The 129,313-nt window shown below is 35.8% G+C and overlaps 5 protein-coding genes across 7 annotated transcripts; 3 read left to right on the top strand and 2 right to left on the bottom strand.

Annotated features, from left to right (window-relative positions):
• Positions 1-21,914: 21,914 nt before the first annotated feature.
• LOC117325919 (calreticulin-like) lies at positions 21,915-27,854 on the bottom strand. The gene is made up of 9 exons (XM_033882431.1): positions 27,682-27,854; positions 26,603-26,707; positions 26,070-26,273; positions 25,519-25,613; positions 25,087-25,221; positions 24,641-24,829; positions 23,392-23,535; positions 22,858-23,038; positions 21,915-22,545 (listed from the first exon to the last, which is right to left on the bottom strand). Exons 1-9 carry the CDS (start codon positions 27,764-27,766, stop codon positions 22,448-22,450), a joined length of 1,236 nt encoding a protein of 411 aa, XP_033738322.1. The 5' UTR covers positions 27,767-27,854; the 3' UTR covers positions 21,915-22,447.
• Positions 27,855-30,903: 3,049 nt separating this feature from the next.
• Positions 30,904-52,747, top strand: LOC117325921 (transmembrane protein 59-like). Its single transcript, XM_033882435.1, has 6 exons — positions 30,904-31,075; positions 33,325-33,433; positions 34,173-34,267; positions 35,372-35,567; positions 36,352-36,641; positions 47,861-52,747. Exons 1-6 carry the CDS (start codon positions 30,926-30,928, stop codon positions 47,984-47,986), a joined length of 966 nt encoding a protein of 321 aa, XP_033738326.1. The 5' UTR covers positions 30,904-30,925; the 3' UTR covers positions 47,987-52,747.
• An 810-nt stretch (positions 52,748-53,557) lies between these two features.
• On the bottom strand, positions 53,558-81,093 carry LOC117325920 (DIS3-like exonuclease 1). Of its 3 annotated transcripts, XM_033882434.1 has the most exons (25): positions 81,032-81,093; positions 80,731-80,933; positions 78,345-78,508; positions 75,276-75,383; positions 73,944-73,969; positions 72,785-72,936; positions 71,895-71,976; positions 71,410-71,554; positions 71,077-71,206; positions 70,168-70,319; positions 69,274-69,395; positions 68,767-69,024; positions 68,201-68,349; positions 67,849-68,040; positions 66,950-67,052; positions 63,905-63,999; positions 63,535-63,691; positions 62,941-63,036; positions 62,428-62,580; positions 62,052-62,201; positions 61,390-61,497; positions 60,772-60,914; positions 60,268-60,439; positions 56,124-56,252; positions 53,558-55,771 (listed from the first exon to the last, which is right to left on the bottom strand). In XM_033882434.1, exons 3-25 carry the CDS (start codon positions 78,502-78,504, stop codon positions 55,613-55,615), a joined length of 3,141 nt encoding a protein of 1,046 aa, XP_033738325.1. In that variant the 5' UTR covers positions 78,505-78,508; positions 80,731-80,933; positions 81,032-81,093; the 3' UTR covers positions 53,558-55,612. The 3 variants fall into 3 exon arrangements, with proteins under 3 accessions (XP_033738325.1, XP_033738324.1, XP_033738323.1); XM_033882433.1 differs by lacking the exon at positions 73,944-73,969 and having other exon boundaries at positions 72,789-72,936; positions 75,249-75,383; XM_033882432.1 differs by lacking the exon at positions 73,944-73,969 and having other exon boundaries at positions 75,249-75,383.
• A 2,920-nt stretch (positions 81,094-84,013) lies between these two features.
• Positions 84,014-90,245, top strand: LOC117325923 (apolipoprotein B-100-like). Its single transcript, XM_033882437.1, has 7 exons — positions 84,014-84,232; positions 84,731-84,784; positions 86,389-86,540; positions 86,923-87,020; positions 88,561-88,726; positions 89,289-89,462; positions 90,054-90,245. The coding sequence occupies exons 1-7, from the start codon at positions 84,109-84,111 to the stop codon at positions 90,204-90,206; spliced, it is 921 nt and encodes a 306-aa protein (XP_033738328.1). The 5' UTR covers positions 84,014-84,108; the 3' UTR covers positions 90,207-90,245.
• Positions 90,246-94,570: 4,325 nt separating this feature from the next.
• LOC117325922 lies at positions 94,571-120,230 on the top strand. Its single transcript, XM_033882436.1, has 31 exons — positions 94,571-94,661; positions 95,443-95,598; positions 95,840-96,081; positions 96,456-96,557; positions 97,162-97,313; positions 97,708-97,902; positions 98,175-98,310; positions 98,809-98,982; positions 100,979-101,182; positions 101,545-101,769; positions 102,001-102,077; positions 102,741-102,949; positions 103,054-103,223; positions 104,128-104,288; positions 104,412-104,506; positions 105,531-105,704; positions 106,970-107,247; positions 107,448-107,719; positions 108,200-108,342; positions 109,210-109,374; positions 110,004-110,228; positions 110,698-110,869; positions 111,131-111,324; positions 112,764-112,917; positions 113,909-114,071; positions 114,302-114,758; positions 114,991-115,105; positions 115,328-115,556; positions 116,241-116,412; positions 116,850-117,025; positions 118,347-120,230. Exons 1-30 carry the CDS (start codon positions 94,653-94,655, stop codon positions 116,958-116,960), a joined length of 5,331 nt encoding a protein of 1,776 aa, XP_033738327.1. The 5' UTR covers positions 94,571-94,652; the 3' UTR covers positions 116,961-117,025; positions 118,347-120,230.
• The last annotated feature ends 9,083 nt before the right edge of the window (positions 120,231-129,313 follow it).

A 129,313-nucleotide genomic window follows, 5' to 3' on the forward strand; every position in this document is an offset into this window, starting at 1 on the left:
CATATTTTATATAAACGAGGCTAGTGAGACCCCTGGGGCCTTAGGGGCAGGGCCCCAAAAGGGGAACTTTGGTGAATATTTTCTGTTAAATCCTAATCCTCCCTAACCTTTTGGTGGATTACAACCTAATTTGATGTGAAATATAAGGTGACGGCAATCATATTTTTTAATGAGACAGGTTTGACCCCTGGGGAAAAAAAGATGGGGCAAAAGGAGCGCTTAGGTTAAACATTTCTTTAAAATGCAATTCCTCCTTAATGCCTTAATTGATTACAACTATATTTAGCATGAAACATCATTGGGGAAAGGCAATCCTAATTGATATAAATGAGTCTTGTCTGACCCATTGGGACACAGAGGGGCATGCCCCAAAAATGGGAACTTGGCTAAAATTTTGCTTTATGATATGCTGCTCTTCCTGGACAAGCTAAATGGATAAAAACCAAATTTGATCTAAAACATAACTGGCTGCGATAAATGATTTATGGTAATAATGCTGGATTGAGGGGTGTGTCCCTGCTGTAAGTGTAAGTGTTTGTCAGATGACCGTTAAGGCCCATGGGCCTCTTGTTAATACATATTATTATGTAATGTTAGCTAACCTGCCAGTACATGTATATATATATATGAATTTTGATGTAGTATTTCTAGAAAAAAAAATAGTAATTAAAAATATTAATGACAATAAAATAATATAATGTCCATGTTAGTAACATGCTATGTAAAGAATAAGATTTTCTTTTTCCAGTATGTTAGTCCAGTGACTGCACACTCTGGTTGGATTCAAGTTACGACCAATTCTGGGATTGGTTACAGTAACTTTTGATGTCAATGTCCTTTCAGGTACTAAGACCAACAAAGAATGGGTCATGGGATGGTAACCCAAGGATATGGATACGACTCCTGACCTACAAGGTTAAGAATGCAACCCAGGTGAGGTACTGGATGCAATTCCCCAGGAAGCCAACGACTGGGAATTAAATCAAAACGTTGGTGTGACACCTGTGGAACAAGCCATTGGAACCTCTACAAGTAGAAAGAAGCGAAAACATGGTGATGCCATGTGATTCAGTAATCTGATCAATGGTAAATGGAGCTAATGTGAATGATATTGTGTTGTATACTTCATTGTCTACACTGGTCTTTGAGCCCGGAGTATGCTCTGATGTATAATCAAACATAATAATGTCACTTGAAACTTCAAAAAGGATATATTGGTAGGAAGAATCAATCTTTAAGCTTGAAAGCTTTCGTATTTTAATAGATAACATTTAGGTGCTTTCAAAATCCATAATTATTATCATCTATGTTTCATAAAAATTACAGCAACCAAAGTACCAAAATTGACAATGAAATGAGGACTGCCAGGATGACTTTGACAAGGTAGAACTTGACAGGTATTTCAATGCCATATTACCAAAATTAGACTGATACAGTAGTCCTAATTTTTGAAAGCTATTAATTGGAATAAAATGCACTGAATGAAAGCCCCAAAACGAGTAAGCTAGACCTTCGATTTCTACAGATGACTATAAAATCATATTGACAAGACCAGCCCTCACTGCTATGAGCAACAAAACCTGTAGTCAGTTTTCATATAATATGTAATGCCACCTCTTGTTGCTTCTGCATTTAACTACATATGTGACAGTAATTTGCAGAATTATATAAAATGCATTTGAATTTATATTCAAAGTAAAACTCAGAAACACTGAATTTATGTTCAAAGTTAACTTGGAAACACCTTGAGCAATGTAAGGCATGCAGGTGCTGTCATTTTCTCTCTTTCTCTCTTGTGAAGCATCTACGCATGCTTTACATAGCTCATTGGGTTTCCAAGTTTTACAATTATACATCTATTACTATGCAAAGCAATGCATATTAGTTTAGTATATGCCATCATGTTGCTGGAAATGTTCGGTTTTAAAGTTTTCAATAAAAAAAATACAAGAATTATATATGTATATATGAAAGCTATAAAAATATATACATTTTGGAATGAAGCGTTTGATGGTAAGATTATGGAAAAATTACATCAAAAGCATGCAGTACATTCATGTTAAAAAATCTTTATCTATGTCATTGGAGCCATAAGATTAGCTAATGAATGCAAGGAAGAAGGTAGACACAATGGGAAAACCAAAAATATCCTAAAACAGAGAAGCTAATAGTTTACCTGGTATAAAAGAAATGCTTCCATTTCCCTAGTGTACATTTTAACCAACACAATCAGTATCTAAGTGAAGTCCAATATTTATGAATATCAAATTTCAAAATAGTGACAAAGAATAACATGCAATTTAATTGAAATATTACAATCTTGGATTGATCCTTGATATGGGAATTATTAAATGATAATGCTAAATAAAAATGTAACAAACAACATTAAATTTATGTAATGTACTTTCTGACTCGGATTTGTAAATCAGCCAAGTGCCCAATCAGTCATATCTTACAAAATACATTTATATTGTACCCAACAGAACACTAATACAGGGCATACATTTTGATATCACAAAATGGCACTAAACATCCAAATACAAATTATTTGTTTTTTAAGGTAGTAAAAAGGCCAAAGTAAGGTCAGATCGAGTGGAAATAATCCACAACACAAGCAAGAAGAAGCAAGTAAAGTCTGCCATGAAGAGGATGAAACCAAAGTCACAGTGGCAAAGTCATCAATAAAAATTTTGCCAAAATCCAAACAAAAACTTGGGAAGACTCGGTTTGGACAAGCATTTCCAGTGGGGATGTGATCAGTTGGTAAGAGGTTAGGTAAGTATGATCTATCTTCCAGTGTGGTCCCACAACCAGTGTGGTATCTTGTCCAGTGGGATCTGTCTTGTATGGTCCCTCGAGCAGTGTGGTACCTTGATCAGTGTCATCCCTTTTCTAGTGTGTTCTCCCAACCAGTGTAGTGTGGTACCTTGGTCAGTGTAAACCCTCTTCTAGTGTGTTCTCCCAACCAGTGTAGTGTGGTACCTTGGTCAGTGTAACCCCTTCTGGTGTGTTCTCTCAACCAGTCTAGTGTGGTACCTTGGTCAGTGTCATCCCTCTTCTGGTGTGTTCTCTCAACCAGTCTAGTGTGGTACCTTGGTCAGTGTAACCCCTTCTGGTGTGTTCTCTCAACCAGTCTAGTGTGGTACCTTGGTCAGTGTAACCCCTTCTGGTGTGTTCTCTCAACCAGTGTAGTGTGGTACCTTGGTCAGTGTTCTCCCAACCAGTGTAGTGTGGTACCTTGGTCAGTGTAAACCCTCTTCTAGTGTATTCTCCCAACCAGTGTAGTGTGGTACCTTGGTCAGTGTAACCCCTTCTGGTGTGTTCTCTCAACCAGTCTAGTGTGGTACCTTGGTCAGTGTCATCCCTCTTCTGGTGTGTTCTCTCAACCAGTCTAGTGTGGTACCTTGGTCTAGTGTGGTACCTTGGTCAGTGTCATCCCTCTTCTGGTGTGTTCTCTCAACCAGTCTAGTGTGGTACCTTGGTCAGTGTAACCCCTTCTGGTGTGTTCTCTCAACCAGTCTAGTGTGGTACCTTGGTCAGTGTAACCCCTTCTGGTGTGTTCTCTCAACCAGTGTAGTGTGGTACCTTGGTCAGTGTTATCCCAACCAGTGTAGTGTGGTACCTTGGTCAGTGTAAACCCTTCTCTAGTGTATTCTCTCAACCATTGTAGTGTGGTACCTTGGTCAGTGTAACCCCTCTTCTAGTTTGTTCTCTCAACCCGTGTAGTGTGGTACATTGGTCAGTGTAAACCCTCTTCTAGTGTGGTACCTTGGTCAGTGTAAACCTTCTTCTAGTGTGGTACCTTGGTCAGTGTAAACCCTCTTCTAGTGTGTTCTCTCAACCAGTGTAGTGTGGTACCTTGGTCAGTGTAACCCCTTCTGGTGTGTTCTCTCAACCAGTCTAGTGTGGTACCTTGGTCAGTGTCATCCCTCTTCTAGTGTATTCTCTCAACCATTGTAGTGTGGTACCTTGGTCAGTGTAAACCCTCTTCTAGTGCGTTCTCCCAACCAGTGTAGTGTGGTACCTTGGTCAGTGTAACCCCTTCTGGTGTGTTCTCTCAATCAGTCTAGTGTGGTACCTTGGTCAGTGTTCTCCCAACCATTGTAATGTGGTACCTTGGTCAGTGTAACCCCTCTTCTAGTTTGTTCTCTCAACCCGTGTAGTGTGGTACATTGGTCAGTGTAAACCCTCTTCTAGTGTGGTACATTGGTCAGTGTAAACCCTCTTCTAGTGTGGTACCTTGGTCAGTGTAAACCCTCTTCTAGTGTGTTCTCTCAACCAGTCTAGTGTGGTACCTTGGTCAGTGTCATCCCTCTTCTAGTGTGTTCTCTCAACCATTGTAGTGTGGTACCTTGGTCAGTGTAACCCCTCTTCTAGTTTGTTCTCTCAACCAGTGTAGTGTGGTATATTGGTCAGTGTAAACCCTCTTCTAGTGTGGTACCTTGGTCAGTGTAAACCTTCTAGTGTGGTACCTTGGTCAGTGTAAACCCTCTTCTAGTGTGTTCTCTCAACCAGTGTAGTGTGGTACCTTGGTCAGTGTAACCCCTTCTGGTGTGTTCTCTCAACCAGTCTAGTGTGGTACCTTGGTCAGTGTCATCCCTCTTCTAGTGTATTCTCTCAACCATTGTAGTGTGGTACCTTGGTCAGTGTAAACCCTCTTCTAGTGCGTTCTCCCAACCAGTGTAGTGTGGTACCTTGGTCAGTGTAAACCCTCTTCTAGTGTGTTCTCCCAACCAGTGTAGTGTGGTACCTTGGTCAGTGTAACCCCTTCTGGTGTGTTCTCTCAATCAGTCTAGTGTGGTACCTTGGTCAGTGTTCTCCCAACCATTGTAGTGTGGTACCTTGGTCAGTGTAACCCCTCTTCTAGTTTGTTCTCTCAACCCGTGTAGTGTGGTACATTGGTCAGTGTAAACCCTCTTCTAGTGTGGTACATTGGTCAGTGTAAACCCTCTTCTAGTGTGGTACCTTGGTCAGTGTAAACCCTCTTCTAGTGTGTTCTCTCAACCAGTCTAGTGTGGTACCTTGGTCAGTGTCATCCCTCTTCTAGTGTGTTCTCTCAACCATTGTAGTGTGGTACCTTGGTCAGTGTAACCCCTCTTCTAGTGTGTTCTCTCAACCAGTGTAGTGTGGTACATTGGTCAGTGTAAACCCTCTTCTAGTGTGGTACCTTGGTCAGTGTAAACCCTCTTCTAGTGTGCTCCCCCAACCAGTCTAGTGTGGTACGTTGGTCAGTGTCATCCCTCTTCTAGTGTGTTCTCTCAACCAGTCTAGTGTGGTACATTGGTCAGTGTAAATCCTCTTCTAGTTTGTTCTCTCAACCAGTGTAGTGTGGTTCATTGGTCAGTGTAAACCCTCTTCTAGTGTGGTACCTTGGTCAGTGTAAACCCTCTTCTAGTGTGTTCTCCCCGCCAATCTAGTGTGGTACCTTGGTCAGTGTAACCCCTCTTCTAGTTTGTTCTCTCAACCAGTGTAGTGTGGTACATTGGTCAGTGTAAACCCTCTTCTAGTGTGGTACCTTGGTCAGTGTAAACCTTCTTCTAGTGTGGTACCTTGGTCAGTGTAAACCCTCTTCTAGTGTGTTCTCTCAACCAGTGTAGTGTGGTACCTTGGTCAGTGTAACCCCTTCTGGTGTGTTCTCTCAACCAGTCTAGTGTGGTACCTTGGTCAGTGTCATCCCTCTTCTAGTGTATTCTCTCAACCATTGTAGTGTGGTACCTTGGTCAGTGTAAACCCTCTTCTAGTGCGTTCTCCCAACCAGTGTAGTGTGGTACCTTGGTCAGTGTAAACCCTCTTCTAGTGTGTTCTCCCAACCAGTGTAGTGTGGTACCTTGGTCAGTGTAACCCCTTCTGGTGTGTTCTCTCAATCAGTCTAGTGTGGTACCTTGGTCAGTGTTCTCCCAACCATTGTAGTGTGGTACCTTGGTCAGTGTAACCCCTCTTCTAGTGTGGTACCTTGGTCAGTGTAAATTCTCTTCTAGTGTGTTCTCTCAACCAGTCTAGTGTGGTACCTTGGTCAGTGTCATCCCTCAACCAGTCTAGTGTGGTACATTGGTCAGTGTAAATCCTCTTCTAGTGTGTTTTCTCAACCAGTGTAGTGTGGTACCTTGGTCAGTGTAACCCCTCTTCTAGTGTGGTACCTTGGTCAGTGTAAATTCTCTTCTAGTGTGTTCTCTCAACCAGTGTAGTGTGGTACCTTGGTCAGTGTAAACCCTCTTCTGGTGTGTTCTCTCATCCAGTGTAGTGTGGTACCTTGGTCAGTGTAAACCCTCTTCTAGTGTGTTCTCTCAACCGATGTAGTGTGGTACCTTGGTCAGTGTAAACCCTCTTCTAGTGTGGTCTCTCGACCTGTGTGGTAACTTGACCAGTACCAGTGTAATCCCCTTGCCAATGTGATCCCTGTTCTAGTTGTCCCTTGACCAGTGTGGCACCTTTGCCAGTGTTGTCTCTCGGCCAATATGGTCTCTCTGCCATTGTTGTCCCTATGTTCATATGTAGGTTTCCCTTGCTCCCTAGTTGTGCATACTGCATTTTGGGAACAGTTAGAAAACAAAATGGTTGACAGATGGCCATCTTAGATTTTGACAATTGAAGTTTGCTACCATTATATCTCAGAAAGTACTAGAATAAGGGATCTTTCTCAAATTTTATGTATTGGGTCCCCTTGGTTCCTAGTTGTGCATATTGCATTTAGTACAGTACTACCGATCAGGAAACAGCATGTCTGACAGGTGTTCATCTTGGATTTTGACAATTTTAAGTTTGTTACTGCTAGTTCTCATAAAGTATGGAAGAGATCTTTCTCAAATTTCATATGTAGGTTGCCCTTGGTTCCAGATGTGCATATTGCATTTTCGGACCAATAAAAAATCAACGTGGCTGACAGGTGGCCATCTTTGAATTTGACGATTGAAGTTTATTAACGCTAGTTCTCAAATTATATATGTAGGTTCCCCTTGATTGCATGTTATGCCTATTTCTGTACAGGACCAATAGGGCATCCATTTGACCCTTGACTTTTAGCAATGTCAGAAATCAAATAGCTATATCTCAGAAATTTAAAGGGTCAAAACTTATGTCAGATTGACAAGTCCATTCCAACCCAATTAAGGGTCAGTGTTAAAAACATACTCTCAAGGGTCTACTGGATGCCATGGAGCAACCTGACAACAACATGGCCAACAGGCAGCCATCTTTTATTTTGACAATGGAAACTTCTTTAACAAGTGGTAAATGGCCATTATGGGTCAATCTTTCTCAAATTTGAATGTATAGGCTCCCTTGGTCTCCAGTTAAGCATGCAAGTCTGATTGAAAGAACTAAATGGAAAACAAAGGGTATGGCCATCTTGGATTATGTCAAATGCAGGTTGCTTCTGCTATATATATAGTGTTAAATAAAAGTTATGAATTGTCTTGAAGGAAGAGTGAAAGAAGAGAAAAGATCAATCTTTCATTTGACTGATATGGATGATTCAATAGCGGGGACCAAGATTCCTATGGGATCTCTTTGAATATTCTGTATATTTCTCAAACTTCACATGTGGGTTCTCCTAGATCCCTAGTTGTGTCCATTCCATTTTAAGTCTGATCCTGAAAATTTGCCCACAGGCAAACAATTGGACAAGGCAAGGATTTTGACTGTTGAAGTTTGTTGTTGCTATTTCTTGAAAAGTACTCTGGAAGGATAGTTCTCTATTTCTTGTATAAAATCTGGCATATGCATTGTTTTTTTTTGTAAACTGGTATACTAGATATGCTCTGGATCCACAATAGTTAGTTGATTGGGTAAGAAATCAAAACTTGTTAACTTAGTTCGGGCCTATATAACATATTTCTATGCATGAACTTATTTAGGTCTGTATTGTATAGGTGCATGGATTTAGTTTAGGTCAATAATAAATGTGGATTTAGTAACTTGTGTCAATGATATAACTGAGTTTAGTTTGGGTGCATACAATATATACCGTAGGTGGATTTGTTTGGATGCACAATATATAGGTGGATTTAGTTTGGGTACAGTCTGTATATAGGTGGATTAAGTTTGTGTGCACAATATACATGCGTACAATAAAGATGGTGTTTGGGTACACTATAGATGGATTAAGTTTGAGTGCTTATATAGGTGGATTTAGTTTGGGTACACAGTATATAGATCTATTTTTTTTGTACACACTGCACAGTATATACCAGATATGTGGATTTAGTTTGAGTACACAATTTATTGGTTGATTTAGTTTGGGTACACAGTATATGTATGTGGATTTAGTTTGGGTACACAATATAAAGGTGTATTTAGTTTGGGTACACAGTATATGTATGTGGATTTAGTTTGGGGACACAATATAAAGGTGTATTTAGTTTGGGTACAGTCTACATATAGGTGTATTTTGTTTGGGAACAGTCAATCTATAGATGTATTTAGTTTGGGTACAGTCCTTATATAGGTGTATTTAGTTTGGGTACAGTCTATATATAGGTGTATTTAGTTTGGGTACACAATATATAGGTAGATTTAGTTTGGGTACAGTCTATATATAGGTGTATTTAGTTTGGGTACAGTCTATATATAGGTGTATTTAGTTTGGGTACAGTCTATATATAGGTGTATTTAGTTTGGGTACAGTCCTTATATAGGTGTATTTAGTTTGGGTACAGTCTATATATAGGTGTATTTAGTTTGGGTACACAATATATAGGTAGATTTAGTTTGGGTACAGTCTATATATAGGTGTATTTAGTTTGGGTACAGTCTATATATAGGTGTATTTAGTTTGGGTACAGTCTATATATAGGTGTATTTAGTTTGGGTACAGTCCTTATATAGGTGTATTTAGTTTGGGTACAGTCTATATATAGGTGTATTTAGTTTGGGTACACAATATATAGGTAGATTTAGTTTGGGTACAGTCTATATATAGGTATATTTAGTTTGGGTACAGTCTATATATAGGTGTATTTAGTTTGGGTACACAATATATAGGTAGATTTAGTTTGGGTACAGTCCTTATATAGGTGTATTTAGTTTGGGAACAGTCTATATATAGGTGTATTTAGTTTGGGTACACAATATATAGGTAGATTTAGTTTGGGTACATCGTATATATAGGTGTATTTAGTTTGGGTACAGTCTATAGATAGGTGTATTTAGTTTGGGTACACATTATATAGGTGTATTTAGTTTGGGTACATTGTATATATAGGTGTATTTAGTTTGGGTACATTGTATATATAGGTGTATTTATTTTGGTACATTGTATATATAGGTGTATTTAGTTTGGGTACATTGTATATATAGGTGTATTTAGTTTGGGAACAGTCAATATATACAGGTGGATTTAGTTTGGTTACAGTCAATATATAGGTGTATTTAGTTTGGGAACAGTCTATATATAGGTGTATTTAGTTTGGGTACACAATATATAGGTGTATTTAGTTTGGGTACATTGTATATATAGGTGTATTTAGTTTGGGAACAGTCTATATATAGGTGTATTTAGTTTGGGTACACAATATATAGGTGGATTTAGGTGGATTTAGTTTGGGAACAGTCAATATATAGGTGGATTTAGTTTGGTTTCAGTCAATATATAGACGGATTTCGTTTGGGTACAGTCTATATATAGGTGTATTTAGTTTGGGTACAGTCTATATATAGGTGTATTTAGTTTGGGTACACAATATAAAGGTGTATTTAGTTTGGGTACACATTATATAGGTGTATTTAGTTTGGGTACACATTATAGAGGTGGATTTAGTTTGGGTATACAATATATAGGGGTATTTTGTTTGGGTACACAATTTAAAAGTGGATTTAGTTTGAGTACACAATATAAAGGTGGATTTAGTTTGAATGCACACTATCAAGGTGGATTTAGTTTGAGTGTACAATACATAAAGGTGGATTTAGTTTGAGTGTACAATACATAAAGGTGGATTTAGTTTGAGTGTACAATACATAAAGGTGGATTTAGTTTGAGTGTACAATACGTAAAGGTGGATTTAGTTTGAGTACACAATATAAAGGTGGATTTAGTTTGAGTGTACAATACATAAAGGTGGATTTAGTTTGGGTACAGTCTATATAAAGGTGGATTTAGTTTGAGTACACAATATAAAGGTGGATTTAGTTTGAGAACACAATATAAAGGTGGATTTAGTTTGCAGTGTTCGAAAGTAAAGATGTCTTATGGCCAGAGGTATAGAAAACCTGGTCAGTCTATGTAAAATTTCTAAGTGTTGGCCCGATTGACTATGAAAAGTTTGAGTTCTGACATACATTACAATTCATGTAAACAACATTCCTATATTTTCTGACAGACGATCATATGAAATCAGAACTAACAATCGAGGTCTTTTTACGTCTAATAGCGCGCTATTGGTTTCAAACATTTGAGTGAGTTTGAACTGGATGATATATATATCCAAGCGTTTGTATGATGCATTTATGAGACTTTTAACAACATGTGTTTACAAAATTGGTCTATGGAAAAATGACTTGGGCTATGAGATTTCAATTTTCTGTAGACCAATTGTCTAAGGAATTTTCATATAAACTTTCATACACTATCAAGGTGGATTTAGTTTGAGTGCAAACTATTGTACACAATATATAGGTGTATTTAGTTTGGGAACAGTCTATATATAGGTGTATTTAGTTTGGGTACAGTCTATATATAAGTGTATTTAGTTTGGGAACAGTCTATATATAGGTGTATTTAGTTTGGGTACAGTCTATATATAGGTGTATTTAGTTTGGGTACAGTCTATATATAGGTGTATTTAGTTTGGGAACAGTCTATATATAGGTGTATTTAGTTTGGGTACAGTCTATATATAGGTGTATTTAGTTTGGGTACAGTCAATATATAGGTGTATTTAGTTTGGGTACACAATATATAGGTGTATTTAGTTTGGGTACAGTCTATATATAGGTGTATTTAGTTTGGGAACAGTCTACATATAGGTGTATTTAGTTTGGGTACACAATATATAGGTGTATTTAGTTTGGGAACAGTCAATTTATAGGTGTATTTAGTTTGGGTACACAATATATAGGTGTATTTAGTTTGGGAACAGTCTATATACAGGTGTATTTAGTTTGGGTACACAATATATAGGTGTATTTAGTTTGGGAACAGTCTATATATAGGTGTATTTAGTTTGAGAACAGTCAATATATAGGTGTATTTAGTTTTGGAACAGTCTACATATAGGTGTATTTAGTTTGGGTACACAATATAAAGGTGTATTTAGTTTGGGTACAGTCTATATATAGGTGTATTTAGTTTGGGAACAGTCTATATATAGGTGTATTTAGTTTGGGAACAGTCTATATATAGGTGTATTTAGTTTGGGAACAGTCTATATATAGGTGTATTTAGTTTGGGAACAGTTTACATATAGGTGTATTTAGTTTGGGTACACAATATATAGTTGTATTTAGTTTGGGAACAGTCTATATACAGGTGTATTTAGTTTGGGTACACAATATATAGGTGTATTTAGTTTGGGAACAGTCTATATATAGGTGTATTTAGTTTGGGAACAGTCAATATATAGGTGTATTTAGTTTGGGAACAGTCTACATATAGGTGTATTTAGTTTGGGTACACAATATATAGGTGTATTTAGTTTGGGTACAGTCTATATATAGGTGTATTTAGTTTGGGAACAGTCTACATATAGGTGTATTTAGTTTGGGTACACAATATAAAGGTGTATTTAGTTTGGGTACAGTCAATATATAGGTGTATTTAGTTTGGGAACAGTCTACATATAGGTGTATTTAGTTTGGGTACACAATATATAGGTGTATTTAGTTTGGGTACAGTCTATATATAGGTGTATTTAGTTTGGGAACAGTCTACATATAGGTGTATTTAGTTTGGGTACACAATATATAGGTGTATTTAGTTTGGGTACAGTCTATATATAGGTGTATTTAGTTTTGGTACAGTCAATATATAGGTGTATTTAGTTTGGGAACAGTCTACATATAGGTGTATTTAGTTTGGGTACACAATATATAGGTGTATTTAGTTTGGGTACAGTCTATATATAGGTGTATTTAGTTTGGGAACAGTCAATTTATAGGTGTATTTAGTTTGGGTACACAATATATAGGTGTATTTAGTTTGGGTACAGTCTATATATAGGTGTATTTAGTTTGGGAACAGTCAATATATAGGTATATTTAGTTTGGGAACAGTCTACATATATGTGTATTTAGTTTGGGTACACAATATAAAGGTGTATTTAGTTTGGGTACACAATATATAGGTGTATTTAGTTTGGGAACAGTCTATATATAGGTGTATTTAGTTTGGGAACAGACTATATATAGGTGTATTTAGTTTGGGTACAGTCTATATATAGGTGTATTTAGTTTGGGAACAGTCTATATATAGGTGTATTTAGTTTGGGTACAGTCTATATATAGGTGTATTTAGTTTGGGTACAGTCAATATATAGGTGTATTTAGTTTGGGTACACAATATATAGGTGTATTTAGTTTGGGAACAGTCTATATATAGGTGTATTTAGTTTGGGAACAGTCAATATATAGGTGTATTTAGTTTGGGAACAGTCTACATATAGGTGTATTTAGTTTGGGTACACAATATATAGGTGTATTTAGTTTGGGTACAGTCTATATATAGGTGTATTTAGTTTGGGAACAGTCTACATATAGGTGTATTTAGTTTGGGTACACAATATAAAGGTGTATTTAGTTTGGGTACAGTCAATATATAGGTGTATTTAGTTTGGGAACAGTCTACATATAGGTGTATTTAGTTTGGGTACACAATATATAGGTGTATTTAGTTTGGGTACAGTCTATATATAGGTGTATTTAGTTTGGGAACAGTCTACATATAGGTGTATTTAGTTTGGGTACACAATATATAGGTGTATTTAGTTTGGGTACAGTCTATATATAGGTGTATTTAGTTTTGGTACAGTCAATATATAGGTGTATTTAGTTTGGGAACAGTCTACATATAGGTGTATTTAGTTTGGGTACACAATATATAGGTGTATTTAGTTTGGGTACAGTCTATATATAGGTGTATTTAGTTTGGGAACAGTCAATTTATAGGTGTATTTAGTTTGGGTACACAATATATAGGTGTATTTAGTTTGGGTACAGTCTATATATAGGTGTATTTAGTTTGGGAACAGTCAATATATAGGTATATTTAGTTTGGGAACAGTCTACATATATGTGTATTTAGTTTGGGTACACAATATAAAGGTGTATTTAGTTTGGGTACACAATATATAGGTGGATTTAGTTTGGGTACACAATATATAGGTGTATTTTGTTTGGGAACAGTCTATATATAGGTGTATTTAGTTTGGGAACAGTCTATATATAGGTGTATTTAGTTTGGGTACAGTCTATATATAGGTGTATTTAGTTTGGGTACAGTCAATATATAGGTGTATTTAGTTTGGGTACAGTCAATATATAGGTGTATTTAGTTTGGATACAGTCTATATATAGGTGGATTTAGTTTGGGTACACAATATAAAGGTGGATTTAGTTTGGGTATACAGTTTATAGGTGTATTTAGTTTGGGAACAGTCTATATATAGGTGTATTTAGTTTGGGAACAGTCTATATATAGATGTATTTAGTTTGGGAACAGTCAATATATAGGTGTATTTAGTTTGGGTACAGTCTATATATAGGTGTATTTAGTTTGGGAACAGTCAATATATAGGTGTATTTAGTTTGGGAACAGTCTATAGATAGGTGTATTTTGTTTGGGTACACAATATATAGGTGTATTTAGTTTGGGTACAGTCAATATATAGGTGTATTTAGTTTGGGAACAGTCTACATATAGGTGTATTTAGTTTGGGTACACAATATTTAGGTGTATTTAGTTTGGGAACAGTCTATATATAGGTGTATTTAGTTTGGGTACACAATATATAGGTGTATTTAGTTTGGGTACACAATATATAGGTGTATTTAGTTTGGGAACAGTCTATATATAGGTGTATTTAGTTTGGGTACACAATATAAAGGTGTATTTAGTTTGGGTACACCCTATATAGGTGTATTTAGTTTGGGTACAGTCTATATATAGGTATATTTAGTTTGGGTACACAATATATAGGTGAATTTAGTTTGGGTACACAATATATAGGTGGATTTAGTTTGGGTACACAATATAAAGGTGTATTTAGTTTGGGTACACAGTTTATAGGTGTATTTAGTTTGGGAACAGTCTATATATAGGTGTATTTAGTTTGGGAACAGTCTATATATAGATGTATTTAGTTTGGGAACAGTCAATATATAGGTGTATTTAGTTTGGGTACAGTCTATATATAGGTGTATTTAGTTTGGGAACAGTCTACATATAGGTGTATTTAGTTTGGGAACAGTCTATATATAGGTGTATTTAGTTTGGGAACAGTCTATAGATAGGTGTATTTTGTTTGGGTACACAATATATAGGTGTATTTAGTTTGGGTACAGTATATATATAGGTGTATTTAGTTTGGGAACAGTCAATATATAGGTGTATTTAGTTTGGGTACACAATATATAGGTGTATTTAGTTTGGGAACAGTCTACATATAGGTGTATTTAGTTTGGGTACAGTCAATATTTAGGTGTATTTAGTTTGGGTACACAATATATAGGTGTATTTAGTTTGGGTACAGTCAATATATAGGTGTATTTAGTTTGGGTACAGTCAATATATAGGTGTATTTAGTTTGGGTACAGTCAATATATAGGTGTATTTAGTTTGGGTACACAATATATAGGTGTATTTAGTTTGGATACAGTCTATATATAGGTGGATTTAGTTTGGGTACACAATATAAAGGTGGATTTAGTTTGGGTATACAGTTTATAGGTGTATTTAGTTTGGGAACAGTCTATATATAGGTGTATTTAGTTTGGGAACAGTCTATATATAGATGTATTTAGTTTGGGAACAGTCAATATATAGGTGTATTTAGTTTGGGTACAGTCTATATATAGGTGTATTTAGTTTGGGAACAGTCAATATATAGACGTATTTAGTTTGGGAACAGTCTATAGATAGGTGTATTTTGTTTGGGTACACAATATATAGGTGTATTTAGTTTGGGTACAGTCAATATATAGGTGTATTTAGTTTGGGAACAGTCTACATATAGGTGTATTTAGTTTGGGTACACAATATTTAGGTGTATTTAGTTTGGGAACAGTCTATATATAGGTGTATTTAGTTTGGGTACACAATATATAGGTGTATTTAGTTTGGGTACACAATATATAGGTGTATTTAGTTTGGGAACAGTCTATATATAGGTGTATTTAGTTTGGGTACACAATATAAAGGTGTATTTAGTTTGGGTACACAATATATAGGTGTATTTAGTTTGGGTACAGTCTATATATAGGTATATTTAGTTTGGGTACACAATATATAGGTGAATTTAGTTTGGGTACACAATATATAGGTGGATTTAGTTTGGGTACACAATATAAAGGTGTATTTAGTTTGGGTACACAGTTTATAGGTGTATTTAGTTTGGGAACAGTCTATATATAGGTGTATTTAGTTTGGGAACAGTCTATATATAGGTGTATTTAGTTTGGGTACAGTCTATATATAGGTGTATTTAGTTTGGGTACAGTCTATATATAGGTGTATTTAGTTTGGGAACAGTCTACATATAGGTGTATTTAGTTTGGGTACACAATATATAGGTGTATTTAGTTTGGGAACAGTCTATATATAGATGTATTTAGTTTGGGAACAGTCAATATATAGGTGTATTTAGTTTGGGTACAGTCTATATATAGGTGTATTTAGTTTGGGAACAGTCTACATATAGGTGTATTTAGTTTGGGAACAGTCTATATATAGGTGTATTTAGTTTGGGAACAGTCTATAGATAGGTGTATTTTGTTTGGGTACACAATATATAGGTGTATTTAGTTTGGGTACAGTCTATATATAGGTGTATTTAGTTTGGGAACAGTCAATATATAGGTGTATTTAGTTTGGGTACACAATATATAGGTGTATTTAGTTTGGGAACAGTCTACATATAGGTGTATTTAGTTTGGGAACAGTCTATATATAGGTGTATTTAGTTTGGGTACACAATATATAGGTGTATTTAGTTTGGGAACAGTCTATATATAGGTGGATTAAGTTTGGGTACACAATATAAAGGTAGATTAAGTTTGGGTACACAATATATAGTGGTATTTAGTTTGGGTACAATCAATATATAGGTAGATGGATTAAGTTTGAATACACATAAAGGAGGATTTAGGGTGGGTACACAATAAATAGGTGTATTTAGTTTGGGTAACAGTCTCTACATAGGTATTTAGTTTGGGTACACAATATATAAGTGGATTTAGTTTGGGTACACAATATAAAGGTGTATTTAGTTTGGGTACACAATATATAAGTGGATTTAGTTTGGGTACACACTATATAAGTTGATTTAGTTTGGGAACAGTCTACATATAGGTGTACATTTATGTATTTAGTTTGGGTACAGTCAATATATAGGTGTATTTAGTTTGGGTACACAATATGTAGGTGGATTTAGTTTGGGTACAAACTATATATGTAGATTTAGTTTGGGTACACAATATATAGGTGGATTTAGTTTGGTTACAGTAAATATATAGGTGTATTTAGTTTGGGTACAGTCAATATATAGGTGTATTTAGTTTGGGTACAGTCAATATATAGGTGTATTTTGTTTGTGTACACACTATAAAGGTGAATTAAGTTTGGGTACACACTATGTGTAGTATTGGTACACAATATATATTTCTATAGATTAAGTTTGGGTACACTGTATATAGATAGATTTAGTTTGAGTACACAGTATGTAGTTGTAGTAGATTGGTTATACAGTATATACATGTAGGTGGATTTAGTTTGGGTACAAACTATATAGGTGTATTTTGTTTGGGTGCAGATTATATAAGTAGATTTAGTTTGGGTACACTGTATGTAGTTGGATTAAGTTTGGTTATTCAGTCTATAAATGTAGGTTGATTAAGTTTGGGTTTACAGTATATAGGTAGGGTACAATTAATATAAAGGTTGATTTAGCTTGGATGTACAATATATAGGTGGATTTAGTTTGGGGACACAATATATAGGTGTATTTAGTTTGGGTGCAAACTATATATAGGTGTATTTAGTTTGGGTACAGTAAATATATATGTGTATTTATTTTGGGTACAGTCTATATATAGGTGTATTTTGTTTGGGTACAGTCTATAGATAGGTGTATTTTGTTTGTGTGCACAGTATATACGTGTATTTTGTTTGTGTACACACTATAAAGGTGGATTTAGTTTGAGTACACACTATATATGTGTAGTATGGGTACACAATATATATTCCTATAGATTAAGTTTGAGTACACAGTATGAAGTTGTAGTAGTTTGCTTATACAGTATATAAATGTTGGTGGATTTAGTTTGGCTACACAATATATAGGTGTAGTTTGTTTGGGTACAGATTATATAGGTGTTTTTAGTTTGGGTACAGTCTACATATAGGAGGATTTAGTTAGGGTACAATTAATATATAGGTTGATTTAGCTTGGATGTACAATATATAGGTAGATTTAGTTTGAGTATGCAATATAAAGGCAGATTTAGTTTTGGTCACAGTATATGGATGGATTTAGTGCAGGAGGTACAGTAAGTATATACTGTTTAATGGATTTTGTTAGGGTACACAATATAAAGGTGAATAAAGTTTGGGTTTGGTTTGGTTTGGTTTATTTTGTTTGACGTCCTATTAACAGCTAAGGTCATTTAAGGACGGCCTCCCATGCGTGCGACATGTATGCATGTGGTGAGAGCGTATGTGTGTTTTGGGAGGCTGCGGTATGTTTGTGTTAAGTCTCCTTGTGGTAGGCCGGGACTTTTGCCGATTTATAGTGCTACCTCACTAGAGCATACTGCCAAAGACACCCAGCAGCACACCCCACCTGATCACATTATACTGACAACGGGTGAACCAGTCGTCCCACTTCTAATATGCTGAGCGCTAAGCAGGAGTAGCAACTACCATTTTTAAAGACTCTGGTATGTCTCGGCTAGGGGACACAACCCAAAGCCTTCCTCACAGGGGCGATTGCTCAACTAAAGGCCAAAAGTGAGGCATTGTCAAGGGAGACATTAGGAAGAAGAAAGTTTGTAGGAAAGAAGAGAAAATATAAGATCCCAAATTCAGTCGCCTCTTACGATCATGCAATAGGGACAGCAGGTACAATTCTTACGCCCTACCTGCAGGGCAGTTAATTAAAGTTTGGGTACATAATATATAGGTACATTGATTTTATTTGAGTGTGCTCTATATATAGGTTAGTTAAGGTTGGGCCACAGGGGCACGTTACAATAATAATACATGAAATGTATGTAGGTCAGTATTTTTAATCATTTCATGTATTATTATTGTAACCATGCCCCTTTGGTTGGGCACATAATGTAGAGATGGATCATAATTGTTTGGGTGCAAAATATATATCAACTTAGATCGTATTGTATACGTTTAATTTGGGATAATAATATATAGATGGATTCAGTTTGGATCCTTAATTAACATCATATATATATAATTAAGAATTTAAACTAGGAAGATTTAGTAAGAGCTCATAATTTGTAAGTTGTTGCATTTAAACTTCCTCTCCAGTTCCACTGGTGCCATTGAGCTGGAAATTGGTGAGGATGTTAAGAGAGGGAAGCAAACAAAGTGTTGTTATTTTTCAGCCTCATAAAAACTTTGACATGGCAGCCATTTTGAAACATGATTGGGCAATCATGTTTTCCTGAACAACACCCATTTTAAACTTCTTAAGTTCCACCAGTGAGATTCAGCTCTAACTTACCTGAAATGATCCTGAGATGGTCCTGACCAAGTGTTGTTATTTTTTGGCTCAGTCCGAAATCCAAGATGACTGCCATGGTCAACAGTGCCACCATTCTTGCTACCGAGTATAGTGAGTATGTATACTACAATAATACAAGTGATTTTAGAGTAAGATGACCGTTAAGGTCCATGGGCAGAGCTCTTGTTTGTACTATGTACCTGTTCCATGAATATCACATATTGGGGGTGGGGGGGCTTAGTTGCTGAATGGCCTTTATTTATTTATAGTGAATATTGCCTTACATTTTCATGTTTACAATACCACAATCTGAGGTATAGCAGTTTTATAATGAATCAATAACCATAAATACATATGGATTAATTTATATTATGGGTTTGGAAGTTGTGCCAAGTCCCTGTGATTAAAATGTGTACAAAACCAGTAAGGCAAGTATAAAATGGAACTGGTTCAGATTGAACCCAAATCTACCTCTATGGAACCACCATTACTAAATTGACACAAATAAATTTGTCTCTGAAAGTCGCAGGCATGTTAAAACCTGGGTTGTAAAATAGACCCACCCCACACTAAGATTCCATATGCCTTAATTTGATAACCTTCACAGCCAGTGTAATGTAAATTAAAAACTTAAGTGAGATCACTTCATGATATATTCTGTTTTAGTGATGTTTCACCGCATTTGGGAAAATCTCTGTTACTGACTTTCTATGACCTTCAAATCTCTGTTTAAAACAGTAGTTTGTGATAATTGGATAGTTAAAGATAGCACTTGCCAATTGGAACTTAATACATGTTTTGCCCCTTCTTCCAAAGGATACATGTAATAGAAAGTAGTTTTAGATTATTCTAATGAAGACTATTTGTATACCCAGGTAACTTAATGAAAAGTGACCATTCCTTTTAATGGAAAATCCAGGTTCAAGCCCTGGTCTGGGTTTCATTTGCTTTTTTCTGTTGTGCTTTAATTTGTTATATGTTTTAATTAAGGTAATTAGAAATTAAAGGGTACATGTTGATTGTTTTGAGCCTTTTTTCTCTCTCTTTCTCTATACACTAGTGTATATTATACTCTACCCTTCAAACATCACCAAAGCAAGACTATGTTGATCGACTTGTTTCTTTTCCGACGATGTCAACATTTCTATACTTTTAAAAAATTTTGTTTAGATTTGCTGCCAAAAATGTTAAATTCCAACTTTAACCCAACTTGATTGACCATATAATTTGTAGAACATCCAGATTGTACACTTCAGTGAGCAATAATTAGGGAAACTCAACTTTTTAAAGTTTTATGTTCAACCTCGGTTCTCAGTCTGTCAATAAATCTTTTAGCGTGCAACTCCTAAATTTTTCTCATTGCCCTTGGTTACTTCAGTGCAATTTGATATTTGTCCAGAGATCCTCAAATTTTTCATCAATCCCTTCCAGACTTAGTACATATAGTTATCATGGTAAACATATATATACATGTAAATAGTTTTTTCACTGGATGGCATTTCATTTGACTACAGGTGTGAGCATTTTTGCATCTCTTTGAAACTTGGTATTAGTTTATGGCCTCCCAGGTGTGGAACAGCTTGCCGAATCAGCCAAGACTCTTTTTGATGGCTTCTCCGCACCCGAGAGGTCTGTTCATGTGCCATCTGCACTCACCATGCAGTGCGAGTTGTTTCCCCTTTGGAGTCCTTCACCAGCTTTCTTAATTTAATAACAGTGCCGTGTTTTAGATTTTTTTAAAAAGTACAACATACTTCGTTTTTTGTATATAATAAACTTATTACTTTCAGCTTTAATTTTTCTGACCCACTGGTCTAGTCTCTCTTAACACACACTTTATTAGTGTACACAAATGTACTATGTCAATTTTTACCATGTGCTATGTCAGCATGTATATATGTACATTACACTTTGAAATTGTTCTAATATATTCTTTAGTGACAATTGCGAGAATTACAAAAGTCCAGTTTTAAACTATTATTTTATTATTATTATGAAACTGTGATAAATCTAGATATTCAAATTTGTTACAATTTATGTATGCACTGTGAAGTTATCTTTACTTATGCTTGTTGCCAGAATAGCACTATAGTGCTAATGTTGTCCTGTTTTATAATATTCGATTTTTATAAAAAAAAAAAAATTTGTACTTTTGGACTCTTTACAATCATGCGATTGTTTCCCTGAATGGCAATTAGATTTAGTAATTTTCGCAAAAAGTTCACATTACTATTTCAGGTTTTTTTTTTTTATCAGATGGCATCCGTGATTCCTTGTCTGTCAGTCCCTCCATAAACAATACTTGTTATCGCTATTTCTCAGAAAGTACTAAAGGGTTCTTTCTCATATTTCATATGCAAGTTTCCCTTGGTCTGTAGTTGTGCACACTGCATTTTGGGGCCGATCGGAAAACAAAAAATGGCCGACAGGAAGCCATCTTCAATTTTGATAACTGAAGCTTATTATCACTATTTCTCAGAAAGTTCCACAGGGGATCTTTCTCAATTTTCATGTCTTAGTTCCCCTTGGTCCCTAGTTGTGAATATTACATTTTGGGATTGATCGGAAAACAACATGGTCAACAGACAGCCATCCAATATCTAGCAGTTAATTTTATCAAAGGTAAACCTGCCTTGTTTCATGAAAACCAATAATGAATGAGCTTGCATTTTCTTTGACAAAAAAAATAAATAGACAAGCTGTCCAAGATGTGTCCAGTGAAATGTTAAAATTTCCTGAAGAATGCTAGAAAATGTCTATGACAGGAAAGCACCTTTTAAGCTTGCTCCTGTGCAACATTGCGGCCCATGCAGAAGAAGTCCACAGTATCCTTAGACCATTTAACCATGACCATCAGAATGTTATCATTAAAATAAATTGAAAACAACATCCTGAGGTTGATAGTAACCTTGGCATATCACCGATACCTGGCAATTCCATATTCATTTTTTTTCAAGAGTAGGTCAAAGGTCAACACACTTAAGTTTTATCATCTAGTAAATAGGTTATAAACAACACCAAATCCAATTTTATAAAACAGAGTGTTTATTACCAATAAATGTCACGGATCAAAACACTTGACAGAACCTGGACTTAAACTACAGTCTTAAATCATAGGTAAAGAAACGACGATCAAAAACTACAAAAGGAAACTTAAAAAACAGAACTTATTACTCATAAAGTTTGAAACGGGTTGAATTTCCAACCCTTTAAACGATTATGTCAGGGACTCTTTGACATTAGCTACTCAGAAAGACTGTAAAAGCAAGCCCAGGTACCAAACACCTATCAATTCTCTTTGTCACTAACATCAACAAATACTCCTTCATTCGTATCTCAACTCCTAACACGACATTTACACAGCATTCAAACACAGTTGCACAATGGTATAAGTTAAATTCTAGTCCCCTTGTTATATTAAAAAGTACTCCCAGTGATGGTAGAAATTAACAAAAACATAAGTTCCCCAAATGATTGATGAATGAGTCTTTTAAAAATGAGCGTTCATCCCAATACTGCACTAACAAGTACAAATCACAAATTGAAATAGTTGCTGTCATCTACAATTCATCGTGAACTTCTTGGTCATCATCTTCTTCCTCTTCACCATCATCTTCATCTTCTTCCTCCTCATCATCACCTTCTGGCTTATTTTTTTCTGTAATTTAGAAAAATTATTTTGGTGTGAATTTTGTACTGGAAGTCTTAGAAGAGTTCTCTTTAATATAGCATTACTTAACTTTTTTGTGTGCAATCGTCGACACCATTGCTTGAGGTTTACACTTTTCTTAAAAAGAACATTTAATTGTGATCAAATAAAAATACATCTTTTAAAATACAAATCGCTTTACAGAAGAGTGCGATATGTTGGTAAATATCCAATAAAAAATGACCAAGTGTGTAATCTTTGATTATTTCCATTCTTGTTAATACTGTATATTTTTTTAAAACAGAAATCAACAAAACTCACCTTCCTCTTCTTTGCGAAGTTTTTCTTCTTCTTCTCTCTTCTTTCTGTCTTCTTCATCAGCAGCATCTTTCATTTTCTTTTCAGGATCTTTCGTTTTTCCCCATGTATCATTTCCTACTTCTTCAGCAAAAGCAACATCATCCGTGATAAGGATGTTGTCAAAAATTGTTCCTGATTTTACCTGGAAAATAATAAATATACATACAAAACAGACTAAAAAACCCAAGAAAATAGCATATTACCCAGATACTAGTACTACAATTTGAACTTAAGATATGAAAGTATTAAACTGTTTTATATTTTATGGACAAATCGATGAAATATTGCATTATTGAACCTTCAAAAACATTTTTCTTCTTAAAGTAACTAATAATTTTGATGTGTATCACCAATGTTATTTCCATAAAAAAACAACACTAATCTAAAAATAAACCATTTGCAGAAGTATTAGATATGAAATTGACTGTTGCGCGATACCTGCCATTTATTAAAACTGTTAAGTTAGTCCTCATTTTTTTGGCTTGACGTTATTACCTGCCATAAATCAAATCCAATAAACCCAATGTCCTTAAAATGGTAAAGTTTATCATCAGGACTGTATTCTGGGTTGTCAATTTCAGGATGAACCCACTTTCCTTTGTAATCTGGGTTATCAATCTGCTTTGGTTTCCATTCTCCCTGTAACAAAAGATATTGGTATCACATCAGTTCATTTCTAGAGATAATTTACTACAGAAACCCAAAGCACATTTCACACAGCAAATGCATGGACTGAGAGTAACGAAACCCACTTGTATCAATATTTAAGGTAATGTTATCAGATTTTGGAAGTCAAGATATCAGATGTCCTAATCCAGGGGTCGACATTAACTTTTTTCTGCACTTGTCCCTTCGGACAAGTGATAAGATAAATTCACTTGTCCGAATGAAATAATCACTTGTCCTACATGTGTTTCTACTTTCCATCTGTTATGTGTAAACAGCGAGATGATTTATTATAGTGTAGAGGTAAGCACTGCAAGCCATAATTTTGACTCATAATAATTACTAACAACAATAAAACAGCTAGAAAGCATTATTACAAGTTATAAAGTTTTACTAAACCATCCTTTTTTTACCTAAAAGCAGATGAATGAAGTACTTTAAAATAATTAACTTTCATGAAGAACTGTTCGACTAAACTTATTAAACAAACTTACTACTGTAAAAACATTAAAACATGTCACCGTTTTCTAGGGCACGGTAGTCTGCTTCATCTGTAGCCTCCTTAATTATATCAAAACCGATTCATTTTTATTACGATTCCAGCAGACGGTATCTGTCATAGTATCAATGATCTCAAATGTACAGCATTCGCATGCGTTTCAAACATACTAGTGATACCGATTACATGTTTTCGAGAGCCCTCGGAAGTCTGCCATCATTTCTATGTAGTTCCGAATGAAGCTTTAATAAGCATGCAACTCACTTCCGTTCGATGGTTAACACAATTTAAAGGAGTTTTTACTCATTTTACAGTGAGTATTGAATCAGTTTTGACTTCAGAATATAACATAAATAAAACACAATGACAGATTTGTTACTTGTCCCGTCGGACAAGTACTTTAATGATTTCACTTGTCCGACATCAATTTCGTCTGGTACCGGACAATCGGACAAGCGTTAATGTCGACCCCTGTAATCACCAAGATATTTGGATAGTTTTCATTATCTCTTGTGATTTGGATTTATTCCCAATTTTTTATGTCCAAGCAGCTGTACATCATCAGAGACAGAAGCCTACCTTGTATTCTGGGTTGTCAATCATTGGGGGCTCCCATTCTCCGTCCATCTCATCGTCCCAATCATCAGGTTTCTTGGCATCAGGATCTGGGATATGCTCAGCCTTGTCCCAATCATCAGCCTTAGTGTCTTCAGGATCATCAATCTTCTCGCGCTCGTCCCAGTCATCAGGTTTCTTTGCTTCAGGATCCTAATGAAATGTTTCAATGTATGAATTAAAAGTAAATCAAAATATTCAAAACCGAGATAATGCACGATACCTGGAATACAAAAACTATTTAAAACTCTTCTATCAAATAGAATAGCTATTATTGCCTTCAAAACAGTTACACATTCTAGATTTGTATAAAGACTTTCATGAATGACTATATATATGTTCATATGACAGTACAAGTGTCCAGTGTTGAAATCTTTTAATGTCAGCAAAATCATCGCCTTTGGACCTACCTTGATTTTCTTGGCTGGAAGGAAGTCCCAGTCCTCCTCAAGTGAGCCACTCTCTACCTTCTCATTGTCAATTTTCACCTCATAGGTGTTATCTGGTTTGATGATCAAAGTATACAGATGGGTGAAAACGTCGTCCTAGCAAAAAAAGCAAGATAAATTAATATTACCATTCATTCAAACAAGTAAATTGACCCACAACATCTTGTGCATGTGTTCACAATACATGTATTTATCAGATCTTCATAGAATATTTTCTGGAATCGTTTAGCTACGCTATAATATATGAATGCAAGTCCTTGAAATTTCCAATACAGTCTGCAAGTGCTTTTCAGTACTACAAGACTGATCACATATAATGTTATAAAACAATTTCATCAACTGTCAAGTTTATGACTGTGTAGATGATTACTGTGGAATGATTGTTCTTATTACCTTGCATCGGATGTCTTTCTTTGTTAGAAGATTATTTCCCTTGTAGTTAAAGATAACATGCACTTTCTTGGTTCCAGGGCCACAAATGTCAGGTCCTGAAAATCAAGAATTTTTCGAACATATTAAAGGGATCAAGGCAGGTAATTTCATAATAATTACAAAGTAAATTTATGCAATATGTATATCAGTTTCTTTTATACACCTTTGACCTTCTAGTCAAGGTCAGAATGGTTCAATGACAGCAATGCACTTTGTGGGTAATAACGGTATAGCACAACTTTTATAAATATATCTTAAAATGATTCAAAAGTTATTGTCCAGACAATAAAATTAGTGGGAGAATTTGCATTTATTTAAACTTGAATTTGTGGTCAATATCACAGTGACCTAACAGCAGTGCACTACACATCAACTTCAGGTGATCCAAGTATACCACAAGTTTCATCAAGATATCTTCAAATGTTTAAAAGTTATGGTTTTGACAAGAAATGATTACTAAATGTAGTTAATTCAGGGATATTCCGTCTCAGTAAAATACAAACTGTACACACCGAACATTATTGCATATGGGGAGTCTCCATGCATATCTTCCTGTTCAAGGTTTGAAGGGAAAATCTTGGCATATCCTCCTCCACAATCAATGTTCTGTTCATGTTTGACTGTGAACTGCACAACCAGTGTCTTTCCTTCATTGTCGAAAGAGTCAAATTTTGCAGAAGCTCCGTAAAAGCGTGCATCTTGAGATGTCTTGATGCCTAAAAAAAGAATTGTTATAGACCATAAGATACACTTAAAATTGAAAATAAAGTAATAAGTTTAAAGTTAGTACATGGGGTGCAAATCTGATTACATATTATCAGAATCTTTTCCTTAATTACTAATTTCACTTTGTTGAAAAATTTCATAAATTGATGCAATGCTTAATTTCCTGTCTATATCTTTGGGCAAGAAAATATACTCATTTGCAATTACAAATTTCAGTTATTTCATAAAAATTTATTAAATCCAGCAATCCATGTTCCCCATTTTTCATGTAATTTTACACTTCCACCAGAAAAAACACTGGTGTATTCACTATACACACCTTTGTCCTTTTCGGCATCTCCATAAAAGCTACCAGCACTCAGGACAAACTTTCCCTGGTCGCTCTTGTGTTTGGAGTTTACCCATCGGCTTGTCCAGCCTTCACCTGCAATAACAATTATTCCCTTAACAATCCTTGTGACAACATGATTATATCAACTTATATAAAGTAGGGTAAACTGGATATATACCTATTGACAAACATTTGCCTTTAGGCATCGCACATTAATCAGTTGTCTTGAGGATTGCAGGTACAGTAATAGTTTTGATACATCCCAAGGCTATTGCACCAACTACTATTGTAAGTGGTAAACAGAATGGGAACTCCCTTGAAATTCAAGATCTTTACAATACAACTTTATCAAAGTTATCTCAAGGATAAGAATTTTTTGGGAAAATTTCCACTTATATTTGATTACAAATGCATTTAACGGGTACGCACTGTATAAAAATATCAACTTTTCGGATTGACAAATTTGACATATTTCATTGATAACCGAACTTCTTTATATAAAGGGTCACATCAAACCCCTACTCTTCAGTAGTCTTTAAAATGAGCCTAATGAACTTTGAATTACAACGAGCTTTTTTACGGCTGTTGGTCCAATTGCTGAATTTCCCCAAAATATGGCATTAGACACGGTCGCTTTCGAGAGTGCAAACTTACAAGGAATGTGTTTGACAGAAAGTCTAACAACGCTGAAACGATGTTGTAATTCACTACTAAGTTTTCATTGTAATAACCGATTCTCATGACATTGACAAGATAGAAGTGGGAGGGGCACTTATGGTACATTTTAATTTGACGTCCCACCAATATTAATACGCTGTGCGGTAATGGCGCTATTGAAAAGGTATAAACTACAGAAAATCCTATTAATTTTCAAGAGTTATAATAACGCATGTTACTTATAGAATATTAATTGACATTTCTGCAAAGAAGTAATAATTAAACATCAGCAGAATAGGAGCTAAATGTTATATATTGACATTTGACAAGATCTGGCGCACATGGCCAATTTGCTCCGAAAAAAAATATTTACGGACAAATTATACATTACATTACATATTACTGCTTACCATCTCCAAACTCTTCTCTGAACACAACAGTTGGTTCGGAGAAAACAACTCCGACCAACGCAAGCAGACACAAACACGTTTTCATCTCTTCAAGATCTTCTCCAAACTGTCCAGCTTGTTGTAATGAAAATGCCGGCTATACACGTGATAAGCCAGATGGAAGACTACGATTGGCTAACTTTCAGCCAATCAAATCACACCACGCTCTTGGACGGGGCACTGACAGGTGCCCGAATGTCATTCGGCCGACAACACTCGGGTGCGTTCGTCATTTCCATGTGTATATAAATATAATTTCATTCCTCGACAGAAAATGAATAAAATTGCCTTTTGATCAAATGTATTATCGATAGGAATCATACCAAAAGTTTTTAATTGCCATTCTTTCAGCAAATAATGTAGTTTCTAACTTTTTTGTTCTAAACTTTGAAAATATGATGAGTTATACTTATGTAACGGTTTAGTGGTTCCAGAAAGCACAAGTACATGTTTTATTCTTCCAACAGCATCAATGCTGTCCTACACATAATCAATAAACTGGGCATATACATGTAAGATAGGTTGATTTGCTGGTACATTTATGCTGACACACATATTATATAAATATGTGTGTCCCTCATATGCTAGCAAAGGAAATAATTCATATCATAAAAGATAGTGGATTATATATATAATTACCTCGAAAATTCGACAATTTACTTGTCTGTCGTACTGTCGTTATTACTATTTGACCAATTATCTATTTTTAGTAATGTGATCCAGATAATGATAATGTGATCGATATTGGGCCACATCGTCGTCATTATACTTACTAGACCCTATATCTTTTTTATTCTACATGTATATGTATAACTTGGCACTATTAAATTATTATATACCATATAAAAGCCGAAATCTTTCAAAATTCATGTGGGTCCTCAAACACAACAGCCTCCCCAAAATTTACTCAAAACTTTGTTGTTTGTATTTTGAGTACATTTCAATTTCAATGCATATGAGTCGGTATAATTGAAATAAAAATGCCGCGTAGGTATCGAATGTGAAATTGGCCACAATATACATTTTTAATCACCAAACGGTTTCTCTCCTCTATCACTGCATATTTACAATCCGCGATGAGGAAAGAAATTGTGACCATTGTCTGTGAAGACCTCTTTAAAGGAAAATGAAAACATATTAAAAGCTACTATAATTCAGATTTTAGTTTCATCTAGTTGTATCATTACTTAGATACAATGTACTTAGAAAATTCTTCAACTTAAGTAAATTCCTCAAATTAAATTTTCCACAGGAAAGTATTATAGAATTTAACGAAAGTTCCTAAACTACTTTGTTCCTTATTTCTTATAATGCTTTCCTATGGGAATTTTAATTTAACGAAAGTTCCTAAACTACTTTGTTCCTTATTTCTTATAATGCTTTCCTATGGGAATTTTAATTTAAGGAAATTCCTTAGTAATGGAAAATTGATGAAACCGGGCCTCCCGGTTGTATTTATCTATGATTCGACAGTTAGCTGTCTACGTGTAGACTTCAGTGTACGTGGCAGTCATAGCCCGGTGGATATTTACATACGTAGCGAACACCTGAACTATGATAACGGAGGTAGCGATTACCTTAACTACATTTGCCATTAAGTACTATCACTGCTATTGATTAAGATACAGGTGTTAATGTAGAGAAATTGTGAGGTACACGTGTACAATAGCATACTTAACGTGTATGTTTGTATGCTATTAGCGGAGAAATTACACGGACTTATAGATGTGTACTATAGTATTCTCAGTCCGTGTTAAAAACAAAGTGGCACAACAAAAAATAAATAAATAAAAAGGCGATAACATATTGTTCCAGGGGCGGAGTAGTTTTGAGTTAATTGAGTTATTTCAGTAATTAACCTGAAATCTAATATATATTATATATAGATCTCTAGTTTGAAACTTGAATATGAAATAAGTACTATATATGACATGATAATTAATGGATGCAGGCAATATATGCCTCTATATCCATATCTGAATTATTGGTTTAAAATGTTCAAGTGTTTCTTCCGGATATTGTGTTATAACCCGCCAAATGGTTGTCTTTTAGTTCAAGGTTCTTCCATTGGTTATCAAGTCTGATTTCAAAGTCTTTTATTGTTGGTGAAACAACAACACGTTCGGGAAGACTGTTCCAGATGTAAACGATTCTAAAACTGAATGAATGTTTTCTGACATTGCACATGCAGTATTTTCTCTTAATCTTCAATGTATGTCCCCTTGTTCGGTTAGATTTTTCAATTTCAAAAAATCCATTTGTGACCCTGTGGTCGTGTTCCTTGTATGTAGTCATAAAAAAATATTTAGGATATCCCCTCTTAATAGCCGATAGGCCAACGTTGGGAGTCCAAGTTTTTTAGTACCTCGCTGTGTGATAACTCCTTTAATCCTGGAATGAACTTAGTCGCTCTTCTTCGCACATTTTCCAATGTTTCTATATCTTTTATTTTATGCGGGCATCATACAATAGCGCCGTCTTCCATAAGGTTTCCGTCTACCAGCACACCGATATAATTTTCCATGTCGATCTTCTCCTCACCAGATCTTTGCCATTAATTGAAAGTACATTGCATTTTGTGGATGGAACTTTAACAGCCAGATATCAGACCAATATTTCAATGTTTTTAAATCTTTTTGAAGTTATCCCTTGTCCCCCTGGGTCCTTTACCAGGGACGTACATAGATGTACGTCCCTGTTTTCACATTTGGTATTCCTGTAGATCTATATCTTAGTATCGTCCGCAAATAAGGAATGTTGCAGATGTTTTGTGTTTTGATCAGTCAGACAACTAAGATTTTAAAAGTAATAATGAACAACTGATGTTTTTTCTCTCAAATTTCGGAAAGAATGATAACTCTCTTGAATTCAATTACCATATCTAAGCTTCTAGGTTGATTTTGAGAATTTTCTCATGAAAATCACTTCCAAGACCTGGCTTTGAGTTGTATTAATACTGAAAAAATATGTATTAGTACTGAATTATATAAGGTTGAAATAGTTCTCACACCTTTAATGTCTAAATTGTTTCTTGTAACAAACATATATTTTACAGAAAAAAATAAGCATCGTTGCTTTTAAAACATTTTTATGAGATAATTTGACAACATCATAATGAGAGGAACACTAGCAGAAGGGAGATAACTCCAATACAGTACTATCTCCCTTGATTTGTCACGTGATCAAAACATAAAGCAGCAGCAAGATGGCGAAGTTGAAAGAACTTTCGTTCCTCTTTTTATGTTTCTTGTGCATAAGCATTTCATCATGTGGCATGATTGACGGAGTTTTAGACGACATCACTTCTTGCGTGGACGTTTGTTCGAATACGTATTCCCCTCATACATATGAAAAGGTACTATAAGGGTAATCAATATGGGAAGTGAGTCGTGCATAAACAAACATGAGCGAATGATAGTTCATTACTCCATGCAAGCCTTATGCCCGAAGGTCACGGCACCAGTATCACTTTATGATGACTTCTTATTAACACTTATTGTTGAACTGTTTCATTTGGCATTCAGGCATGATGAATCTTACATCAGTACACGGTTCATATTGTCCACGTCAGTGTAGATTCCACACAGGCCTAAGGGCCTAACCTTTTAATATGTATGAACACAAAATGAGGTGATGAGCACACTCTTTGATAACAAGTTCGATTATTATTATTATATATAGACACAGGGGTTTGACACGTCCCTATGTGCCAGAATGAAATATTTAACCACATGGTCCGACCCCCAGATAAATTAATTTACGATGTACAATTCTGTATCCTTGTGGACATAAAATGCATTGGGGGGAAAGGTACACGACACTTAATATTGCTGGAGCACAGCAATGACTTAGGCATTGAAGGTCTCAGTAGTGGTGTTATTGAAAGTCTTTTCATCAAGCAGGCGATGATGGTACGCAAGATGAAAGAGCTCTTATATTCTTCCATTTTCGCATATGGATCAGGAACCTGAAATCTCCTATTGTGGTTGCATAAATGAAAGAGATTGTGAAATTCTGTGAGGGAAAAGATGGTAATGTGCCCAGAACCAATTTGAAGAATATGGTATAAAATGAAGCATTTGCCTGCGCTCTGATAGTGGAGCCACCAGGCCCACATCCCTTAGCATATTTGTTTCGCTGCCCACTTCTTTGGTCTTGTAATCACCAGTTGTGAAGTGTGCAGCCTTATGCTGGACCCTCTCCAGGCAAGCTATGTTGTATGGTAGTGTAGATCCCATACAACACACCCATACTCCAAGATTGACCTACACGGCAGTCTCCCGCAGAGTTATCTAGCTATAGGCTGATCTTTGGCAATTTTGTGGGCAGTGTTTGAGGTTGCGGATAATGAAACCAATGTATAAGTGGGCCGCCTTAACAGTTTTTCAAAATGTGCAAGGTCCAACTTAGTTGTTAGCTCACCGGGCCCAAAGGGCTGGTAAGCTTATGCCATGACGCAGCATCCATCGTCCAGTCGTCATCCGGTGTCTGTTAACATTTCCTTTAAATCCCTATTAGTCCTGAATGCCTGAATGGATACTGATGAAATTTTGTCTGGAGCATTATCGTGCACAGGAAATCTAACAAAGGGTGTATCTCCCCTGAAGGGTAACAGGAACATGTCATGCCCATGTGGTAGTATCCAAGGTTAATGAAATCCTTTCTCTGTATGCGTTTGAGATAGTGGAGTGGGGCCAAAATTGGAAAATTGAGGTAAATCCTTTAAATCCCTAATAATCCTAAACACCTGAATGAATTTTTATGAAATGGTCATAAATATAATTGGGAAAACAAGATCTAATGGTGTATAAATGAAGGATGTGGCTCACCTGGGATCAAATGGATACAGCCCAATGGGGGAAATTGAGGTAAATCCTTTCTTTTCCTGAAATCATGAGTCGATATTTGATGAAATTAGGTCTGGAACATTATTGGGCAAATTAAATCTAAAGTTGTATATTCAGGGTGTGGCTCCCCTTGGGCTGTAGGTGTGGAGCCCAGTACTTATTGAAAATTGAGGTAAAACCTTTTAATCTCTACTTGTCCTGAAAGCCTTAATTGATTTTGCTGAAATTTGATCTGGAACATTATTGGGTAAAGATGATTCTAATGTTGTATAAATGAAGAACGTTGACCCTTTGGGTGGGACAAAAGGGGCCAATAGGGGACATATAGCAAAAAATAACTTAAAGAATCCTTTTTCTTTTTCAAGAATGACAGGATTTGGTTCACCTGTAGTTTGAACCATTGTTGGGAGACTCGAAAGCAGTTCAAAAATCAAAAGTAGGAAAATATTTAAAACAAACTGTAATTAGAGTATTTTGCCATAATCAATGAAATACCCAGGTGAACTATGCAGGCCCTGTGTGCCTCTTGTTTTGTGTTTCTTAGGAAGTTGGTATTGCAAAAGTTCCTGTACTGTTGTGCTTGTTCTTAGGCAAGACACTTGCCCCAGATGCTGTGGTGGCACATGACACGTCTCTCTTATATTGTTGTGTGAGATAGTCACCAACTACTCAAAATGAGAGGGTAAATGAAAATAAACATGTTTGTCATATTTCTTTTCATAAAGGATTAAAAAAATAATAACACATTCTGTTTCAGAGTTACCTTGTGGAAAGCTGCAGAAGAGGATGTAGATTTTTCTCCATAATGGAACTTATATATGACCATGAATGTAGCTTTAATCTTACTCAGAAAGGCTGTATATCAAGTAAGTTCATGGAGATTTTAGAACAAAAATGGTATTGAAATTTGGTATAAATTTTTATTTAGTTATATTTTTTGTTTATTTAGAAGATAAACTACAAATGTAATTCTAGTCTTAAGTGTTGTACTGGATTATTCTTCTACTGAAAATTATGTGCCCATTTGGGGCAGTTGCCTGGTACTGACCGTAGATATAGGCTGATGGTTTTCTCCAGGTACTCCGGCTTTCCTCCACCTCCAAAACCTGGCACGTCCTTAAATGACCTTGGCTGTTAATGGGACGTTTAACAAAATAAACCAAATTGTTATAATGGTTCCATAATATTAGAATCAATAATGGCTTGGATAGACAACTGCAGAGGAAAAACCCTAATAGCTATTTCTCATCGTCACACAAATATCTAGGTAACACTAAAACGACAGCAATTTCAGAAGTCAAATCACTATCTCTCAGAAATTTGAAGGGTCAAAACAGTCACAGATAGACATGTCCCTTCAATCCAAATACTCAAATCTGATTTTTGAAGAGTCAAGGATCTGCTTGAAGTCGGATGCTCTTCATAAACACAAACATGAAACAAAGAATACAAAATTGATGCTGTTTTTTGGCACACACAAATAAGTAACCTAGAATATGATGTTTTATTGATGTCTTTGCCAAGAACTGCTATGAGTAAATAATAATTGCTACTGATTATAAGGAAAATGCTTTGTGGTTAAACAGATTTATTTTCTGTGTTTAGCATGTGAAGAAGCCTACAACAAAACAGAGGAATGTGATGCTTGCTCACTGGGCTGCAAGAGCCAGATACCACAGGCCAGAAAACAGCAGGAAATGGTAAGGCTTCAAAGTGCCTTTTTGTTACCTTTTCAACCCTAACTTGTTTGTACCTACCCAAAATCCGTGTCAAGTTTGTGTTTCTCAGGAAGCTGAGAAACGGGGCCAGTCTGTGTTGTAATGGATGTGTCCTTGGGCAAGACACTTTACCCTATTTGCTCTGGATTGTATGCTGTATGTATAATGCAAAAATTGATTAAACAATTTTTTTTTTTAAATTTATATCTGCTCAACTTTTCTGAAACAGGACTTGAACTATTGCCATGTTTGCCATCCATTAACCTGCAGCCATTAAACAACTTCTTTTCAAGAACTGCTGAAGCATTTTTTTTTTACTAGATCTGGTCCAGTAACCTGTTGCCATTTAATAACTTCTTTTCATAGCTTGAAAAGTTTGAGTCCAGTACTTATATATATCTTAGTCCTGAAATCAGTGCCATTATATACAGAGTAGGAGAGTTCATTATACTGGTGGTAAACCTGAGAGAATTACAGTCAAGTCTGTGTCGTCAGATAAAATACGATTCTTCCTAATGCTTGTTTCAGACTCAGATTAAATATGATTCTTTCTAATGCTTGTTTCAGACTCAGATTAAATACAATTCTTCCTAATGCTTGTTTCAGACTCAGATTAAATACAATTCTTTCTAATGCTTGTTTCAGACTCAGATTAAATACAATTCTTCCTAATGCTTGTTTCAGACTCAGATTAAATACAATTCTTTCTAATGCTTGTTTCAGACTCAGATTAAATACAATTCTTCCTAATGCTTGTTTCAGACTCAGATTAAATACAATGCTTTCTAATGCTTGTTTCAGACTCAGATTAAATACGATTCTTCCTAATGCTTGTTTCAGACTCAGATTAAATATGATTCTTTCTAATGCTTGTTTCAGACTCAGATTAAATACAATTCTTTCTAATGCTTGTTTCAGACTCAGATTAAATACAATTCCTTCTAATGCTTGTTTCAGACTCAGATTAAATACAATTCCTTCTTATGCTTGTTTCAGACTCAGATTAAATACAATTCCTTCTAATGCTTGTTTCAGACTCAATTACAGACTCGGATTAAATACTTTTCTTTCTAATGCTTGTTTCAGACCCAGACAGATGACATCCATGTGTTGTACCCACTGATGTATGTCCACAGTCTCTATAGTAACATGATAGACAAGGTTTACAATGGTATGTCTATCAGCTGGTCATTCTACATGCAGTCGGACAATGGCAAGGTGATAGTGGTGCGCTCTGAACCCCAGCTTTATGCTGACCTGGAGGGCGATGAACTGGACGATGGTCAGTGTAATTCATATGAACTTTATACAATTGCAAACTTTGGATCCAGGCAATCTTGAATTGACCATCTTTTTAAATCTTTTTAAAACAGCAGCCATATTTTGGATAGAAATCATTTGGATAGATAATATTTGGGCCGACACTACCCTTGATAATTAAGTTATCATATTCAAAATAGTGTAAATGCACACAACACTTCTTTTAAGCCCATTTGATCAGGATGCTTCTAGCAATAGGTAAGCTTATGCCATGGCAAGAGAATGGTTTCATTTAAATGCTTCTGGTCTAAAATGACAGTGATGGAGATTAAGTGTTGCATAAATGGATGGTGTGGATTCCCTGGGGCTAATGGGTGTGGCCTAATAATGTAAATAGAGGTACAAAATGAACACATGTAATATGAAGCCAGCATTTGTAAAAGGAAGTCAACTGTATATCCCATTGGGCTCAGTTGTAGAACCATTAGAGAAACAATATTTCATTTGTGAAAGGGATTTGATGGTACATAAAAATAGTAAGCCCTCCAAAACACTACCACATCTTAAAAAATCAATAACTTTTGAATATTTCTGGTCATCTTCTTATTGTATGTCTTCAAATTCTTGCATGATAATTTTTCGTAGACAAACTATGAAACTGTGGGAGACAACATTTTTGCTTCCCTGTTGACAGTTTTAGATACATGTACATGTAGACAATCATTGAAAAAAATATACGTTTGGGAGACAATCTGTTATGATAGTTTTGTGATTGCCAACATGCATATGGTTGTCCATTTCCTTAGAGTACAACACGGCCAACTACCTAGAGACCAACATGCAGCCCCTAGATAGATCAGCCACTCCAATGTTGAGGAGCTCTCAGATGCATCCTCTGCGTAGTGAGCCTGAGCTGGACCTGCGCGATCCTGAAGCCCAACGGTCAGGTGACTGGTTGACCTGTGTGTCACGTAAAACCGGCCTTCCTCGCCTCTTCCTCAGTCTGCTGCTTCTGTCCTGTGCAGTGATGATGATCTGGCTGTGTTTAGCGGCAACAGTCACTGCACCTGATCACAAGGTCAAGGCGGAAAATCAAGTGAGTGAAGCATCATAAAAAAATCTCTAGAAAGTCTGCCGATTCTTTTTTAAACGAACATTAATGTTCGGTTATTGCCATCAAGAACTGGACTGAGAAATATGACCATATTTGGTAGCCACATTCACCAATACGCCATCTACTGTCTGTTTCAATGAAATATGGCTGCCCCCATTGCCTTACGCTTCAAATAATTTACTTACAAAAACACCTTCGTTTTATGTAGTAGTTTTACCGAAAATGTTGAAATGTATTCAGTAGATGTTTTCAAGATGCATACGATTTGAGAAATGCATAACGCTAGCGAAATGTGAAGACTAAATGAACCTGAACTTTACGAATAACTCCAGGTCAAGATATTTATGTAAACAAATATTGCGCAGGCGCATTCGTCTCCGGATGTTTAGAAAGTTTTGCTCTTCCGTGTTCATTCCAAAACGGCTGACATTATAGCATCGGTCTGCAAATATGTCCGCGATTTACTTAAATGTGTATTATATATATTCTAGAATGTTACATCATTATCAACTAGATGAATATTTCTATAATTTAGAGAAAGAAATATATCAATAACGGCATACGAGACGATACATTGTATCATATTATAGGTTACTGCGTACAGTACATGTTTGCGAGAAAGGTAGATACTAGGTGGCATTTGTGGTCAGGGTGACTGGTCAAAGCGTTAACATTGTCATCGATTTCCATATTCCATTTTCCTTTGACGAAAACGACCAATAAATTAAATGCAAATGATAATATCTTGTTTGCCATGTGCACGGGGTTGGTTGTTGTAGGCGATACTTGGAACGTATTTACTGTTGTAAGGGAGGTAACTGCAAGATTACGGAAATCAAACGTTAAACCAATTTGATTGGTCGATTCTTCCATGACTTTGGCAGGGGGTTTACAATCGAAGTGACAGATAACTACGGCAATATATTCAGATGATATCAACAATAACACTTTTAGATACGTATGGTCGGCAGTTGTCATGTTTAAAATGAACAATTATATAGCTTGTTTTTATTTCGGCAAAGTCGAGAATATTTACTGAAACGGACCACAGGTGAAGCAGACTTGGAAATACCGAAACGAAGAAAAATGGGCTCAATTATAATATAAATGGGCATTATTTTCAGAGAATTGACCCACATATATGTTTTTCAATGCCTAATTGTATCATATGTAAAATATTAGAGGTTTACGAATTTTAAATTAATTTTTCATTTGCGAATCGCGGCCCGATTGTCGTTAGAGTTGAATTACCGAAATGGCCGATAGTGGACCCAAATCGATATTTTTACGAGAGAATGGACCCAATATAGGATCAATTAATCTTTGGTGTGTGTATAGAGACCATATGCATTTTTTTCCTTTACCTGGAAGTATTATGAAAGAATTTGCAAAATACCGAATTCACGATCAAATTTTCGATTGTGACGAACTACTGAGACGGTGTTAAGTTCATCATCATGTTAAGTCAATCTGATTGAAATCAGCTGTTACATATGTACACATGGCTACGTTTACTATGCAATGCGCCTACGTATTTTTTTTTCAAAGACGGAAAACGGAAATCCGGATTATCTAAAAACAAATGCAAAAAGACTTGTGATATTCACTTAATTTAACATTCAGCCATTAATTGTTATTTGTAGTTTTATAACTTCTGAAATAGTGTGATCGATTCTCTGTATAATATTGCTGTGGAACTTGTGTTATTTTTCAAACAAATTCATTTTGATAATTTTTTAATTTAGAACGTTCATCAAGTCATGTTCAAGACTTGAAATTCTCGCTACACCATACTTCAAACACAGTAATCAATGAATTGATAAATTGAAAATTGAAGTCAAGCAAATGAGTTAATATTTACCTAAATAATTTTTCAATATACAACACATGTTCAGATGACTATTTTTGCCATGCTGTTACAAGATTTCAGTTATAATTCTAAAATTGAATTAGTATGTAAATATATGTTATACTGTCAATATCCACAAAGCGAGTGTAGTCTACTGTACTCGGTCATGCCGTAGATAGCGGTACATATACGTACTGCTTACATCTCGTGCTTACTTGTGTGAACTATAAATCAATAACAAAAATGGTTCATATATTTCTATATATGACTTCACAAATTATGCAGTGTCTGAAGATCTGAATGAAGTGAATAAACGATGTTTTAAATTATTTTTATGAAATATTCAAGTCATAGATCATTCTTTTTTTAAAAGTACTGATTTCAGGTCCATTTTGGTAATTCAACTATAACGGCAATTAAAATACTTCTCGTTTTTTTGTTAAAGCTGGAAAACGGAAATCCGGATTATCTAAAAACAAATGCAAAAAGACTTGTGATATTCACTTAATTTGATATTCAGCCGTTAATTATTATTTGTAGTTTTATAACTTTTGATATATTGTGATTGATTCTCTATATAATATTGCTGTGGAACTTGTGTTATTTTTCAAACAAATTCATTTTAATAATTTGTTAATTTAAAATTTTCATCAAGTCATGATCAGGACTTGAAATTCTCACTACACCATACTTCAAACATGGAGTAATCAATGAATTGATAAACTGAAAATTTACCTTAAATAATTTTTCAATATACAACACATGTTCAGATGACTATTTGTGCCATGCTGTTACAAGATTTCAGTTACAATTCTAAAATTGAATTAGTATGTAAATATATGTTATCCTGTCAATATCCACAAAGCGAGTGTAGTTTACTGTACTCAAAGTCATGCCAGTAGATAGCGGTACATATACTTACTGCTTACATCTAGTGCTTACTTGTGTGAATAAATCAATAACAAAATGGTTCATATATTTCTATATATGACTTCACAAATTATGTGGTGTCTGAAGATCTGAATGAAGTGAATAAACGATGTATTACATTATTTTTATGAAATATTCAAGTCATAGATCATTCTCTTAAAAATATTGATTTCAAGTCCATTTTGGTAATTTTACTATGACGGCAATCAGGCCTAGAATGGCGAATAAGCCCCTAATATTTTACATATGATTAATTTTGACATTGGAGAACATAAAATTGTGTCCATTCTCTAAGCACTGGTAGAATGTACAGAATAGAGCTTCATAAATATATTCTCAAAATTATTAATTACCCCGGTAAATATAACATTTTACATAAACATCCCATGACTGATGGTGAACTTAAACTTGCAAATCTCCTGTGTCATTCCAATTTTGATATGTGTAAATATATACACGTACTGTATATATATATATATATATAGTTATAGATATGGAATGCTTCACAATTTGCATACAGTTATGGAATCTTATAACACCCCCAAAAATGTTCTCACCACATAAAGGTGTGATTTGTGCAATTACTTCGCTGAATTGTGTGGTTCAGTATGATTGGATGATCAACATTGGAAAAGGACAATAAATAGGGAATGTGTCGTCCCATCGAATGGACTGTAATCTTTTGTGATCAGGTTTGAAGTTGAAAATGAATCTTGAAGTTTTCTTTTCCTGTTTGCATATTATTCGATGAAGATAGTCTTTATCTGGTTATGAAAAAGAATCTTGAAGTTTTCTTTTCCTGTTTGCTGAATTATTCGATGAAGATAGTCTTTATCTGGTTGATCAACATTGGAAAAGGACAATAAATAGGGAATGTGTCGTCCCATCGAATGGACTGTAATCTTTGTGATCAGGTTTGAAGTTGAAAATGAATCTTGAAGTTTTCTTTTCCTGTTTGCTGAATTATTCGATGAAGATAGTCTTTATCTGGTTGTTATTCTTTATCACATTGTTTACCATCCTGTAATTATACCAGAAGTTTATCTTCTCATATACAGATTTATTAACATCAAATGATTCCTGAACAAAAGGAGTCAAGTTTTTTGTTTTGAAGTACCATAAATGCTTGAGTACAGTTTCAATAGGATACATTCCTAATTCGGGCCTTGATTAGCAGCTCTGGTTTTGGTTTTCAGTAATTCTTTATGTGTGTTTCATCATATTAAGTTGAAATACAACTATGTATGCCAAACTAACGATGGAACTAGCCTAAATTTAGTTCATATTAGAAGTTGGCATCAATAAGGTCACAGAGTCCTGGCTGTATTTTAACTGATGATGCCTTCCCGAAAGAAAGAAGACATATTTTATTTTCATCGATCCAAGATAGATCAACAAACTTCCAATTTCAATTAGGACCTTACAGAAACATGCATGTGTACAATCAAATCAGAACAGCTGCAAACATTTCAAATTATTTGCAATTAATTCCTAAACCGATATCAGTAAATTTATCAACTTAAAACTAAGAAGATTACTGATTTTGCATTAAACAATAATGTTCGTTTACAGTACTTCCAGTACTTTGATTATTGTTTTTTTTTAGCCCACCATCATCAGATGGTGGGCTATTCAAATCGCCCTGCGTCCGTGGTCCGTCGTCCGTCCGTCCGTCCCTCCGTCCGTCCCTCCGTCCGTAAACAATTCTTGTTATCGCTATTTCTGAGAAAGTACTGATGGGATCTTTCTCAAATTTCATATGTAGGTTCCCCTTGGTGCCTAGTTGTGCATATTGCATTTTGGGACCGATCGGAAAACAACATGGCCGACAGGCAGCCATCTTGGATTTTGACAATTGAAGTTTGTTATCTCTATTTCTGAGAAAGTATTGAAGAGATCTTTCTCAAATTTCATATGTAGGTTCCCCTTGGTGCCTAGTTATGCATATTGCATTTTGGGACCAATCAGAAAACAACATGGCCGACAGGCAGCCATCTTGGATTTTGACAATTGGAGTTTGTTATCGCTATTTCTGAGGAAGTACTGAAGGGATCTTTCTCAAATTTCATATGTAGGTTCCCTTTGGTGTCTAGTTATGCATATTGCATTTTGGGACCAATCGGAAAACAACATGGCCGACAGGCAGCCATCTTGGATTTTGACAATTTGAGTTTGTTATCGCTATTTCTGAGGAAGTACAGAAGGGATCTTTCTCAAATTTCATATATAGGTTCCCTTTGGTGCCTAGTTATGCATATTGCATTTTGGGACCAATCGGAAAACAAAATGGCCGACAGGCAGCCATCTTGGATTTTGACAATTGAAGTTTGTTATCGCTATTTCTGTGAAAGTACTGAAGGGATCTTTCTCAAATTCCATATGCAGGTTCCTCTTTGTTCCTGGTTATGCATATTGCATTTTGAGACTAATTAGAAAACAACATGGCCGACAGGCAGCCATCTTGGATTCTGACAATTAAAGTTTGTTATCGCTATTTCTGTGAAAGTAATGAAGGGATCTTTCTGAAATTTCATATGCAGGTTCCCCTCAGTGCCTAGTTATGCATATTGCATTTTGAGACCAATCGGAAAACAACATGGCCGACAGGCAGCCATCTTGGATTTTGACAATTGAAATTTGTTATCGCTTTTTCTGTGAAAGAACTGAAGGGATCTTTCTCAAATTTCATATGGAGGTTCCCCTTGGTGCCTACTTATGCATATTGCATTTTGAGACCAATCAGAAAACAAAATTACTGACAGGCAGCCATCTTGGATTTTGACAATTAAAATTTGTTATCGCTATTTCTCAGAAAGTAATGAAGGGATCTTTCTGAAATTACATATGCAGGTTCCCCTCAGTGCCTAGTTATGCATATTGCATTTTGAGACTAATCAGAAAAAAACATGGCTGACAGGCAGCCATCTTGGATTTTGACAATTGAAGTTTGTTATCGCTATTTCTGTGAAAGTACTGAAGGGATCTTTTTCAAATTTCATATGTAGGTTCCCCTCAGTGCCTAGTTTTGCATACTGGGACCAATACGAAAACAACATGGCCGACAGACAGCCATTATAGCTAAATCTTAAATTCTATATATAAGTTCCCCTTGTTTGAATAGTACTAGAGGGCTGTTTCTGAATTTACACAGATAAGTAAGACTTAGAGGAAGGGAAAAGTAGGGAAAAGATCAATCTGACATGGAACCTATAAAGTTCATTCAATGGTGGGCGCCAAGATCCCTCTGGGATCTCTTGTTTCATTTTTCCATTAGATTACTGATATGGACAATATGACATTCTCTCATCTCACTTCTCATATATCAAATATTTTTTATATTTTTCATAAGTCAGACTTTTCTCCTGTGTCCATTCCTTGTTATTGCTATTTCTTAAAAAGAACTGGAGGGATATTCCTCAAACATCATGTGTAGATTCCCCATGGTCCCTAATTGTGCCAGATAAATTTTGATTTTTGATCACAAAAACAAAATCGCCGATAGGCGGCCATCTTAGATTTTGAGAATTTAAATTTTTTATTTATCACTATTTTTAGCCCACCATCTGATGATGGTGGGCTATTCAAATCGCCCTGCGTCCGTGGTCCGTCCCTCCATCCCTCCGTCCGTCCCTCCGTCCGTAAACAATTCTTGTTATCGCTATTTCTCAGAAAGTACTGAAGGGATCTTTCTCAAATTTCATATTTAGGTTCCCCTTGTTGCCTAGTTATGCATATTGCATTTTGAGACCAATCTGAAAACAACATGGCCGACAGGCAGCCATCTTGGATTTTGACAATTGAAGTTTGTTATCGCTATTTCTCAGAAACTAATTTGGGGATCTTTCTGAAATTTCATATGTAGGTCCCCCTCGGTGCCTAGTTATGCATATTGAATTTTGAGACTAATCGGAACACAACATGGCCAACAGGCAGCCATCTTGGATTTTGACAATTGAAGTTTGTTATCGCTATTTCTCAGAAAGTACTGAAGGGATCTTTCTCAAATTTCATATTTAGGTTCCCCTTGTTGCCTAGTTATGCATATTGCATTTTGAGACCAATCTGAAAACAACATGGCCGACAGGCAGCCATCTTGGATTTTGACAATTGAAGTTTGTTATCGCTATTTCTCAGAAACTTATGAAGGGATCTTTCTGAAATTTCATATGTAGGTTTCCCTCGGTGCCTATTTATGCATATTGCATTTTGAGACTAATCTGAAAACAACATGGCCGACAGGCAGCCATCTTGGATTTTGACAATTGAAGTTTGTTATCGCTATTTCTCAGAAAGTACTGAAGGGATCTTTCTCAAATTTCATATGTAGGTTCCCCTCTGTGCTTAGTTATGCATATTGCATTTTGAGACCAATCGAAAAACAACATGGCCGACAGGCAGCCATCTTGTATTTTGACAATTGAAGATTGTTATCGCTATTTATCAGAAATTGCTGAAAGGATCTTTCTGAATTTCATTTGTAGGTTGCCCTCTGTGTCTAGTTATGCATATTGGATTTTGAGACCAGTCAGACAGCAACCTGGCTGACAGGCAGCCATCTTGTATTTTGAAAATTGAAGTTTGTTATTGCTATTGTACAGAAGGTACTGAAGGGATTTTTCTCAAATTTCATATGTAGGTTCCCTTTGGTCCCTGGTATTGCATTTTGGGACCAATCGGAAAACAACATGGCCGACAGACAGCCATTATCGCTAAATCTTAAATTTTATATATAGGTTCCCCTTGTTTGAAAAGAACTAGAGGGCTGTTTCTGAATTTACACAGATTAGTAAGACTTAGAGGAAGGGAAAAGTAGAGAAAAGATCAATCTGACATGGAACCTATAAAGATCATTCAATGGTGGGCGCCAAGATCCCTCTGAGATCTCTTGTTTAAAATGTAATAGCAAACTTTAAACAAATAAAATTAAAAGAAAGAAGGACAAGTGACAAAATTGATGTGTGCTATCTTGTAAAGCTAGAATTTACATTGTCTGCCAAAAAATTGGTAAGTATGCCACTAATAAAGACATCTATATGCTTGTAATGTTTAGCTCATCTCTTCGAAGAAGGGGAGAACTAAAGTTGTCACCAGGGCATATTTTGGACTTCAACATTTCATGTGGACAAAAACTTTTAAAGTTTTCTTGTGCAAGTGTTGAAAGGCATTAACACATTACTTTATAATTTTGCTAGGGTACTGATATTTTTAGCCCACCATCATCAGATGGTGGGCTGTTCAAATCGCCCTGCGTCTGTCGTCCGTCCGTCCGTCTGTCCGTCCCTCCGTCCGTAAACAATTCTTGTTATCGCTATTTCTCAGAAAGTACTGAAGGGATCTTTCTCAAATTTCATATGTAGGTTCCCCTTGGTGCCTAGTTATGCATATTGCGTTTTGAGACCAATCGGAAAACAAAATGGCCGACAGGCTGCCATCTTGGATTTTGACAATTGAAGTTTGTTATCGTTATTTCTGAGAAAGTACTGAAGGGATCTTTCTCAAATTTCATATGAAGGTTCCCCTTGGTACTTAGTTATGCATATTGCATTTTGAGACCAATCGGATAACAACATGGCCGACAGGCAGCCATCTTGGATTTTGACAATTGAAGTTTGTTATCGCTATTTCTGAGAAAGTACTGAAGGGATCTTTCTCAAATTTAATATGAAGGTTCCCCTTGGTGCCTAGTTATGCATATTGCGTTTTGAGACCAATCGGATAACAACATGGCCGACAGGCAGCCATCTTGGATTTTGACAATTGAAGTTTGTTATCGCTATTTCTGAGAAAGTACTGAAGGGATCTTTCTCAAATTTCATATGTAGGTTCCCCTTGGTGCGTAGTTGTGCATATTGCGATTTGAGACCAATCGGAAAACAAAATGGCCGACAGGCAGCCATCTTGGATTTTGACAATTGAAGTTTGTTATCGCTATTTCTGAGAAAGTACTGAAGGGATCTTTCTCAAATTTCATATGAAGGTTCCCCTTGGTGCTTAGTTATGCATATTGCGTTTTGAGACCAATCGGATAACAACATGGCCGACAGGCAGCCATCTTGGATTTTGACAATTGAAGTTTGTTACCGCTATTTCTGAGAAAGTACTGAAGGGATCTTTCTCAAATTTCATATGAAGGTTCCCCTCGGTGCCTAGTTATGCATATTGCGTTTTGAGACCAATCGGATAACAACATGGCCGACAGGCAGCCATCTTGGATTTTGACAATTGAAGTTTGTTATCGCTATTTCTGAGAAAGTACTGAAGGGATCTTTCTCAAATTTCATATGTAGGTTCCCCTTGGTGCCTAGTTATGCATATTGCGATTTGAGACCAATCGGAAAACAACATGGCCGACAGGCAGCCATCTTGGATTTTGACAATTGAAGTTTGTTACCACTATTTCTGAGAAAGTACTGAATGGATCTTTCTGAAATTTCATATGTAGGTTTCCCTTGGTGCCTAGTTATGCATATTGCGTTTTGAGACCAATCCGAAAACAACATGGCCGACAGGCAGCCATCTTGGATTTTGACAATTGAAGTTTGTTATCGCTATTTCTGAGAAAGTACTGAAGGGATCTTTCTCAAATTTAATATGAAGGTTCCCCTTGGTGCCTAGTTATGCATATTGCGTTTTGAGACCAATCGGATAACAACATGGCCGACAGGCAGCCATCTTGGATTTTGACAATTGAAGTTTGTTATCGCTATTTCTGAGAAAGTACTGAAGGGATCTTTCTCAAATTTCATATGTAGGTTCCCCTTGGTGCCTAGTTATGCATATTGCGATTTGAGACCAATCGGAAAACAAAATGGCCGACAGGCAGCCATCTTGGATTTTGACAATTGAAGTTTGTTATCGCTATTTCTGAGAAAGTACTGAAGGGATCTTTCTCAAATTTCATATGAAGGTTCCCCTTGGTGCCTAGTTATGCATATTGCGTTTTGAGACCAATCGGATAACAACATGGCCGACAGGCAGCCATCTTGGATTTTGACAATTGAAGTTTGTTACCGCTATTTCTGAGAAAGTACTGAAGGGATCTTTCTCAAATTTCATATGAAGGTTCCCCTCGGTGCCTAGTTATGCATATTGCGTTTTGAGACCAATCGGATAACAACATGGCCGACAGGCAGCCATCTTGGATTTTGACAATTGAAGTTTGTTATCGCTATTTCTGAGAAAGTACTGAAGGGATCTTTCTCAAATTTCATATGTAGGTTCCCCTTGGTGCCTAGTTATGCATATTGCGATTTGAGACCAATCGGAAAACAACATGGCCGACAGGCAGCCATCTTGGATTTTGACAATTGAAGTTTGTTACCACTATTTCTGAGAAAGTACTGAATGGATCTTTCTGAAATTTCATATGTAGGTTTCCCTTGGTGCCTAGTTATGCATATTGCGTTTTGAGACCAATCCGAAAACAACATGGCCGACAGGCAGCCATCTTGGATTTTGACAATTGAAGTTTGTTATCGCTATTTCTGAGAATGTACTGAATGGATCTTTCTCAAATTGCATATGTAAGTTTCCCTTGGTGCCTAGTTATGCATATTGCGTTTTGAGACCAATCGGATAACAACATGGCCGACAGGCAGCCATCATGGATTTTGACAATTTAAGTTTGTTATCACTATTTCTGAGAAAGTACTGAATGAATCTTTCTGAAATTTCATATGTAGGTTCCCTTGGTGCCTAGTTATGCATATTGCGTTTTGAGACCAATCAGAAAACAACATGGCCGACAGACCACCATCTTGGATTTTAACAATTGAAGTTTGTTATCTCTATTTCTCAAAGTACTGAATGGATCTTTCTCAAATTTCATAAGTAGGTTCCCCTTGGTCCCTTGTATTGCATTTTTGGACCAGTCTGTCCTGAAAACAACCTGGCAAACAAACAGCCATTATCGTTAAATCTCAAATTTCTTATATAGCTAGGATTCCCTTGTTTGAAAAGTACTGGAGGGATGTCTCAATTTGCACAGATTAGTAAAATGAAGGGAAAAGTAGAGAAAAGATCAATCTGACATGGAACCTATGAAGATCATTCAATGGTGGGCGCCAAGATCCCTCTGGGATCTCTTGTTTGACATTAGGGTCCCTGTGGGTTAATGCTATCACATGCCAGAGTTGAACAGAAAGATTTTTGAAAAAAAACAACACTTTTTGACATGTTTTTGACTTTTAGAATTTGTGAGACAACCTATTCTGCTCTACAATGACTCTTGGTTTCCCAGTTCACACAATTTCATGTACAATTTTCCCAGTTTGACAAATTGGATTTTCACATATTTTCCAGTTTGACAAATTGGATTTTCCCTTATTTTCCAGTTTGATAAATTGTGTTTTCCCCAATTAACCAGGAATAACATTGATCCACTACAAATTACTTTTAATCAATTCATTATTTGTTACTACAGAAATTGAGTATCAACGGTGATCTGGAGTACTTGAAAGAGCTGGAGGCTATGGGCATCAAGCTGAGTTTTCCACAGGACCAGGAGGCAGGGCCTCTCCCCATTAAACTACAGGTCGATCGTGTCTAGTAAACCGTCAGAGATATCCGCTTCATATTGTCTTTCAAAAGACTAACAAGCACTGCTAGCATCAGTGTCTGTAAATATATAGGATGTTTAGAACATTCGGTCATTGACTAAATTGTCTTTCATATTTGTAGGATCATAATTCTTGTCAGGTGGATGGTGGATATGGCACTTTATTTTTTATTTTGTCAATATTCCGTGGGAAAAACTTTGCTTAATATTTTATTAGAAACATTTTCAAGATGCTTTCCAAGAGATTATACTGCTCAATTATTTAAGGTACAGCAACTATTTGATAAGTATGAAGAAAAACAAAGTCATTGTCATGGATCTTATTTTGTTCGTAACTGACATGACAACTGACATAAAGCCTAAAAGGGCCATAATTTTTGTCTTAATGAATTACCTGAATTTCATTTAGTCATAGAGATCAAAGAGAAATAATAATTCTAAAATATTTAAAGATTGTAGATATCTTTTTTAACAACTTATTATGTCTGGTGATGATATATTTGATTGGCAGTGTACTATGGCGAAGGGCTAGCAAGTTTTGATAGATATTTCTCTAGTGACTTTGAATTTGGTAAAGGTAATTTATTTCATCAAAGTCAAAGCAAAACATCTCGAGAAGGCAATAATTTGGAAAAACTGAAATTTCCTTGCCCCAGGTTCACCAATATCGCTTAATTTCAGGAAATTCCACATTAAGTAAAAAATTTCCATAAGAAAGCATTACAGAATTTAAGGAAATTTTCTTGATCAAGAGTTTCTACTTAAATCCAAAAATAATGCTTTCATATGGGAAAAAATTAAGTTAAGGAATCTCCCAAGATTCAAAAAAGTTGATGAAATAATTTCATCAATTAAGGTACTATTTTTTTTATGAAACTAAATTGAAATAAATTATATGTAGTCCTTATGTACCTCAGGCTCGGGTATATATATTGCATCACCATTAGTTTACCAAGCTTCAGTGAGGTGAAAATTCCTGAAAAATGTCTTATAAGGCATGTGTAGAAAATTATTCCATACATTATCTATTTATCAGGTACATATTCATTTGATAGATATATATGTCACTTGTAATACAGAGGCTGAATCTGTAAATTTTTTTTTTTTTCAATCTCAGAAAATTATATATCTTCGTGTATATTTGTATTGAATGTATCATTGTAGAAGTGTATTATTTACTGTATTTAAAGTTGTTGATTGTTTGAACCGAGTGTTGATGAAAGAATAAGTGTGTATTGTAAATACATTTCATATCCAGGTGATATAAATGAAATTTTCATTTTCACAAAAATGTGGAATATTTAATATGTTCAATGTAGACTGAAGGACGTTTTCATGTATATTTTGTTGCTTTTGTCCCTTATGTCCAGCCTATTTTTATGTGAAACCGCAATTCAATGAAGACACTTTACATACCAGTTATATAATGGTGGTCTATATTGTGTCATAATTTATAATTATAAATAAATAAATTGTGTGGGTTAAAAAAAAACTATAAAATATTATACACCAGGTACTAATTAAATATATCACAAGTTTTAGTAGAGATCCAACAGAAAGATAAGTTTGAATTCTCATTTGCTAAATTGTGCCTTTCACTTCCCTACCAAATGATGTGGCAAGTTAGACAGAAGGGCTTTTAATCTCTAAAAGTTTGATGTGTAGTAGGGCTTGCCTCTATAAATGCTGCACTCACAAATAGGAGGAGCTGTCATTCAGCTCAATGAAATATCTTTTCCTGTGTGAGGTATGTCTGTACAGGTGAAATATCTTTACCTGTGTGTGGTATGTCCATAAAGTGGTACTATTTGAAGGCATGACATTGGGATTGGGACCGCATACCGTTATTTTCATGAGCATTATTTGAGCAAGTTTTAGCAGTAAGCTGACAGAGTAAACTCCAGAATGCATGGGTAGTAAACATTTTACGTGTAACACAGAGTAAACTCCAGAATACCTGGGTAGTAAACATTTTACGTGTGACACTACAGACTTTACAATGATTGAGTGATTGGTACTCATAGCGCTGTTGACAATCCTCATGATACAAATAATCAAGATTTTACAAACTAGAAGTACTACAAGATTGTAGCTTCCTATATTAACGTTATTCACTTTCAAAATTTTGCCTGGCAATTTGATTTCAACAACAGACCACAAATGATTCCCAGGCTTCTATCTTTGCTTGCAAGTTGTTTTTATTTGTGTCTGAGGGGTCTTGATGCTGAAGACAAATCTGGTTTAATCAATGAAGAGCATGTGGGCTATTATTTTTCCTCTTACTTTTTTGAGGGCACATGTTGCTGTGGCTTTTTGTTTTATCCTGCTTCAGGTCTTCACAATATTTCCCTAAGGTTTTGAAATCACCAAAATCATACTGTTACTCATAGTCTGTCATCATTGTTATGACATAAGGCCACCAGGGTCCTGTACTGACAAATGAGCAAGTCACAATATTGGTTGATTTTAAGCTTCACTAATACAACAGAATGTATTTGGGAAACGTAGACCAGCTTCTGCAGTAAAGTGGATGTGTATATTTCTCCAGCATGGTCAAAATCCATAGTGCGTCACGCTGTATGCATATCTAGCCAGCATACATCATATGATTTCAGTGTCATTTTGTTATGCCTGTATAGTTATATATATCAGCGTGATTGCACCTCATCTTATGTCTGTATATATGTACATCTAGCCAGCATGAGTACACCCGATCATTTGTTGCGCCCGTATGTGTTAACATACAATGCACTATTTTGTGTTTTGGGAGAAAACACTCACAAGTTCAACCATGTGTGGTAAAAAACGGGATAAATTAATTGTGTTATATATGTGTAGATGGTCAGGTGTTATATACAAATGTACAAAACTTTTTTTTTTTTTTGCTTTCGGCTGGATATTTGTGCATTTTGTGGCTTTGGAAGTTGTAAGTATTCTTGTACATTTGTGGGGGTAGTTTGTGAATCACACATTTAATAATGAGACAGGTGGAACTGTTTAGGATTGTTATACATGTACCGCTACACATCAGCACCAGATGTATGCAGACTGTAATCTCTCCAGCCTGGGCAATATCTTACCCTGGACATTGACTATTGTATCACATCAAGTCAACATTGGCTGTTATTGATTTTACCCTGGACGTTGCCCGTTTTATCACATCAAGCCAATATTTGCTGTTATTGGTGCAATATCAACATTGTATTAATAAGAGAACCAATAGGGTAACATTTTCAGCCCCTATAGGCTGTCGAGCTATCGATGTACCACATACTGACAAATTGAAACAAAGGGAAGCAACTCTGATAGATCAGAATGCCAGGGTAAGAGAAAAACAATGCATTCACAGCCTTGTGGTGGAGACAACAGAATCTCAACACTTGATGTAAGATTCTTAAGCTTCTAAACACCTGGCAAGCCTCAAGCTGGTGTTTGTCAACTTAATAATCTTCCTTTTTGAGTTGAGATCCCAAAGGGATGAATAATTTAATATTGGTCCACATTCAGGACACAACTGAATGTGCATTTGAACCTCCTGTGAACATAAAATTCTGAATGTACGCAATTTTTCCATGCAACATAACATTGATTTCACAAAATTGTTTTTGTTGATCAGATCTAACATCTATGCTAAATTTCGATATTTGTTTGCTCATAAATCCTGGTGTCAAATCAAAGAGGTTTTGTCATCATGAAGTGCTTATTGAATAACACCCAATATCTTACTGTAAAGTGATCAGTTTTACCATTTGTTTGGACTTTCATGATGCTCTATTGCATTTGAAGTTGTGTTTCAAAGGTATGAAGCAGTGATTATGATCATACATATCCTGTACCTTTAGCATTACTTACCGAAGCACTATTTAACTATTGTCTCAATAGAAATCCTAATACATATATAATGAAGTGATAAATGTATTGAAGAGAAATCCTTCAATGTCATCTACAAAGCACTACTGCCTATTCTATTTCAGTGTCTCCTGGATTTTTTTGCAGTTATCAATGAATATTCACTATGTATGCCTGTCGGGGAAAACCTAATCAAATTCCTTTCAAAAATTCTCCCTTAAACAGTAGTAGTTAATCTACTTATTTGATGTTGACAACTATTTTCCAAGTTTGGTGTTGTGGTTAAGATGTAGTGAAATGTTTTCAAATCCCATTGAAATAAGAGTGTTCTTAAATTTCGCTCAGTTGACTTTGAGTCTGGCAAAACAGTGAAAGGAAACCCAGTGAATATTCCTCAAGTAAAATTCTGTTGAAAGGTCCAGTATGCAGGGATAAGTTTACGTTGGTCACACATCATTTAACAGCTGCAATTACCATGTACTAGTGCTCGTCTCTATGCTGTTATATATACTGTCGTAAATATTGTTTTTATGGGAGATGTGTACTTACAGTGTATTTCAATACAAAGTACAGATCGTATCACAAACATCACAATCTTTTAGTAGCAAATTGGTATAATTCTGCATTTATTGAAAATTTAAATATTTAAAAGAAGAAGCCAGAGTCACAGAAACTACATGTCATGAACCTTTTTTAAACTAAATGCAGGGCCTATGCTGCTGTAGAGGAACATTCCTAAGGAGGGTTTGGCATCCATAAATATAGTCCTACAGGGTTAGTATAACTAGAGTTCTGGTAACCAGATTTATCATATGTTTTGGTATATCTTTTTGGTGTATATTGCCTTTTCAATAAAATCATTAATGGATTATAACTATTTGAATAAAGAGGGTTAATAATATATATTGGTTGTTATGTATTTTATTCTTGTTTTCATTTGAATTAAATATACATACTCCAAACATTCACTAAACAGGTCAAAGTAGTGGCTACTTCCTATCTTATTTTAATTTTAACACATTTCACTGTTTGCAGGCATGTTTTGAATTAAAGCAAGTCGCTATTCTGATAAATCAATTGTAATGTACACAATAACAGTTTAATTGTTCTTATTTAAAGGAAATTGTTGTGCACCTCCCTATAGAGGACATCCCAATATCTGCTTTGGAATGCCAATTATTTACGTTGATTCATGCACATGGCTCGTTTAAGCCATGCAACTGGAATTTAAATTGCTCAATATTCCTTGAAAGGCGCTGGAATACTTAAGGAGGTAAGTTCAGTACCCCCCACAATGGTCCACATCCTCAATAAACCACTTTTGCTATACCCCCCTGGAATATGCTATGGCAAAACTAGGTGCAGAGCACAAATTAAAGTGAACGCAACCCCTAGAGTATTAAGGATATACATACTTTTAGCGCACCATCAAATACATTGATGAATTAACAGGTTTGGAGCACCGATGAAGTGGCCCTCCCATTTACAGTTTACCTAAAAGACTTGTAACATGACACAATACAGTGAAACTTCTATTAGTTCAATGAATTAAGTACAAAATCGCTGAAATATTTTATGTATACAGCATATCTATTAAAACGATGGATGTGAACTCGACAACTTCCATTCACATGAGAATTTACACATAAAACACTTTGAAGAGATGACATTTCACATTTCTGAGAGTGAAAGGGAATTACACATAAAACAGTAGTTTATCAAGCATTTATTGTAGAATTTCTTTTTGTAGCACATGTAAGAAGAAAGTAAAAAATTTTAATTTATTATTCAATAATATTTTCCAATATGTTTGGTATTTATCAACAATACAATGTATACAAATGTACATGTTACAACAGTGTTTTGGCCCAGTTTCATCTTCAATCCTTTATTTAAGAAAATTCTTGAAACTTGAAATTTCACACAGGAAAGCATTTAGAACTGAAGGGGAAAATCTTTGCTTATTAAATTTCTTTAAATTCTGTTATGCTCCTAAGGAAAATTTAAAGTTCAGGAATTTCCTTAGTATACAGAATATTGATGAAACTAAGGCCACGTAATTGATCTATATATAGTCCTGTACAAATACATTGAAAGATGTCTGATCTCTGTAATATCATTTCGACTAACTTACAATTATAATTGATCTGTAAGGAATTCATTTCTATATATGTACATGAAAAGCTTATATATATTAAAAATAAATTACAAAATACTAACATTCAGTTATAAAAATATACTTATGTCACAAAAGTGATCAGTACATTGACTGCAGCATTAATTCAAAATAATGACACAAACATTGCTGCAAAACGGTAAATTCTTGCGTTTCATCCTTGTTGAGACTTCAACATTGTTTATTGCTAATAGTAAGCAGTAGTGATAGTACAACGTTTATGTGGAAAACACATCATTTTATACTGGATTTGTTTATAGAAGACCAAAGGAAGTACTAGTTCATATTACAGTTCAGAACATGTCTTCCAATTCATCCTTCACTACTTTTTCAACAAATGGGGAATAAGATTATCATGTTTGACCTAAAATCTTATTTTATAGATACACATACCAAATTGTATCTTGCCTTGATGACAATACATGTTCTGTGCCACTACCTTTACTCTTTTCAATGAGAGCTTAGAAACACTTGACAGCACTATGAAGGACAAAACATGGTGTGACATGGTTTGGTTTGTTTTTGTTTAACGTTCTATTAACAGCCAAGGTCATTTAAGGACGTGCCAGGTTTAGGAGGTGGAGGAAAGCCGGAGTACCCGGAGAAAAACCACCGGCCTACGTTCAGTACCTGGCAACTGCCCCACGTAGGTTTCGAACTCGCAACCCAGAGGTTGAGGGCTAGTGATAAAGTGTCGGGACACTTTAACCACTCGGCCTCTGCGGCCCCCTGGTGTGACACAAAATCTATGGTGTGACACAAAATCTAGTCACCAATAACCTTGCTGCCACAGTTATTTAATCAACAGGTATTTTAGATTTGAAACAGCAAAGAAAATGAGTAGAAGATCTTGGAAAGTCAAATACAAACAGAACCTTTTTTCGAACCAGTTGACTTATGGAAACAAACAGGGTGGATAACAAACAGGCTAGTTCAAACAGATTCAGCAAGGTATTTTTCAAGTATTTACAAGCTATTATTGAATGGCAATCAAATGGAAATGAAAGTGGCAGGTTGTGATGTCAAGTCCGATATTTGATCACAATATGGCAGGTGTAAAAACCTCCATTAAAAAAACCCCAAAAAAACCCACAACAAAAAACATGAATGCTCTGTCAATGATAAATAATAACAGAGTAATCCAAGAGTCAATAAATAGCCCATGTAATCTAGTTTCTAAAAGATCACCTTCAATGAACAAACAGTACTTCGTACATTCAAAATAAAATAACTCTTTCACGTCTTATTCGGTACTGCAAGTCAACACTGAAATCCAGCACTCTCCGACTGAAGGACGTTTTTGAAATCTGTATGAACAATGCATGGTTAGTAAGTATAGGGTTGACATGAAGAGGATTTTTAATTTTTGATAAGTCATGAAAATTCCTAATTCGGAAATTCTTCTCTATCGTTCAAGCTAAAAGGTACAGAGTCATGCTAGACTGACAATGATGTCATAATCAGGTTAAAATACAAAGTATAACTCCTACTTTGCTAGGCAGGTGGTTAGAATATCATGGACGGTTCAAATGTATACAGGACACATGTATGTGTCACATAAGGACTAGGCATTGTCCCATACGTTATACTACTCAACACTTGAGAGACATTTCCTTAAAGGACTGAAACAAGTCATACATGTTATTGGTAGTAGAAGACTGTCCATACTCCTTCTTCAGTTCCTCAAAGTTTTCTCCAAGGTCAACACTTGACCTATGACCTTTTTTCTCTTCTGCTGCTTCAGAAACTTCCTAAACAAACAAAACAGACAGATCATAAATAAAACATGTGGTATTACGATGTTTCCCATTACATGATTTATATCCAACTATTATTTAAGATGCAATGTCACCGACAGCATATTCCCTTCTCTTTTTGTCACAAAAATACATAGAGTGACACCCACAGTATAGAGATATATCTAATTAATATAAAAAAAAATAATAAAAAAAGATCATTGAATGCTGTACAAACATTTCTTGTCAGGTTGACTAATTAAACAAGGTATCACAGATAATATTTATCACAGATAATATTTATCCCCTTATGCTACAACTAAAATTTGTTTGATATTTGACATAAATTATATCTGTATAAGCTGACCTTGATGATAGCTGCCTTCTGTTCCTTCATCAGGCTGTCAGCTGATGTGGACAGGTGTGGTTGGTTGTCAACTAACTCAAGTCTCACACTGGACGAGTGTGCCCAGGAGTTGTTCAGAGTTATCTTAACCTACAGTACAAAACATATATGGTCTTCAATCATATCTCAAAACTGTTGAATTCACCTACAGTACAGAACATGGGATGGGGTCTTCAATCATATCCCAAATCTGTTAAATTTGCCTACAGTACAAAGCATGTGGTCATCAATCATATCTCAAAACTGTTTAATTCGCCTACAGTACAAAACATGTGTTCTTCAATCATATTTCAAAAATGTTTGATTTGTCTAATATATAAACCATATTTAAACTTCCATCATAAAGGTACATGTGATCACCTGCCTGATCATGTGGAGTTCTCTGGGTACTCATTGACAAATTTTCATCCACAGTAAGACCCATTGAGCGCTTCTATCCAGGCCAACAAGCATGATTAATATATATATTCCTACACTGTAGAACAAATATCCCTACCCTGTAGAACGAATATTCCTACCGTGTAGAACGAATATTCCTACCCTGTAGAACGAATATTCCTACCGTGTAGAACAAATATTCATAGTCTGTAGAATGAATATTCCTACCCTGTAGAACGAATATTCCTACCGTGTAGAACGAATATTCCTAGCCTGTAGAATGAATATTCCTACCGTGTTGTTATATATATGTAAAATATATATTTTAGGTGACCATGAAATGTCTTAGTTCCGGATAATGTCAGCCAGTTGTTTATATTTTGGTTCGAATATTAGTTTGCTTTGTTGTTTTCCGGAATATAAAGAGTTGCCGCCACGAAGCGAGAATGATGGTGTTGTGGTGTCATTTCTCTGGGTAATTCCCCCAACGTATCCCTCGATTGTAACATGGTGGAGAATCCAAACTCAAGGAAACCTCAACTGCCAAGCAAGTGCCTCATCGTTTTATTTTGATTTTATCGTCGAATTGTAATGTGAACTTATTATTTGCGTAAGCACGTGTGTGGCAGGCAGCCGCTGTGACCGTTTGATGTGTGTTATGCCTATGATGTGACTGTATTGCCGTTTCATCTGTCTTTGTGATTGACACGATTTATACCATTGAGATGCTACCAAATCAGATAGTACGAATATTACAAACCTATGACTTGAGGTTCGATTCCTTACCGTTTAAATACGAGCTCAAGGACGACCAGCATCATTTATCACTTAGTATTGAGTGGGATTTGACAGGTCATGGTGATTCCTGTGATATTACCAAGGTTAAACCGAAATCAAAGTCGCCGTCACAGATCAGGCACGGTAAGCGACGAACCAAGGCATGGAAAAGGCGGAAAGGGATTAAGAGTCATGATCAGGTGGTTATTCCAAAGAGTACAGACGACTCTGGTGTTTCTGTTGAACAGCCAGTTTTACATAGTGTTAGTGTGATGACACAGTGTGACCCTAACCCTGTTAAGCCTATCAGCATTGAGCCTAAACCTGAGGTTATTGCTACATCATGTGTGAAGTCGCCTTCGAGTCATCCAAAGACAGCGCTATTGAATATTGGTAAACCCGTTTGTGAAGGAACGTTAATTGCTCAACCAACAGGTCAACCTTTCAATAATGTGCACCAGATCAACCCTCCAAAAACTATCACAGCTGGATTCGTTCGTGAGGAGAAAGCCAATTCTCTACCGACAAGTCCGTGTGATGATGACTTTGGGTGGGACACAAACCCATTTGCTCAACAAATGTCGAGAAAGAGGAACTTGACATCTTCGCAAGTCAATCATGTGACCACTGTTTCGAAACCGTCCAATTTTGACAGTATTGTGAAAAAGTCTGATGATGGGACATGCTCGATCAACTCCAAAGACCTACTAGCATTTCTGATAAATAAGTGATTTTATAATTTGACAATATCTCGTTACTGAAGTGATTTAAGTCGGTGTTGTAGACTGTTTATAGATGATCATGATACGTTATACATTGTCGAGTAATATTGATAATATTATCCAATGGGAACCCTATAAACAGTGTATATATACATACTATACAGTTTAGTTTCAGCATACATGTATATATTACAGATTATTGTGTTATGTGGTGCTGCAATTGTATCTTAATTAATCTAGTGAGATTATGATGTTTCAGTTTTATATATTATGTAATGATGATGAGTGAGTAACATTTCTATTTGGCATATGGACTTTGTGGAATGACTGAAATTTCAAATGTTGATCTATCATAATCAGATCATTGATTTATAAATAATAACTACATGTATGTACTTTGGGTTTCTAATTCATTTCATGGTTCTTCAAAAAATTTCCCTAGGGTAAAATTTTTGTTTTGGGGGGGGCATGTTATATATATGTAAAATATATATTTTAGGTGACCATGAAATGTCTTAGTTCCGGATAATGTCAGCCAGTTGTTTATATTTTGGTTCGAATATTAGTTTGCTTTGTTGTTTTCCGGAATATAAAGAGTTGCCGCCACGAAGCGAGAATGATGGTGTTGTGGTGTCATTTCTCTGGGTAATTCCCCCAACGTATCCCTCGATTGTAACAGTGTAGAACGAATATTCCTACCCGTAGAACGAATATTCCTACCATGTAGAAAGAATTTCCTACCCTGTAGAACGAATATTCCTAACCTGTAGAACGAATATTCCTACCGTGTAGAACGAATATTCCTAAAGTGTAGAACGAATATTCATAGTCTGCAGAACAAATATTCTTACCCTGTATAAAGAATTTCATACTCTGTGGATGAATATTCATATACAGTGGAACTTCGTTAACTCGAAGTCAACGGGACCACGAAAAAACTTCGAGTTATCCGAGTGTTCGAATTAAGCGAGTTATCATTTTTGGTGAAAAGTTTGGTCAATATTTGTCAACAAATTTGTCCCATGTTTATAATCATTATAACTTCGCTCTGTCGCTCATCAGTTTAGTGTGAAGACTGGTCAATGCATGTAAATATATATGTAATGTTTCGTTATGTTACTTGTAATTTGGTGTAGTTTTGCTGATATACAGTCACGATAAAGTTTCTTTCACTTAGTCACTTCAAGAACGATCTGATGTCCAAGTCATGTTTGCAAAAGGTAAACGATAAAACGGAATTCGACAAAATAAGTTATTCATGTCAAATCAAATACCCGGTAACCGTTTGAGTTTAACACAGATTGCATGCAAAACGTAACAGAACCATTACCTTTTATTGAACATATAAAATACTGTTTGATCGGCCTACTTACTTTTTATTGATAACCACGCCATTTCCCTGTGTATTAGCACCGGAATTAGGCTGCGCATGTGCGTATAAAATGTTACTGTAACTGAGCTGGCGTTTTATCCGATTTAATAGACAGCACTGACCGTTACAGTTGTACTCTGAACACCTCGGCAGTAATTACGCTATAGTTTCAGCAGTTTAAAGATTTAATAGGCGCCGGTGACTGTTTCATTTCTACACCTGTAAAAACATCAGCTGGGTAGATCTACCGGTGTGTCAGAGATTAGTTCCGCTTGAGCGAACGGGTAGATGAGTTGTTGACTGTCGTGTGTACTAATATCGGCGACCGCCTTAGGAAATTACTTGATGTAAGTAAAGCAGTACTTTTTATCACCAAGACATGTTGTTATAAGATTCAACCGACAATTTCTTTTATGAATTTATGAAACACTTATAATAGCATGTAGGTTAGTAGTGCCGATATGTTCAGTTTTACAAACGGAATTTAGCTCTTAAAAAATGTCGGCGTTTACCACCGATCGACGAAAATTATCTATTTACAGTATGGTCAGGAATACCATATTTAGATCAGCATCCTTAGACAGTTGTATAGTATTGGAATATGCAAATCAAAGGTTTTCAGATGTGACGGTAGGCTTAACAATTGCCCATTTGCATTAGACATGTTTAATTATACCAAATAGTATTGCGAAGTTACACATCCCCTTATTGTATCATTTTTGGGGTTCATTGTTTGCAACACTTTCGTTAATGGTAGGGAATCATAGGACATAGCTTTGATGACGACCATCTGTCAGAAATCATCCGTCTGTCATCTAGATCTGTGTTATCACAGCTATTATTATTGTGTACTTACTGTGATGTGGTCCAGAAGTATGTAGCTCTGGATACCAAACATGGTATGAACTGTCATGGTGTGGTCAGTCCTGGTGATATTGCCCCCTGTCCACTCTAACTGACCACGCGCCTGAACATAGGCCACCTGACCTTCCTTGTTTTTCAAGTAAACTGGACCCTTCATACCATACCTGTCGATCAACATCACACTTATTATTTTTTTCTTCTTCAAAATTTACATCTTACAAAGGCAACATTTGTACCAAGTGCTTGACCTGTAAAACTCTTTACAAATACATCTGTCAATAACATAAGCTGCTAACAAATAGGATACTTGACAACACATAGTGACAACCAAACTACACAAAACCTGCCAACGAACAAACTCTGTGGCATGTTTAGAACATCTGTTAAGAGCACATATGGTACCACACCTTTCGACAAATTTGCGACAAGCCACAACACCTATGTGTGAATAAACCCTACCCCAGCAACAGAGTCAAGTTAAATTAGCATTACTAACCGCGGAACCAAAACAAATATGCCGTTGGCTCGAAGTTGATATATAACAGCATCTACGGTGCAGCACTCATCATCAGGGTTACGTCCCTTGAAGAAAAGGTACTGGAAAAGTTCCTGCGAATCCCTCTGAGCATTTTGGGAAGCCTGAAAATCAACAAAGAAGAAAATTGTAAATTCACTCAGCTAAACAATATATTGTTTAAAAGCTGTATTATTGTGTAGAATAAGCAATGGCTATAAATGTAGTGAATGATCAGACAAAGAACACACAAGACACATCCTCATAGCAGCCAAGCTTTGTTTGGTCAACTTAGTAAGTAGTTCCACATTTGAAACAACTAAACTCAAATTTGTATTAAAAATGTTGTTACACAGACTTACTAGTTGACTGCTTTCTATGAGTCACAGTAATATCTAGGCACACACTATTACATTAAGCAGACAGGCATATATTATAATCCACATGGGTTCTGATGTTTATGGTTGAAGTTTTCTTACTTCACCTCATCTTTGGCTCCAGGTGAAAATCACACTTTCCCATATTCAAATATGCAATAGTGCAATTTTCACCTCAGGCAGAGGTTGACTTCAACTTGACTACAATTATCTACACATTTACCCTATGTTGATGGTTGATGTGCTCCGACAACTCTTCCAAATCCTTGTTGCTAGGTAGATCAATAGTATCAGTGGATTTGCTGACAGCGGCCATCAATTGCCGGTGTACCTATTCATGAAAGTGTGAAAAGGCTGGACTTCAGAAATAGAACACTAATGTAAACATTTCATATTTGTTTCCTCTTTATAAAGGATGGATATAAATATAACAAATTACAAATGTTCTAAATTATGTAATATGCATTGAATAATTCTTTTTTAATTCCATTAAAAAGGCTAAAAATATGTGCTTTTAAATTAATTAAAAAACATTCCTTCTTTCAAAATAAATCATTTTAGATTAAGAAATTATAATATCTAATAAATAAGCTTAAGTTTTAAGCAAAACAAAAAACTCCTATCACATAACAAGTGCCCTATTTATAGGTTTTTATATGACAATATACTAACTGTACAGTATATTCTTTGTAAGCCACACAATCATAAGCATTGAAAATGACATCTTTTTCACACGTTTTAATTAATGAAATGAAATGAAGATATAGACCTTTAAACTGGCCCTAGGTACCATTACCTGAAGTAAAATTGACCTTGTAGCCCCTTCACTGTAACTTTACCCTACAGACAGTTGATATAGGATGCTAGGACCGACAAGATATTTACCACAATATCAGCGTATCTCCTGATTGGTGATGTAAAGTGTGTATACAGGTCCAGGGCCAGGCCGTAGTGGAAATACTGATCTCGCGGTAAGGCCCCAGTAGAGAAATAGGCAGCATTGGACATTGCCATGGTAGCCAGTGACCTCAGCAGCTGTAACAGTCACAAAGTAGGTACACACAGGTAAAACATATACAGGGCAAAAGGTAAATAATTAATGTCAGTAATTAAATGTAGGTTAATAATTATGTCAGTAATTAGATGTAGGGTTTAAAGATGTTTATCAGTTAAAGGTAGGCAATCCTATTGTATTAACCCTGCAGACCTACCAATACTGAATGCTAAATAACTTGCATTGTCACACCTGTAGTATGCTTACCTTGTTAACGACAGGATCGTTAGGATCATCACACCTGTTTAATGACTCTGCCAGTGCCTTACTTGAATCTGTATGCACTTTGTAATTCTTCGCACTGGCACAGGTAAGCAGGTTCTCAAACTTGTCCTCTCGGGGTAATGGATGATGTCTTAACTACATATAAACAAATCTATTGTTACCAGACTTTACATGGAATCTTTCAGCACTGAGCTACAGACAACACAGATTTAACATATTTAACATTGACCAAGAACACAATATCTTGACAAAGAAATATTTAGTTAAAATCAGTGTTCACCATGGGCTGTTTTACTATGGCGCAGCGCCATAGTAAAATTGTTCAGCTCCATAGTAAAATCATGTAGCATCATAGTTAAAAAAAATCTGCTCTGCCGATCTTCTTATTCAAAACTGTTAACCTGTGTATTTGTTACTTTTTCCCTGTGAATTTTTGATATCATAGTTCCAAATGATTGATTTTTCATTAGTTCAGGATATCTTCCTAATGCTTACCAAGGCTGAATTGGGAAATGCCTCTGCAATTTTCTTTGCTACCCAATGATTCGCAAAAATCATACACTCAGCTATTGTTTCGTGGACTTCAAGATGCTGAAAATTGTAAAATATTGAACATTATCTACATTATTTATTAAATTGAGTGGTATCAAACATCACAAAATCAATGCTGACTTTTAGACATACATACTCCATCCTCATCTCTGATAAAGAAAGTGGTAACATAGATATTTTTTGACTGGATTATAAATTTGGAAGCATTTGTAAAATAACAGAAGGAACGAGAAAACTAGAATAAATTCCCTGCTGTTAGGCAATAATAATCCTTGTTCAGCAAATCTGTACATAGCAAGAATGACCTTGACCTTGGAACCCTGGAACAGGCATTCATCAAAGCTCTTATTATAATAAAGCTTGATCAAAATCACTTCAGAAATAAAGCTGTCAGAATGATGTTATAAAATCATTGAGGATTCTTTATAAAAAATTCATGGAGACCATGGCACTGAAAGATATTTTTACACATAATCTTTGTCTATATATGAAATACTTATTTTCATAATATATATAATTTTATATATCAAGATATACCTCTTTAGGAGTGAGGTCTTCAACACTCTTGGTCTCTGTCAGTTGTATCTGGACTTCTGTGCTCTCGAGCTCCAGCGCCCCACCTCTCACACGTCTAGCCTTGAGATGTCGGGCAACCTCCATTAGTCGACAGACTGCAGCTCGTAACTCCGTCACTCTGTAAATAATGATAATATGTAACCTCGTCATCCGTTTGGTCCTGACTTATACAGAATACTGTTAATCACTTAGATTTTACGAATACTTTATTTCACGAACTTAAGTGAATGATGAGCTATTATAGCTATATAGAATCCACAAGGACCTGTGGTGTTGGATTAGACAGACCTGACCCACTGTACTAGATTTTGTCTGAGTAGTAATTCCTTACTTTTGCTTAATGTCTCTCTTTGGCTGACACTGTAGTTCTGGTACATTCTTAACAATATCATCTGTTGACATCCCATCAGACATGGCCTGAGCTATCTGCAAAACATACATGTGTAACAGGGGGGGGGGGGGTCATCATTTATTTCAATTCCTCTGCTAGGGATTGAACCTGGAACCTCTTACGTTTAACCAATCAAACTAAAGAGAATTTCTCTCTAACCAAGCGGCATATTGCAGTTAGTATCAGGATAACACATATACAAGAGGCCCATGGGGCCTGTATCGCTCACCTGGTTGTATTTGACCAAATGTCAAAATAATGTTCATGTTCAATTCCTTTTGTTTGTTAACCTCAAACAATGCTATTTATGGTTATAGCGGTGGGATCCCAACTGCTTTAAAGAAATAATGAAGTCCAGACTCTCTGAGTTTACAACATGCATTTATAACTTTATGACTAGTAGTGATTTAAAGGAATTACCTCTATTTCCCATATGGGGCCCCACCCCTTTTGCCCCTCGGGGGTCAGAGTCACCATTTATGCAAAATCTGTTCCCCTTCCCCCAAGAATGTTTCTGACCAAATTGGGTTCAAATCCATTCATAACTTTATGACTAGTAGCGATTTAAAGGAATTACCTCTATTTCCCATATGGGGCCATGCCCCCCTTTGGCCCCTTGGGGGTCAGAGTCACCATTTATGCAAAAAAATCTGTTCCCCTTCACATAAGAATATGTTTCTGAACAAATTGGGTTCAAATCCATTCATAACTTTATGACTAGTAGCGATTTGAAGGAATTACCTCTATTTCCCCATTAGGCCCCGCCCCTTTGGACCTTTAGGGGTCAGAGTCACCATTTATGCAAAATCTGTTCCCCTTCCCCAAAGGATGTTTCTTACTAAATTGTGTTAAAATCCATTCATAACTTTATGACAAGTAGCGATTTGAAGGAATTACCTCAATTTCGACTATTGGGCCCCGCCCCTCAGGCCCATTGGGGTCAGAGTCACCATTTATGCAAAATCTGTTCCCCTTCCCCCAAGAATGTTTCTGACCAAATTGGATTCAAATCCATTCATAACTTTATGACTAGTAGTGATTTAAAGGAATTACCTCTATTTCCCCATTAGGCCCCGCCCCTTTGGCCCCTTGGGGGTCAGAGTCACCATTTATGCAAAATCTGTTCCCCTTCCCTGAAGGATGTTTCTGACCAAATTGGGTTCAAATCCATTCATAACTTTATGACAAGTAGCGATTTGAAGGAATTTCCTCAATTTCCCCTATTGCGCCCCGCCCCTCAGGCCCCTTAGGGGTCAGAGTCACCATTTATGCAAAATCTGTTCCCCTTCCCCCAAGAATGTTTCTGACCAAATTGGGTTCAAATCCATTCATAACTTTATGACTAGTAGCGATTTGAAGAAATTACCTCTATTTCCCCATTAGGCCCCGCCCCTTTGGCCCCTTGGGGGTCAGAGTAACCATTTACGCAAAATCTGTTACCCTTCCCCAATGGATGTTTCTGACCAAATTGGGTTCAAATCCATTCATAACTTTATGACAAGTAGCGATTTTAAGGAATTGCCTCAATTTCCCCTATTGCGCCCCGCTCAGGCCCCTTAGGGGTCAGAGTCACCATTTATGCAAAATCTGTTCCCCTTCCCCCAAGAATGTTTCTGACCAAATTGGGTTCAAATCCATTCATAACTTTATGACTAGTAGCGATTTAAAGGAATTACCTCAATTTCCCCTATTCGGCCCCGTCCCTCAGGCCCCTTGGGGGTCAGAGTCACCATTTACGCAAAATCTGTTACCCTTCCCCAATGGATGTTTCTGACCAAATTGGGTTCAAATCCATTCATAACTTTATGACTAGTAGCGATTTGAAGGAATTACCTCTATTTCCCCATTAGGCCCCGCCCCTTTGGCCCCTTGGGGGTCAGAGTCACCATTTATGCAAAATCTGTTCCCTTTCCCTGAAGGATGTTTCTGACCAAACTGGGTTCAAATCCATTCATAACTTTATGACAAGTAGCGATTTTAAGGCATTGCCTCAATTTCGCCTATTGGGCCCTGCCCCTCAGGCCCCTTGGGGGTCAGAGTCACCATTTATGCAAAATCTGTTCCCCTTCCCCCAAGAATGTTTCTGACCAAATTGGGTTCAAATCCATTCAAAACTTTATGACAAGTAGCGATTTGAAGAAATTACCTCTATTTCCCCATTAGGCCCCGCCCCTTTGGCCCCTTGGGGGTCAGAGTCACCATTTATGCAAAATCTGTTCCCCTTCACATAAGAATGTTTCTGACGAATTTGGGTTTAAATCCATTCATAACTTTATGACTAGTAGCGATTTAAAGGAATTACCTCTATTTCCCCTATTCGGCCCCACCCCTCAGGCCCCTTGGGGGTCAGAGTCACCATTTATGCAAAATCTGTTCCCCTTCCCCCAAGAATGTTTCTGACTAAATTGGGTTCAAATCCATTCATAACTTTATGACTAGTAGCGATTTGAAGGAATAACCTCTATTTCCCCATTAGGCCCGGCCCCTTTGGCCCCTTGGGGGTCAGAGTTACCATTTATGCAAAATCTGTTCCCCTTCCCCAAAGGATGTTTCTGACCAAATTGGGTTCAAATCCATTCATAACTTTATGACTAGTAGCGATTTAAAGGAATTGCCTCAATTTCCCCTATTGGGCCCTGCCCCTCAGGCCCCTTGGGGGTCAGAGTCACCATTTATGCAAAATCTGTTCCCCTTCCCCCAAGGATGTTTCTGACCAAATTTGGTCAAAATCCAATAAGAACTTTTTGACTAGTAGCGATTTGAAGCAAATGTTGACGGACGACGGACGACGGACGCCGCACCATGGCATAAGCTCAGCGGACCTTCGGTCCAGGTGAGCTAATAAGGAAATGTAAAATCCAATCACTGTGAAAACAAAAACAATTTAAGGTTTACAGACAGACATTGATCTTTATAGATTAATAGTTCTATTTTCGTATAAGTTGTACAGCCAAGTGTATCATATGTATCATACTTACAACTTACCTCGTAGAATAATTTGTATGATGAGCGTATGATGGTCTTTCCATACCATACATGCACAGGTTTGTAGGAAGAATCCAGCTCCCAAATAACACTTACTGCATACCTGATCAATTATAAATTTTGCATGGTAATTATCAACTAGAAAATCTCTGTAGGATGTGATGACCTCTACTCGTATATATCCCCTTTAACCTTGACCAATGACCATCAGAGAGTGATCAGGTGAACAACTAGATGTTTTACCATTACATAGTACAAACTTATGGTATGTTATTGACTCAGAGCAGGACGGGATGGACGAAAATGGGTAATAACTATCCCCCTCGAGGTCATGTACTTTGTGTTACCATTATCCAAGGTAATTTAGATGACATAAAGGTTAACTGGAATTAATACAACACACAATATGTATCATGTGCCCATCGTTACTCCAAACCCAAACTTTATCAATCTGCTTCCTCATTGATTAACAAGCACAAGTAGGTACTGAGTATTCCAGGTAACATGTCATCTACCTATCTACCCCAACGATTAACCAGTAGAGGTTGGCACTAAGCATCCCAGGTAACATGTTACCTACCCCACTGATTAATGAGCACAGGTTGGCACTAAGCCCAGGTAACATGTCACCTACTGCCTATAAGCTACCCCCTGACTAACAATCACAGGTTGGCACCAAGTATTTCAGGTAAGATGTTATTTACCTGTCTACCCCACTGATTAATGAGCACAGGTTGGCACTAAGTGTCCCAGGTAACATGTCACCTACCTGTCTACCCCACTGATTAACGAGCACAGGTTGGCACTAAGTGTCCCAGGTAACATGTCACCTACCTGTCTACCCCACTGATTAACGAGCACAGGTTGGCACTTAGTATCCCAGGTAAGATGTTACCTACCTGTCTACCCCACTGATTAACGAGCACAGGTTGGCACTTAGTATCCCAGGTAACATGTCGTATCTGCGATCAGCAAGGTAGACTGTGGTTGACCGACTTTTGCCCTCCTGGTCAGTCAGCGTACCAGGTTTGACAAAGTGGGTGACATCTGCAATGTGGACTCCAAGCTCTGTGTTACCATTATCCAAGGTTCTACAATTAGTAAAAAAACAAGTTCATATCATCACTGTGCTACAATAGTCCTAGTCTACTTTAGTATAGATGAAATCATTATAGAAAGCAGTGCTTATTTGAACAAGGAAATCTCAAAACATGACCTATGACATGACCTTCTGACTTATCACCTCTGTACCTGACAGAAAGTGTGTCATCCACATCCTCACATCCTTTAGGATCTATGCTGAATACAAGATGAGAGTTGCGTAGGTCTCGCCGTCTAAGCACTTCCTCTTCTCCTACAGCCCAGGGCTCCTCCTCAGTGTCCACTGGCAACTCCTTCATCTGTATCATACCAGCTATCAGTTTAATTATCATGTCATGATAAAAAGAATGTTGACATCATATAAGGGAGCATCAGAGAATGTCTTTTATTAATGTTACAGGATGAAAAAAAAAAGTATCTTTGGTGGCCTTTGGCCAGAAGATTTGGTTTGTGGGCAAGAACCGTAAACACTGGTGACTTGATTTTACTTATAAACAATTTTCTTGTAATTTTTACCTATTTCTTTGAGTAACTTAAGATGCTACTTATTGAGTTTAATTGGACCACCTTGCTTCAATTTCGGGCCAGTGCTTTTGAATTTGGATTTTTCTCCTGATGATATATGTATTTGTTTCAGGTTTGTGCCTTGATAAAGGGGCTGATTACATCCAATTTCATTATTTGAACTTTCAATATTATTTTCATACATGGCATACCTGAGCATCAGAGAATGTTGACATCTGTATGTTGTTCTCTATAATTATAGCTGCTACTTCAGTTTCTAATTCCCCAATTCTTCCCAGGGCACGAACAAAGTGGCCATTGGGATACTGGGAGTCGGAGTCCCAGGAGTCGATCCTCACCACGATGCGGTGATCCCTCAGTGCCTCCACCTGGCGGGTGCTGATGCGTATCTTAGGGATGCGGTAGTCCCATGGAATCACAAGTACCTTGCCTCCTTTCAGACCAGTTTCCTGTTTTTTTATTAACACAATGTATTATTCTTGTAGGGTATTAATTGATGCTGCTGGATGAAAACAGTCAGATAAATATTCCCCATGATATAAAGAAACTACAAGGTAAAATTTAAAGGTGTCCAGATTAGTAATGGTAATTGTAAGAAAACTTATTTTTCTCACTTCTCAGAATTTTGTTACAAACACTTATCTGCTTTCCTGCACCAGACATTTCTCTCTAAAAATCATATTACATTGCGTGCCTACCTCGTCTTGAGAGAATGTAGCAACATACTCCCTCCATGCCCGCTGTGAGATTGCCACGATTCGTCCTGTAGGCATCACTGATATAGCCTCTCCACTGTCATCCTCTCCAGACTCCTTGGTATCTGAAGTGTGAAGTAAAATTAAACAGCGGTTAGCCAGGTATGTAGCATTACATCAGACTGCAAGCATCTGTGAGGGACAGAACTAATAGAGCAAAACAGTACAATTTTATAATAAGGACAGTTAGGAATGAAACTCACAAAAACAATCACTATGAAAATTATTTTCTTCATGCGTATCTAACCTTGATGTGTTCTTTGAGAGTCAACAAAACTTGTTAAATGAGTTTCTTGTTACTTCACTCCCCTGCACTCCTAATGCTAGTCCAGACGGGCACCATATTAACAATAGGATGTCCGTATCTGTGGTGCCAGGCAGTAACATGGAAGGGGTAACTCATTTATTACTAACCAGAGAATTGTAAGCAGATGCATAAAATGCCCAACTGACCCTATTCAAAACTATCCCAAACATGTCAAAAATATCAGAAAATATCATTTGTGAATCTTTATTCATACCATCAAAGTTAGATCCCACAAGTAAACTTGAGACTTAACTGTAGACAACTAAGAAACTTGCCACAAAAATTTCATGCAGATAATATACCATACAACCATCAAAACTCCACAGCCATATAAAAATGGGTAGAATTTAAAAATTTCCTTATGATAACAAGGCCGAGACAGTACTTGCAAAATGATTCACGAACAATGGCATAGAAATACAACTTCAATTTACAGAACTAATGATGTGGATTGTGAAAATGTATGACTAAGGGAGATAACTCTATATACAGCTGATCTACCATAACCTAAAATGGCCTGGCGTACATACCTGTACCACCCTCTCTTATGATATTGGACCGACCACGCCACTGCGACCGTGGCAGCAGCTCCACCACTACTAAGTCACCATGGACAGCACGGTTCCGACTGGACATGCCATGGACAAGAATATCGGATTCACTGTCTTCTCGTCTATCCTGCCTACAACAAACCAGTCAATATGTTAAAGGTATCACAAGTACAAATCTCCTCCATGCAAGCTTGAATTTGTTCTCATACTCGACTAATATTTGAAGTTTGATCAAAGTCTGCTTTAGAATGAAGCTGCTTAATTACAAGGAATTTCTATAAAGAGTAATTAAGTATTTAAGTTAAATAAAACAATGTACACTAGACTGGACAGAAATACTGCATCAATCTGTATTATGTATTATTTTGAGTCTGGTATAGAGGACTTAAAAAGTCCTGAACCAGAAATAAACTTAACTTAACCTCAGCAACCTGAAACACAGAATCGTACTTGGTAAAAAATGGCTAGAATGGTAACAAAAACTGAATGTAAATTTGCGTGTACGAACAGAATGCTATATCCCCTCCTTGACCTAGTCGTGAGGGGATAAGACAATCAGAGATTGACCATTAACACCTTGACCTAGTCGTGAGGGGATAAGACAATCAGAGATCGACCATTAACACCGTGACCTAGTCGTGAGGGGATAAGACAATTAGAGATCGACCATTAACACCGTGACCTAGTCGTGAGGGGATAAGACAATCAGAGATCGACCATTAACACCTTGACCTAGTCGTGAGGGGATAAGACAATCAGAGATTGACCGTTAACACTGTGACCTAGTCGTGAGGGGATAAGACAATCAGAGATTGACCATTAACAAAGGTCAGAGACTAGTTTTATGAATCTAAAATAAACTGACATATGTATTAGTTACATCCCTACCTCCTCCGGCGGACAAAAGCTTCCTGTGATGCATTACTTTTATTGACGTTGAGGAAACCCTGAGTGTAATGTCCAGTCTTCAATCCTGCCTCAATAACATCAGACGGCAGGTATCCTACATAGTCCTTATCTGAAAACCACAAAATTCCATGTACAGTTTCCACTAAAGTGTTGTTGTTTATTTATTAAATGTATCTAGGTTTACATACAACTATAAACAATAATACAGCCACACACTTTTTAGATGAAAAGTCAAACATGTCAGATCAGGTAGATTTGCCTGAGGTGGCTCCTGCTCTCCATGAAGATGGTCAGTGTTACACTGATACCTACCTCTGGTTCTAGCCTCCAGTGAAGCAGTGATAGAATATACTAGATCTGTTATACTGGGCAAGATCATCTTCCAGAAGGTATCCAGGTATTCCTGAAGTGTCATCACAAAAACATTCACCTGGCGATTCCCATACTCAGCTATCACCTGTCAAATAATCATCACAACATTCACATAATTATACAGTTAACATGTCTTGGTTATCATAAAACAATATGAACCTGTTTGTGTCCCTCAATATCATAATACAATATGTACCTGTATGTGTCCCTCAATATCATAATACAATATGTACCTGTTTGTGTCCCTCAATATCATAATACAATATGAACCTGTTTGTGTCCCTCAATATCATAATACAATATGTACCTGTTTGTGTCCCTCAATATCATAATACAATATGAACCTGTTTGTGTCCCTCAATATCATAATACAATATGTACCTGTATGTGTCCCTAGTTAACATAACAGATTTTACAATGTGTACCTGTTTGTCCTGAGTGACCATTACGATAGGTATCTGTCCTGCCAGATGATTGTAGAACCAATCGGCTGCTTTATAGCTACTTCTGTAACAGATCATGTATAATTTCTAATGAACATCTTCACAGAACATTTGCCATTAATTCTAACAGACTAAGACAGTTCTGACAGTTGGTAAAGACTCAGATCAATGGACCTCAACTGGAGGTGTATGGTTTGATTCCTAATTTGAAAAGTATGTGTTTTACATGAAACTGAGACATACACATCCTGTGCTGTAATCTTTATGCCCTTTTGCTAAAACATACCCCAACTCTTCTGGATAATATGTGGCAACTTTCTGTATGTAATTCAGTCTCAATCTAAATGCTATACATTCTATATGATATTTTATGAAATAAGACACAGACGTTTCTATTTTTGGAAATCTCTGTGAGTAAAACTTTGAAACATTAGCTTCATAAAATTTCATGTACAAATTGTCAAAAGAAAACAAATTGCAGATACACTTTATGATATAGCACATTTTGACAGGTTTAAAGTAAAAAAGAAAAAAAAAGGAAGACAAAATCAAACTGAGGCATTTGTTGCACAGCCATTTTCAATTCATGATGTAAATCTGATTGTCCATATTATGTATGACAACACAATCAATATCTGAAAACAGTCCAGGATAAATTAATTACACTAGTGGCATTCACAAACATATTATGTAGACAAATTCTCTGGATAACAGCCCAATTATGTGATAAAACAGTAAATGTAGATTTTTTCACAGACCAGTGCCCAACATCATTAATAAATGACAGTAAATGCTGGACAAATTTAGAATTAAATATCTAATAACTGTCAAACATTCAGTACCTCCATATTGCTGAAATATGCTAGACATACCTACTCTGCCAGGATGACAAATTTTCTCCTGGCAACCTTTCACAGAATGAAAACTTCTGGAATTCATTATGAAATATCACAGACGCTTTTCTTTTATCTCGTACAAGGTTCTTCAGTCGGTTGTGTAAACGCCTGTTACCTTCATGCTGGACCTAATAATGGATAAATCATTCAATGGCTGTGGTATTCATGTACGTCTCAATAGCTCATATTGGATTCCCTTATTTATTACAAGTTAGGAAAATAAAACTTTCATCAAGTATTAAAGTGTCTTGATTCACTACCTCTCATTTTGTATTAAGAATTTCTGCTGAATTATGAAGCATTCCGAAAAGAATTTAAGTTTCTTGTCTAATTCAATTAAAACTCATTTGGTTATTTGAGTTAATTTCAGACTCAGTCTGAAATTAACTCCATTAACCAAATGAGTTTTTCTTAACAAATGTTAATAACAAAATGCAAATAATACTCTATGGAGTACATGTATATCATTTTACTTTAAAAAACCCTGTAAGGTCCTCAAATCTAATCTACAGGTATATTGTACATCATTCTCAGAGCTACACTAGATCTCTGCACTTCCGGCCTGCAGTACCAATGATGAGGCCTAGATAGCCAACAATCCTGAATGTCATGGTCTTTTTTTTTCATTTCTGCAAACAATGACTATTTTTTACTATATTTGTAGGTACTGTTCTGTTGTGTTTACATGTATTTGAATTTAACAATCATCGGATCATAAGATATTTGGTCTACATTAAGCAAAGTGCATGATTTGCTGTATGTCAAAGTAAATATCAAGGTGGTTACCACAAGTAAAGAGATTTTAACTTGTTAATTTGACCTTTATCGAGGTAAATCAATAACTTAAATCTTTGTGATCATGATAATCTTTATATGCCAGTCCAGAACACCACTTCCAAAATTCAGATGAATCCTATTATAAGAGTAAGTGCTCAAAATTTAATTGAGACCAACAGGAAAAGCATGAGTCCAAAAACTTAAAAATTTAAGTCCCAAAAATCACTGCACAAAGCGATAATGAGGTCTAAATCTATATCATTATAGTCTAAACATCACTGGAACACACATTTCAATGTCTGTTGAAAAATAATATTATTCCTAGGCAAAACAGGGGATCCCAGAATGAGAAACTTACACTATGAGCAACGGTTTGTAGGAACACTATTCCTGTCAGCTTGGGGGTATTTCAGCTGTGGTCCATCTTCAATTTGGGCATTTTACATCATTTGTAATTCGTAAGTCCCCCAAGAATTTGTTTATCTCTACTAATAAGTTGACTCCATTCAGTTACATGGCCTGGCCAACAGGAACAGCTTTTCACTTAGCTACCATAACAGTCACGCTAGCTAAATTCCGTTTTAGTGTATCTCTTATAAATTATATTGGCCAGGTCATCTACAAGGGAGAGTTAAGCACCACAGCTGTTATAGCCCCTTAGACCAATGTATTAGTATAATAAATAGTCGTATAACTTCAGTCTGTGTTTGAGTCTTTTGTTCATAAATATAAATTTATTAGTTATACATAAATGCTGTTTATGAACTAAGACGATCTATTGCTTATATCTACGTTCCTTATATCATGTATGTATATATAGTAGTAAGACAGTTAGTAGTAATAGCAGAGGATACATAGTGATTGGTCAGCTTGATAGCAAGTATGTGATTGGTCAGTCCAGTCACGTGATCGGTCAGTCTCTTCAGCAGTTTTTCAGTGAAGATAGAAGTTTTGCACCAAAAAATTATTACCGCCACCACTCCGCCACACGACCATTTCAGGTGATGCCTGGGGTTATAGCACACCTCCCCACCACACGACCATTTCAGGTGATGCCTGGGGTTATAGCACACCTCCCCAACACACGACCATTTCAGGTGATGCCTGGGGTTATAGCACACCTCCCCACCACACGACCATTTCAGGTGATGCCTGGGGTTATAGCAGCTTTTTTCTATTCCAAATTCATAAGGCAGGTTAAGTGAGTAAACACTTGCCAGCTGTTTCCGAGCATGGACAAATCGTACCGTTTTCCCCCCTTCCTTGTTAAGGGAGTTAGGGTTTATGGCACCCCGCTCTGCAGCAAATTACTGATTTTACTTCAGTGGGTCATTTTACATCATTTCTAATTCGTCCGTCCCCCAAGAATTCGTTTATCTCTACTAATTCGTTTGTCCCCCAAGCATTCATTTATCTCTACTAAAAAGTTGACTCGATTCAGTTACATGGCCTGGTGAACAGGAACAGCTTTTCACTTAGCTACAATAACAGTCACGCCAGCTAAATTCCATTTTAGTGTATCTCTTATAAATTATATTGGTCAGGTCATCTACAAGGGAGAGTTAAGCACCACAGCTGTTATAGCCCCTTAGCCCAGTGTATTAGTATAATAAATAGTCGTATAACTTCAGCCTGTGTTTGAGTCTTTTGTTCATAAACTTACACTATGAGCAACGGTCTGTAGGAACACTATTCCCTGTCAGCTGGGGTAACTCCAATACCTCTAAGTATTCCCGTGCCACTTGGCAGTCTGGAACAAGGTAATGGGTCACATCCGCAGGAAGTAAACCAATTTCATCTACAATAGATAAAGTTATTTCTTCAGATTAAAGATAACAAAGAGCAGCAAACACACACACTTACATTAAATAGCAGTTATTACACTATGGTGTTATGTACATTTTCACATTTTGAATTCTAAATTTTAGTTAACTACTTACGCTGAATCCATGTGTAAAGGAGTGTGAAAACTACGATTCAAATTTGGCTCAGGTGAACATGTCAGTTGTTTTGTCTTGCAAAAGTCAAATGCTACAGAGTGCTGTTAATTGCATATATTTTCTGCACTGGATTTACTATAGTTACCAATGTTGTAAATGAGGATATTTATTTGCATTTCACTCAAGCATTAGTTACAATGTGTATGTCCCATATAATAACCTCAGGTTTGTGTCCATGTTGATAAAGATAAATGCTTTATTTAAGCATTGAACTGTTATCAAATGGTAGTATACAGTCGATATGAATACAATTTGGGTGACAGCTGTTCCGGTATTTGAACCTGATGACGTCAGTGATAGGGGAAGCGGCAAATTTAAACGCGTCTTAAGCTACATTAAATAATAAAAAAAATTATGAATGTAAATATAAGCATTGAACTGTTACCAAATGGTAGTATACAGTCGATATGAATACAATGTCGCCCTAACCCTAACGGGCGACATTCTATTTATCTGTCACCCAAATTGTATTCATATCGACTGTATACTACCATTTGGTAACAGTTCAATGCTTATATTTACATTCATAATTTTTTTTATTATTTAATGTAGCTTAAGACGCGTTTAAATTTGCCGCTTCCCCTATCACTGACATCATCAGGTTCAAATACCGGAACAGCTGAAACTTCCAGAAGGATTAATATAGTCCCTCATATCGTTATTAATACCAAACACATACAATGGTTTTGCAAAAATTTGGCTTTATTTTCTATTTCATATAATTATGTTTGTAGATATCGTCAAATTATTCACAATTGCATAATTTCTGATTGTTTAAAATCCAAGCTGTTTTTCCACGCAATGCTATATGGTTAACATTTAGAAGTGATGCGGCTTTGAACGGGTATTGCACAGGACAGACTCGATTCCTCGGAAATACTTCAGATTCTGTCGACTGGATTTACATTATTTTAAGAAGAATATCAGTTCTTAAATTCTAAATGAAAGTCGTCTTGACAGTAGGTGAAAACGATTCCAACGATATTTCGTTTGAAACAGATTTAAGTCTAACCAGTCGCATCTTAGCAGACGATTTTCAACTTCACACGGGCTCGATTTTGTAAGGTAGGCCTTTAACATCAGTGAATAACCACAAAACTAAAATCCAACATAGAACTACATACACAACCCGAAACCATGTTGATGCTCCCGAATTTTCACAAGATTTTTTATTTTATTACTTTATATAAATACTGGACTTTTAATGTTGTCGTGTCTTACGTTTCTGAAAATTCGGAAACGAGCCCCTGTGAGTGCGACGACATTGACAATTCTTAGATCAAGAACGGCGCTTATAGTTATTTTGTGTTGACTACATTTTGTTTTAATTATAAAATATTACTCTCATAACTTGTGAAGTTTTATTTTTTGTGTTGTGGATAATAAATGCTAGCATTCGAAATCTCTCCAGGCCGAAAGTAACTGGCGCCATTGTTTTGACCAACAACACCTGGGGCTGTATTCCTACTCTGACCGAATCACTGTAAATTGTAGTATACAGTCTCATGAATACAATTTGGTTTACTAACGATATATAGGCAAATGCAACACAGAATGTAAATATATGAAAATGAATGTAACATACAGGGTATTTACATTATGACGAGATTACAGCTTTTAACTTATTTAAATATGATACTACAGGACTTCCAATTTTGTATTGGCATAAAATATAAACAATTCAATGTTTTTGTTTTTGTGTTTTAATAAACTAGTGGTCCAGTAATTTGACATCCTTTGTTTTGTCTACACTGATGAAAATATAATTTACACTGGAACAACAACTAATGTACTGATTTATGATGGTGACGTTATAACTACAAGCTTTAAGCGTACCTACTGTTATAAATGTATAGATACAGGTATTCTGACAATAGTATACCTACTGTTGTACATGTATATACAGGTATTCTGACAATAGTAACCTACTGTTGTACATGTATATATAGGTATACTGAAAATAGTAACCTACTGTTGTACATGTATATACAGGTATTCTGACAATAGTAACCTACTGGTGTACATGTATATACAGGTATTCTGACAATAGTAACCTACTGTTGTACATGTATATATGGGTATTCTGACAATAGTATACCTACTGTTGTACATGTATATATGGGTATTCTGACAATAGTATACCTGCTGTTGTACATGTATATATGGGTATTCTGACAATAGTAAGCTACTGTTGTACATGTATATACAGGTATTCTGACAATAGTAACCTACTGGTGTACATGTATATACAGGTATTCTGACAATAGTAACCTACTGTTGTACATGTATATATGGGTATTCTGACAATAGTATACCTACTGTTGTACATGTATATATGGGTATTCTGATAATAGTATACCTACTGTTGTACATGTATATATGGGTATTCTGACAATAGTACATCTACTGTTGTACATGTATATATGGGTATTCTGACAATAGTACACCTACTGTTGTACATGTATATATGGGTATTCTGACAATAGTATACCTACTGTTGTACATGTATATATGGGTATTCTGACAATAGTATACCTACTGTTGTACATGTATATATGGGTATTCTGATAATAGTATACCTACTGTTGTACATGTATATATGGGTATTCTGACAATAGTATACCTACTGTTGTACATGTATATATGGGTATTCTGACAATAGTACATCTACTGTTGTACATGTATATATGGGTATTCTGACAATAGTACACCTACTGTTGTACATGTATATATGGGTATTCTGACAATAGTATACCTACTGTTATTGGGTTGACAGCCAGCTAGACACAGAGCACTCTGACAAGGAACTGTCTCACGACGATACACTTCTCTCACCACCAACAAGTTCCTGCCCTGGACATTTTTTAGACGCAGATATTTGTTTGCTTTATCCAATTCATTTTCTTGGTTGCGAATCATTTTCCTTTGAAAAAAAGACATTGGAATGTTTTAATTATTCAATATTACAATTTTACTCTTCTTACAAAACATGATACACTGGAATGCAGTATATGATGCAGTGGCACACTGATTCAATCTAAAATTTGTTGATGCTGTTTAACCAAAGACTTCTTTGTACTGGATCCTGGTTTAACTACCTGGTAACATGTACAGAGTAAGTGAATGGAATTTCATTGCACAGATTTATGCCTAAAATGTTACACTTCAAAAATTACAAACTAGTTTGTCAACATAAATCGAACAAGTCTGTATATTGAGTGAAAACACTGAAATAACTCTGGTAGATCCGAATATACACTGTCTGCTTACATCATTTGTTGAATTAGTAAACAGCGGCTGACTAAATCAATGTTAGATGATTACACAATGAGAATCTTATGATCGGCTCATTGTAACAGTCGCCACAATAATGTCAAATAATAAATTGGTTGACCAGCGGCCTCTTGTGTGTGAATGTAAGAAGATTTGTGCCCCCCTTTCCTGCAAGTAACTATATAGGTTGTAAGATATTGTATTGTACATGAGGTCCCCATTGAATGATCCAAAAAGGCAACTAAGTTTGGGAGCTTATCTTTTATCTTCTTTCTAACAACTATTTTCTTGTTAACTTGTCCTTTGACAATGCCTCATTTTTGGCCTTAATATCAGCATTCTGTCATTCATCCCATGAGAAAGGATTTGGGTTCTGCCCACTGGCTGAGACATACCGGAGTCCATAAAAATGCATTTTTGGAAGTGGGACGACTGATTCACCCGTTGTCAGTATTATGTAACCAGGTGGTGTCCTGCTGGGCGTCTTTGACAGTAGTCTTCTGTGAGGTAATTATAATAATGGTCTAAACTATATGAACAATATAGATCTATATAACTCAACTGTATACATTGTATCAACTATAAATAGCGCTAGCAATGACAGGCATACGCAAGTTATGACACTTTCCCATTCTGCCCCGTGTTAAATAGGTCAATGTTGAATTCCATGTTTACCAGCTAAAATTGTCTGTTCTTTCTATTTTCACTAAACAGTAATCACAATGAAGTATGTTCTACTTGTCTTTCATATGATTATTACGTTTATCGATGTTTTCTTCCACAAAAACGCCTTTATTCATAGCCTCCCACAGCGTAAAAATGGCGTCATCGCTGCCATTTTGGTAGCCATGTGACAGCAAAAGAGGCTTAAAATATATATAAAGGTACGTGTGAATCAAAATCAATTGTGTGTTTTGACTAAAAGGAATGCAAAGCAATATCTAAACATGTGGTAAACCAGAAAAGAAAATAGTTTGGCAACAGAAACTGGAGCGGACAGACGAGGTAACGATAAAATCGTTAATATTTCCTTACTTACCCTTTGTGACACCCCCATGACAGTGATATTATGAAACCTAAAGCGCAACCGTGCGCAGGGTCAAAGAAGATGAGTATTCCACACTGAAATGTAATTCGCCATGATTTTCGAAGGGGGATAACTCTAATCTAGTAGTCGTAGTTTACTACTTATGGAATATAAAAACGTACGGTAGGCCTATTAATCAAGCGTTTTTACACGAAAAAGTCGTCAATTTGAGTGGTGATCACTAGTTTTAATGGATGGTAATAATATAAAAGTATGTTCTTTAATTTAAATGTAGATTCAGATTGCACTTGACTCATTTTTTTCACAAAGAAATCAATTCAATAATCAAATATATTTCCATTTTCATAATTATAAATTATATTCCTGATTCAAATGCAGTCTTATTATTACCAAAAATGATTCAAACTGATATGATTTAGTTATTCGTGCTAAAACACTTTAGTTCGTAAATTTATTTCACCATCAGTTTTACAGGATAACCACCAGCATTAAAACTATGCCGTTTATCTTTTTTAAAGATATTTCTTGTTACAATTATATTGACTTGAAATATAACAATAAACACATCTTCCTGAAGATAGTTGCCTTATTTTTTTGAAGAAATAGGAAAGTATCCTTTGATGGCAGAATCCAGTTGTTTTTTCTACATTTCAAAGTGCCATAACTCTGTCAATTTTGAAGGTAGAGTCTTCATTTTTTCACCATTTAACTTTATTTGTAAAGACCTTTCCAACAATGTATAACATGAAATGTTTCCTATAATTTAACAAAATAGCCTGTTATTGCTACTATAAACTAACTTCTTACAAACTGATCTATCTCACCAGGGTTGGTATTCCAGATGGAACAGGAAATGAATCTTCGTTAGACTCGCCACTTGTATAGTAAAAATATCAGATTCGATTGCCCCACACCATCATGAACATTGCCTACAGTTACTGCAGTAGTCACTAATTTAATCTGCTTCAGTGCTTGTGCCAACTGGTAATCGTGGAGCCCTGTTGCAGTCTTCTCTTGGCAAAAACATCTGAAAAATACATGGTTACCACTATAAATAAACAGCATTACATCGCGAAATCACACCAAAATGTCACGTCTAGAATACTACGATAACACGATGTTTACCCTGCCTCTGTGGTGAGATGCTTCCCGCAAAATTATCTTCGAATTTAGACATCAACTTCCGGTGTAGCCTAAATGCTGGTCTAAGGACTTGGAAACGAACCATTACTCCGGATAGTGGCTTTGGAAAAATCCATTTTAGTTCACTTAATGTCCAAATAATTACAAACGTGATAATAATAATGGTATTAAAACAAAACAAACAAAACAAACAAAAGTGCGATTAAAACCATTAGTGTAAAAAAAAAAAAAAAAAACGATATCTCGATCATAGCTTACAGTACCTAACTGAGTAATCAATGCTAATTAATGAGTTTGTGTACACAGTCGTCTGCTCATGGTTAGTATTTATAGAAAAAATATTAGTCCCTACTCTTACGATAACAACAAGACAGGGGCTAAACTATTTTCCCCGTAAATACTAACCAGTAATACTGTATACGCATGTGTTGTGTACAACTGATATTTTCTATAACTTTCTCGCCTTTATTTTCCCCGTTTAACATTTGAAAACAATGGAACATATTCCACAATTATCTATAAATGTTAATGGCTACGGGGAGAATCCTATTTTAGTTAAGAAACTTTACCTACAAGTAAAAATTTCATTTTGGGGGGGCATTTTTATGTCAACGAATTATGAAAATTGAAACATTCCCCCCCCCCCCCCCCCCCCCCCCCCAAAAAAAAACCCTTCCAAACACCACTAATATTGTCATCAATGAAATCATATAACATTTCTTACAGTGATAGATTATGATAAATATGTATTAAAGCATGGAAGAATAAACACCTTATCTTACAATGAAAATAAAGATACTGCAACACATTATTGACATTTTTTCTTTTAATAAGATAAATAGGAGTTATCTCCCCTTTATATTTTATGATTATCAGCGCTCAAAAGGGGAGGGAGCGATGGGAGGGTGGGGGTAACTCTTATATATATATATGAACTGTGTTCTAACGTAGGTCTGACGTTCAGTTTGGAATCTTTTTCTCGTAAGGCAGCGTTTTATGGATGTTTTATTTCCCATTAAAAAATATGGGGATAACAAAAATTCAACTGTCGAAATCCTTAAAAGCCATTTTCTTTTCCCTATCAGTCTCCAATATCAGAGACATATATGTGTATACAATGTATATGTCTCTGCCAATATGAACGAGCATAACTACAGGGACCAACATATGGAGTTTGTGGAAAGTAACGCTAACGTAATTCAAATGTCGAAATTCTGAACAGTCTCAAATTTTAACATGCACAACACTGGAATCTTAATGTCCATTAAGTACTTTTTTTTTTAGAAATAGCGGTAACAATTAAAATTCAACTTTCAAAATGGCCGCCTGTCATTTTAGTACTTTTTACGATATATCACTACAAAAATTGTTTCCGGACGGACGGGTGAAGATTTGAATAGCCAGAAACCTTGGAATGTGACGTCATCTTGTATGCTCGGTGCTGCCGTAGGAAGATGGTCGATTCATTAAAAAAATGGGCACACACGTGAAATTGCAGGTATTGCATATAACTGACTGCACTTATCAAGTATACAAATGTACAAAAATGATTTAGTTGGCATTCATTGATGGTGAAGTTTCATTTCTAGATTACTGAAAACAATTCATTGTGTTGTATTACATTTTTACCGTGAACTATCACAAATAAGCAGATGGATACCTTTTTATCACTCATGTACACGTATGCCTAATATATATGTCACTAGTGTAAGTAACCCTGGGGAGGAGCGTTTTTCATTGGCTAAACCAGTCATAAATATATTGTGACGTCATATATGAATGGCGTTACGTTATGAATTGTAAATGACACAAACAACGGCTTCCTCCGTTTGAATTTGTCATTTAAACCTTTCAAAATGTAAGTTTTCAGAGTTAGTGATAGAATATATACCTTGAACTCGTGAAAATACTGATATTCTATCATGTTCGTGAAATAGTAATATTCAACGGGGAATCACTCGTGAAATATATGTACCACCCCGCCATAACGCCGTGTACAGCATCTTGGTGACCGCAGTGTCTGGTAATTAGCTCTTTGTTGACCCGGTCATACTGTACGTATACAACATCAATACAAAGTCCAACTACTTCACATTAGGGATACAGGATACGGACCAGAAAATTGTTGACGTGATCTTAACACGGACCGGAAATCTGTGGTAAGGATAAAGAGATATTAGAATAAGTAAATAGCAGAACAAGTGAATCAAAATACGTCATACACAATACCATAGTGTATAGAGAGTGAGTATTTTTTCTGTTATCATACCTCGTGTTTCTTCCCGGTTTCCTTTCGTGATTTTTGACTGAATGGTTTCTGATGTTGGCAGTTGTGCTGATCCATTAAAAAAAGCAAAATAAAATATATTAATGATGATTCATATTTTCACTGAATATAGAAATCAATGGCAATGAAAATAACAAAATTGAATGCAACAACGAATGTATACTTTAAGTAATGAAAAACAAAACAACAAAAATATTATTATCATTATGGATCAGTATTTACTGATATTCATTTTCAAACTCGAGTATCACTATAATACATACTTTCTTTATCTAATGACATGCTATATGCGTACTTTAATTATTTTACAGACATCTTTTCATTTTGACTAGTGCACCGGAAGATTCTCGTGTTCCGCCTATTAAAGATGCCATTCTTCACGATGTCATTATTGAAACTCGAAACGAAAAAATGGATGTCAAGAGAACCTAGATTGATTAATTCGGGTATCGAGAAATACCCAGTCGGACATCTGCCTAACTTGTAACTTTTCTATGGTATAAAATATACAACAGTCTGTTCTTGTGTTCAATCGACCATAACCACTGTCTGTTATAATGGTACTTTTGAATGTGGCACTTATATTTTAAAATTTGCGTCAGCTACAAAGAGAGACGGAATGACATTGAAATTCGGGGTCACTCAATAGTTCGTGTCAAAGTCTAAAGGTCAACACACTTCGCCCACCAAAGGAAGTCCCCAACTCTCTACCACTCCACAGGTACATCAGACTGAGTGGTAAACTAAACGTCCAGGCTGGTGTTGTTTGTATATGGTGTCGTTACGCAAGGCTACCGGTGTATTTTGGCTGTCTTCTGTCACATCCACGCGGGCTCGGATTCTATCAATCATGGCGGGATCGCCATTCTCTCTCGTGCTAATGTGTCTTATCTGGGGTGAGTAACACAACTTAGAGCCCTTATTTTGGGTAAAATTATGAAAATGCTATATAAATGTGATCATTGTTTGGCGTTTAAAAGTTTTCAAACTTGGTGGCCAATGGAAAATAGTCTTCGATAAAAATATTGTGTTTTGTATAATTATGCATAAATTCCACATTACAATCATGTTACCAATAGCTGTATACATATTTAATTGACTTGTAAGTTTTAAAGACGAATGCTCCAGGTGTTATTTGGAAGATATCACGATAATTGCATATGGGTTTTAAAAGAAAGAGTGAAATATATCGTCAATCAGGAATGCTTCTAGCTGCTACTCCAACGCTGTCTCTGAAACGCGAATTGATTAATACGCATTTGAAGCCACATTTAGCATGTATATAATTTATTACGAGAATTAATTGAAATGCACATGTATTAATGTTAATCAAAATATTGAAGTCTGCTTTTGAAGTTCCATCTCCATCATACACTCATGGTTTTTTTCTCCAGAAACTGCAGCGTTTAAAACACGGATTACAAAGCCCACAAACTGTAGCAGGAATGGTAAGTTAGAGGTTTTAATCACATAATCATAATTATGTTATCCAGTAAATTGGTGCATACAATATGCTGAAATCGAGTATGACATAATGATATATGGATTATGGTGTTACGCCACGAATAAAATCAATTTTGATTTTCCCGCATTTTGTCTCGAGTATTTTTGCTCGCCATTAAGGTTCGTAAAATGAAAAACTTATAGTGAATGAAAACTCATTTAAGATTCTATCTATTTATATCATGACTAGCTGGCTATATATAGTATCTTCATGAATTTTCATTTCATATGAGTGTTTATGAAACGTATCTTAATAAGTTTTTATTTTACATATGTATATGAAATCAGATAGTTCTTATCAAACAGTTAAGAAAACTCACATTTTGACAGTCAAAGTATGGAGGACAAAATCTGACGGAAGCAGAAATTTTGTTGAGCCATTTTTAGTTCATGACGTAACGTCATTGTCCATATTATGATGTTACAACCGATTTCTGACCGGCACATACAATGAAAAAACGCTCCAGGGATCACTTTTCACTAATGGCGTATGCAAAAAATATCACATGTGCTAATTTACTGGAGACCAAGCTGATTATTTAATAAAATAACTTATTTGATTATGTATTCAACTGACTGGTAATGTTATAAGTGGATCATACCATTTGAGAGGTTTGCTAACCGTGTACCTGCAAGTTACGCCGAACCCCGCACACCAATAAGTCTATCGGGAAGCCAAACTACCCAGTAATCTTAGCTAATTGTACTAAAAAAAAAACAAAAAAAAAAACGAATAAAAGTGCATGGTTTCAAAAATATATATGTATCTATGGGATTTTTTTTATGAATTTTGATTATCTACTAAAGTAAGGTCGATCGTCAAGTATACTGCAGACTTTTCAACATCAGCAGGATATCTCGATCTCTTTTTGTGAGGTACCCAACAGGGACAGGTTGCAATCATACTGTATGATAAACACGATGACTCATTTTCCATTTTCTCAATTTTCCATTTTCATATAGTAACAACCCTGCTTTCTCAATAGATGTTTTTATATATCCCTACAGAAAAAACTACAGAAAAGATACTAGTGTTTTTCTTGTACGATATGTCAGTGCTTGACGTACGTTTATATGTCTGAAAGGTTCGTTATCATCACCTCCCCCATTTCTTATTTTGAATGCTTGGTATTACCTGATTTGACCTATATTTACATAGCGGGTGTTGTCGATGAAACAAAAGACGCTTACACTGCCGTAACACCTGGTCTTATAATATTTCTTTCGTTTAAATCTATATTTTGTTAATGTTTTGTCCTATTTTTAGATTTTGAATAAGAGGTACTGATTAATTTTTCATGAACAGTTGTTGAACTTATTGAAGATCCCCTGCCCCTTTTGTTGTTGTTTATTGTTGTATATACTGCATTTTTACATATACATACATGTATTTCAAATGACGTGCGCTAAGTGAAGTTTTACGTGTGATTTATTCTTAATTATATATAAGCCTTTATGTATAGACACATTTGTCCATTTTGTTTCAATAACTTTCAATTTGTATTGAAAAGCTGTTTATGTATTGTGTGTACTGTACAATCCCTTGTAGAGGTAAGGTTCCATCGTGGCCATCAGTACCTGTACCACTATAGTACCACTGTGGAGACGTCGTTTGTGGGGACGACAGAGTCCAAATCTGCTTTTAAACTGGACTGTGAAGTGAATGTGGAGGCAAGGAGGAAGTGCGAAGCCTATATGAAAGTGAGTACATCTATAGTAGAACCTCGTTATCTCGAAATTTCTTAACTAACGTTTGTTTAAAACTGAACTTTGCTTTGTCTGTTAAAATCAAAGCTCAATTTACCCCTGTCTATTTATAGGTGACCTGACCTAGTTTGTTCATATATAGTAAACCATGACTCTGTTTCGATGTCGTGTTCCTTATTGTTTGGTTTGGTATTAAGTGTTAACGATCTATCAACACAATGCAGTCATTTAAGGACAGCTTCCTACTCGTTTAAAGTATCATATTTGTAAGCACTTTTTTATTTTATCTATAGTTGACCTTGACCTTGTTTTAGCTGACCTTGACCATTTTTTGTGTATCACTGTTCTCGTTGTTTACATCGTATTCTCCTTGTAGGTAACTACGTGTTCGCTCTACCATAGACAACCTGGAGGCGGTGATGCTTATATCAAAGATACAGCTTTGTCAACTGACATAACACGCCTTCTGCGCAGGTAGATTATGTTTTATTAATCATCCAAAGTTGGTTTATAAAAGCATTTAGTCTACAAAAGGTAGCAACACTGTAATTAGTTGACATTTATATAGTTAAACAAAAAATCGAAATATTTGCTCCATGGTTGAGGTCGTGGTAGAGTTTTAGTCTGACAATCATGAACATCGACAAATTGTACAGGGGAATGTTCTCTATATGTTGTAATAGTGACAGGAGCGATATTTGTTGTTGTTCCGCGGGGTGTGGTTTCGGGCGAGCGTGTTTGTACGAGGTCTGATTGATATGTTGTGAGCCTCATATTGAAGGATTTGAATTTTGCCGGACATATTGTGCTATTTTTCAACACAATCCCCTTCAGTATCTACACTTTTGCCAGCGGTGTTTTAATGACTCAATGTCACTTTTGTAGAACTCATTTTCAATCGTGAATGGTAGCCATGGCAATGAGAGACTTGTGGACAGGAGCATTGTCCTGATGAGATAACATACCTTTTGTGAGCTTTGCGCTTAAGTTTAATATTTTCCCGTAACTGCCTCAGAAGTGAAGCATAGTATGTGCCATTGATTGTTTGTTCCTTTTGGAGATACTATATCAACTGCATCCGAGAAAACCGTGGCCATAACCTTCCCAGCTGATGGAACAGTCTTTTCCTTCTTTTGCGGGGAGAGCCAGGGTGCTTCCATGTTTCGAATGTTGTTTGGCCTCTGGGGTAAAATGATGGACCCATGTTTCATCCATAGTGACAAATCTATGAAGAAAGTTGGCAGGATTTTCCTCAAAAAGGTTCAGGTTAGCACGCGATAAAGTGCGCCTGGTGTGCTTCTGATCAACTGCCAGAAGTCTTGGTAGCAATCCGGCCGAAAGCTTTCTTATTGCAAGATCCTCTGTCAGAATGGAATGTACTCTTTCCTGTGAAATGCCAACTCTACTGGCTATATATCATTCTGTGACTCGTCTGTCAGTCATAACAATATCATGAACTTTATTGACCATTTCTGGAGTTGCAACATTGACATGCCTTCCAGGACGGGGTCATCCTCAATACTCTGTCGGCCGCGCTTAAATTCAGCCACCCACCTTATCACTGTAGGATATGAAGGGGCATTTTCCCCCTGGTGTTGCTACCATATCATTATGGATATCCTTAGGTGTTAAACCTTTTTTATGCAAATATTGGATCACTGATCTTTCACCGATTTTGTCCATTTTGCAAATGCCGCTTGTCTTCTTTGCTTTAGAGTGCTACCTCGTCGATGTAAAATAACCAAATGAGACCAATCCTTGAGTACATGGCCCTATATAGTCAGAGAATAGCAGGACTTAAAAAGAACATCCTTGATTACTTCCTTCAATACGAGGCTTACAACATATCAATCATCCCTCGTATTTCGGGAGCTTTTGATAGCGGACCTCATGCCAATTTACAGTATTACCTCACTGAAGTATACTACTGAAGCAGCACAAGAAACTATATATTCTGTTCAAGTGAGTAATATTGGCCTGTTGACATTGATAATTCGTATTTTAATCTGCGTAGGGAGCTGTACTTCCAGTTTGGCCGCGGAACGATTCGACTTCGCACCATTGTAGTGAAGAACACGGAGACAAATGATGCTCTCAACATAAAGCGAGGAATTCTGTCAGCACTTCAGATAAAACTTATCACAGAGGAAGCTGGGGACCAGATACATACTATGGAAACTGTCAGTAACTTAACCTTGTCATTTAATTCTAATATATACAGTAGCTTATTCAATGCCCCCTCTTTATGTTTTGGGTATTCTCTTACAGATATTGATGTGTAATTAACCTAATAGTGTTTAAAAACAATGTAATTCTAGCTCATAATCTATGAGTAAAAATAAATAAATAAATAAATAAATAAACGTACATTGTAATAGTTGTCGTCTTCCGGTACATGAAGCATCTTTCCTCCATGTTTTAATTAGCTTTGCCACAATATTGTTTGACGCGTCATAATAATAATTATGTTGCAAAATGAAAACGTATTTTGATAATAATTTGTACTCATTGTGAAAGCTACATATAATGAATTGCATGAAAACATTTTCATGGTGAAAAAGTGTCGTGATTTACATAGATAGAATAATATGATTTATTGTTGTTTCGAATGTGTTTTGCATCGTGAAATCTGATCCTGAATTGTACACAGTCCGATAAATTATTCAAGCATTACAATTTACAATGTCATTAACAAATGTACTGTAAAATGAATACTTATATAAATGTCACGTTTTGATGCAGGAGGACTTGTTCGGGTCGTGCCCTACAGATTATGTAGTTGAGAACACCGGTAAGATCCTTACATCCAGAGACATCACCAGGTGCCAAGTTCCTCATTACAGTCACCAACAAACAAACCTCTTCACTATGATAAAGAGGGTGTATGGTGGCTACCTACACGGTGATATTGATGAGGTAAGCTAACGTCGTTTCAATGTTTCCGTTACATAATTAATTATACCCTGCCCTTATATGGTCGGGTAGTGTTACCTTTTACCCTAATTCTGTCACTTTACTCTTTAAAGGATACAAAGACAGATTGTTGTTGGATAATGATCATATGCAGGTGAAGTTTTGATTTTGTTTTGATCAATTAATTACATTCAGAGGTATGGTCATTTTTATCAATTAAAATTTCCACAGAAAGAGAAAGAGAGTCACGTCTGATTCAAGACGGAATTGAACAAAAAACAAAAAAAAAACAAAAAAAAAACCCAGAAAAGTACACAAAAACTTTAAAATCTCTCGAATAAGAGAGCGCTGTGAATTTCAATATCTAGAGTGCAATTTAATGTGACTTTACCTTAAATGAAATTTTATCCAGACCAGATGGTAATTAATTTAGCCAGACAACCATTAAGATCAACTGAGTTTTTCTGAAAAGTCATGACCATACCTCTTGTAAAGCCAGTACTACTAACATGTTTTAAACCTCTCCTTGATTACCGGCGGTGACATTCGTGTCGCTCCGATATTTCTAGTTTTATTTCTGTTTTACTGTTGTAGCTAGCCTATCCATTCAACTCGACTGTAAAATGTGAACACACAATAGGAGATAATCATAAACTTGAGGAAACAAAATGTCTTCAGCAACAGCAGTTTCGTCCTTTTGCACGCGAGGGTGACAAAATATCTACATGTATGACAAATATCAGGTAAGTGTGGACTATCAATGAACCTATAATTACACTTGAGAAACACTGCATAAGTAACAATGCTGAATAAATGCGTTTAGGTTTATTTCATGTAAAAAATAACTCTTCTGAAATAGATACAAAGTATGATTCAAATTAAATTGACGTCAACTACTTTCGTCGTAAATTGTTGTATAACATTTTTGTGTATTGATATATAAAATTAATTTCAGTTGTTCATTTGCTATAAAGAATGAAACTAACACGGCTTTGTTTAAATCTTTGATGGATTTGATCGTGGACTATCTCCTTTGAACGTTTCTCTGGTGGTTATTCCTATGACATTTGTGCTATTTCATCCTCACGTTTTGCCTATAGTAGTTGTCCAGTGTTTATACGGGGAACTCCCGTAAGCGTTAGTCTCCGTCGAGGAAAGATGTTTCATTTAAAGGCGTATCCCACCGTAAGTCGATTAATGTCAAAAGAGGACATGGGAACCACATCATGGTTTGAGAATAACGGATACAATACAAATGGTTGAGTAACTTTAAATGACATACGTAATATCATTGTATTTCACCATGAAGCTATGAGTATGAGACGGATATATATTGTAATACAGTGGACCCTCGATAATCCGAACACCTTCGTTCCCAGCCCAAACCGTCCGGATTACGAGTTTTCCGGACTACCGAATTTCGTCTACCAGGTCAAAAAAAAATTGTTGTGTAAGAGTTATCTCCCTTGATTATATACAATACGGGACGTTTTAATGACGTTTCATAAACACGTCTAATAGTCAGTCTTTTTAAAAAATAAATATACTTATGTTCTTGATATGATTCTTGTTTTCTTTTATTTTGTAGAAACTTAAAAAATAAACAATGTTTTTAAAAGAACATGTGAAGTGAAAGTTGTTTTATTTATAGCGGGCATATGTGACCTACAAACAACACACATGGGTTACGTCCCAGAGGTTCACAAACGAGTAGAAATTACATACGTTAAATACCTGAAATGAAAGACCCACTATGTACAATGTACGTTTTTTTACGTAAATTATGAACCTGAAATGAAAGACCCGGTTTTTACAACTTACCAACAGTCTGTGTTTTTGTGGGGTTTTTTTACTGTAAGTTAAAAACCTGAAATAAACGAACTGCTATGTACATTGTACGTTTGTTACGTAAATCAGAAACGTGAAATGAAAGACCCACTATGTACAACTTACCATTAGTCCATGCTTTTTTATATGATTTTTACGTAAGTATGAAGATACAATGAATAAGTTGCAATGTGTAGTTTGGTATGTTCACAGTCTTTATATAAGAAGTTATCGCATCACGTTACGCCCATTTATTCTGATTGGATAATAATAATAAAAACTATTCACAATATTGTGTGTTTTTAATCGTGTAAATAAAATTCAGACATACGCCACGTAATAATTAACATTAATTAATGTGGTGAATCGTAACTCACTTTGCTGTACCAGAAACTCCAAGCTACCTATTTAAAAGTACGCGACACCAGCGAGAACTACCCAAGCTGTCCGATAATTATTAAACCCGTATTCACTTAACAATGTGACACTTACTGAAGTAAATCAGCGGTATCTGACGACTTATTAGTGACTGGTCAAATAGATTATTGGGCGAAAAGAAAAGCAATGTACCGTTATAAAAAACAGAGCTACATTGTAACACAGGTAAACACCCGGGGCTATGACCTGGCAGCGGTCGCTATGACTACGCACAGTGTCAAGCGATAGTCTGTACAGCTGTCGACACGGGTGACTTGCCCGACATTTTTCTCTCCTCGTGGTGAAAAAATCGTCCGGATTATCGGGGGAAATTTACTAATGAAAAGTACTTTCCGTTCCCAAAATGGGCTTCCGGAATCGGAAACCGAATTTCCGGACTGGTGAGTACAAATAACGTTACGGAAATCCGTTCCCGTGCTATTCCGTCCGGACTGCGAGTTTTCCGGACTATCGGCGTCCGGATTATCGCGGGTCCACTGTAATTATATCGATACTGACCGTTGACCTGACATCTCAATGTAACTTAACTATATCTATTTTCCAGTCAGCATCTCATCCTACAAAAAACAAGAGATCTTGCCAATAGGAAAGTAAACCGAAAAATGAGAGGAAAGAAATCAATTAGTCTCATGTACGAGTTTGATGTTCACGGAAAGAATATTCGGGTAAACAAAGATGAAATCAGTCATTGGTTGTACAAACTAGCCAATCAAAACAATACCAAGGAAGCCTACCCTAAACTCTTTCACGAGTTCTTGTGGTTCCTTAGACAAGCTCAGACCAACGCCCTTTTGGAGGTTATGACAAGTGTATGGGATTGTCATGGAAACCATGGAAACTACTGCAACAGAAAGGAACAGGTAAACTTATTATAATAGGTAAATGGTTATAACAGGCGTCTTTAGTTCAGGGTAAAAGTGTGATTGAGAACCACTGGATATGCAATTGTTGGTAGGAAGGATTGCGAAAATGGCTCACACAACCTATAACACCTGTAATTGATTGTAAAGAACAACAGAGAATAGTTATTCTCTAATGCACCCACTATACATAATCTTACTAATATTTTTTTGCGGTTTATGAATGAAGTTTATAATAGGTTTCCCTAATATTGTATCATATACAAACATTGTCTGCAAAGAGGAACTAGTATCTCACGGGTAAAACGTCTCGGGGAATAATCACTGCTGGTAATATAATTGGCAGCTGACCTCATTTACGCATGCGTATATATAATTTTATGACGCCCTGATTTGTTTGTTTCGTCACCAGAGGCTGGAACAGGACTACTTTCTGGATGGCCTACTGTCCTGCGGGACGGAAGCATGCATCGGCGTTTTCACAAATGCCTTAAAGGCAGGACATATACATAGTTGGCTGGGTTATTTGTTTCTATATGATCTGGCTCTGAATCATAGAACACCAACGCAAGTAGCGAAGTCCTTGTTGGTAAGTAAAACAATGGAGATGACCGACATTAAAACAAATCCTAATTCAAACTCAAAATCCACAAACGAGGGCATACTGAGAACAAACGTGTTCCGAAAGGGTGTTGGTCTTCTGTTTCGACATGGTTTAGATATCTATGTCGAATCCTGTTAAAATCACATTATCAAAATGTGATATTGGACTTTGACAATGGAACCACTGGGCATATTCAAATATCTGCCTGCTATTGATGAGTATTTTGTGCACAACGAAATATGATATCTTCATTTTGAATATATATCTCTACATGTTAATAATGAATAATTCAATCCTGCTTTTTACAAGCATTTCCATTTGTCTAAAATTGGTATCAGTCCATAACGTAAGAATGACGCCTTTGTAACGCCGCTTTTGATTGGTTGATACATCGGCGTTATAAAACGAGAAAAGTAACAGGGATTATGTACAGTAGATTGAATTATAAGGATTAACTCGAATACATTTATTTTCCACTTGGCAGTTTATATAGAGTACGCTCCCCTTTTTGTATGTTTGATATAAAAATAGATTCAAGTTGATCACTAGATATTTCCCATGGACAAGGAAATATAACATTTTCATATTTGCAATTGGCAAATATCTCTACCTGTTAGTGGTGAATATTTCTCGTATACAAATTATATTTATGACCACTGAGTACACTCATTCACTGTAGCAACCTTTGTACTTTGACGTTATCATACACATAATAATTTTTAAAAATATATTTACTGGTGAAATCTGATCAAATATATGTAAAATGTCATCTGAGACTATGATGTTTATCTTATACTATGGTTGTAGGACGTGTGCAAAAAACAAAGAAGAGGAAGTTGTTGGTTTCCTTTAAGCATCACAATAAGAAATATTGTGACTGGAGGTGGATCTATAGAATACATGGTAAGGTCAACCACTCTTGACATTATTGTTGATACTCCGTATACATATGTGTTATGGGAGCGTGGACTTGCAGCCATTACCCTTTTTGCAGGCGTTTTGACTTCTTTACATTATTATATAAGTGTAATGCTACAGTCCCCAGTTTCCTCAACGTTACATAACTTGAGGACATCCCTTAACGTAATTTTTTTTAAGGGAAATCATTTAAGAAAAATACCTTAAGTGTTTTCCTGTTTAAAGCAACAAAGCTTTTTTATGGATAATCATAAGTTTAAAATGTTTCTGAAGTTAGGGAGTATCGATGAACTTGGAGTCTTGTACAGAATATCCAGTACCTTTCTGTTCTGGAGTATACATTATACAAAACAATGTATTGTTTCACGTTTGTTTTGTTTATTATGGAGAGTTTACCTATGTTTGTGTCTGTGTTTTATAGGAATCTGGACCCGTGTATCAGACTCTCCATCATATCCGTGAAACCATCGGAGACACGTGTATGACTGGGATTTCACAGACCTTAATCAATCTGAGAAACAGCATATTATTGATGAACTTCTCCTCATGATCAAAGTAAAGAAAATACATTAAGCTTAATAATTTGCAGTGTCGATTTTCGACGGGTGTATGAAAATTGCCACTGCAAATAACATGCACATCATATCGGGAACATCAAGGTATATTCACCCTTTCTTCAGTGGAATACAATTCAGTTAGATAATGTGATATTGTTCTAGCTTTTAACTTTTGGCATGGATGTTATGGGGCCAACAAATACAAGATGGATTTAAAATTGGAAAATAACTTGACAAGTTTGGGATTCTCCCGACAATTTTTCGGTTAATGCTTTGGTACTACAGTATTAGTTTCAACTCAACAGATATATTTAGACGGGCGTACTATGTTTCCATTTGCGGTGCTCTGCTTATTTAGTGCAGTCCACTAATGTTATGATCGCTGTAATGCGTACTGGGCAAAGATCAGCGTAGATATCTCCCTTTGTATTATAAACCACACACGTCAGTCAATACTACTCTTTGATTCAATATTGTGATTACGTTAAAACTAAATGTGAAACGCGATGTTCTGAACTCTAAATGTAATTATGAATTTTACGAATGTATTATTATAAATTTTGCTTTAAATCTAATATATACATTTGTATTACAGGCAAAACTGCTCTGTGTTATTGATTGGTATACATGTAAACACATTTTTCCACTTTTCCAAACTTTGAAGTGATAATTAGCGTGAGAATTTGCATTACTTATACGTGTTTTATATATTGTTTCGCGTGTCAGAGACAATGGACGATTTGTATTATTCTCATAGTATAGTATTTTGCACTCAATAGGTTGTCGGTAACATAGGGACGCCTGTCCAGTACGTGTATGACAGTAAGTATACAGGAATGGAGGGGGAGACTAAGGATCGGAGACTGGTTCAGGCCTTGTTACAGTGCGCTTACAATACAGGACTTCCCCACAAGGTTTCAAAGACAGCCATATTGGTGTGTAAAGGTTTCCCTCATGAGTCGTGCGCGAGTATTTAGTTTATTTTGGGATTAATAACACTTTTTATTACAAGTACTACCGTATGGGCAGTGAATTGATATACATGTATATGACTATCAGTGAAGTACTATTTTTAGAACTGCAAATTTAACGATATTTTTCTGATTTAATGTTTATAGATTATCAGTTGGTTTCCGTAGCCTAATTCAATGATTCTTTAATATTCTGTTCTCTTAGGCACTTCACAACATGACCTTCACCCCTGAGATGAAAGATACACTCGTTTCTATTCTTATTGATGTGAATCGACCTCCCTCATTGCGCACCACAATATTTGCTCGGCTGGCGATGCAGCCCAACCCCGACCTTGTCGCAGAAATTCTCGAACTGATTAACACAGAGAAAATGGGTTATATGAAGAACTATATGATAACTTATGTCAAGAGCCTACTACAGAACGACCAACCAGACCTTCAAGGGTAGGAGAAGACTTTAATTTCTCGGTCATAATTCCTCAAATTCTCAATTGCTTGATGATGTAGTTTTTGATCATGTTCTAAGCGTTAAGGTGATATAGATCAAATATTTGCTAATGTATTTCTAGCCGGAAACATCATCACAAATATCACATAATGTACAAGAAACGTGTAACTCTCCAGATAACTTCGGGTATTCATCTGTTGGTGTTTTCTGTGTTTTTGTCTTCTAGTAACTGTTATTATCCCTACTCAGTTTTATTTTCATAACACCCATAATTACATTATTGTTTTTATTATATTTTCTTTCCATTGATTTATTTGTGATTTTATTATTTCTTCTTTCTTTGTTACCACTCTTCTATTACACATTTCAGGTTACGCAGTATATGGAAAGAGTTGATTGACGCAAGAAAATTTCCTTATGTAAGTCACGCGTTCGGGTGGACCAAATATGTCGAGATGTCTCGTTACATAAGGTAAGTACTGCTTGTTAATATTTTTATGTGATGAGTAATATATGTATAATGAATATTTATTATTTCTCTCTCTTCTTTGAACCAACATCTTCCTTCCTAATCACCCCCCTCTCTACCCCCACTCCCACCCCTAACCCCGCATGTCTCAGGTATTCACCCTTTTGAAGAAGTTATCGTGTCCTGTCTCTTGGCCAAGATTTTTTCTTTTTCACGTTCAGCATTTTGTGTGTTATGGCGTCTGGTTCGCCTGTTTTCACCATGAGGTACCGGATGTGATGTACTGCTGGGTGTCTTCGACATTATGCGTTTGTGAGGTACACTTTAAAGTTGGGATCAATTCCGCACTCTGCGCATAGCGTATCCTCCAAAAACACGGGCATACAATACACGCGTGCTGACCTGTCCTTAATTGACCACAGCTGTTGAGCAATGCAAAACATAAACCAACCCAAAGCCAAGAAAACCTTTGGTATATATTTGGTACAAGATTTGGTTGTTATGAGGGGAAGTTTCCTGCAGAGACTAACGGACTCCCTAACTGTACTGTTTTTGGCTCGCAATGTACTCCCGTAAAAGTTGTATCCTTTGTGAAATGTTGCTACAGGTTTCCCTTCAGGATGGAATATTTCGGTTTTCAAATAGAACTTGACACTGTTTACAACATCGCCAGTCCTGTTGTCAATGCAGTTGTTCTTCGAATCAGTTACTTCAAAGGTCAGAAGTTTGAGCTCCTGGAGTTAGCTGCAGATATAGATGGTGAGTTGCTCCGTTTATGCTGACCTTCACAACACATGATAACACAAACTAAAACTTTGCGTAAGATAGTGCTTAATTTCATTGAATTTGGTATTTTAGAAAAATTGACGAAACGCCCACAATCCCCACTTTTTAGCAATAATAACGGCATATAGCCGAGCACTGAAACTTTTATAAGTTTCTCTAGCTTTTAAAATGAAAGAAAGAAAGTTATATTCTTTGATTTAAATTTGTTTTTTAGTAGATATTTGGAAAGATCATATCTATTTAAACGTTTTTCTGCATTTTGTCCTACTGTAAAAACACTTTGATAACATATCGTTATTAGAACATATCCACCATTTTACCGGAGTTTTTTTTACTGTATAAAGAAGACAAACGGCTTCTGTTTTAGAATTCCATGTCATTGTGGATGCTATCAAGATATTTTCTTTACCAAGAAGTCAAGGAAACACGGATTCAACACGGGACGGAACGGTGTTCGCTACCTTACAGAAGAACATAGCTGCAGCTATTTTAGGATTGTTTGATAAAATGAATCTTTCACAAACGAAAGTCCCCGACGGCTTAATTCATGTCAAGGTGCTAGGTAAGTGGACCTGTTTGATGAAAATTAGTATTTTTTCAGGCGATCATTTGGAGTGATTTTAAACACTGAACACTGAATTTTCGACGAAAGTCAGAAGTATTGAAAAACATTTTCTTTACATATAAATGTCTTTACTGTCTGTCTATTGTCCGTTGTTGCAAGATTAAATTTTAGAGAGAGAATCATCCTGTGTTAGCGTAAGACTTAATGTGACATTCGCTTATTATGAATGAATGGAAATATTGATTGAGCAAATAACCTTGTCATTTCAGGTAAAGAGTTATTTTTCTTGGAAGTACGGGATTTGTTGACGATCATATCGCAAAGTCGTTCAAAGCAGTCCTTCCAAAACGTTGCTGTGGGATATATACATGAACTGTTGCAGCAGCTACCAATGAAACGGGCCAGGTATCATTAACATATTTACATTACATTACAAAATATGTTCTGTAATACATGTATATATCACCGATGAAGAAATAACAACAAACAAACAAATACATTGCAAACTTTTCTAGGCAATCCCCCAGTTACCAAGACAGAAAGATGAATGGTTTTGTTTGTCTGATGATCCATTTGGAAGGACCTTTCATAGTGAGTTAACCATCCACTGTGTAATGATGTTTAATTCACAACGATAATGTTGGTATGGCAACACACAGTGTAATCTGTGTGATATTTGTATATACATGTATATGTATGGAATGTGGAACTCTGTGTACGTACTCCGCAGTTATGTCGAATGTTGAAACTCCGTCAACCCCAGAAAAATATTGCTATTTTTGTAGAGCCAATGAATGGATACTTCAGGAAGTATACACATGTAAATCATTATCCTCGAGGTTGTATGTGCAAGTTTATCAGTATCAATGCGGGAAATAATGAACGTACAAATTTATGTTACAGTTCTACATCAATGATGGATATGGTGAAGATACTACCCACAGTAGCTGGTTTTCCTATGAACATGAGTGTTTCCACAACAATGAGTATGGGACTGGATTTCGATGCCAGATTGACTATGCCAGATATTCTTAACTTGAACGCTGATGTCCAGCTGGATGCATCCCTTAAAACACAGTGTGTATTTCCATACGTTTGAAAATATGTTTCTCAGTGTTCAAATTATGTATACACATGGAATTGACAAATTCAATATTGAAAATCATGAATTGTTATTGAATAATTTGTTTTTGCACCTCTAAATCCACATTTTAACAATTTCGACCTTTTTTCTTTTCTGTCACCTCCTTGATATCAACACCTAAGGTTCTTAGTATCCTTAATGAGTCATAGAAGGGCGAGCTGCATGCTATTGTTCAATTAAATTTTGGCTCTAATAGCATCTAACTTAAATATTTGTATTGACATTTCCTAATATCTTGTGAGACTATGTTACATAATCCTTTCATGACTTTCCTAGCTCAGACATTGTGAATCCTTCAGGCTAAGTTTGTAAATGCCAATGTTAATCCTTAAGACTAAGTTTGCATATGACAATATTGATACATCAGATTAAGTGTGTATATTACAATGTCAATACATCAGATTAAGTGTGTAGATAAAAATGTCAATACATCAGATTAAGTGTGTTCATGACAATGTTAATACATCAGATTAAGTGTGTATATGACAATGTCAATACATCAGATTAAGTGTGTATATTACATGTCAATACATCAGATTAAGTGTGTATATTACAATGTTAATACATCAGACTAAGTTTGTATATTACAATGTCAATACATCAGATTAAGTGTGTATATTACAATGTCAATACATCAGATTAAGTAATCAGACAATATTACAATGTTAATACATCAGACTAAGTTTGTATATTACAATGTCAATACATCAGATTAAGTGTGTATATTACAATGTCAATACATCAGATTAAGTGTGTACATGACAATGTTAATACATCAGATTGAGGCTGTATATGACAATGTTAATACATCAGACTCAGTTTGTACATGACAATGTTAATACATCAGATTAAGTGTGTACATGACAATGTCAATGCATCAGATTAAGTGTGTACATGACAATGTTAATACATCAGAGTTAGTTTGTACATCACATGTTAATACATCAGAGTTAGTTTGTACATCACATGTTAATAAAATGTACATCAGACTTAGTTTGTACATCACATGTTAATACATCAGACTTAGTTTGTACATCACATGTTAATACATCAGAGTTAGTTTGTACATCACATGTTAATAAAATGTACATCATACTTAGTTTGTACATCACATGTTAATACATCAGACTTAGTTTGTACATCACATGTTAATACATCAGACTTTGTTTGTACATCACATGTTAATACATCAGACTTAGTTTGTACATCACATGTTAATACATCAGACTAAGTTTGTACATCACATGTTAATAAAATGTACATCAGACTTAGTTTGTACATCACATGTTAATACATCAGACTAAGTTTGTACATCACATGTTAATACATCAGACTTAGTTTGTACATCACATGTTAATACATCAGACTCAGTTTGTACTGTTTATCTATGTGCTCCCAATCGAACAGGAAAGCTACAATTTTAAAAGTAATATTGAAGTGGAGCACTGCAGTATCTACACATATAGGCCAAAGGTCGAGAAACACATTAGAGTCTGTGTAAATTTGCGGTGACAGTCAGGTCATATACATAATTATATATACATATAATATAGGCATGATCGAATAAGAAAGTGAATTATCAGTTATCTGTTTTTGCAGTCAAAACTCGTCATCTTGAAGTAAGTTGACCACGGAAAAACTTTTTATTTTTTTTTTTTTATACAATTTCACTGAAGGACCGAGTTAAGAAAGGTCCTCGCGTTATCAAAGTTCGAGATAACAAAGTTTCACTTATTTAGAATGACTACATTATCGTTTAGATGAAACTCTCGAATGTTAAACCATTTATTGAGCCATTGCCAATTATTCAAACTATGTACCTGTTTAGAGTACACTTCAGAGTCATTTCTTGATTCTGAAGTGTAATGATAATTCGATTTGAAATGTTGTAGCTAGTTGCTAGTTCTCGGTTTCTTATTTCTGTTATAGTGCTTCTGTACAATTGAATGGAGAACTAACCACGAGGTTTGGTCAGCACAGTCTTTCTGGTGCAAGAGCCAGTTTTAGGGGACTAGTACAGATGTCAGTAGCTCCGTCTTTACGCTTCAATACTCGGCCTAATCCTCCGAGGGAGTTGGATATCTCTATAAGTCAAACCACCACTGACTCAAATTACACTATAGCAAGTCTGAGGTTAGTATGAGACAGGAATAACGCATGAAAAAAAAAATCGATGTAGGTAAGGTGATAGTTCTCGGGGAAAATACTGCATTGCTTTTTGATTTATTTCGATCCGTCCCCAGCAGAACTTGCATGCCGGTACTAAATTTCGCGGAACACCGCCTTAGTAACTTTGTGAAGTATCTACTTGCATATACATATATATATATATATATTGGTATAACTATTCACTGGTTATTTACTATCTCTAATGATATTATATGATATGAATATGTGTCCGAGACCGATTTCTGAAATTCGAATAATTCCGTATGCAAGTAGAAAGCAAAAATCCTAACGATTTGTTTTATACTGTTGGCTTGTATCTGTGATAGCGGCCATTTGTACTTGGTGAACCAATCCGGAGAGATAGAGGTAGAGGCAGACCCTGAATTCCAGACCACGGTACAGGACTGTGACAGAGGAATACTGTCTACTCTCACGGGCAACCAAGTGTGCTTCACCAGTGTATTTCCCAACACGACCTCATCTACCAGACACGCTTACTTCCCCTTATCAGGGCCGTCTAATTTCAAACTGGATACACGGAAAGTTGAAACGTAAAGAATTCTATTTTCATTTTTATTTCTTTTAATTGGTTTGGCTATCTTTTATTTTACATAAAACGTTCAAAACGATAATGGGAATTGTAAGAATATATTGAACTTGTCCATAAATTGGAAACATTAAAACACTTACACTTATTCTTCATATAATTTGGAAGAAAATATTGCCGAAATGTTTGTACTATGCAGTGGTGATGTAAATTACAATGTCTGGTGTTTTAACAGAGAAACAATCCGTATGTCCGTTGTTCGCAGTAGGAATAGATCCGACCTCCACTTTTGGATCAACGTGACAAGACAAGGTATAATAATAGTGTAACTGTAATATTTGATGACGATTTGTTGACGATGTCTATGACTATGTCGGTGTATAGCTTATTTTCAAAATATTAACTTCTACGGAATATATCGTGACTGATTTACTAGGTGGATGGAATCTGATTGTTAAGACTGCTTGGCTGAAATATACTTTAAACGTTCAAATCTGGAAATGCTGTATATACACGGGGTATTTAATATTTATTCAGCTTACAGCTTGTAGTAAATTAGTATCAAACTAATAGTTCTTATCATTTTTTGTCCAACCACATACATTACCAATATTGTTGACAGAAGGACAAACCTAGCCTTACATTTCTGTTAAAACATTAGGTTCATTTCATAGACCACGTTGGAAATATTCACACTTAAATAGGATATGTTTTAAAATACAATACCCGTGTTAAAATTTCACTTACACAATTGTCAAAAAGTACATAAAACACTCAATCATTTTGTGTGACGATTGATAAGTATCAGACGATGTGAAAATGATACACAGTAAGTAGTGCCCTCCCTGGAGATATTAGTTAACACACTTAACAGCGAGTTCTAAACCCTCTCCGAATGAATCCCTATTATTTACAATCATTGACAACACAAAATTGATCAAACCCGGTAATTAGCGATATTCGTTTTCGTTGAAGGACAAGAGAACACGGAAGGCCTGATCCTACATATCCATAGAAAAGATCGTTTTCGCCTCATGGAAGTGATCATGCCCGCAGCACAGATACATTTTTATGCTAAAGAAGACTATACCTGGTCCTATGAAAGCCTAAACCCTACTAATTATTGGGTGTATGACATACATCTCAATATAACCGGCAGAAGTTTCATCAGATTCTTAGTGAAGGTTTGTTACAATAGGCCAATATGATAATATACCTGTATGCGAAATTAGTGAAGGCAATCATATTTAATGGGTAACTAGTAACGTTTTTATTTTTATCTCATAAGGAACAATACCACAGCAACCTGACCAGGAACAGACTTTCCATCATCTCGTCACGTGAAATCGTTGATGTTACTCTGGCTATTCCCGAGACTAGTCTGGCAGTCACAGTGAACAGCTTTAGGAACAGACCTAACGGACACTACAACACAGCAATTAATGTCACTTACCATTGGTCAGTTCATCTTACTAACACAAATGTATCATTTGCAAAATTGCTATTGTAGTTGCAACACCATATGAAATTGGCGAGATTGCAAGTATGGTTGTTGCATCGTAAACCATTAGCGAGATTTCTAGTATGGTTGTAACATCGCAAACCATTGGCTAGATTGCTAGTATGGTTGTAACAATTGGCTAGATTGTTAATATGGTTCTAACATCATATAAAATGGCGAGATAGCTAGTATGGATGCAACATAGTAAACGTCCTGGCTAGATTGCTAGTATGGGTGTAAAATCATATATAATTGGCAAAATCGTTGTAATGAATACATTATCTCGTACCATTCGCGAGATGGTTGTAAAATCAATTATCTTTTGCTAACTTACACTCACTATTTCAACGACAGACGACATAAGTGATAACCAGAATTCGTGTCAAACAGGTGGAAAGGAATTAATTTGGTAGATTCCTAGGCAAATAATTTGAAAGGTAAAATAATACCGTGACGTAAAACATGTTACATAAAATTGATAAAATGAGGCCAAAATATAGACAGCTTAATTCAACGGACGGGTTTGAAATAAACTTATATCAACAACAGGTAATTTGAAAAATTGCATAACTGAGGTACGACAATATCATTTTAATGAACATAATTAAGTGTGTCATCATTAACCACTACGAAATAAGTGCGAAGATGTGTTTGCCATAAAACAAACGATAACTTGTTTCTTATATGCATATTCCAACATTTCAAGGTTCCAATAAACAGTCTTCCTTTTTCAGAATATCTTAATTACACATTCATAAGAATATTGACCATTCTGAGATTTATTTTGAGAAAGAAGCATACGTCTTTGCTTACACGACGACATTCCTTCGTTATTTATAAAGTCATGTGCTATTGTTTCAGTACTAAAGCTCGTCCCCTGTTGTACCTCCTGCACTGGAACCCTACCCTAGCCGCACAGAATGGAGATGTGTCGGTAACTCAGGTAGTTAACGACGTCATCGTTGGCTACACCGACGCTAACCTATGGAGAGCCAATGACTGTATGCTGCTCAAACTGCCTGGTATTTAAGCATTAATAAGTTGCGTCAATCTATTTTCAATATATCACGACAAACAAGATGGTACCAGGAGTTTGACTGCAGTGAACAAAACACTTTTAATCGTCTTGTTTATTTTATCAACAGGTTTGAAAATCTCTGTGGATAATAAGATGGAAGTAAACTTGACACATGCCAGCCATCACGCTGTCATTGTATATACAATGATTGAATCCCAGGAGGTAAAGTCATTAGTTCTAAAAGTTATATGATGTGATTATCTTAAAAATATTGGAAAAGTATATACTTTGAATATCGGGACGCACTCTTCTCTTTACATAATGGGCTTGGTAATACAAGAAGAAAAAACTCAGGATAAATTTTAATAAATCACGATTCTCTCAACATTTTGGGTGGATGAGTGCCTGGATTTTATAAAGGTGTTAACGTCGTCCGCTTCTGTATACAGAGTGGGCAGATTCATACAGGTCAAAGGTCATAACGTACAATTCCTACTTCATCACAGGGATGGGGTGGGCGTGGTACATTTACAGTAATATCGCCTAGTAAGATGTCCTTTTTGATTGTTAACGGAATGTCTCCTCCCACTGTAGTAGTATATCCTCAAATATATCATCATGGCATTACAATTTGATACGACATTGTTGTTAGATAAGTTGTTATACTCCCTCTTTAGTAAGAAGCAGGGCATACATTTATCACGCCCGTTTATGTGGTAGCCCCTCCGTCCGTGATAACCTTGTGAACTCGGTATGTTATGAACTTTTTGTTAGTTCTTTGAAACACCATAGCATCGCACCAAGTTCTACACCTTATAAGACTTTTGTTGTCATCGGTCAAAGTTGAAGGGTGATAAACCACTTTTAAAATAAAAAAGCTTTTAAACACAATTTTTCATGAACCCCTCGACAAATTAAGTTCATATTAACATCGTAATATCACAATATAAAACTCTAAATATGATTAGAATTTGGAGGTCATCCACTAAGGTTGAAGGTCAAATGATGCAATTAGCCACATCGATAAAGCTGGAACAGTATTTGATATATATCATGAACCCTTTGACGGATTTTCTTTATTAATGCGGGGTTGGACTATATTCATATGAGCCCCTGTTCAATTTGCTTTCATTATTTTGGTGACATAAAGATGTATTAATGTTTTCTGCCATAATGGCAGTAGTACAGCCAGTACTATATGTATAGTGGTACACTGAATATTATTTATATCACTACTTCCTTTTAGTACACAATAATTATGGATACCCAAGTGACCAACCGAACCAATATCACCGACAATAACTACGCCTACTTTATGCTGCTGTCACATAATGGAATGCCCTACAACTTGTCTGTTCGAGGTCATGTGAAAGGTCAAAACCTATTGACAGAAATCGAAAAGGTCTCAAAGACTGAACAGGTAATACATCGAATACATGTTATAGACATTTGACAACTCCATGAATTTAATCTATAAATAAAAAATGGTTTGTAGTTTATTTTGTTACTGCTGTGGCTATATATAGTGGATATTTCATTGTCAATCTCAACACAGAAACAATTATCCAAAATCACTTTTGCTGTTCTTGAGAAACCATTCGAGACAACCTGATGAAACTTCGTAAATTGAGTAGTGATATTGGCTATTCTGTCATGTTCATTGATAAGCTAATAGCTATCTACAGGGCTAAAAATAAATATGTCTCGGCTCTTTTGTCGACTTTACCCTTGTTTGAATAAATAATAGCATGTTTTTGATATAGAAAATATAAACAATGTCACCCATTTCTCTTGTTTCTCTAGTAATTGCTTGTGACTCAGGGAAGATGTGGCCGAGTGTTTAAGGTGTCCCGACACTTTACCACCAGCCCTCCACCTCTGGGTTGCGAGTTTGAAGCCCACGTGGGGCAGTGCATGGTGTCATAGGCCGGTGGATTTTCCTCGGGTACATCGGCTTTCCTCCACCTCAAAAACCTGGCACATCCTTAAATGACCCTGGCTGTTAATAGGAAGTTAAACATAATAAAACCAAATGTGGTTACTAATCTGATTTGTAAGATGACATACAAATACAGGATGATTTTGATCAGTTGATCACTGTCACAGTTCTAATATGGAAACAAAAGCGGAATCCGAGATGAAAAGTTACGTAACATGTGAGCATTATCGTTTAGGGAAAGGCAAGCATAGTTTGCTAGCATTGGTGTCTAATTTAACTGGAAGAATTAATAGTGTCCTTAAATTCAACCTAGTAGAGCTCCTGCAATTATAAAGCTTTCGTTAACGATGTTAAATTCGTACAGATTATTGACATTTCAATTTTATTTTGCTTTCTTTTTTATTACTATTGTTAGGTTTCCTATGCAGACTTAGATAACTTATTCCAGTATGAACAGGCCACACATATTGAAATTGACTTATCAGGATATGTCAATGAGTATGTCTCTCTGTAAATACCTTTTCATTTTCATTGTTATTCTCGAAAAAAATGTTTTTCGGTATTTTTATAGATATGTCGAAGAACTTGACAGGAGCCTCTGGGTTCGACTCCGGGTCTGGTTCTTGCATTTCCCCTCTCCTATGAGTACAATTGCTACACTCATTCTTCCTTCCAATGTAAAAAAGAGAGGAAAATGCAAAGAAAAAAGAACACGTTAACGACATGTAGCTTATGATTGTTAACAGGCAACACCCACAGTCGAGGAAAAGGACATGATGGCTATTGAAAGAAATATGACAGAATCAAATGTGGGAGGGGGCATAGGTAACCGCGGGACGGATCCCTGTATGAAGATACCCGAGAGGACAGTGTTGACTTTGACACTTGTCGGCGTACCCGTGTCCGAGGGGATAGAGATGAGGTTTGACAGTAACTACAGCAGACAAGTGTGTGGGGAGCAAGTACTATACCGTACAACAGGTGTGTACGGTCGCCAGCTTAAGAACACACGTATGAACTTCCAGTAAGTAAAAACATATACAATAAATACGTTACGAACACACGTTGTACTTCCAGAAAGTTATATAATTTCATTTTATACGCTAGTCAATTCAATCAAAATATCTAAACTCGGCCTATTTGAAAATTTATTTTCTGGATTCGTTTCCGAAAGATAAGATATTATAAGTAACAAACTATTTAACTGATATCATTTGCATCTAGCTACTGGGCGACACTAGATATGGCTGTTTCTAAGTCAAATGATACCTTGGATCAGCAGGAGGCTGTGGTCAGGTCCAAATCATACAGAGGCAACTTCCGTTTCCGGTTCCAATATTTTAATGCAGTTCACGTAGTTCTAGACTACAGCAGTCAATTGGTCAACACTTCTTATCTTCTGCACGTTTATCAAATTCCAAAAGAGGGATATTACCTTCTTATCCACTGCAAGTTGCAGACGACAGAATGGCCAGCGATCAATTTCAACGTCAGAAGTGAGTGATTTTATGGTGACATATGATTGTTGAATACAAAACGCGTATTCATTGGCGAAAATTGTATAAATGATGCAAAAGTCAATAGTACATGTAAACATAATTTCAGTAGTAGATACAGTAATAAGTAATACTTATCTAATTGCATCATGCGAATGTTTTGTCCTTCTAAGGTTAAAGTACCTTAACCAGATCACCAAACAGACATATTGTTCATAAAATTTATAAAAACGTAAGAGAATGCAACATATTTATTCCTAATTATAACAGGTGCTATTTTTTTCTCCTTATGTCACTTAACTCGTAGTTTGATGGACAATGGGCAAAACATTTATATAGCTTTGTATTCTAAGGCTAAAACATTGTAGATTTAAAACTGACTTTGTGAAATATTGGATCTGGGTCTCACTTAGGACTCGAAGTGATAGTACGAGCGAAAAGTACAATGACGTTTGTGTGTATGATTGATTAATTTTTCAGATTTGTATAGTTGGACTGATCATTTGATTCAAGAAAGGGAAGTAACGTCCACTTGGCTTGATGTCAACACAGAAGCTCACTATTACATACAGCTGTTTTCTAGCAAATTGGAGATAAAATTTAACCACATCATTGACTCGCGGGTAAGTGTACGTTTAAAAAAAGAAGAAGGAAAAGAAATCATTTTATTGTAAGAAACTTCAATTTGATAAAATTGAACCGATTCGTAATAGCAGCCATGTTTTTAAGCAGTTATATTTACATAAAAATATGCACTTTATATATAGCATGTTCAACTCTAAACTAGAAATGTTGGTTCTTTACCACATGATGCCCGGTGACCGCAATATTAAAATGATTTATTGAGAGCAATCATAATATAGCATAATGATTTCAGTGCAAAAAGTAAAAGTATGATAACTGTTAAAATACTTACACTGTACGTTTACAGTATTGCTATCCATATATAACATTAACATCAAAATTTTTCACGTTAATTTGCATCAGGACCAAATCGAATATTTCTAATTCCAAGCTGCATTATTTCAACATTTGAACTCCTTTAAGTAGCTATATTCTTACCAGATAACTAGGAACAACAAAATACTCCGATCAATTGTACAACAAAGAAAGGGAAACAGCCAGTTTATTTTCATCATGATTATCCTATCAATCTATTTCGCAAATCATACATGGTTTTAGCGTGTTTCTCCTTAATCTACTGGGAAGTAGACAAGCTATAGACTCTTGTGAAGTAAAGTCTTGTGTAGTATAAGCTTTTATATTAAAGACACGTAAATACTTCTTTTCAGCTATAGAGAATGTAATGAAGATATTTGATGTTGTGAATGTTTTGTTGAAGTTCGATATTTCCATATTTTTTGTTATATTTATAATATTATCTGAGGTCAATTGGTGTTTCCCGTGTCAAAATAACTTTTTTTTCAAATCTAAATATTTCATTTACACCGAATTTATACAATATTTTCCTAAACGAACACACCTTTTAGATGCCATGGTTACCAGGAAGAACAAACATCACCGGTTACTATGTGGATTCAGATGACGGTTTACCACGATTGTTAGTGAGTCTTGAGAGGTCAGAAGGCACGATCGCGTTAAAGGCTGATCTGATGAACACCACCCTCGGCATTCTCAATGTAACATCCCAAAAGGTATATAACATCACTATCTGAATTAGTTTTAGCGTCATCTTAAGCAATGGACTGCCTTGTTGTGGTAATTATAGAACCCATAAATAAACGACAGCTGTGTAAGCAGACATAATTAGCATAATGTTGTACATTTGCACGCAACGCATGTAAATTATGACGACTATAAAAACATAGCATGGCAGTTCAATTATAATGTTTACATTTTTTGCTGTTTAAGCGATATTTAGATCCGATATACACCAAAATATCCTATTCATGAACGACAGTGCAATTCTTCAGATCGAATAGCCATTAATTTTGACCTTTAAATGTCGACGTTCCCATGGCTAGAATTACGACGTTATTTTTCAAACGGACTAGCTACGGATAGCTGTCAATAGTTCTTAAAATCACACTTCATTTATATTATATGATATGGCAATGTCATGTAAATATACTTTTATTAATTTTCTAAATTATCTGAATAGAGGAACACGTATTCCTTCTATTTATTTACATTAAGTATCAACTCTAAACGTATGTCGGTAGTTACGCTTTCTTGTTGTTATATCTATGTTTAACACATAATCAAAAATATATAAACCAGCAATCGGCATTTTACTATGAGCAAGTATCTTTCACTGTTGAAGCTCGATGAGGAAGCGATGTCTTTATTCACTTGGGAGATGGCGCTGACAAGCTCGCTTGCGCTTACACACACCATTAATTGGAATCCCGATCTAGCCGAAATTGTTACACTCGATGCTGTTGGTCGGTTTAGACAAGTTCGAGTGGTACTGGTGGAGGTAGGAGAGGTTCTCCTGCTAAATGCCAAAAAACCTGTATTTTTGATGGCAGTTCCCTATGCGAACATGGTATGTGGCGAATTTCATTGGTCAAAAAAGTATACGTATCCATGAAATATGTAGTGGTATAATTCATGGACAAATATTATTTATTTTCATGATTGAATACAAAGAGCTTTAGGACAATTTGATATGTTGTAAATATCAATGGATGGGAGAAATATCCTTGGCATGTTCTACTGGTAGTGAATCTCCTTCATATTGTTATATAAGTAAAGAGTAAAGGAAGGTTAAAACTCAAATGTTTATGTGTACTTTTTAGAGTCTCTTCAAGAGGTCATCTAACGGCTCGAGTCGACATGACGTTTATATATGTTCTGTACTTTGTGTAACACTTCAAATGTTTTATTACATGATGTAATGTGAAGCGCATTAGAGTTATTGTACAAATTATATAGTACGCTATTAAAATATTGTATATTATTATTAATGATAATTAATATTAATACAAACGGGAGTGTTACAATCTCTATTTCAGACAGTAGGGGTGATGATAGAAACCTACTTATATCCGTACCTGCAATTCCATGTTCAGAACGGTGGACCTGGGTCCTTGTACGAGGGCATCGACTTTCAAACCACTACAGACGAAACAGAAAATAATGGGACTGATGAATCGGGAGCAGTTCCATCATATACATCTAGTTATGGTATTGTAGTTCATTGCAGTTGTTCGTCATACCATTCGTACATTCAGCTTAGCAAACCGGTATTCTCAGTCACATTTTGCTCTGTACATGTATATGATATTCAGAAATGAGTGACACCCGGCGTTCAATATACAGAATCTACACCAATTAAAATACTTCGAGATGATTAATGTCTGTACTATTTTCTTCGGTTCGAAATATAGACAGTAATATGACATGTTGATACCTGAATCGGAGCCAGTTTACCTACATTTGTTTCAGCTGATTTATACTTACGCATGGTGTCAAGAAACGTTGGAAAAGTCCTGATATGGATGGGTAGGGTCAATGTCCGCCCGCCATGGATTGTAGATCGTTTGATAGACAACCTACTGCGTCCCTCAGTAGAGAAATTATTAGCTGAGTCTCGTATCATTTTCACGGCACCTCTCATCAGAGTAACCTACTCTTTACCTGTGAGTATAACAATGGAGGGAAACTTTCGAAACCTTAGTTAGATTATCTTTTCCTATGACTTACTGTAAACACTAATTTGTCATGCTTCGAATTTTCGTGTTGAAGCAAAGAGGAAATTATGGAATACACCAAAAGTTTTCTTATTAATAAATATATTTGCAGGGCCATATATTTCAATTAAGTTTTTCTCCAAAATTTAAAAAGGTATAGAATCTAGAATCTCTTGAAAATTGATCATGAGGATGGTTTTAGATATAAAGTAATAAAATAGTCAGCCAGCAAGAAATTCACGTATTTAACATATACCCTCATCAATTATCATGATGGATTTTTAAAACTTGTAGTCAGTATTTTTTGTATGTATAAAGTATTGTAACATATTCACCATGTAGCTTGAATGGTCGGGTAGCACAGTTATAACACACATGCCTTTAACCTACGCGACCAAGGTTCGATTCCCCGATCGGACGTGAAAAGGTATGGTGTCACCTGCCCGACCATGTGGGTACTCCGATTTCCTCCTACAGTAAACCCCGCGGGCGTTTCTGTCCGGGCCAACAAGGGTCATACATGATATACATTGTTTCTAAAAGAAAGTTTGCTTTCACCAGGTGAAAAGTATAAAGGTGTATCTTTAACGCTGTAAATATTACATGAGTACAGCGTCTTTTCTATATAAATATGGAAACACAAGTTCTCAATATTTTGCCATCATTTTTGTTTCTTTTTTTAAATTTCTCTATAGAGGTCTCGTAAGCATATATATATCCATCATCAACAATTAATTCAATTGATAACAATTGAAACACGTGTCATTTCCCATGTTGCAATTGATAATCTGCTAGTGATATGATTTATTTTACTCCACACCAAATACATCAATCTACTACAAAAGTATTTTTTCTCTCTAATATTTATTTATTTAATTTATTTTAATTATGCGATCTCTTCGAGTAGTTATTTTTCTAAATTTCTTACAGGCTGGTAAAGAACCATTTGAAAGGTTTTGATGAGTCTCGATACTGAGAGATATAGTTGGGAGTCAAAATTTTAGCAAGTCCTACATGATAAGCGCGAGTCCAGATATCAAATATCAGAGTCCCATAATCATATTTGAGGGTACAGGCGTTGATGATTTCATAAACTGATTTAATGGATCAGCGTTGTGGTGTATATATCACATCTTTTGATAGGCAAACGTCTGTTGCCGCGGAACTAAAGGATTATTTACAGCGGAAAACTAGTAATTGTTATTGAGATAATCGTGTCCAAGATTCATTATTATATTTAAAACAAGCAATATGTTTAACAGTATGCTTGATCTAGCTGTTTTGAGAATTTCGACATGTGATACGTTATATACGAAAAGGCGTCTCATGAATAAAGCCCTAAACAAAATCGACGCTTTTCTTATTAGTATTGTGGCACTTTTTTGTAGGACAATTTTAGAGCAACATACAGCTCTCGTTACCTGGAAGGGGTGTATAGACGCTTGACAAAAGGTCCAGGTAGAACCGACAAACGTCTCGAGGCATTCGTCTTCAACGGCCAATACCTAAAGACATACTACGGTCGAACTTACTTCATTCCTGGTATGTGTTGTTACCTTCCACCTGAAACTATTACATAACCTCGTAAAGACAATGCTTATCATAAATGGTATAATCATATCACAAATTATTAACTTGGGTAGCGTATATATTTATCACTGATGCATTTATACATGTTACCTCATGAACCCTTGGGTAGATTTCATTCGTATTCACACCATAACGTAACATAATAAAAGCTACATTGGATTATATTTTGGTGGTCATCGGTCAAGATTAAAGACCAAAGTAAACACTTGACCACTTTAGAAATCAAAAAGCTTGTGGAAAAGATGTCCTCTGAATCTCTGGAAAAATTAAGTTCATATTATAATATCGCAGAATGGCATTTCACACCTGATAAGATTGTCGTCAGTCAAGTTTGAAGGTCAAAGGCTGCACTTTGCCTCTTTCAAAATAAGTAAATAAATAATATATATTTATTTGTGTATAAAAAAAGGATTGGTTTGATTTGATATCATGAATCTCTCTTTGTTTCTATTTTAATTATTAATGTCAATTCATCACAATTAACTAGAGAAAAAATAATAAAAAATACTTTCACTGCTCTTTCAACACAAAGAATACAATTGACTAATCATAAAACAAGAGGCAAAAGTACAAATCATGCATATCAACAATGTTGGAGGTTACAAAGGAAATACAATTAAAATCAATAGAATAATTTTTGAAATGATATATAAGAACTAACTTTCAGTTTTTAATGTTTGAATGTGAAGCCAATACTGGTGTACAAGAATGAGCTATATGTTGGTATACTGAAGACGCAATTACATATCCCCTATTTTTCTGACATGTACGAAATATCGAGCCTAACGAGCTATGTCTACAGGATTTATTTGTTGAAGGATCTGACAACTATGAACTTAAGATTGTTCACAAAAGGTTATAAAATGAGATTATTAAAACTGAATTAGAAAGTAAAGTGATATACGATTTATTGTGCTTCAGGAAAGAAATATTTGTTCTGTAGATGACCAAGCCGCTGACTGTATCCACCTGTTGGCCGGAGACTACAGCCGTGAAACGTTCGCATTGTTATTATCACGTCAGGGTATCAGTGTGGTCACCAGCCAGATGTCGGTCACGTTGGAATTTGGTGGAAACGTCTTCCGTGACAACTGCCCACGCCCTTTGTAAGTAACCACAAAAGTTCTCGTATCTAAAAACGGACATTATATAGAAAAAGCTCCCTGCTTCATTTAAAAGAAATTAGTGTAAATCGCTTAAATAAAGATGTTGATATATATGTTTATAGTTAATAATCACTTATAACATATTGAGCATGGTTACTGCATACATATATCTTTATTCATTTCTTTTTTTTTATTTTCACGATTTGTTACATTATTTCAAATGTGTTTAGGCGTTTGCCGTTAGGACGTGAAGGGAGTCGAATCCATGTGTTGATGAAAGGTGACAATACGGTTCTGACCACTTTATACGGCGTTCGTGTCTCGTGCAAACACCAACATGGCATGTGCCGTATCTCCTTGTCTGGAAATCTATTCGGTCACTCTTGGGGTCTTTTGGGCAGTAACGACGGAGAATCAGGCTCGGACTTCCAGCTCCCCACTAAATATATCACTCCAGTTACCAGTGAATTCATCCAGGGATACGTTGTAGGAGGCCCACCTAAGTGTATTTCCCTCGGTTCCGCCAACCAAACAGGGTTTGACGAAGAATTACATCCTCATCACCAGGTCCTGAGCAACATACAAGCACGATGTAGTGAAGACATGGCAAATGAATGCAACAGACAATTTACACATGCAAAAACTGTTTCTTCGTGTGGTTCATATGTATCACCTCAACTGTTCTTGGTAAGTTTACATGCTACTTTTATGATATTATCGACCTGTGAATTTTCTATCTATAAAAAATAAAACATTAATAAAATAAATAAAGATACTAATAAAGAAGAGCCGAAACACAAAATTCTAATGCAAACTGATACTGGTTTCTGTAAAGGTAAATATTATCTTGAAGACAGTTTGATGTTGAAACGAAGCAAGTAATCTTGGGTTGATTAAATAATTGTTTTTGCATTTTCAGGATAGCTGTTTGTCCGAAGCCAGAAGCTGCGGGCGGGTTGCATATGATGCTTGCAAGCATATCCGTGCATATCAATATGCCTGCAGTTTGAAGTTCGTCTATGACACACTTCACGGTAACGTTTTAACGAGTAAAATTTATAGAGCAACAGGTCCATGACATGCATACATAAGTTTATTAAAGAATCAGTAAGTTTTATAACTTAATGTTATATAATATTAGACTTTTTAGTGTTTTTGAAAGTGTTTGTCATTTGCATATTAGTATACTGATCACATCGTACAAATGTTGACAAGAGGGATACTCAATTAAGACGGAAAATGCACTTTCATTACAGTGAACTGTAGCCTCGAGTCTGCATCCCGAAAAGGAGACGGTCGACGGCCTGTTGATATTGTGTTAGTCGTGGATGAGAATTTGGGATCCTCGCGAACAGACATAGAGGCCCATGTGGAGACTCTACTACACATTGTAAAATATAATTTACGCAATGTACAGCTTGGGATCGTCGGGTATGGAGGAAATGTTCAAATCTCTAAAACTCTAGGCCCGACAGCCTCCACAAGGTAGGTTTGCACATATTATAAAGACCTGTTTCTTTGTGTAATAGCTTTTCCCCTTTCCTTTTTCTAATGCTAGATTTATTCCTGTCGGTCTCTCACTAGGTGATATGTGTCATATTTATGCTATCAGTCCGGGCTTAAATGACTATAGCTGTTGAAGAATGCAACATCATACAAAAACAATAGAGAATACCCATATAACTAGGAACCCATTATTCTTACTCAAAATCAATAAAACGAGGGCAAATACGAACAAAAATGTAGATTTTCAGACCTTCGAAAAAGTACAAGGAGTATAAGATCAGATGTTTCGGAAGGTTAAGCGTCTTCTGCTTCATCAATGACACTCGCCACAAAAATCTAGGTCAAATCCGGTTTAAGTCATATTCTGATAATGAGCACTAGGTTGGAGGTAACGAAAATGTCTGACATCATATCTCACAAGGAAATAAAATATTTTAAAATGAGATCATGATATCGATAATAAAACGTATGGTTTACTATCGGAATACAACTGTGAAGTTTGCATTATGACACTCATTTTATGCTTTTGTTTATGTGCTTCTCGTAATAAAAAAGTATTTTCAGCAGTGCGCGACATTTTGAAAATATACAAATCCCATTAACACTTTCTACATTAAATGTTTAGCATATCAAAGACGTATTTTTAGCATTTTCATACAATAGGTACATGGTAACCTTGGATACGTTGGATGTTGGCACGGATAACTCTCAATGGAAAACAGCGTGGAAACGGCTTCCAAACGTAGATACAATGGACGGTGCATTGGATATGGCGGCTAATTACCCATACCGTCTGAACACTCAGAGGGTTGTCATAGTGATGTCAAGGGATGAGGTTAGTGGGCAAGATATCATTTCTATTTGATAAGTTGCCATTATAATATTTGTTTTCTGGAATATCCGAGACCTGGGTTTCCATGGGTTGGTCATTAAATTACGAAATATAAAAAGTTTGACTTTCTGAAGAAATGTTGTATTTGGTGTTATAATTTTCTCCATAAAAGCTTTAATGAGTTTAATTTTTATGAAATGGTGAATCTGACATATTTGTATAGATACGACTGGGGTTTGAATGTTATATATTGGAAAACATAGGTTAAGAAATTTCGTTTACATGAATTTGTGTCGATAGTAAATACATATCAATACCTGATCAGGCATTGACCGACTGGTACCTAGTGGTAATTAAATATTCCCCCTTTTTCGATACAATATCTTCATTGACCTTCGTTATATGGCATACAGTCTGATACCTTTTCTGTTTCGTTTCAGAATCCATATGTAAGTGATGACGTGAAATCCACATTTGAAAACCTTAATATAATTGTGAATTCCTTTGGGAGCTACGACTCTGTGGATCCCTCTGACAAGTCAATGGTATAAACTGGGACAATACTGTTATATACCGGGACTGGTTATCGACGTACCGCACTCTTCCACTTCCTGAGGTATGAGTTTTTTGTGTACAGTAAGTCACGGCTAGTTCATGATGCAAAATAACTTCAGTAAGGAAGCAATATTTTCATTTTCTTGAAAAGGAGTATTATTAACTCTGACGAAAGCCATCATATGCACAATCATCATGAAGAGAACTTTAAGTTGAGGCCTTAAATGGAACTCAACACACTTGAAGTTTATTTGTAGATATTATATGCATATTATTGTTTCCATATCCTTTAGTGCCACTGCGGTTAAGGCAAATTAATATTAAGTCAATTTCACATTGCAAGTGCAAGATTGTCAATTGAGGAAAAACTTTCATGAATATATATAGATACATTTTATTTATCTAATAACTCAGATAAAATACGTTTGACAGATTTTTAAGTTAAAATTTGAGGGCGTAATCTGACGGAGGCTGTCATTTTCATCTTTATAAAACATAACGCCACTTTCTATAGTACGCCTTCGTAGTGAGTTTCTTCTGACTCATTCTATGAAAAACGCCCCAGGGTTCATTACACTACTGTCATATAAAAAACAATAGTTGGGCGGACTCACTGTCCAGCAGGCCTAATAGATGATAAAATAAAACAAATTGCATGCTATGATTGTATTGTAAAATTACATCAGCTTCCAAGCAATTTTCCTATTAATGAAATATCATATAAAAATTCATGTTTATAATTAGGAAAAACGATGATCTTAATCAATCTGGGTGGCCCGTAAGGTCTAAAGAGTACATGGGGTAAGACGTGATTGAGATTACTCTATGCCTTACATTATAAACAATTACATCAATTTTAAATAGAAGAAAATTCAAATTTCGTTAATATATACTATATACTACTGAATGCTGAGGGGGTGGTAGAACAGTGGTACCACACTCGCCTCTCGTTTAGGCGACCAGGTTTCGATTCACTAATCGGATGTGAACAAGTATGGGAGGCACCTGCTTCTTGTTTTTCCATCATAGTAAGACTCCTCGTGCTCTTCCGTTATGGCCAACAGTGTGATTAACATAAGTTGTCATAGCTTTGTGAAGTAAATTAAATTTGTAGTTATTAGTGATCGGTAGCAAGACAAAGAATTTCATATGCTAATTTTGCAAGTTTATACCGTAACTACGTTCTTGACGCCTAAATAGTAGAAACTTTCATGCAATAGCATGTATGTAGTGGATTTGTTTTCAGGGGGTTAAATATAAGTAATACTTTCACAAAAGAGTCATGCAAAAACACTGATTTATAATCAATGCATTTACAGGGTTTAATAAAGACTGTGTTAGGTGTTGTGAAGATTGTATTAATACAGATACCTTGATTTTAGGGGAACCTTGTGGAGCTTGTGGTCGCCACCAAGGGTGCGATATTCAATGCTGATCCGATTCTTAAACGTCGCAAGAAGAGGTTGAGGTTTATCGTCAAACACATCAAGGAACAGATCAAGCTGAATAACATCTGCTAAATGTCGTCACAAAATTTAAATGTTAAAATTGTTATATATAACATTGATTCTTCTTATCAATATCACATCGGAAACATCAAATCTAGATCGGTTTGAAATATATTTATATGTTTCGTCGTAAATATTTTCTATCCATCTGTTGTACAATATTGAGTGTCTGGATAATCATCGAATAAAATAGAGAAAGTGTTTAAAACCTTCAACAGTGTAGTTTAAACATTAATTAAGCTATGTCGAACACTAACATTCTGTTCTCCAAAGTAACACTTTTTCATTTTTTTCTCCAGATCTAATTTCTTGGAGATTTGGAGATTATTTCAGCATTTGTTTTGGTTAGGATGAAATTAATGATTTTTTTCTTGCCATTTGAAATGCGAGATAACAATGCTCCTAAAACATCCCAGCTATCCAATTTAGCTTTGTTGATGAAATTGATCTAATTAAGATACAAATCATGTAAAAGTTTTACTCTAAAAATATCCCTATTATATGACATACGTATTTAGCATATAAGCAGAATAGATAATTTCTCGGATATGCTTCGCAACGTTGTTCTGTCTACATATAAAAAGCATAATTAACGTTTTCTTAAAAGGCACTGAATGAAATTGTGACAACAAAAATGTGTTTCAGTTTCTGGATCATACAACTCGAAGAGGTACATGCAGATAATGATATTACAGCATAATTATTAATTAGTTTATTAAGATGTAGTAACAGCATTTTTCTTACCGTAAATCCCATCGTGGCAAGTACTTTTTACATATTTTTACCCACATTTTTAGACGCTTTTATCTTTATTTTCTACTTACATACTTCATATTTTTACTTACATTTTTAGACGTTTTTTTTCTTTATTTTCTTCTTAATATTTAATATTCTGATATAAGATATCGATTGATCGAGCATGTCAGTATAAGCTATAATACAGACACATGTAGTTAAGTGTATTGCAAATTTAATTAAACATAGAATTTTTGATTACCGGTATATTATCACTAGATTTTTATTGTACATTTGAACGCTGAGTGAAATAGGTATAATACTGAACTAAAACTAAAATAATATTATATACATGTTAACTATTTTTTATATTTTTATACTATGTGCAAATTTGTAAAAATATGTGATGCGATAATAAAATATATTACATACTCTTTAAATGGTTTTTGTTTTTTTCTCTCAATTCTGACCAGCGCGATATATAGCGGACTACCGTATATGGCTCAATATATTCGCACGATGTGTTAGCCCTTGTATCAAACTATGCTCTATTCTGTAGTTTTACTTTGTTAACCATGTTTTAGCGAAATAGACGTAAATTAAACTGTAGTGAAAATTCCATCGTTAATTGAACGAGTTAATCATCGCACCAAACCTATGTGAAACTACAGAAGTAATATAGTTGCTACAGAAGCGATGCGTTTATGAAACTATGTAACCACTGAGTCAGTGCGTGAGTGCGTGTATGTATCTGTCCGTCCGTGATAAGCTTGTGTACAAGATATCTCATTAACCCCTTGACATATACCGTTCATATCCACACCAAAACACCACAGGATCAAATCTACATTTCATTAGATTTTAATGGTCGTCGGTCATGCGTTCATAACACTTTGCAATATAATCGGTTTTGTAATCTGAAAATGATGTAAAACGGAAAATAACGATATGTGAATGGGGTCATACTTCTAACTCCAAATTGGTAACTCTCAGGTAAAATATGAACAAAATGCAAATTTTATGAATATCCCTGAAAATGTTGAAAGAAAATAAGAGAATGTATTCTTAATAGGTAAGCGTCTTCATATCAAGAGCTCAAGTACGTGGAATGTAACATACTGTATTTGCAAAAAAAAACCAAAAAAAAAACAACAACTTAAAACAGCTAATAATATAAGATCAAAATTGATAAAACGAGGGCAACATATGAACAAAAATAAAGATTTGCATGGAGATTCTTCACAAAGTACAAGGATAAGACCAGGTGGTCCGGAAGAGTAAGTGTCTTCTTCATCAACATACAAATCTACACTTACATGAGAGCAAAGGTCCTTACGCCGAAACCACGAGGCAAAAGACAAACACCACGGAAATCGTAGCAATGAGAACAGACCCCCGAATATGGAATCAACTGGGACATATAAACATCGAAGTTATTGGGTACAGGAATATCTAGAAATGGGAAATTAACAATCGGGAAATTGATATCATCACACTTATCATACAACTTACTTGTAAGATGTCCCTGTTGGTTACATTGTAAGTATAAATCGAGGTAGCTTCTTATTTTGTAGTGTCCTAGATTTCAGGTTCTACAGAGTATATCCAATCGACATTGTCAATAATAGGTTAAATGAGTTTTTCACCAACATCCGTTCCTTCACGACGTCCCCTTTCTCCTTATTCTAATGTTAAGGGTTGCATTTGTTCTTGTGATACGAGGTCTTTCTTCCCAAAGATAAGCGGACGGTCATAAAAGTCGGTGAACTGTAAAATAAGTTTGATGCCATGATGAAATAAACCGAGGATTAATTAGATTGCTGATGAATACTTTTGTGCCTTTGTAGTATTACTGTAGCAGTTGGTTATTTTGTTTTACTGTAATAAATGTATTATTGTATATATATATATATTAATTGCCAAAGTGGCATATATATTTGAAAAGATGGTGTGAGTGTTGTATTTGTGAATTTTAATTGTCATTTTAGATATTAGGTATACTTACTTAATGTGCATCAGGTCTGGTTTGTAAAAGTTTTGTATTCCCGCGTCTTGTGCTTACATTTACGTAATGTTCAGTTTCCCGCGTCTTGTACCTGTACCTTGTGTTGTCCGTGTATGTCATGTATATGTTGTCACGTGACTGAGTGTACCCGACCTGTAGGACCGCGCCACCCGTGGACTATCACATCAGCGACACACGGGTGAGGACGTATATACATGCACGGCTTGACTGTTGACTATCTGCCAGATTATTGTTAAAGGATAAAGTAAGTTTAAAGTATAAATTTCTAATTATAATAGAGAAGTTGTATAACTGTATTTCTATTTTCTATTATTGTTGAATATAAATATATATCTAGTGGGGTTCTCCGTTGTGCTTTTTACAACGAGAGGCCGTATTCTATCTTTAAAGTAAAGTAAGTTCTGGTAATTTTAAATGGTTTTATTTATTATATTTAGTAAAATGGATAGCGTTAACTTGAAGTGGGTTATTTATCTTTGGCTTTCTTTTCCTTTACAGAACGCTTGTGTGCTCGTAATTTATGATACTTTGTCTACGAGTCCCGTTATACTATCGGGAGAGGAACCCCTGTCCAAGGGATAGGGTATGTATGTTATTTCTAGTGTAGGGTAATTGTAATGTAATATGTAACATGTATAATATAGCCGTTATGGACTTTTATGTAGTTTAATTGTCTAGAATTGTATATCCTCTGAAGATATGTATAAATTGTAAAAAGAGGTTGTAAATATATCGTAATGTAAAGCGAATTAGGTATTGTGAATTGTAGTTTTAAAATTGTGTATTTGTATGTTTTTACAGGGTTTTTACCTGGAGAATAAAGTATAAACCAAACTATGGCTTTTTGGATTCTCTATAACCTGTGGCAGGCATGAGCACCCTGTTACATTACGTTTGACGACCTTCCATTAGCCTATTGGCATTTCCTTCAGAAACAAAACTGTGATCATCTCTGGGTAGCTTCCATACAAACCAGGAGACATGGAAGAACTCTTAACAAGTAACAAAGACAGTCCTTTATCTACACTTTCAAAAATATTGATGTTGTATTGTATTTTGATATTATTTCAAAACCGTATGTATTGGATACAACCTGAAGATATTAAAATGAGGGATATGACAGAATCTTCGGTAACCAATTTCCTTTGACATTTGCAAACTCACCAACATATATGTTCCCCAATCCAAAATTATTCGATATTGAAGAGCTTGTTTCCTAATGTCATGATTTACGTGATACAAGGAGAGGCCTCGGTTGCCGAGTGGTTAAATTGTCCCGACATTTTATCCACCTTTGGATCGTGAGTTCGAAACCCACGTGGGGAAGCTAGCCGGTGGCTTTTATCCACCTCCAAAGCCTAACAAATCCTTTTTATTTAAAAGATACACTTGCTATTAATAGCTATTAATAGGACGCTAAATAAAAATAATCCAAACCTAAACCAAATCCGTGATGCATGCCGACTGATGAGGGAGACACCAACAACAGCAGGTGTGGAGACAGGCAGGTATATTACCGGGCATCCAGTTGACTATATCTCAGAAATCTTCAGCGTCAAAATATATGTCAAATATACATGTACCTTTAATTCCAATAATCTCATTTTGGCTAATCAAAAACAGGATTTATCTTGAAGACATCAATGTAATAATTAAGACAGTGTTATTACTGACATTAAAATCCCTACTTATGATATACATGTTCACTGCTTGTTGATACGCCTGGCATTTCTGTTGTCACAACCTTAATATTATTTTTGAGAACATTACATGTTGTGGTGGTTGTTCTTACTTAATATGTATTTTGGTGACATATCGGCATTCTATGGTTGATTTTGTAGGAAATAGTGCTTTTCCTAATTAATGCTGATCTATTCATCATATATAGCTTAATTATATTTTTTTGCTATGGTTGCCTTATTTGTAGTATGCGAACATTATGATTAATAGTCTTAACTATTTCTTTAATCAGCAAATTATCAATGTTCTGTACAAGTGAAAATTAAAATGACATTGAAAAAATGTGAATTTTGTGTTATCTATACTTTAAAACCGAAGTTTATTCTTACTATAAACATGGCTATTTCCACGGTAGTTTATTCTCGCGATTTTTACAGGTAACATATATGCGATGGGGTTATTCCCGCAATGTATTTTGCACTGTTCTAAAAATTCTATATAAATAAGAAAATAATACGTGTCGGAATTTTTTTACGGCCGAATGACCTCGCGTATTTATCGTAAATTTCCTCGTGTAAATGTCCACGTATACAGTATATATTGTTTAAACACTCAATCGCGCTGATGAGATGTAAAACTAGTTAACATTGGGCGTGTAACTACGTATACAACATCTTTGTCACAGTGCCTGATAATTAGGTGTTTGGCGCCTTTGTCAAGTGCACTAATACAAAGTCCAACCACTTCATATTCGGGATTGAAGATATAGTGAATTCAATGTCAACATCAAGGACAATTCTATTTATAGGACAGTAGTGACGAGAATAGGAACATGACACGAAGCTACATTAACAAGTTATCGTTGGGCGCGCCGTGAACTCGGGTAATTATAAGGTAGCAAAATTAATTACGACAATATACCGGTTATCATTCCTAAATGATTTCTCCGTAAGATACGACGTTTATATCGGTCTTGGACAAGTAGACCATGACGTCAATATTGACTACTTAAAATTACATTAAGCGTTACTTTCAAGAAATAAATCATAATGTCATCATCGATGGCGACTCTGTGACATTTTGCGTTAATGACATTGATCTTGAAGACATCGATCATGACGTCAACACTGATGGCGGCTCTGCGTCATTTTGAAAAAAAGCCCAAAATGTTACATTTTACATCGACCGCGGCGGGAGTCTGCATTGCTTTGTATAAGGTTGTTTGTCTGTCAGTGTAACTTAAACGTACACACTGATAAATGGGTCCTATTCTATAGAAATGTTATACATAGTGATAATTTGTTCCGTGTTAAACACTCACAGGTCAATGCCACACACTATGCTACAACGCGTACAGAGTCTAAAAGGTCATCAGACTTCGCCCACCAATAGAAACCCAACTCTCCACCACTTTACACTATCAAACTCAGAACTGCAAAACAGCAATTCCTAATCTAACGTCTCGCTGTTCATTAACCTCTTTCTATATGATATTGTTTGTATGTATATAAGGTGTCGTTACGCAAGGTCACCGATATATTTTGGCTGTCTTAAGTCACTATAACGCGTACTCGGTGTCAAACTATCATGGCGGTAACATCATTCAGTCTTGTGATACTGTGTCTTATTTGGGGTAAGTATTGTTTTACTTTAATTGTAAAAGTTATCTTTACAACAATCTCGAGTTATAACCTTTATTAATCATTCTCGTTGGCCCGGATGGAAGCGCGCGAGGGGCCTTACTGCGGGAGGAAACCGGAGAACCGAAAAAAACGCACGTGGTCGTGCATATGACACCCCCGACCACCTGAGTAATATTTTACACTCTACGCTATTTGAGGTATTTAAAAAAAGTATTAGACGTGTAACAATCGTATGATTAATGATATAAATTTTCTCTTAGTATTGGTTTTATTTTGTACCTAATAATGTATATGTGCGAAGCACGAGTAAAAAATATCGAAATATTCTGTCATACGAGTGAAATATATGTTACATTTAACGGGAAGCCATTCAATTTTCTTTTTATTGCATTTCAAATACTTAAAAACAAAATTGAAAAATTTATAGTGTCCAAAAGAGCAGGAATTAGTAATGTCGTCATCTCTTTGTGACGTTACCCCACGTCAACTTGACGGCGCCATTTTGAAATGACTGATCAGCGCAATCTAAGCGTTTTTTGCCGTTATCGGAGAATCTGTGCATGAATAGCTAACGTCAAATGAGTATTTTTTCCCAAACATGTTAGAATATTTCAGAAATACAGCAAAATAACCAATTAATCTATCTCCGCTTCGACAGGAAAAATCAGCAAATTTCAACGAGGTGAATACAAAGATTAGCTCTGATTGGTCAGAAATGGAAAACTTATATTTTCACTGCAAAATCATATATTTTCAATGCAAAATCATATATTCTCACTGCAAAATAATATATTTTCACTGCAAAATCTTATATTTTCACTGCTCATAGCTGCAGTGAAAATATAAGTTTATTAGTTTGATAAATTTCTATATTTCACTGGCAAAAATGTAATAAAGATAACATAAGTGTCTAATAAGAGACAAATTAGTACCGAATATATATTACATTAGCGTCTAATGAAGGACTGAACGAGATAATGAATGGGTCTATCGACTTCTAGACCCAAGTACACTCAGAGTAAACCTCGAAGCGCTTTGTGTCTATATATCAATGGACCTATTTTAGCTTAATACTGATGATTTAATTATAAAAATGAAAATAGCAATTCGTGACATTATGTACGCCATAAAAACATTAATTTTTGGCTCTGACTTCTTCCCTAAAAGCCTGGTCCTCATCCCCCTTTTTCATTGGGTTTCGTGTACATTTTTTTTGTTTTGTTTCTATCTTGCCAAACTTTTATTAAGCAATGAACAGCGGTTTTAATGTTGTTATTGTCGATATGGCAGCAAGATGTATGGTGGGCAAATGGCATGGGAACCCGTTAGGGTTCCATGCTACATTTGCCCACCATACATCTTGCTGCCATATCGACTATAACAACATTAAAACCACTGTTCAATACTTATATTTACATTGGGTTCCCATTTCCGTCAACTTTGAAAAAAACTGAACCAACAAAAAAACAAAAAAACCAATCCCGCCTTTTTTAATGTCACATGACCCACTGGGTGTTATAGCCTGAGGCACTGGGTTTTATAGGCGTATGGTGGCAACTGCCTCTTAGCATTGTGTCAATGGGGAAATGCGGAGCAAATGTAAATATTCGAATTTGAGTTTGAATTACGATTTCGTTATGATGTCAGCGTTCACTGTTGTTTTTGTTTTAAGATATTTATTTATGTTTCAGAATCTACCGCGTTCGAGGCACGGATTACGAAACCTATAGACTGTGAAAGAGACGGTAAGAAAGTTTCAATACTCCATTTCATGTAGCGTAATAAGGTTGAACCTGACTTAACCGACACTGGATAGAACTGAGCCAATGTGTCTGATTTGACAGGGTATCGGTTAAGTCAGTGTCGTCAATGACAGTGGGGCATGTCGCCATTCAGGTAGATATCGTGGGATGTTACAGGATGTCATTAAAGTCATTGACAGCGATGACAGTGGAGCAAGTCGCCGTCCTGGTAGATATGTTGGGATGCTACAGGATGTCGCTGATGTCAGAGTTGGTGATGACAGCGGAGCATATCGCCGTTCTGGTAGATATGATGACGTCACAGGATGTCGTTAAAGTCAGTGTCGGCAATGACAGGGTCGTATGTCGCCGTTCTGGTAGATACGATGACGTCACAGTATGTCGTTAAAGTCAGTATCGGCAATGAGAGGGTCGTATGTCGCCGTTCTGGTAGATATGATGACGTCACAGTATGTCGTTAAAGTCAGTGTCGGCAATGACAGGGTCGTATGTCGCCGTTCTGGTAGATATGGTGACGTCACAGGATGTCGTTAAAGTCAGTATCGGCAATGAGAGGGTCGTATGTCGCCGTTTTGGTACATATATGGTCGGATGTTACAGCATGTCGTTAAAGTCAGTGTCGGCAATGAGAGGGTCGTATGTCGCCGTTTTGGTAGATATGGTCGGACATTACAGGATGTCGTTAAAGTCAGTGTCAGTGATGACAGCGGAGCTTGTCGCCATTCTGATAGATTTGAGTCGGATGTTACAGGATGTCGTTAAAACCAGAGTCAGCAATGACGGTGGAGCGTGTTGATGTTCTGGTAGATAAGGTCGGTGATTATAGAATGCCATTTAAGTCAGTGGTCGGTTAAGTCGGGCTTCCTAACTGTCGAGGTTGTCCACCACACAACACAACAATAGATAACTTATACATTAGGGATAATGTAGAGAATGATTATTTACTATTCTTTAAAACACATAATCATTGGAATAATAATACTTAAACAAAATACAGATAGAGAGTTTCGCATACTGTTTTCAAAGTAACAGGTCATAGCTAATGTACACTTCTCAATTCAACCCAACTAAGATGAGGCTTATATAGCAGTGGTGTGTATATGGTACACATATCGCATTACAATAAGTGTTCAGTATGTCATAGTAGATGAGGTTGGTTTGGTTTAGTATAACTTAATTGAAGATGTTTATAGATGGACTTTCCCTCCATGTATATCATATTAATATACTATGTCTAATATACATTTGCCCTTTTGTTTGTAGACTTACGTTTCCATCGTGGCCACCAGTACCTGTACCACTACAGTACCACTGTGGAGACGTCATTTGTGGGGACGACAGAGTCCAAATCTGCTTTTAAACTGGAATGTGAAGTGATGGTGGAGGCGAGGAGGAAGTGTGAAGCATACATGAATGTAAGCTTGTCCCTATAAATCCATACCTCGAGACTGTCTGATTTAAGTTGTTGAACGCATTTGTTAAGTACAATCTACCTTGGTTTCGTCCTGTTACAGTTATTGTATATCACGCTTGCGAACATTTGACCAAGCTGAGGTTAATTTATTCGTCGACGAAATGGGGGACTGGGCGTTCCTTTTACAGTTTTTAGTTATGCCGGCTAACAACCATCGAAGATATTCGCAAACGAATCTCGAGTTCGCCATATTGTGAAATCGACTGCCTTAGAACTTGGTTGTCGCTATTCTATAACCATCAAAATAAATGCTTTTGGTCAACAACAGATAAATAGCTAAATAAATAAAGCGAAAGTGATAGTAACCCATGAGAACAAGGGATGCTTAACATCTTACGTTCCCTCTCTATTCATACTGGAAGGCATTGACCTTACCTGTTCCATTTGCTTTGTCTGCGTTATACTGTCAACTTCTTAACTTGTCTAGTTGATTGTATTTTATTTTGATGTTGCCTAATGTTAGCACTGGCCATACTTTCACTCGACATTATCTAATTTAATTATAGCTGTCCTTATTTACAACGTTGATATATAATTCTTTTTACAGGTAACCATGTGTTCGCTTTACCATAGACAACCCGGGGAAGGGGATGTTTTTATCAAAGATACAGCTTTGTCAGCAGAAATTACAAGTCTCTTGGGCAGGTAAATGATATATCCATATTCAATTTGAAGATGGGGAGTACATGTACTGCACAATTAAGATATAATCATTAATCTGTTTAACACAAAGTTGATAGTATTATCATGTTGCAATGAGCTATGGTTGTAGTATGTTTACATGTCTATATTTGCCTTTCTCCCTTGTTCAGCTAAGTACACTCTGATTGCGTTAAACCTAGCATTAACGCATTGAAAAAAGGCTCAGCGGATTAATAAGCGCGGGAATCTGTAACATAATCACGACGTCGTCTTTTTGTGACGTTACCGGAACGTCTACTAGACAGCGCCATTTTCAAAGGACTGATCAACGCAATTTTAGCGTTTTCTCCTGTTACCCGATGATTTCTGTACAAATAGCTAATGCCAAGTGAGTATTTTGTCAAAAACTAAACTGAAAATTGCGAAAATGAGTGGATATTTAACTTATCCACGAGGTAAGCCAACAACCAATGGCTGAAGCGTAAAGTTCGTATAGAACATTCGACCACGTTACTACTAAATCAGTGTCAATACCCGCTGTGCTTGACAACCATAGTTAATTCGAGACGTAAAGTGTGGGTTGTGAATATATCAATTAATTGAAAACGTAAAATGTATTAAACAAATCTAATGAGTTTTTTTCTTTTAATTTTATTAGAAATACTAGTGTCTTTACGTAGATTTACTGGAACTATATTATCTTATCAACCACGACTGTCGTAGTTACCAACGTCGCAACAAATCCCGACTTTTATTTTCTGCGTATGGTATTTCAACGACTTGTTTGATGTTAATATATTCATTGAACGTATATGTATCCACTGCGTTCATACCACCGTAAACGCAATAAAAACACCATTCTTTCCGTTGACGGAATA

Source organism: Pecten maximus, chromosome 4, assembly GCF_902652985.1.
Source record: "Pecten maximus chromosome 4, xPecMax1.1, whole genome shotgun sequence".
In the NCBI taxonomy this organism is placed as follows: domain Eukaryota; kingdom Metazoa; phylum Mollusca; class Bivalvia; order Pectinida; family Pectinidae; genus Pecten; species Pecten maximus.

Coding starts and splice junctions, on each gene's coding strand:
- LOC117325923 (XM_033882437.1), top strand. CDS start 84,109: ATGGTGTCGTTACGCAAGGCTACCGGTGTATTTTGGCTGTCTTCTGTC. Junction 84,785..86,388: donor CACAAACTGTAGCAGGAATG/GTAAGTTAGAGG, acceptor AATCCCTTGTAG/AGGTAAGGTTCCATCGTGGC. Junction 88,727..89,288: donor AGATACATACTATGGAAACT/GTCAGTAACTTA, acceptor GTTTTGATGCAG/GAGGACTTGTTCGGGTCGTG.
- LOC117325919 (XM_033882431.1), bottom strand. CDS start 27,766: ATGAAAACGTGTTTGTGTCTGCTTGCGTTGGTCGGAGTTGTTTTCTCC. Junction 25,222..25,518: donor AGAAAGACATCCGATGCAAG/GTAATAAGAACA, acceptor TTTTTTTGCTAG/GACGACGTTTTCACCCATCT. Junction 22,546..22,857: donor ACTTCGCAAAGAAGAGGAAG/GTGAGTTTTGTT, acceptor TCTAAATTACAG/AAAAAAATAAGCCAGAAGGT.
- LOC117325921 (XM_033882435.1), top strand. CDS start 30,926: ATGGCGAAGTTGAAAGAACTTTCGTTCCTCTTTTTATGTTTCTTGTGC. Junction 31,076..33,324: donor CCCCTCATACATATGAAAAG/GTACTATAAGGG, acceptor ATTCTGTTTCAG/AGTTACCTTGTGGAAAGCTG. Junction 34,268..35,371: donor CCAGAAAACAGCAGGAAATG/GTAAGGCTTCAA, acceptor TGCTTGTTTCAG/ACCCAGACAGATGACATCCA.
- LOC117325922 (XM_033882436.1), top strand. Junction 98,311..98,808: donor CTACCAATGAAACGGGCCAG/GTATCATTAACA, acceptor TTTATGTTACAG/TTCTACATCAATGATGGATA. Junction 101,770..102,000: donor GATACACGGAAAGTTGAAAC/GTAAAGAATTCT, acceptor GTGTTTTAACAG/AGAAACAATCCGTATGTCCG.
- LOC117325920 (XM_033882434.1), bottom strand. CDS start 78,504: ATGATTCGCAACCAAGAAAATGAATTGGATAAAGCAAACAAATATCTG. Junction 63,692..63,904: donor AAGAGAGACATTAAGCAAAA/GTAAGGAATTAC, acceptor CATTATTTACAG/AGTGACGGAGTTACGAGCTG. Junction 55,772..56,123: donor AGAAGGCAGCTATCATCAAG/GTCAGCTTATAC, acceptor TTGTTTGTTTAG/GAAGTTTCTGAAGCAGCAGA.